The 125,744-nt window shown below is 46.8% G+C and overlaps 3 protein-coding genes and 1 pseudogene across 6 annotated transcripts; 3 read left to right on the top strand and 1 right to left on the bottom strand.

Moving 5' to 3' along the window:
• Positions 1 to 18,079: 18,079 nt before the first annotated feature.
• On the top strand, positions 18,080 to 79,516 carry col11a2 (collagen, type XI, alpha 2). 4 transcript variants are annotated; one of them, XM_066687205.1, is made up of 65 exons: positions 18,080 to 18,845; positions 28,359 to 28,520; positions 28,650 to 28,860; positions 29,123 to 29,285; positions 29,707 to 29,826; positions 33,817 to 34,191; positions 36,793 to 36,918; positions 38,223 to 38,429; positions 40,407 to 40,460; positions 40,562 to 40,603; positions 40,894 to 40,956; positions 41,220 to 41,294; positions 41,922 to 42,008; positions 42,260 to 42,316; positions 42,676 to 42,729; positions 42,942 to 42,995; positions 43,140 to 43,193; positions 43,329 to 43,382; positions 44,876 to 44,929; positions 45,184 to 45,228; positions 45,401 to 45,454; positions 45,566 to 45,610; positions 45,844 to 45,897; positions 50,854 to 50,898; positions 51,115 to 51,168; positions 51,375 to 51,419; positions 51,842 to 51,895; positions 52,309 to 52,353; positions 52,590 to 52,643; positions 52,747 to 52,854; positions 53,203 to 53,256; positions 53,599 to 53,652; positions 53,973 to 54,017; positions 55,342 to 55,395; positions 55,501 to 55,545; positions 55,709 to 55,762; positions 55,862 to 55,915; positions 56,095 to 56,148; positions 57,114 to 57,311; positions 63,726 to 63,779; positions 63,895 to 64,002; positions 64,627 to 64,734; positions 65,189 to 65,242; positions 65,503 to 65,556; positions 65,870 to 65,977; positions 66,655 to 66,708; positions 66,843 to 66,896; positions 67,737 to 67,790; positions 68,673 to 68,726; positions 68,970 to 69,077; positions 69,951 to 70,004; positions 70,374 to 70,427; positions 70,575 to 70,628; positions 70,749 to 70,802; positions 71,425 to 71,532; positions 72,676 to 72,729; positions 73,627 to 73,788; positions 74,017 to 74,070; positions 74,204 to 74,239; positions 74,395 to 74,448; positions 74,666 to 74,951; positions 76,028 to 76,140; positions 76,314 to 76,382; positions 76,870 to 77,106; positions 77,351 to 79,516. In XM_066687205.1, the coding sequence occupies exons 1-65, from the start codon at positions 18,761 to 18,763 to the stop codon at positions 77,495 to 77,497; spliced, it is 5,658 nt and encodes a 1,885-aa protein (XP_066543302.1). In that variant the 5' UTR covers positions 18,080 to 18,760; the 3' UTR covers positions 77,498 to 79,516. The 4 variants fall into 4 exon arrangements, with proteins under 4 accessions (XP_066543302.1, XP_066543303.1, XP_066543304.1 ...); XM_066687206.1 differs by lacking the exon at positions 36,793 to 36,918; XM_066687207.1 differs by lacking the exons at positions 36,793 to 36,918; positions 38,223 to 38,429 and having other exon boundaries at positions 18,081 to 18,845.
• An 815-nt stretch (positions 79,517 to 80,331) lies between these two features.
• Positions 80,332 to 89,505, bottom strand: hsd17b8 (hydroxysteroid (17-beta) dehydrogenase 8). The gene is made up of 9 exons (XM_066687203.1): positions 89,443 to 89,505; positions 87,858 to 88,069; positions 87,646 to 87,762; positions 81,858 to 81,953; positions 81,631 to 81,716; positions 81,155 to 81,239; positions 80,983 to 81,025; positions 80,762 to 80,836; positions 80,332 to 80,554 (listed from the first exon to the last, which is right to left on the bottom strand). The coding sequence occupies exons 1-9, from the start codon at positions 89,486 to 89,488 to the stop codon at positions 80,535 to 80,537; spliced, it is 780 nt and encodes a 259-aa protein (XP_066543300.1). The 5' UTR covers positions 89,489 to 89,505; the 3' UTR covers positions 80,332 to 80,534.
• Positions 89,506 to 103,329: 13,824 nt separating this feature from the next.
• On the top strand, positions 103,330 to 112,226 carry LOC136771873 (H-2 class II histocompatibility antigen, A-U alpha chain). The gene is made up of 5 exons (XM_066724422.1): positions 103,330 to 103,448; positions 106,778 to 107,032; positions 109,282 to 109,563; positions 110,189 to 110,314; positions 110,922 to 112,226. Exons 1-4 carry the CDS (start codon positions 103,382 to 103,384, stop codon positions 110,311 to 110,313), a joined length of 729 nt encoding a protein of 242 aa, XP_066580519.1. The 5' UTR covers positions 103,330 to 103,381; the 3' UTR covers position 110,314; positions 110,922 to 112,226.
• A 617-nt stretch (positions 112,227 to 112,843) lies between these two features.
• LOC136771858 (H-2 class II histocompatibility antigen, E-S beta chain-like) lies at positions 112,844 to 123,052 on the top strand (annotated as a pseudogene).
• Positions 123,053 to 125,744: the final 2,692 nt, after the last annotated feature.

Here is a 125,744-nt window from a genome sequence, read left to right as displayed (position 1 = left end):
CAATCTACCAGTACTAAACTACAGCAGAGCGTCACTGACTGACTGACGCACTGACTGACACACTGACTGGGCGTGTAACTGGCTCTGTCCTGCCAGGTGAGAGATCACAAGGGGGAGATCAGACTGGGATTTACTCTCTAAAACGGGACTCTCATACTCATACACACAGTAAAGCACTGAGACTATAAACTGGCACAAGAGCTCTTGATCTGGGAACAAAGAGTCGATCTCACACACACACGGTCACAGTCTCTTCATCACACACACACACTGGCACTATCGTTCACGCACCTTTACAAACCCGGTGAGTAATGCACAGTTTTTGTTTCAGTGTCTCAGAGCCCAGTGTGTCAGGAAGGAAAGAGGATTTCTAGTGTGTGCGGGTGTGTGTCTGTCTGTCTGTCTCTGTGTGTGTGCGTCTGTCTCTGTCTGTGTGTGTGTTTGTGTGTGTTTGTGGCCTATGAAGTCATTTAACCCTCCACCCATCTCCTTCATCTCCTCTCTCACTCTATCCCTCTCGCTCCTCCTCTTTCCCTTGCTCTGTCCTTTACTCCCCTGTCAATTGTCTTGCCCCCCTCTCTCTTTCTCTCTGCATTATCTTGACCGTTTTCATATTAAATCACTGAGCACATATGTCCAATATATTTCTACATTACAATATATATTATGTATTTATTACAATGGCCTGTCTCCCAATCGCAATGTCAGTTTGACCTTAGCATTATGAACAAATCAACACGAAATTAAAACGTGTTCAAACCACCAGCCACTAATGACGTCACACACATGGCCGTATTTGGTTACATAAAAGAAAATCGAATTCGAAATGTAAAAAGTCAGGTTAAAGGAACACACCCCCCCTTCTCTGTCCGTCTCTGTCCCGTCCAGCAGCGCCCCCCCCCCCGGCTCTGCGGCAGTGGCTCGGTCCTCAGTCCGGCAGGACCCCCGGGCCCCGGTGACCAGCGGGGCTGCAGTGCTGCCAGCCGCCGCCAGGGGGAGCAGCGGAGACCGAGCACCGGTACAGTGCGCTGCAGCATCAGAGTCAGCGCGTCTGGACTGTAGCCACCTCTCTCTGTCCCTCTGTCTCTCTCTCTCTCTGTGTCTGTCTCTCTCTCTGTCCCTCTGTCTCTCTCTCTGTGTCTATCTCTCTCTGTCTGTCTCTCTCTCTGACCCTCTGTCTCTCTCTCTCTCTCTGTGTCTCTCTCTCTCTCTGTGTCTCTCTCTGTCCCTCTGTCTCTCTCTCTCTCTGTCTCTCTCTCTGCGCTGGTCAGTCAGTACTCAAGCCACCTCCTCTGCGTCTCTGTCAGCTTATATTAGAGACCGGATCGTGTCATCGCAGCCGGACTGACCGCCGCCTGGGGGCGCTGTCGCCACTGCCGCCTCTGATCTGAGGTCTGAACTGAACACAACTGTTCAGCTGAACCCAGTCAGGAGTGTCTGCCTGTCGGTGACTGTGTCTGGCTCGGGTCTGCCTGTTTGTAATTCCTGTTTGTAATTATTGTTCTGTGTCGATCCCGTCATTACTCTCCTCTCTCCGTTTGTCTTGCTTTCCTCCCTTATTTCCTTATTATCGAGAAAGAGAGGAATTAAAAAGTACTGAACAGAACTTTTGTCAGTCTCTCTTCCCCTCTCCCTCTCTCTCTCCCTTTCTCTCTCTCTGTCTCTCACTTTCTCTCTGGCTCTGTCCAATTCTCTGTCCTACCCTTCACTCTCTACCTGTCCCCTCTCTCCCTCTCTTCCCCTCATTCTCTCCAGGCTGTCCTCTCTCTCTCACTCCCCTCCTCTTTCCTCCTCTCGTCTCCTCCCTCCCTCTCTCTCTCTTCTCCTCCCTTTCCCTTCTTCGCCCTACCTGTGTGAGGTCAGGTACAGAGCGCTCTGTGTCTGTGGGTCAGTGCTCTTTCACACGTTCACTGGATGGGCTTTTAAAAGGGTTATTTTTAAACCCCATTAATATGGATGTGTCTGTGCTTTTATATATTATTGATTTACTCGTTTTTATACATTACAGCCACATTTTTGTATTTATTATTATTGTAAGAGCTTTTGAACTTCCCTGTCCAGGAATGTGTGGTGCAGGTCCTGAGCTCAGAGCTGTCAGAGTCAACGCCAAGACGCACACACACACACACACACACACACACACACTGACACGGAGAGACCCACTGATACTGATACTGACAGACACACACACACTAATACCAACAAACATACACACTCACACACTAACACACACATACTGACACTAACACAAATACTGACAATTGCCAGACACAGACACACACTGACACAGTCACACAGATTTACTGACAGACTTACACACTGACACACTCACAGGTACAGACGCACACACAGGAACACATACACAGGTACTGACACACACAGACCGTTACACACACAAGCACACTGAGGCACACTGACTGACACACACACACACATTGATCCTTGAATCCCCACTCACACACATGAACTCTGTTTCCCTCCACCTCTCCCTCACCCCTCTCTCCCTCTCATCCCCTCTGTCTAGTCAGTGTAATCCCAGTAAGTCTTCTCTCTTCCTCTCCTCTATCTCTCCCTTCATCCCTTTCACTCTCTCTTATTAACCCCCGTTATTAACCTCTCCATCTCTTCCACTGGCGCTCTCTTTCTCTCAGAGAGAATTGTATTGTGATGACCTCTGACCCCCCCCTCTCTCTCTCTCTCTCTCTCTCTCAGAGTTGTGTTACTGCACTGTGCTGTCCAGTCAGTCAGTCTTAACCTCCTTTCTCTCACCCTGCAATGTCCAGCCAGTCATTCCTTCTCTCTGTCCTTCCCTTTCTCTCTCTCTCTCTCTCTCTCCCTCTCTTTCTCAAAGACCCCTCTGTTCTCTGCACATTCCTTGGTTCTCCCCTCCCCCCATTCTCACCAGACCTGTGGTACCTCCCATTTCCTTCCCCACCACCCACAGAACAGTGTCCCAATGGTTCAGTCCACAGATTCCCATACATGCTCTAATTAAGACCTTTAGCTTACTGTGATTTTGTTAATGAGCTCTTTATTAAAACGATTGATCTCATGGAAGTACTGTGTTATGAGTGTTGTTGTCGCTGACGCACACAGTTCAGCGTGTCCACAACACCCCAAGGGTAACGCAGTGCGGGTCAGGCCATCCCACTACAGGGAAACACTACACCGTTGTGTACTGCACTCACTCTCTCTCTCTCACACACTGACTCCTGACTTGTTGTATATATGTATTACTGAGGGACACGTTGTTATATGACACTGACTGACACACTGACTGTCACACAGACAGACACACAGACTGACACACTGACTGACACACTGACAGACACACTGACTGACACACTGATACACTGACTGACTGACACACTGACTGACACACAGACTGATACACTGACTGAATGACACACTGACTGATACACTGACTGACTGACACACTGACTGACACACAGACTGATACACTGACTGATACACTGACTGATTGACACACTGACTGACACACAGACTGATACACTGACTGATGGACACAGTGATACACTGACTGAATGACACACTGACTGATACACTGCATGTCACACAGACTGACACACTGACTGTCACACTGACAGACACACAGACTGACACACTGATACACTGACACACTGACTGACACACAGACTGATACACTGACTGAATGACACACTGACTGATACACTGACTGACTGACACACTGACTGACACACAGACTGATACACTGACTGACTGACACACAGACTGATACACTGACTGAATGACACACTGACTGAATGACACACTGACTGACTGACTGACACACTGACTGACACACAGACTGATACACTGACTGATACACTGACTGATTGACACACTGACTGACACACAGACTGATACACTGACTGATGGACACAGTGATACACTGACTGAATGACACACTGACTGAATGACACACTGACTGATACACTGCATGTCACACAGACTGACACACTGACTGTCACACTGACAGACACACAGACTGACACACTGATACACTGACACACTGACTGACACACAGACTGATACACTGACTGAATGACACACTGACTGACTGACACACTGACTGACACACAGACTGATACACTGACTGACTGACACACTGACTGACACACAGACTGATACACTGACTGAATGACACACTGATACACTGACTGAATGACACACTGACTGAATGACACACTGACTGACTGACTGATACAGTGACTGACACACTGACTGACAGACACACTGACTGAACGACACACTGACTGATACACTGACTGACTGACACACTGACTGATACACTGACTGACTGACACACTGACTGATACACTGACTGATACACTGACTGACTGACACACAGACTGATACACTGACTGAATGACACACTGACTGACTGACTGATACAGTGACTGATACATTGACACGCTGACTGACACACTGACTGACTGACACACTGACTAGCCTTACAGACATATCTGATTATGGGTGTAATGCAGTGTACAGTCAGTCAGTCAGTCAGTCTGTATTAACCCACTCCCTCTCTCTCTCTCTCTCTCTCTCTCTCTCTCTCTCTCTCAGGTTCAGTGTAACACAGTGTCCAGTCAGTCAGTCGGTCTGTATTAACGCACTCCCTCTCTCTCTCCCTCTCTTCCTCTCCCCCTCTGTCTCAGGTTCAGTGCAACACAGTGTACAGTCAGTCAGTTGGTCAGTGTATTTGAATTCCCCCCTCCCTCTCTGGAATCTCCCTGTGTAAACAGCGTTTGATCCTGCCTCTCTCCCTCCGTCAATGCTCTTCATTCATTCACCCCTTCCCTCCCTCCCTCCTCCTGCATACCTCCCCCCCTCTCTCCTCCTTCCATCGTTCTATTCATTCCTGTGATTTTTTTCCCTGTCTACCCCCCTCTGTCTCTGTACCTTTCCATTACACTCTCTCTCTCCCTCCCTCCCCCTCTCCTTCTCAATCTCAATCCCTCCATTCACACAGTCGCTCCCCATCACTTTAGCTCCCCTGTGAACTTTTCCATCCCTCCCTCCCTACCTCTCTTCCTCTCCTCACTCTCTGTGACCCTTTACATTCCTCCATTGCTCCTCCCTCTCTCCATCCTGCCCTTATTATTATAATTATTAATAGGATTATTATTAGGTGGTCACATGACTCGGTGCCGCCCATGTTGCATTGGATTAAAACCAGGACCCTTCAGAGCAGCTCCTGTGTGATCCCCCCGGCCCCGCGGCAGAGAGAGCGCAGCAGCCGGGGGCCAGGCAGGTGTCAGTGTGGCGCTCTGCGTCTCTGTGAACGCACTGATTACCACACACTAGTCTGACACACTCACCAATATCCACTCCAGCTGGAAGTAAACACAACAGCACCGCACATTATAATAGTCTACATTACAGTATCATATGGTGTAGTACAATAGGCAAGAGTTGGCCATGTTTTAAACAGTTTTTACCCCTGTGGTTCTACCATGTTTTTACTGTGATTTTATCATGGTACACCATGCTACACTTGATCATATTTAAACATATTTTCACCATGGTAAACTATGCCACATGTTTACCATGCTACACCACACTACACCTTTCTGTTACCACAGGACACCATACTACATTTTTTAATCTAGGGGACAAAAGAGTCGCAGCCTCATATTGGGCCCTGGTCCTGTTGCACATGCCTTATTCTTATGACACTTTAAAGTAATCTATTGGGCTCATCTGCAGATTATACAGGGGTTAGCATGTACAGAATCACCCATTTCCTTTCATTATTAATAATAATACTTATACAAAGTGATAAACTTACCTGCTATTATACTGCAGCTACTAACCTGCTTCATTTACACAGTTCCTGATGCGCTCAACTCCTAACTATACTGTACTGTACTATACTATACTGTACTATACTACACTGTTCTGTATTGTACTGTAATATAATATACTGTACTGTAGTGTAGTATACTGCACTGTGCTATACTGTGGGTGAGCTCTGTGCAGTGCTGTACTGTGCTATACTATACTGTACTGTGCTGTGCTGCACTGTGCTGTACTGTGGGTGGGCTCTGTGCTGTGTTGGGAGAGCCGGGCGGGTCTGTGCAAGAGCTCTGAAGCTATGAAGGCCGTGGTCGATAGACCCGGGTTATTATTAATAATAATAATAATGATGATGATGAAAATAAGAGCAGTGCAGTAACTCAGCTCAGCCACTTCCTGTGTATATATAGAGCCGTAATGGAGGCCATTATTGTCAATGGGCTGAATCTCAGCATCTCAGAGCCGCAGACGGGCCAGAGCTAATTCAGGAAACACGTTACACCCAGACACACTGACACACACACACACACTGAAACATAGAGACGCTGTGACACACACACACACACACACTCAAATACCCACAGACTCACACTAACACACACTGACTGATTAACTCAGACACACGCAGTGACTCACTGACGCATTTAAACACCCTGCACCCCACACACACACACACATACTCACTGATATGCTTACATACACAGATTAAATCTCACATATACCCTGGATAAGGGCGTCTGCTAATAAAAAAATAATAATATACGCACACTGACACACATACACTCACTTAGACACACTTCATACACACACTCGAATACACTGACACACACTTACACATACACTCACTCAAATACAAACACTCGGAGACTCTACTAATACACACTCACGTTGACACTGTGTTCTTTTTCTCTGAATACCTCCCTCTCTCTCCCTGTCCTCCTCGTCTCTCGCTCAATTCAAACTCAAACTCAAATTCTTCCCCACTCCTCCATCCTGTCTCTCCCTCTCTCTCGCATTCTCCCTCTCCCTGTATCTCTCTCCTTCTTTTTCTCCCTCTCTCTCCCTCTCCCCCTCTCCCTGTCTCTAATCTATTTCGGTGACGCTGTGGTCAGCAGGGTGTGTTGTAATGGTCTCCAGCTATATTGGTCAGCGCTGCGCTGCGCTGTGGGTGCCTGTGCCCGTGATGCTCTGCACCATGATGGATGTGTATATGGCGTGCTGACTGCAGGACCCCAGGCTGTTGTGTGTGTGTGTGTGTGTCTGTGTCGGACACTTGGTCTAGGCTGGTAAAGTGTTTTACCAGCACAGCTACACCGGGCACATGTGTGTGTATATAAGAGCGTAAATCCAGCATTCAGTTGACCAAGGTCAACTCTCTCCCTCTGCGCCTCATTCCCTCTCCCTCTCCATCTTTTTTGCCCTCACTCTCTCCCTCTCTCACGTTTCCCCCCTGCATACCTCCCTTTCCCTCTGCACCTTTCTCTCTATCACATCTCTTTTCCCCCCTCTCTCCCCCTCTCCCGCTCCCTCTCTCTCTGTGCTATTCCTGTGTGCTGGCAGGGTGTGTTGCACTGGTCAGGTCCAGCCCAGTAAAGTACAGCTGTGTGCAGGAAGCTGGGCTGTGTTATAATCAGACCAGAGAGCCGCGCTGTAATTACACTGGGCAGACTGGAAACGCACAGCACAGCACAGCACAATAACACACACACACAGAGCGCAGCACAATAACACACACACACAGAGCGCAGCACAATAACACACACACACACACACACACACAGAGCACAGCACAATAACACACACACACAGAGCACAGCACAATAACACACACACACAAAGCGCAGCACAATAACACACACACACAGAGCACAGCACAATAACACACACACAGAGCGCAGCACAATAACACACACACACAGAGCCCAGCACAATAACACACACACACACACACACACACAGCACAGCACAATAACACACACACACACACACACACACACACACACACAGAGCGCAGCACAATAACACACACACACACAGCACAGCACAGCACAATAACACACACACAGAGCGCAGCACAATAACACACACACACACACACACAGAGCACAGCACAATAACACACACACACAGAGCGCAGCACAATAACACACACACACACACACACACACACACAGAGCACAGCACAATAACACACACACACAGAGCGCAGCACAATAACACACACACAGAGCACAGCACAATAACACACACACACACACACAGCACAGCACAGCACAATAACACACACACAGAGCGCAGCACAATAACACACACACACACACACACAGAGCACAGCACAATAACACACACACACAGAGCGCAGCACAATAACACACACACACACACACACACACACAGAGCACAGCACAATAACACACACACACAGAGCACACACACAAAGCGCAGCACAATAACACACACACACAGAGCACAGCACAATAACACACACACACAGAGCACAGCACAATAACACACACACACAAAGCGCAGCACAATAACACACACACACACACACACACAGCACAGCACAATAACACACACACAGAGCGCAGCACAATAACACACACACACAGAGCGCAGCACAATAACACACACACACACACACACACACACACACACAGAGCGCAGCACAATAACACACACACACACACACACAGCACAGCACAGCACAATAACACACACAGAGCGCAGCACAATAACACACACACACACACACACAGAGCACAGCACAATAACACACACACACAGAGCGCAGCACAATAACACACACACACAGAGCGCAGCACAATAACACACACACACACACACACACAGCACAATAACACACACACACAGAGCACAGCACAATAACACACACACACAGAGCACAGCACAATAACACACACACACACACACACACACACAGAGCACAGCACAATAACACACACACACAGAGCGCAGCACAATAACACACACACAGAGCACAGCACAATAACACACACACACACACACAGCACAGCACAGCACAATAACACACACACAGAGCGCAGCACAATAACACACACACACACACACACACACACAGAGCACAGCACAATAACACACACACACACACACAGAGCACAGCACAATAACACACACACACAGAGCGCAGCACAATAACACACACACAGAGCACAGCACAATAACACACACACACACACACAGCACAGCACAGCACAGCACAATAACACACACACAGAGCGCAGCACAATAACACACACACACACACAGAGCACAGCACAATAACACACACACACAGAGCGCAGCACAATAACACACACACACACACACACACACACACAGAGCACAGCACAATAACACACACACACAGAGCGCAGCACAATAACACACACACAGAGCACAGCACAATAACACACACACACACACACAGCACAGCACAGCACAATAACACACACACAGAGCGCAGCACAATAACACACACACACACACACACAGAGCACAGCACAATAACACACACACACAGAGCGCAGCACAATAACACACACACACACACACACACACACAGAGCACAGCACAATAACACACACACACAGAGCACACACACAAAGCGCAGCACAATAACACACACACACAGAGCACAGCACAATAACACACACACACAGAGCACAGCACAATAACACACACACACAAAGCGCAGCACAATAACACACACACACACACACACAGCACAGCACAATAACACACACACAGAGCGCAGCACAATAACACACACACACAGAGCGCAGCACAATAACACACACACACACACACACACACACAGAGCGCAGCACAATAACACACACACACACACACACAGCACAGCACAGCACAATAACACACACACAGAGCGCAGCACAATAACACACACACACACACACACAGAGCACAGCACAATAACACACACACACAGAGCGCAGCACAATAACACACACACACAGAGCGCAGCACAATAACACACACACACACACACACACACAGCACAATAACACACACACACAGAGCACAGCACAATAACACACACACACAGAGCACAGCACAATAACACACACACACAAAGCGCAGCACAATAACACACACACACAGAGCACAGCACAATAACACACACACACAAAGCGCAGCACAATAACACACACACACAAAGCGCAGCACAATAACACACACACACAGAGCACAGCACAATAACACACACACAGAGTGCAGCACAATAACACACACACACAGAGCCCAGCACAATAACACACACACACACACACACACACAGCACAGCACAATAACACACACACAGAGCGCAGCACAATAACACACACACACACACACACAGAGCGCAGCACAATAACACACACACACACAGCACAGCACAGCACAATAACACACACACAGAGCGCAGCACAATAACACACACACACACACACACAGAGCACAGCACAATAACACACACACACACACAGCCCAGCACAATAACACACACACACAGAGCGCAGCACAATAACACACACACACAAAGCACAGCACAATAACACACACACAGAGCGCAGCACAATAACACACACACACACACAGAGCCCAGCACAATAACACACACACACAGAGCGCAGCACAATAACACACACACACAGAGCGCAGCACAATAACACACACACACACACACACACAGAGCGCAGCACAATAACACACACACACAGAGCGCAGCACAATAACACACACACAGAGCGCAGCACAATAACACACACACAGAGCGCAGCACAATAACACACACACACACACACAGAGCACAGCACAATAACACACACACACACACAGAGCGCAGCACAATAACACACACACACAGAGCACAGCACAATAACACACACAAAGAGCGCAGCACAATCACACACACACACACACACACACAGAGCGCAGCACAATAACACACACACACACAGAGCGCAGCACAATAACACACACACACACACACAGCACAGCACAATAACACACACACAGAGCGCAGCACAATCACACACACACACACACACACACAGAGCGCAGCACAATAACACACACACACACAGAGCGCAGCACAATAACACACACACACACACACAGCACAGCACAATAACACACACACACAAAGCACAGCACAATAACACACACACAGCACAGCACAGCACAATAACACACACACAGCACAGCACAGCACAATAACACACACACAGAGAGCGCAGCACAATAACACACACACACACACACACAGGGCACAGCACAATTATACACAGTAACATAATTACAGCAGAGGACAGCTTACAAACAAACACACAGAGCAAAACACCAACACAGTAAAGCAGCACAGTGCAGTAACACACAGTAACGCACACAGCACAGTGAAATAACACACAGTAACACACGCACTCATGTCCCTGTCTGTCTGTTCATGTCTGCGTCCCTCTATCTGCCTGTCTTTCTATGTGTCTCTGTCAGTGTCCCCTCTGTCTGTCTCTCTCTGTGTCAATCCCCCCAGCGCTTCCTGTGCGTGTCTGATGCCAATCTCTCATCTCTCTCGCTCTGTAAACATAAATATATGTATGTCAGCATGTGGATATTTTTATATATTTATATTTATCTCCGTAATATATACGTGTAAGTGTGTGTGTCCGGGACGCAGTGGGTATAATTGTGTGCGTTTAAAAGCATTCTTACATCCAAATTACAGAATCCGACATCCATCCTTGGCTGTTCTATGACAATGTCCAAGCCAAAGAGACCGTAATTAAAACAATCAGCAAACCGCTTCAGCGTCTGACTCCCCCTCTCTCCCTGTCACTCTCTCACCCTGTCACTCTCTCTCTCTCTCTCCCTGTCACTCTATCATTCTCTCTCCCTGTCACTCTCTCTCTCTATCTCCCTGTCACTCTCTCTCTCTCTCTCTCTCTATGTGGCTATGTGAGTGGACTGGACTATAGTGTCTGGGCTGTGAGTGGACTGGAATGGACTATAGTGACTGGGCTGTATGAGTGGACTGGACTGGACTGTAGTGACTGGGCTGTGAGTGGATTCGACTGGACTATAGTGACTGAGTTGTGTGAGTGGACTGGACTGGACTATAGTGTCTGGGCTGTGAGTGGACTGGACTATAGTGACTGGGCTGTGTGAGTGGACTGGACTGTAGTGACTGGGCTGTGTGAGTGGACTGGACTGTAGTGACTGGGCTATAGTGTCTGGGCTGTGAGTGGACTGGACTGGACTATAGTGTCTGGGCTGTGAGTGGACTGGACTGGACTATAGTGACTGGGCTATGAGAGTGGACTGGACTATAGTGACTGGACTATAGTGACTGGGCTGTGTGAGTGGACTGGACTATGCTGACTGGGCTGTGAGTGGACTGGACTGCACTGTAGTAACTGGGCTGTGACTGGACTGGACTGGACTATTGTGACTGGGCTGTGTGAGTGGACTGGACTATAGTGACTGGGCTGTGAGTGGACTGGACTGTGTGAGTAGAATGGACTGGACTATAGTGACTGAGCTGTGAGTGGACTGGACTATAGTGACTGGGTTGTGTGCGTGGACTGTACTGGACTATAGTGTCTGGGCTGTGAGTGGACTGGACTGGACTATAGTGACTGGGCTGTGTGAGTGGACTGGACTATAGTGACTGGGCTGTGTGAGTGGACTGGACTATGCTGACTGGGCTGTGAGTGGACTGGACTATTGTGACTGGGCTGTGTGAGTGGACTGGACTGGACTATAGTGACTGGGCTATGAGAGTGGACTGGACTATAGTGACTGGACTATAGTGACTGGGCTGTGTGAGTGGACTGGACTATAGTGACTGGGCTGTGTGAGTGGACTGGACTGGACTATAGTGTCTGGGCTGTGAGTGGACTGGACTGGACTATAGTGACTGGGCTATGAGAGTGGACTGGACTATAGTGACTGGACTATAGTGACTGGGCTGTGTGAGTGGACTGGACTATGCTGACTGGGCTGTGAGTGGACTGGACTGCACTGTAGTAACTGGGCTGTGACTGGACTGGACTGGACTATTGTGACTGGGCTGTGTGAGTGGACTGGACTATAGTGACTGGGCTGTGAGTGGACTGGACTGTGTGAGTAGAATGGACTGGACTATAGTGACTGAGCTGTGAGTGGACTGGACTATAGTGACTGGGTTGTGTGCGTGGACTGTACTGGACTATAGTGTCTGGGCTGTGAGTGGACTGGACTGGACTATAGTGACTGGGCTGTGTGAGTGGACTGGACTATAGTGACTGGACTATAGTGACTGGGCTGTGTGAGTGGACTGGACTATGCTGACTGGGCTGTGAGTGGACTGGACTATTGTGACTGGGCTGTGTGAGTGGACTGGACTGGACTATAGTGACTGGGCTATGAGAGTGGACTGGACTATAGTGACTGGACTATAGTGACTGGGCTGTGTGAGTGGACTGGACTATGCTGACTGGGCTGTGAGTGGACTGGACTGCACTGTAGTAACTGGGCTGTGACTGGACTGGACTGGACTATTGTGACTGGGCTGTGTGAGTGGACTGGACTATAGTGACTGGGCTGTGAGTGGACTGGACTGTGTGAGTAGAATGGACTGGACTATAGTGACTGAGCTGTGAGTGGACTGGACTATAGTGACTGGGTTGTGTGCGTGGACTGTACTGGACTATAGTGTCTGGGCTGTGAGTGGACTGGACTGGACTATAGTGACTGGGCTGTGTGAGTGGACTGGACTATAGTGACTGGACTATAGTGACTGGGCTGTGTGAGTGGACTGGAGTATGCTGACTGGGCTGTGAGTGGACTGGACTGCACTGTAGTAACTGGGCTGTGACTGGACTGGACTGGACTGTAGTGACTGGGCTGTGTGAGTGGACTGGACTGTAGTGACTGGGCTATAGTGTCTGGGCTGTGAGTGGACTGGACTGGACTATAGTGTCTGGGCTGTGAGTGGACTGGACTGGACTATAGTGACTGGGCTATGAGAGTGGACTGGACTATAGTGACTGGACTATAGTGACTGGGCTGTGTGAGTGGACTGGACTATGCTGACTGGGCTGTGAGTGGACTGGACTGCACTGTAGTAACTGGGCTGTGACTGGACTGGACTGGACTATTGTGACTGGGCTGTGTGAGTGGACTGGACTATAGTGACTGGGCTGTGAGTGGACTGGACTGTGTGAGTAGAATGGACTGGACTATAGTGACTGAGCTGTGAGTGGACTGGACTATAGTGACTGGGTTGTGTGCGTGGACTGTACTGGACTATAGTGTCTGGGCTGTGAGTGGACTGGACTGGACTATAGTGACTGGGCTGTGTGAGTGGACTGGACTATAGTGACTGGACTATAGTGACTGGGCTGTGTGAGTGGACTGGACTATGCTGACTGGGCTGTGAGTGGACTGGACTATTGTGACTGGGCTGTGTGAGTGGACTGGACTGGACTATAGTGTCTGGGCTGTGAGTGGACTGGACTGGACTATAGTGACTGGGCTATGAGAGTGGACTGGACTATAGTGACTGGACTATAGTGACTGGGCTGTGTGAGTGGACTGGACTATGCTGATTGGGCTGTGAGTGGACTGGACTGCACTGTAGTAACTGGGCTGTGACTGGACTGGACTGGACTATTGTGACTGGGCTGTGTGAGTGGACTGGACTATGTGAGTAGAATGGACTGGACTATAGTGACTGAGCTGTGAGTGGACTGGACTATAGTGACTGGGTTGTGTGCGTGGACTGTACTGGACTATAGTGTCTGGGCTGTGAGTGGACTGGACTGGACTATAGTGACTGGGCTGTGTGAGTGGACTGGACTATAGTGACTGGACTATAGTGACTGGGCTGTGTGAGTGGACTGGAGTATGCTGACTGGGCTGTGAGTGGACTGGACTGCACTGTAGTAACTGGGCTGTGACTGGACTGGACTGGACTATTGTGACTGGGCTGCGTGAGTGGACTGGACTATAGTGACTTGGCTCTGTGAGTGGACTGGACTATAGTGACTGGGCTGTGTGAGTGGACTGGACTATAGTGACTGGGCTGTGTGAGTGGACTGGACTGCACTATAGTGACTGGGCTGTGTGAGTGGACTGGACTGCACTATAGTGACTGGGCTGTGAGTGGACTGGACTATAGTGACTGGGCTGTGTGAGTGGACTGGACTGCACTATAGTGACTGGGCTGTGAGTGGACTGGACTGCACTATAGTGACTGGGCTGTGAGTGGACTGGACTGCACTGTAGTGACTGGGCTGTGAGTGGACTGGACTATAGTGACTGGGCTGTGTGAGTGGACTGGACTGCACTATAGTGACTGGGCTGTGTGAGTGGACTGGACTGCACTATAGTGACTGGGCTGTGAGTGGACTGGACTGCACTATAGTGACTGGGCTGTGAGTGGACTGGACTGCACTGTAGTGACTGGGCTGTGAGTGGACTGGACTATAGTGACTGGGCTGTGAGTTGACTGTAGTTACTGGGCTGTGATTGGACTGTTGGAATACACTGATTTGAGTTTTCAAAATAAATAAATACATTAATAAAAGTAAACAGTGCGTTTACTGTTATTAATGTGCTGTGTGTGTGTGTGTGTATGTATGTGTGTGTATGTATGTATGTGTGTGTGTATGTATGTATGTATGTATGTATGTATGTATGTATGTATGTATGTATGTATGTGTGTGTATGTATGTATGTATGTATGTATGTATGTATGTATGTATGTGTGTGTGTGTGTGTGTGTATGTGTATGTACACTCACCTAAAGGATTATTAGGAACACCTGTTCAATTTCTCATTAATGCAATTATCTAACCAACCAATCACATGGCAGTTGCTTCAATGCATTTAGGGGTGTGGTCCTGGTCAAGACAATCTCCTGAACTCCAAACTGAATGTCTGAATGGGAAAGAAAGGTGATTTAAGCAATTTTGAGCGTGGCATGGTTGTTGGTGCCAGACGGGCCGGTCTGAGTATTTCACAGTCTGCTCAGTTACTGGGATTTTCACGCACAACCATTTCTAGGGTTTACAAAGAATGGTGTGAAAAGGGAAAAACATCCAGTATGCAGCAGTCCTGTGGGCGAAAATGCCTTGTTGATTCTAGAGGTCAGAGGAGAATGGGCCGACTGATTCAAGCTGATAGAAGAGCAACTTTGACTGAAATAACCACTCGTTACAACCGAGGTATGCAGCAAAGCATTTGTGAAGCCACAACACGTACAACCTTGAGGCGGATGGGCTACAACAGCAGAAGACCCCACCGGGTACCACTCATCTCCACTACAAATAGGAAAAAGAGGCTACAATTTGCACAAGCTCACCAAAATTGGACAGTTGAAGACTGGAAAAATGTTGCCTGGTCTGATGAGTCTCGATTTCTGTTGAGACATTCAGATGGTAGAGTCAGAATTTGGCGTAAACAGAATGAGAACATGGATCCATCATGCCTTGTTACCACTGTGCAGGCTGGTGGTGGTGGTGTAATGGTGTGGGGGATGTTTTCTTGGCACACTTTAGGCCCCTTAGTGCCAATTGGGCATCGTTTAAATGCCACGGCCTACCTGAGCATTGTTTCTGACCATGTCCATCCCTTTATGACCACCATGTACCCATCCTCTGATGGCTACTTCCAGCAGGATAATGCACCATGTCACAAAGGTCGAATCATTTCAAATTGGTTTCTTGAACATGACAATGAGTTCACTGTACTAAACTGGCCCCCACAGTCACCAGATCTCAACCCAATAGAGCATCTTTGGGATGTGGTGGAACGGGAGCTTCGTGCCCTGGATGTGCATCCCACAAATCTCCATCAACTGCAAGATGCTATCCTATCAATATGGGCCAACATTTCTAAAGAATGCTTTCAGCACCTTGTTGAATCAATGCCACGTAGAATTAAGGCAGTTCTGAAGGCGAAAGGGGGTCAAACACAGTATTAGTATGGTGTTCCTAATAATCCTTTAGGTGAGTGTATGTGTGTGTGTATGTGTGTGTGTATGTGTGTATGTGTGTATGTATGTATGTATGAATGTTTATGTATGTATGTGTGTGTATGTATGTATGTGTGTGTGTATGTATGTATGTATGTATGTATGTATGTGTGTGTGTGTGTATGTATGTATGTGTGTGTGTGTGTGTGTGTGTGTGTGTGTGCAGTTGTGCTGTGCAGTGTCTCTACTTCATCACACTGACGTCATGCTTCACCTGCTCTGTGGCCAATTGATTAGAGGGTCTTAAACCACTGCGAGGGGCGTGGTTTAGTGTAGGGCTTGGGCGGGGTCGAGGCAGGAGGCAGAGGGGAAATCTGATTGGACAGTGGGAGCAGGGGCTTGGAGGTCTGAGATAACGTGCATTGGCTGCATCTATTGCCTTTAATTATTATTATAATTAGAATAATAATTATTATTATTTTTGTGAGGACCAGCCGGGTCTGCATGGTTCGGCAGTTGTGATGGGCTAAGAGACAGACTGACAGACAGACGGATAAGCAGACAGACACAATTGGACAGACACAGAGAGAGAAAAATACCACAAAATAGAGTCACAGAAAGTACACACACACAGAGAGTGGGGATATAGACACAGGTAGGTTCAAAATGACCGCTGCACTTAAGTCTGAAAGATAGGGAAAAGGAGAAAAGAAAAAGAGGACACTGAAGGACTTGCACTCCTCTATTTATCCTCCTCACTCCTTTTCCTAGGTGTTTCTCACTCTCTCTCTTTTCACATGCACGAACACACTTGCATGTATTGCGTACACACACACACACACACACACACACACACGTCCTCTCTCTCTCTCACACTCACACACCCGTCCTCTCTCTCTCTCTCTCTCACACACACACACACACACACACACACACACATACACACACACATACACACACACCCGTCCTCTCTCTCTCTCTCTCTCTCTCACACACACACACACACATACACACACACATACACACACACACACATCCTCTCTCTCTCTCTCTCTCTCTCTCTCTCTCTCTCTCTCTCTCTCACACACACACACACACACACATACACACACACATACACACACACACCCGTCCTCTCTCTCTCTCTCACTCACACACACACACACACCCGTCCTCTCTCTCTCTCTCTCACTCACACACACACACACCCGTCCTCTCTCTCTCTCTCTCACTCACACACACACACACCCGTCCTCTCTCTCTCTCTCTCTCTCTCTCTCTCTCTCTCTCTCACACACACACACACACACACTCCAGTCACTCGCTCGCATGCTCACACTCCCTCACTTTTTTGGGAGAGTGAAAGAAGGGGGAGAGAGAAAAAGAGAAAGAGAGGGAGAGAGGGAGAGAGAGAGAGAGATTTTTAAGGCTCTCTCGGTTCTCTCTGTTTAATTCCACATCTCTCTCCGGCTCTATGGCGCTTTCGCCGTAGCAAATATCCATTTAAGAAACAAAACAAGAATAATAATTAAAGAAATACAACATTGCAACGGATATTCTATAAACCCTCTTCCCCCTCGCTGTCTAAATGCCTATATAAATAGACTATACATATTGTACATAGATAGATAGATTATTAATTTATTGGAGAGTGGAGAGACAGAAACGCAGCAGAAAGGAAGGTTTGTTCTGATTCTCATCATCATTCTCGGCGCTGGGAAGTTTCTGAAACTCACAGAAAGTCCGGTCGTTCTGAACCTGGCGGCTGACTTTCTGTGAGGAAGAGCATCATCGAAGGGGACTTTTCACACTGATACTGCCCGGACAGGAGGCAGAGGCTGCTCAGAGGCTGCACCGAGGCTGCTCACAGGCTGCTCAGAGGCTGCTCAGAGGCTGCTCACAGGCTGCTCACAGGCTGCTCACAGGCTGCTCGGTGCTTCAGTCCGTCTCTGCAGCGGGATGGACGCCTCGCGGAGGAGAGCCCGGCGCGCGGACCTGGCCGTGCTGGCGCTCGCGCTGTGTCTGCTGCCCGCGGCTCGCGCAGGTAAGACCCCCAGCACCGGCGCCGCGCACCCCCCCACAGCACACCGGGCACCGGGCACCGGAGAGCAGGAGAGCCATACCCGACGGACAAGTGTAACTTTGCAATCTCTCCCTGGCACCTCTCCGTGTCACCTGTCTGTCTGTGTGTCTGTCTGTGTGTCTGTCTGTGTGCCAGTGCAGGGCTGCGCTTTTCTGTGTTTTCTGACAGTAAATGCGTCGTGTTTGTATTTGAACTCATAGCCACGATTCTGGGATGTGTGTGCGTGTGTATTCCTGTCCGTGGAGCGCAGGACTGAGATCCACTGTAATACCCGAATGGACCTGTTTCTAGCACTTTCTTGGTGTTGTACATTTGTGATGGTTTTGACAAAGCTGCCCTCAGTCTCCAGTCACACGGCGCAGCGCCGCGCTGAAGCCGCAGACAGACGCAGACAGACGCAGACAGACGCACAGCTGCGCGCTGCTGTATCGCACTGACTGCGCTGCGCCGCACAGGAGCGGCCGCTGGGGGAGGATCTGACTCGCGTTTCCGCGCTGATCTCCACTTCCATGTGCATGTATTGTCTGTGCAAGAAAAAACTACAAACACTTGAACATTCTTGAGAAAAGTACCCAGTAATGTGTGGTTGTGTGTGGGGGTGTGTGGGGGTGTGGGGGGGTGTGTGGGGGTGTGGGGGGGTGTGGGGGTGTGTGTGGGGGTGTGTGGGGTTGTGTGTGGGGTTGTGTGTGGGGGTGTGGGGGGGTGTATGTATGTGTGGGGGGTTGCAGTTTTACGAGGGGCTATGGGGTCTGCCGGTGAGCTCGGGAGCTGTCCAGCGCCGCACTGCCCTTCACTGAGACTCGCTTCATACACAGCTCGCTGTGTCTGTCCATCTTCTTCTTCTTCTTCTTCTTCTTCTTCTTCTTCTTCTTCTTCTTCTTCTTCTTCTTAAAATATTATTAATTAATAATAATAATAGTATTTGTATATTGGGGCTAACCTTAAGACTTGTGTTAGTAAGTAGCCTAATTTAAGTCACAGCTAATAAATAAACACATGACTTAAACACACACACATAACGCAATCGCGTTTCTGAGTTTGACTGTCCGTACAAGTGAATTGTGTTGAAAGCAACGTAATCTGGCTCAATAATCCACAAACACTATCTATGATGATGATGATGATTATCCCAGTATCTGTGCGTTTTCATTGTGACCCGCCTGTCTCTATATTTATCCCGCTGTTTCGGCGGTTGTCCCTGTGGTCGCTGCTGTATTTGTATTTGTGTTTGCTGTACTTTTACCATTTCACCTCACAGCCCTGTGTGCGCTCCGGTCACTGAATGTGTAGGACTTGGTTATCAGAGATTGTGTAGCGCTTGTTGATCAGGGATTGTGTAGGATTTGGTTTTCAGGAATTGTGTAGCGCTTGGTTATTGCAAGCACTGTGTTTGTGTCAGTAACTGTAATTGTGCGGCGCAGGAGCTGCGGTGACAGCAGCGCGGCCAATAAAGGGTTAATGTCTGCAGGTCTCTCGGATCCTGGCCTGGAGGAGTTCAAATCTAGTGTCATTATAAAACTCAGTAACTCTCGCATAGCTCCCGTCTTCACTCTCTATTTCTCTCTCACTGTAGTAGTAGTACAGTAATAGTACAGTAGTAGTAGTTCTGGTGCATCTCTTCAGCGTTATTTCAGCAGAGCCCCGGCCAGCAGGGTTACACAAGCGTCCGCCACAGCATTGGTTTAACAAGCGCCAAAGAGCAAGAGCACAGAGAGCCACTGAGACATGCAGCGTGTATAGTAGCCCTCTGTCTGCAGCCCCCTGGGTCACACCGACACACACACACCCTCTCACTCACACTCTTTCACATAGCCTACACACACACACACACACACACACACCCTCTCACTCACTCTCACACATACCCCACACACACACCCTCTCACTCACACTCTTTCACATAGCCTACACACACACACACACACACCCTCTCACTCACACTCTTTCACATAGCCTACACACACACACACACACACACACCCTCTCACTCACACTCTTTCACATAGCCTACACACACACACACACACACACACCCTCTCACTCACACTCTTTCACATAGCCTACACACACACACACACACCCTCTCACTCACACTCTTTCACATAGCCTACACACACACACACACACACACCCTCTCACTCACTCTCACACATACCCCACACACACACCCTCTCACTCACACTCGTTCACATAGCCTACACACACACACACACACACACCCTCTCACTCACACTCGTTCACATAGCCTACACACACACACACACACCCTCTCACTCACTCTCACACACACCCCACACACACACACCCTCTCACTCACACTCGTTCACATAGCCTACACACACACACACACACACCCTCTCACTCACTCTCACACACACCCCACACACACACACCCTCTCACTCACACTCGTTCACATAGCCTACACACACACACACACACACCCTCTCACTCACTCTCACACACACCCCACACACACACACCCTCTCACTCACACTCGTTCACATAGCCTACACACACACACACACACACACCCTCTCACTCACACTCGTTCACGTAGCCTACACACACACACACACACACACCCTCTCACTCACTCTCACACACACCCCACACACACACACCCTCTCACTCACACTCTTTCACATAGCCTACACACACACATGGGAGCTTCCTCAATGCCTCCAGCTGAAATTTCATCCATTCATCCATCCATCCATCCATCCATCCATCCATCCATTCCTTCATTCGCCTGCTCCATGGCCCGGCCGCAGCACCGTGCGAATTGTTACTCAGGGTTCAAATCACAGTGTATCGACAAAGCTTTGTGCCAAATACAACACGCACTCGCTCACACGTCGCCACTATTCGATGCATACACGAACACAACATGTTTTGTAGATAATAAGAAATATATAAGAAGAAAACGCAATAATGATACAATGATGTGTGTGTCGTAATTGAGGTGTTTGTGTGAGTGTACTGCCCACAGCAGCACCTCCCCCTGGCGGACACGGCCCGAACTGCAGCACCAGCTTCTGCCGCTCTGTAGCAAAACGCACAGTTATACATTTCAATAAAAGTGATGTGTAAGGCATGCTGATCGAGTAGAATCCGCCGCGGAGCTTTGGGCTTTGATGCTTCTGTTATATATGATGAGACACACACACCGTGCCAGTGTAGCGACCCTGGAAACCACTCATTCTGTGACACAAGAACCGCAGGAACAAGTAACACAACTTATATCCTTAAGACCCTGAACCCCGGTGGGCACGACCCACTCACGACCCACTGAGGTCGAGTGAAGAGGAGGCACCCCGGTAAGGTTGAGGATGAGCTGCTCATTGTCACACACCCCGACTGAGCTGGCTATTGAGAGCCCAGGCAGAGACACAACCACCTGCTGCCACCAGGGGAGTTCAGTGATGGGAGCAGGTCCCCCTCACACACACACACTCACACAACAGACACACACACTCACATACTCACACAACGGACACACACACTCTCACACAACGGACACACACACTCACACAACAGACACACACTCACAACAGACACACACACTCACACAACAGGCACACACACTCACATACTCACACAACAGGCACACACACTCACATACTCACACAACAGGCACACACACTCACATACTCACACAACAGGCACACACTCTCACAACAGACACACACACTCACACACTCACACACACTCTCGCTGAGCCACTGCTGAACAGTACTGGTTTGTACTAGAGACGACTGTGCAGTTAGCAGTCCAGTCCGATCAGAGCCCCTGTAGTAGTCACTGATTCTGCATTCTTATTCTAATTGTGTGTGTGTGTGTGTCTCTGTGTGTGTGAGTGTTTGTGTGTGTGTAGAGGACTTAATGATACAGTTACAGGTACCCAAGGGACTGTGCTGTGGTACAGTGGTGTACTGTACTGCTCTGTGATATGAATTACACTGTGCTGTACCGCGCTGTCCTGCAGTGCAGTGTGAGGTTGTGTGATGTAGTGAGTTGGGCAGAGCCGTCTCTAGACATAAGCAGCCGCTCATGGCCCCAAGCAAAATAAATAAATCAAATCTATATTCAATGATTTTCTATAATTGATTTTCATAAATGATCACTGTTATCAAATCACGGACAGATGTTGTTGATGAGCGAGTCGTGCCCGGGAGCATCATGGAATCAAACATCATAATTAAGGCTCTAGAACCATCGATCTGCGGCTGCGTCGCCCACGTCCTGGCGGCTTGGGTGTGGCAGACAAGAAGGGTCTTTTAGGATCGCAACGCTAACAAATCATAATGTAGGAAAAAAGACCAAAACGGACCCATCTGGTGCAAAAAAGCATACAAATAAATACCCTGAAGAAAAACAAGCCCACGAGGTAGTGAAATATTATCTGGTTGTGTTTCATTTTTATTGCTGGACAGGAGCTAAAGTAACTGTTTTAATGAAGATGACATTTATTGTGTGGCTAAACCAGATGGCTGGTGGCTGTGTGGAGTTTTTTCGGGTCACTTTAACTGGACAGCCCCAGTTCACCCGGCCTGCCACCAAATAGGGTTTTATTATAACATGGCGGCTGTGTCTGCATCTATAGAGAATTTTACCTTGAATAGGATCTCAAGAGGTTTGTTCAGCTCTTTTTGCCCTCAGTATAAATCTGTGCTCTAACAGTTCTGCAGCAGGAATCATCAAGCTCTCTTCAGTTTATATTTGTACATTGTATGTTTGTTCGTACATCTGTGTGCTGATACACACATTTACAACACGGTGGGCTCTGTGTCAGTCTGATGTTGTGCCAAGTGGGCTACAGTGTAGGGGGTCCCGAAATCAAATCCTGCTGAGGGCACCAAAAAGGCTAGAAATGGGCCCTGGAATTGAGGGCCCCATTAAGGCTCTGGTAGGCCTTGGGTTCTTCTGTTTCGTAGGCCGGTTGTGGGGGCATTGTTATGGTATTCCTTGTATCTGTGGGGAGATGGGTGATCAAAATGACATTCTTTTTCAGGTAGTAAACAGTGAGAGACATTACGATGTTTGTCATTGAGGTTTTGTATAAATAATCAGTTTTTCATCGCCTGGGCAGCTGATTTACTCGCCGGGCTGATTGTGATGCGCTCACTAACTGAACATGTTTAAATTGAATTCCGTTACATTTGCATATTAAAGTCATTTTACTGTCTGAGCAGCAGCTGTCTGAATGCGTTCATCGCTCTAAGGACGGGTCTCGCCATCTTGGCAACGCATGGTGAAGGGAGCGACCCTTTTCTAAGCTAAAGCTGTTTAGTGAGGCTTTAGTTATTGTGCGAGGCCTGTGCTGAAATCAGAGTGCGGCGGTGCGGGGTTGTCCTTGCGATTGGCGGGCAGGGCAGTGCTCTGATTGCGGCCCTGGCCCGTTTAATGTAATTATAACGGCGGCACCAGTCTCCCTCTGAAACGGGGAGAGAAGAGAGAGCTCCTCAGGTTCTCTCCGAGTCGCTCATTTCCAGCAGCGCCTCTGCGGTGGGGCCGGCCGGGGCTCCCCGGGGCCTCTGGAGGCACGCGTCTGAGACCCGCCTCGGTGCGAGAGGCCTCGGCCCGGCGGGAAGGAGGGAGCAGCGCATACAAGTGCAGATTGTAGTTGTTTGTTTTTTCTAAGCTGTTTTTTTTTGTGTGGCGGATTTGTTTTCTTTTCTTGAACTCCTAAGAAAACTCAGCCGAAGCCGTCCCGCTCAAAGAATACTCTGTGTGTTACAGATGGCTAACTGAAACACTCTCCCTCGCTCCCTGCGGGTGTCTCTCCCTCCCTCTGTCTCTCCCTCCCTCCCTCTCCCTCTCACACCGCCAGCGCGCCAGCCTGTCGTTCGGGTTAGTGAATGGTGCTACTGTGTGACTCACTATTAACCTGAACTGGCTTTCTCTCTGTGTGACTGTGTGTGTGTGAGAGAGAGTGGCTCTGTTTTGTCATTATTGTGTGTGTGAGTGCCTGTGTCTGTGTGTGTCTCTTCCTGTGTGTCTCTGTCTCTCCCTGTGTGTCTCTGTGTCTCCCTGTGTCTCTCTGTGTGTTTCTGTGTCTCCCTGTGTCTCTCTGTGTGTTTCTCCGTGTGTGGCTCTCTGTGTGTCTCTCCATGTGTCTCTCTGTGTGTCTCTCCATGTGTCTTTGTGTCTCCCTGTGTCTCTCTGTGTGTCTCTCCATGTGTCCCTGTGTCTCCCTGTGTCTCTCTGTGTGTCTCAGTGTGTCTGTGACCCTGTGACTCACTAGGCCGTCTCAGGGCCGCCTCAAATTTAGTCGTTTTAACTCATTATTAACCTATAGGTCTCCCTTTTTTCTGTGAAGATGTGAGCTAGTGGAATTCATCAGTGCACTTGAGGGTAGATAGATATATTGTGAAATTCAAACAGAGAAAACACTGTTTGTGTTGTGAACTCGTCTGAGCTATCGTCTATGGTGTTTCCTTTGAAACAGTAGTTTGAGGCGTGAGTCTCTGGGGGCGTGGCTTGAGTTGCGTCACACCCTGACGCGTTTCTCCCAGCCGGCCTAAATCTCAAGTGTGTCTGTGTCTGTGTGTCTCTCCCTGTGTCCCTGTCTGTCTGTTTGTGATTCATGTACAGCCGCAGTCTATGGGAGTCTCTTCAACTCCGAGCAAAGAGAAAGGAGGGATAGTTATGAGTCTTTGCTATAGTACTTTTATAGACGTCTCTGTCTGTCTCTGGGCTCCTACAGATTTGTGAGGACAAAGCATTCACTCGGTTCTGGTTAGGACAGAGAATTGATTGTGTGCTGTCTACCTGACTCCCTGTGTCTCTGTCAGTGTTTGTCTGTGTGTTGTCTGCCTGTGTCGCTGTGTCTCTGTGTCGCTGTGTCTCTGTCAGTATTTATCTGTGTCCCTGTCAGTGCTTGTCTGTGTCCCTGTGTCTCTGTCAGTGTTCATCTGTGTGCTGCCTGCCTGTGTCTCTGTGGGTTTGCTCTGGCTGCGCTGGTTTCCTCTCTCCCCAGTGACATGCCGCTAGGGCTCAGTGGCTGCTCTAAATTGTGCGTTGGTCTTGCTCTGGCCCAGCCCTGTGATTCTGGCTCTGTCTGTGGCTTCACCCCTCTGAAGGGACGAGTGGTTTCCCATCATGCTGTGCTGCTCTGTGATGTGTTTTGCTGTGTTTAGCTATATTTGGATATTCAAAACAGACAGGTCTGTAATTTTTTTTTCTTGTGTGTGTTTTAAAAAAGACATCTGCCCCAGATTCCCACATACAAGCCTGTGAACATTGGCAACGTGCCAGTCAGTCATTCACTCAGTGTGTCACCCAGTCAGTCAGTCAGTCAGTGTGTCAGTCAGTCAGTCAGTGTGTCAGTCAGTGTGTCAGTGTGTCAGTCAGTGTGTCAGTAAGTCAGTCAGTGTGTTAGTCAGTGTGTCAGTCAGTCAGTCAGTGTGTCAGTCAGTGTGTCAGTGTGTCAGTCAGTGTGTCAGTCAGTCAGTCAGTGTGTCAGTCAGTGTGTCAGTTAGTCAGTCAGTGTGTTAGTCAGTCAGTTAGTGTGTCAGTCAGTCAGTCAGTGTGTCAGTCAGTGTGTCAGTAAGTCAGTCAGTGTGTTAGTCAGTGTGTCAGTCAGTGTGTTAGTCAGTCAGTTAGTGTGTCAGTCAGTCAGTCAGTGTGTCAGTCAGTGTGTCAGTGTGTCAGTCAGTGTGTCAATCAGTCAGTCAGTGTGTCAGTCAGTGTGTCAGTTAGTCAGTCAGTGTGTTAGTCAGTCAGTTAGTGTGTCAGTCAGTCAGTCAGTGTGTCAGTCAGTGTGTCAGTGTGTCAGTCAGTGTGTCAATCAGTCAGTCAGTGTGTCAGTCAGTGTGTCAGTTAGTCAGTCAGTGTGTTAGTCAGTCAGTTAGTGTGTCAGTCAGTCAGTCAGTGTGTCAGTCAGTGTGTCAGTAAGTCAGTCAGTGTGTTAGTCAGTGTGTCAGTCAGTCAGTCAGTGTGTCAGTCAGTCAGTCAGTCAGTCAGTCAGTCAGAAGTCTAACACAATCTCTCTCTTTCTCATCTGTGAGTTTGTTTTGTTTTCCCTGTATTTCATTAAAGGATTCCCTTCATTTCTCTCACTTGTTTTTTTTCTGAACGAGGGAACTCCTGCCCGCCCCGCCCCCGCAGTTACACGTGGCAGCCCCCCCCACTTCCCCCCCGCCAGCCATTACTCTCTGACACGCCTCGTTAAATATGCTGGGCTCATTATACTTAATTATCCATAATTAGCCCCTGTGTCCCCTGTGCCCTATCATTTGGACTTCCTCTTTCTCTTTCTCTTTTTTCATTTTTTCCCTCCCTCTCTCCATTTCTGTCTCCTTCTCTCCACTTCTCCTCCTTCCCACTTTTTTCTGTCCCTCACTCCCCCCCCTCTCTGTACATTATAAATATCTGGTAAGCACAGGGAACTGCTGGTATAATTACAGCCCTGCGTTGTACCAGACTAACACACCCAGACACTGAGGCATACTGAGAGTGAGGGAGGGAGAGAGATAGGGAAGGAGGGAGAGAGGGATGGAGGGTAGTTAACTGCACTATGCAGATTGTACTGCACCTGCAGTATACTCCCTTTACTTCCCTGCTCTTCTTTCTTTTGAACTTCTTTGTAGTTCTTTTCTTTCCCCCATTATTTTCTCTGTCCTCCTTTTCACCTTGACCCCGTCAAGTGTGAGTGAGTGTTGATATGACCTGGGTCAGGGGTCAGGGGTCAGGGGTCAGGGGTCAAGGTATAGGGGCAGTGTGGGTATCTGGTATTTTCTTTGGTTCCTATGCCAGAATACCAAGGAGAAACGAGAGAGAGAGAGAGAGAGAGAGAGAGAGAGAGAGAGAGAGAGAGAGAGAGAGAGAGAAAATGTTATCTTTGTTCAACACCTCTTTCACTTTGTATTTTATATTATTTGCTGTGTCTGTAAAGGCTTTGATAACACTTGTGTAAACATGTCCAGACAGTAAAGCTGGTTTTGAATTTGAATTTGAGAAACCGAAAGAAAAAAGTGACCTTAATACAGGAGAGGGAGGGAGGGAGGGAGGGAGTGGGAGGGATGCAGTACGTGCAGTGGCAGGGCTCGTCTCGTGTGAATGACGGCAGCAGACCTGCTCTGAGACACAGCCCCCATTGTGTGACTGACACTGCACACCGCTACACACTGTGCGGCCTGTCTGTGTGTGTGTGTGTGTGTCTCTGTCTGTTTGTTTCATCTGTCTGTGTGTGCTTCTCTGTTTGTGTATGCGTGTTTCTCTTGCATCTGTGTCTTTCTGTGTGTATCTGTCTCTCTTTCTTTCTGCGTCTGACTGTGTGTATGTGTGTCTGTGTATGTGTGTGTGTGTGTGTGTGTCTGTCTACTTCCTTTGTGTCTCTGTCTGTGTAACTGTGTAGTGCCCTCTCTGTCTCGGTCTCTCTCTCAGTGCAGTGTTAATGTACGTCAGTCACAGTACATACTATTATAACCTCTCTCTATGTCTCTCTCTCTCTCTCCCCCCTGCCCCCCCAGACCCGGTGGATGTGCTGAAGGTGATGCAGCTGCCCTCTCTACCGGAGGGGGTGCGCAGGGTGGCGGGGTTCTGCCCCAACCGCCGGTCCGGCCCGGGAGACCAGGCCTTCAGAGTGAGCAAGCAGGCCCAGATCAGCGCCCCCACCAAGCAGCTGTTCTCAGGTACTGTGCGTGAGTGTGTGTGTGTGTGTGCTGTGTGTGTGTGTGGGTTAGTGGGGTTGACTGTATCACTGTGTGTGTGTGTGTGATTGTATAATCTATCCTTAGCCCCGCTCTCCCTCTCCCCTCAAGGCCGTTTCCCAGAGGAGTTCTCGGTGATGGCCCTGGTGAAGGCCCAGTCGGGGCTGCAGGCCTTCCTGCTGTCCGTGTATAGCGAGGCGGGTGTGCAGCAGCTGGGCGTTGAGCTGGGCCGCTCCCCCGTCTTCCTATACGAGGACCAACACGGCCGCCCCGCCCCTGAGGACTACCCGCTCTTCAGGGGCATCAACCTGGCTGACGGAAAGTACGACACGGGGCTGAAGGGGAGGGCTGGGATTATGCCTGCCTGACTGACTGACTGACACACTGACTGACTGACAGACTGACACAATAATTGACTGACAAACTGACTGACTGACTGACTGACATAATGACTAACTGATACACTGACTGACTGACACACTGACTGACACAATGACTGACACACTGTGACTGTGTCAGTCGAGTTGGACGCAGTATGCCCATGATGATGATACAGGGCTGTAATGAGAGCTCCTGTCTTGCAGGTGGCACCGGGTCGCACTCTCCGTGCAGAAGAAGAGCGTCACCCTCATCTTGGACTGCAAGAAGCGCGTCACCAAGCCCCTCCTGCGCAGCGACCAGCCCATCATCGACACCAAGGGCATCACCGTGTTCGGAGCCCGGCTGCTGGACGAGGAGGTGTTCCAGGTCAGACGGGGTTAATTGGCTAATGAGGAGGCCCTTCTGGTCAGCCAGAGCGGTTTATTGGTTCACAAGGAAGTCTTCCAGGTTAGAAGGCTGTTAACTGGTTAACCAGGAGGCCCTTCTGGTCGGCCAGTTTATTGGTTAATGAGGAGGTGCTTCATGTCATTAGTTAATGAGTAGGTGTTTCACTTCAGACGGGGAAAGTTCCTCTCCTGACAACATCAATGCCAAGCTGATAGTCATCCAATTAAAAACAAAACAACTACACACAACCGTCTTAACAAGATTAACTGACTGAGCCATGAGTTAATTGCCTAATTGACCTCTCTCTCTCTCTCTCTCTCTCTCTCTCTCTCTCTCTCTCTCTCTCTCTCTCTCTCTCTCTCACTCTCACTCACTCACTCACTCTGTTGCTGTGATACAGGGAGACATCCAGCAGCTCCTGATCGCCTCCAACGGCCAGGCTGCCTTCGACTACTGTGAGCACTACAGCCCTGACTGCGACTCGCCGCTGCCCCGCACACAGAGCCAGGACCCCAGCCTGGTGAGTCACAACTACACAACTACACAACACACACCCTGCCCCGCACACAGAGCCAGGACCCCAGCCTGGTGAGTCACAACTACACAACTACACAACACACACCCTGCCCCGCACACAGAGCCAGGACCCCAGTCTGGTGAGTCACAGCTACACAACTACACAACACACAGAGCCAGGAGCTCAGCAGCCTGGTGAGTACCTACACAACTACACAACACACAGCACACACCCTGCCCCGCATGAAGAGCCAGTGACTGACAGCACTGATGTCACTAGCCCACAATCCCCCCACAACCACAGCCCCCAGAAACGATCTGTGGAGACCCCTGTCAGTGCTGTGTGCGGGGACAGGTCTGTGTCTGAGCCCAGAATGACACAGAAAGACACTGAAACACAGGCAGAAACACTGAGACACAGACAGAGACACAGGCAGAGACAGAAAGACAGGAGACACAGAGATTCAGACACGCAGATATGGGTGATACAGAGACAGGGAACATAGAGTCAGAGACACAGAGACAGCAGAGACAGGAGACACTGTAAACATTTTCTAGCCATTTTGAATTGCAATATATCTCTGAAATATATCGTATCTCTTATTTTCTCTCTCTATGAAAACGTACATTCTCAGAGTGCAGCTCTCTGTCCTGCAAGCCAGTTTATATCCCCCTGCTGCCCTCGGCCTGTTATCTCAGAAGCAGACAGAGAGAGAGAATCCCTCAGTGATGGACAGATCGAGAGAGAGAGAGAGAGAGAGGAGATAACAGGGTGAACATGTACAGGGGTGATATAAACTAGGTGACTTTATTTTCTGCCTCAGCCAAACCTGCCACTGAATTCATCATGAGCAAAGCAGAGCAAGAGGAAGACAAGGGTCCCTTATGAAACAGTGCACTATAATTATATATTGTAACATCCTGCACCACAGGCCCAGTCTCCACTGACACAGTCTCGGCATCCAACTGCTGACACCAATGTAACACCCTGGGGGTTTCTGGCCACGGCGAGATTCGAACCCAGGTCTCCCGCTCCAGATTGCAGTGACCTTATCGCATCACTGAAAGACCCAGGCCCCTTAGCGAGGCTTCAAGATCGCTACACAATCTGTTCCTGTTCGAGGATACACGGGTGTAAAGGTACAGACATTTAGAAAGCAGAGAGACGAGGGAGATCAACAGAAAGAAAGAAGGAGAATTGATAAGAAAGATTAAAACAAGACTAATATACATGTGGACTAATGAATAGAGACCCAAAAACAGAAAAAGAGAGACAGTCAGACTTACTCTGTTCATGGCTTTGCTCCCATGATGCATTTCACCCAAGCTGGGCAGGTCTTCCTTTCTGTCTTGGTCTCATGGTGATATTACTGCTGTGCTTCGAACCCAGAACCATGCAATACAAAACTGATGGTGCTATCACTACTGCCTCTCTTTATACAGCAAGTCACTCGCATCACAATGCATTGTCTGAGTCACATATGAAGGATGTTTAAAGAGACTCCAGCCCAGAGCCCTTATAACAGCCTGTGAACTGACCATGTTCAAGAGACCCCGCCCCATACTGACAGTGTTTAAGAGACCCAGCCCCATACTGACAGTGTTTGAGACCCCGCCCCATACTGACAGTGTTTAAGAGACCCCGCCCCATACTGACAGTGTTTAAGAGACCCAGCCCCATACTGACAGTGTTTAAGAGACCCCGCCCCATACTGACAGTGTTTGAGACCCCGCCCCATACTGACAGTGTTTAAGAGACCCCGCCCCATACTGACAGTGTTTAAGAGACCCCGCCCCATACTGACAGTGTTTAAGAGACCCCGCCCCATACTGACAGTGTTTGAGACCCCGCCCCATACTGACAGTGTTTGAGACCCCGCCCCATACTGACAGTGTTTAAGAGACCCCGCCCCATACTGACAGTGTTTGAGACCCCGCCCCATACTGACAGTGTTTGAGACCCCGCCCCATACTGACAGTGTTTGAGACCCCGCCCCATACTGACAGTGTTTAAGAGACCCCGCCCCATACTGACAGTGTTCAAGAGACCCCGCCCCATACTGACAGTGTTTAAGAGACCCCGCCCCATACTGACAGTGTTTAAGAGACCCCGCCCCATACTGACAGTGTTTGAGACCCCGCCCCATACTGACAGTGTTTGAGACCCCGCCCCATACTGACAGTGTTTGAGACCCCGCCCCATACTGACAGTGTTTAAGAGACCCCGCCCCATACTGACAGTGTTTAAGAGACCCCGCCCCATACTGACCGTGTTCAAGAGACCCCACCCCATACTGACAGTGTTTGAGACCCCGCCCCATACTGACAGTGTTTAAGAGACCCCGCCCCATACTGACAGTGTTTGAGACCCCGCCCCATACTGACAGTGTTTAAGAGACCCCGCCCCATACTGACAGTGTTTGAGAGACCCCACCCCCCATTGACAGTGTTTAAAGAGACAGTCACCCCAGTCTCCCTCATACAGGCGTTCAATGCATTCTGGGAAGGCAGGACTGTGCTTGCGATGCTGTGGCGGTGATGGACTGTGAATATACATCGGTGTGATTGTATTCCTGTGGGTTTGAGCTGCTCAGTCAGTCTGTGTCTCTCGGCTCAGAGACACACGCTGCACTGCTGTCAGGCAAACCTGGGCTTCTCTGTGCTAACAGATGCTTTTATCTCCTCTCTCTCCCTCTCTCCCTCTCTCGCGCTCTCTCTCCCTTTTGAGGTCTCTCTCTCTCTGCCTCTCTTTATCTCTCTATCTTCCCTCTATCCTTTCCTTCTCTCAATCCCCCCTCCTCCTCTTCCACTCTCAATCCCTCCATCTCTCTCTCTCCTTCCTTCTCTTACCCCCTTCCCTGCTTTCTCTCCCTCCCTGTCTCTTTGCTTTCGCACTCACCTGCTGGTCCATCCAATTTTGCTTTTGCACTCCCCTCTCTCCCTCCCTCAGTACTTTGACGAGGAGCAGGACAACTATGAGTACCCCTTCTATTATGAAGAATCCTCCATCCCTCCATCCGGCCCCTCCTTCTCCTCATCCCCCTCTCCCTCATCCCCCTCTCCCTCTGCAGAGCAGGTAAAGGCAGGAGAGGGAGAGAAGGAGAAAGGGGAGAGGGAGAGAAGGAGAAGCCCCAGGAAGGGAGTTCATATAGACCCTGAGGTTTCAGCCACTCAGATCTAACACAATCACTCGAGTGTTGTCTGTGTGAGAAATTTAGTAGATTTTAAAAGTCTCCCACTCCCTCCCCCATCATCTCCATCCCTCCCACCCTCCCTCTCCATCGCACTCCTTCCATCTCTTGTTCCCACGTTCTCTTGCTTCCCATCACCACAAATCTGTCATACGTGTCACATCACACGTCATCACGGTAACATCATGCCCCTGTCATGTCATTGTCGTGTCGCTGTCATATTGCTGTCATGTCATGTCATGTCATGTGTGTGAGTGAGTTGGTTTAAAGACTTCAGCTCCTCAGTTGTGGTAGAGCTGGAATGGACATGGGCGTGTATGTGTATGTATGTGTGTATGTGTGTGTGCGTATTTGTGTGTGCGCGTGTGTGTGTGTGTGCGTTGTGCAGTCCAGCTCCAGTCCAGCCCTATCAGCTCTGAGCAGTCCAGTGCTGGTCCAGTGCTCAGTGTCTCCAGTGCGTTATGGAAATACTGACCACCTGATCCACCTAAAAGCCCTCACTGTGCCATCATCATGCCAACCAACCTTCATCCATGTCTCCATGTCTCTCCATCTCTCTCTCTCTCTCTCTCTCTCTCTCTGTTTGTCCATGTCTCTGTCCATCCCCCTACCCCATTTCTCTCTCTCCTTCCAATCTTTCAAACCCTTTCCCTACCACCCTCTCCTCTGTCCAATCTCTCCCTCTCCCGTCTCTCTCTCATCTTTTTCACCCTGTTTCTGAAATCAATTCAAATCCAAAACCAACAAAACCTCGTCAACAACAACAACAACAACACAAAACAAAACAAAACCAACACCGACAGAAGAGCAAACCGAATGGGAACTCCAAACCCACTGCAGCCAAACCCCAGGCCAAAGCCAAGCCCAAGCCCAAGCCCACCCCAGCCGCTTCCTCCTCCACTATGAAGAACGGCAACAAGAACGGCAACCAGAACCACAACAAGGCCCTGAACATCAAGAGCCTGCACTCCCAGAAGCCCCCCTTTCTGACCAAGCCCACTGCCAAGGCCTCGACCCAGAAGGCCGCCGGTGCCAAGACCCCGAAGCCCAAGGCCAAGAACAGCCCCAAGAACACCATGGCAACCGCCGCCGCGCTGCCGCCGTTCGGGAAGTCCGTGTTGCAGGGCTCCGCCGGGACCCGCGCCCCCAAGACGAAAATAGGGAACGGCTACCAGCAGGTATAGAGAAAGCTGCCAGCGCAGCAGTCACACAAAGAGGCACAGAGACACTCACACAGAGACACAGAGACACAGACATACTCACACAGAGACACTCACAGAGACACAGAGAGACACTCACAGAGACACAGAGAGACACTCACACAGAGACAGAGAGACACTCACAGAGACACACACAGACACACAGAGACACAGAGAGACACTCACACAGAGACAGAGAGACACTCACAGAGACACACACAGACACACAGAGACACACAGAGACAGAGAGGCACACAGAGACACACACACACAGACACACTCACACAGAGACACACAGAGACACACACAGAGACGCACACAGAGACACACACACACACACAGACACACTCACACAGAGACACTCACAGAGACACAGAGAGACACTCACAGAGACACAGAGAGACACTCACAGAGACACACACAGACACAGAGAGACACTCACAGAGACACACACAGACACACAGAGACACTCACACAGAGACAGAGAGGCACACAGAGACAGACACACACACAGACACTCACACAGAGAAACACACAGAGACACAGAGACACACACACAGAGACACTCACACAGAGACAGAGAGGCACACAGAGACACACATACACACACAGACACACTCACACAGAGAGGCACACAGAGACACAGAGAGACACTCACAGAGACACAGAGACACACACACACAGACACACACACTCGCTCACTGTGTCAGTGAGGCTCCACACCCCTGGTCCTGCATGTACAGGCCCAGTCCAGTCCAGAACGGGCCACCGCAGTCTGAATAGTGTGGCTTGGTGTTGGACCCGTGCCTTCAGCGCTGGGCAGGACTCTGCAGCTCAGACACCAGGGCTTCATCTTCCTCTTCCTCTCTCTGTTTCAGTCTCTCTCTCTCTGTAATCATATTTCCATCTGTCCCTGTCTCTATCTGTCTCCATCTGTCTCTCTCGGTCTCACTGTATTTCGTGGAGTTTCTGTTTCTCCCGGCGAAAGACTGGTCACAGTAACCGCAGTAAGAACTACAATGGTGATGAGACGATATTATTAGTAGCAATAATAACATCACTGATCATAACATCAATCATAACATGATTAATAATATCGATCATCATTGTGAGACAGAAATCAAGACCCTGAAGATGTCCATTCCATCTCCATTCCTGCTCTTATGTATTAATCAGCACATGCTTACCAGATGGGCATCCAAGTTAGCCTCTCTCTCTCTCTCTCTCTCTCTCTCTCTCTCTGGCTAACTTGATCCCATGGTACCCATGTCCGTCATGGCAACATCATCTTTGACCTTTACTGCTGAAAGGTCAAAGGTCACTTTTATGTCATTTGTGTATTTATTTATTTTCTCTGGAAACATCAAAGAGCCGCTCATCCCTCCATCCCGTCATTTGCACCACCCACGGCTGTGTCTTCAATCACTCCCGCCATCTGCTCATCCCTCCACCCCCCTTCCACCCTCTCTCCTCCTTCTCATGCTCCCTCATCCTCCCTTGCCTCAACCCTCCATCATCCCCCCTCATTCATCTCTCCTCTCATCCTAACATCTTGTCATCCACCTCTTCCCACCATCCTCATCCTCCTGTCCTCACCTCATCATCTCACCCCTTCATCTCTCCTGCCATCTCATCCCTTCATCCCACCCACTCGTCCCTCTCGCATTCCTCCCCCCACCTCTCCTCATCCCTCTCTCAACCTCCCATTTCCTCTTCCCAGCCTCTCCCTCCTCCCACTCCTCTGCCTCTTCTCCCCTCTTCCACTCACTCCCTAATGCCCTTCCATCTTATCTCAACTCCCTTGTTTCCCATCCCTCCATCCTTCCCTCACTCTTGTCACACACTCGTCCCTCCCACCCCCATCTCATCCATCCTCTCCTCCCAGAGACACTCCCTGCTCTATCAGTGAACAGTACAGTATTGCCCCCCCCCCAGTATTCATGAGAATCCCCCCCGCCCTCCCTGTTCTCTAAAACCCCGCAACTACACTTTGACTTTTGTCTCCCCCAGAGAGAGTGAGGGAGAGAGTATGTAGAGAGAGACAGAAGGGTGGAGAGAGCACAGTTCTATTCGAGATTACGAGGAGAGAAAGAGAGAGCGAGAGAGAGAAATAGTGTGAGGGAGAGAGAGGGACAGAAAGAGAAAGATCCAGACAGACAGGACAGACATAAAGAGAAAGAGACAGAAGAGAGATACAGAGAAATACAGAGCGGACAGGATGCAGAGAGAGAGACAGACTCATAGACAGAGAGAGAGAGGGAAACAGACAGAGAGAGGGAGAGACAGACACATAGACACAGAGAGAGGGAGACAGAGAGGGAGATATGGACACAGACTGAGAGAGACAGACATAGACGCAGAGAGAGGGAGAAACAGAGACACAGACAGACACAGAGAGAGGGACAGCTGGTGTGCGCAGCGGGACAGGGGATCAGGGTGCAGATTGGAGACACAGCCAGGGTCCCCGCCCCCCCCCCACAGTCCGAACTAATCCCTGTCTCTCCCTCACAAACCCCTCCCTCTGTCCCCATCCCCCTCCTGACCCCTCATTGGCTGGACCCTCCCAACCCGGCCAATCAGGACATAGAGGTGCCGCCCACAGAAGTTGATTATTACACCTTAGAGGAGGAGAAGGAGGCGGGGCCAGAGCCAGGCACCGAGGTGATTGGACAGGAGGTGCAGACGGACCCCACCCCCGTCACACAGGTAACCCCTTTGGTGAAGCTTGTCCACTTGGAGATGCTGGAAGGCAGAGGATCAATGGGGGATTGTGATGTCACCTTTAGAACTGTGGAATACCACACACATCTGTCACGGTCTGAAAGGATTATTGATTTACTTTTTATTCATTCATTTATTACAAATCAACCCCCCCACCCTATTAATTAATTACCCAGACTAATTAACGCTACCAATTAACCCCCGATCGCTGCCATGAGAACCTCTTGGTGTTGCTGTGTTGTGTCACTATGACGTGCTGTTGTTGTGTTTCGAAGCCTGAGCCAATGAGCGTGTGCGGTTTTATTACACTCCTGAAACAGCGCTGAGTCTGGAAAGAGAGAGACGCAGGGAGGGGGAGGAAGGAGAAGGGAAGTCGAAAAGGACAGACAGGGAATGGGAGGAGGGAGCAGTGGAGAGCGATGGGGGACGAAGTATAGGAGGACAAGCAGAGAAAGGAGGAAGCTTGACAATAGGTCACATATTTGTGTTGAGTTTAAAAGAGAGATGAGACAGGAGTAGAGGGACAGACAGAGAGACAAGACAGAGGGGTAGAGGGACAGACACACAGAGAGACGAGACAGAGGTGTAGAGGGACAGACACAAAGAGAGACGAGACAGAGGTGTAGAGGGACAGACACACAGAGAGACGAGCAGTGAGGGTGAGACAGCAAGTGATAAGAGAAGAGAGGGAGAGATACAGGAAGTAAAAAACACACCATCTGGGTCTCAGTTCTTGAAAACAACAGTCCTGATAATTATATTAATACTAATGTGTATGTGTGTGAGAGAGAGTGTGCGCACTTTCAGTCTGATATAACAGTACAGTGTATATGTTTAGATCTGTGTGTCAGAGACAATGCACAGTGTGTGTAGATCTGTGTGTCAGTGACAGTGTGCAGTGTGTGTAGAGTTATGTGTCAGTGACAGTGTGCAGTGTGTATGTAGATCTGTGTGTCAGAGACAATGCACAGTGTGTGTAGATCTGTGTGTCAGTGACAGTGTGCAGTGTGTGTAGAGTTATGTGTCAGTGACAGTGTGCAGTGTGTATGTAGATCTGTGTGTCAGTGACAATGCGCAGTGTGTGTATGAAGTGTAGCTCAGCTGCTGGTCCGTGTGTCAGTCTGAGTGGGTGCAGTTCCTCAGATGTCCAGCAGATGTCTCTGTTCTCTCAGTGCATCTATTTGTGCCAATCTGTCTGTCACAGGTAAGACTCGCCTCTCTCTCTCTCTCTCTCTCTCTGTCCTGGTCCCTCACCCCCTCTGCCGCCCTCACTGTCCCTCCCCTCTCAGTCAGAGACAGTGGCAGAGGCGGACGTGGCGCCCGGCTCGGAGGACCTGTTCACGGAGGAGTATGTGACAGGGGACGTGGGGCTGAAGGAATATGACTACTCCTACAGCGACCCCCCCCCCGACCCTGACACCCCCCTGCCCGAGCCTGACCCCTACAGCCCCCCCCAGATCGGCCCTGCTCTCTCCGCCGTGACGCAGGACGGAGGCGTAAGTGTGCCAAGAGGAGCAGCCCGCGGCCCGGGAGCGTGGCGCTGCTCTGCTTGTTGTTTTCCACTTTGCAATACAAACATACAGGGTGATTGTTTAAATCCTTCGCCGAACCATTTCAGTGACTCGGGAAAGACCGACCATCAGACCTCAGTGTGTATTCACTGCAAGAGCCATGAAATACAAACCACTGCAATGTGTCGATGAGTAAACAGTCACCCTGCATGTGCAGAGACCTCCTGAGCCACCCCCATCCCCAACACACTGGGACTGACTCCAGCGCCAGAGCACGTCCTGTTGCATTAATACAATCTAAGACTTATCTGTCCAAGGTAGCTGTGCACAAGTATTGAACTGCATGTGCTGCCATGTTTCTCCGTATTTATGCAACACTGCCTGTGCGTGGCATTGTGTTACTCTGTGTTAAGGGCAGGTATGGCTGGAGGCTGCTGTATGTGTCTATATGAATATATGTGTATGAGTACAGTTGCAGATCAATTTTCAGTCACTGGTTTACTTTAATAAAGAAGTGAGTTTAATTTTCAATAAATTGATTGACACTTAATCTCTTAATTGATTGGTACTTAATTACTTAATTGATCCCATTACAATATTAATCTATAAACTATTAATTGACCCAGATGATAAGAATTCTGTTTCTGTGGCCTACTGCATATACGCTATATATCCATATACACATGTGCATATGCATAGCACAATATATACATGCAAGCCATGTATATCATAAATGGCGTGTGAGATGTATGTTGTTTTACATGTGTCACAGCGTGTCCATTACATGTTCTCCACATCAGTCACTGTGTGGTCAGCAGTGATTGCTCCTTAATTAACATGCTAATTAGGTGAGTGTGTGTCTGTTTATCTCTGCCTCTCTGTATCTGAGAGGGGAGAAAGAGAGATACAGCACAGAACACCCAGTAACACACACATAGGGAGAGAGAGAGATATGGCACAGAGTACTCAGTAACACACATACAGAAGGAGAGAGAGAGAGAGATACAGCACAGAACACCCAGTAACACACACATCGAGAGGGAGAGAGATACAACACAGAACGCTCAGTAACACACACACAGAGGACGGAGAAACCCAGGTGATGTATAATCTCTTGCTTTGCTGCGTCTCTGTGCTTCTCCACTGAGGACAGAGTCCAGGCCTGACCGCCCCACTGACCTCCCCAGGTAACACAGCCCCTGACTGCGCTCTCAGACTGGGTCCCAGTGTGGCCCAGTTTACAGAGACTGCGCTCTGCACCGGTACACTACACTGGTCCTCTCTGAGAACGAGTCTGTTTGACCAGTATGATGTATTAGCTCTCTGCTGTCTGCTGCGGTAGACTGTGTGTGGACTGGGTCTGTACTGGTCCAGTGAGGAGCTGGAATACCATATTGACCGGTCTGTGTTTTTTATGTCTGTGTTTACCTGTCCTTTTACGGTCATGTCCTGTGTGTTTCTCAACATGCTGTGGATTGAACTGTGTTCCTGTATACACATGTGGGTGTCTGTGTGCCTCAGTTGCGCACGTATGTTCCTAAGTTACTTCACTGTGTTTCATTGAGCTATACACTATTGCACACCATTGCTGTGTGTCTGTGAGGTTTTCATTGGTTTCACTGGTTCCCTTTATTTGACTGTGTGTCCATTTCACTGTATCTGGCCCTCTGTCACACGCACTGCGGTCACGGCGGTCATGTGCTCTGTGTGTGACACTGTCCTTCTCAGTGTGTCAGAGAGTGGCAGTGTCTCACTCTTTGGTAAGTCATTGTGAAAGGGACACAGTGTGTCAGTCAGTTGGTCAGTGTGTAAATATGTCAGTGTCAGAATCTAACAGTGTGTCATTGTGTCAAGATGTCAGTGATCATGTCAGTGACTCAGTTGACCAGTGTGCTGTATGTGTCGCGTGTCAGTGTGTCTACTGACTCTGCGTGTTCCTGGCTACATGTGTGTTTCCCTCAGGCCTCGGTCAGAGCACTGAAAGGAGAGAAGGGAGAGCCCGCTGTCCTCGAGCCCGTGAGTGCAGAACCAACTGTACAATTAAACAATTACCCAATCAGCTGATTCTTTAATGAAATTGATGATTGATCTATTTTTTTATTCCCCCTCCCTCTCAGGGTATGCTGATTGAAGGACCCCCAGGACCAGAAGGCCCAGCAGTAAGTTCATCCCTCCTTTCCCTGTCCCTCTCCTGCCTCTGTCTTCACTCAAACTCAAATGAGCTTTATTGGCGTGTTGCTGTGGTGTGACAAACGCTTTTAAATTAATAAATAAATAATACTAGTAATCTCTCCATCTCTGTCTCATTGTGGGCCTCACGCTCTGTCACTGTACTTCTCATGTATGTCTCAATTTCTGTGTCTGTCTGTCTCTGTCTGTCCTTCTGTGTCAGTCAGTCAGAACTCAGGCACCGACTGCCTTTATTAATCTCTCTCTCTCTGTCTCTCAGGGTATGCCTGGCCCCTCTGGCCCCCCCGGCCCCCCTGGCTCCACAGGAGACCCCGGTGAGAGGGTGAGTCAGACTGCGCTCTGTGTGTGTGTGTGTATTACTGCTGTGTGCTATGTATCAGTGCTGTGTACTGTTTTGTTTCCAAATATTGTCTGTAGTGCTGATATTGTAGAGTCTGTGTGTGTGCTGATTTTGCATTGAGTGTTATGTTGTGCTGATGTGTGTGTCGATGTGTATTGGGTTGGTGTGTTGTGGTGTGCTGATGCTGTCTGTTGTGTGTATAGGGTTGTGTGTTGTTGTCTGCTGATGCTGTATGTTGTGTGCAGGGCCTGCCCGGTCGCGCTGGTCTGCCTGGAGCTGACGGACTCCCTGGACCCCCTGGTACCTCCGTCATGCTGCCTGTGAGTCTGTCTGTCTGTCTGTCTGTGAGTCAAATATAAACAGAACAGGTCCCATCCCCTTCCTCCCTCCAGCAGGCATTGTGTCCCACTCACTGTCCCTTGGGTCATGGTGTCCACACACTGTCCCTTGGGCACGGTGTCCACTCACTGTTCCTCGGGCACAGTGTCCATACACTGTCCCTTGAGTCATGGTGTCCACACACTGTCCCTCAGGCATGGTGTCCACTCACTGTCCCTCAGGCACGGTATCCACAATTTGTGGGAATTGTGGGATGGAGAGAGTGATTTTATTAATAAAAATGTCCCCTGTTGGGAAATATTTTCCACAGTTTAGAAGAAAGTGCGTCTCTGTCTCGACCTCTCCTGCCTCGCAGTGACCACAGAGCATGTTTTCTCTGGGCAGCGAGCTCTGCCTGTGTCGGTACGTCTCTATGGCCAGGCTGTGGTCACTGAGACGGTACTGGGTCAGGAATCGGTCTGTGCTTGATATCTTTCTCTCCATCTCCAGTCTTCACTCCCTCTCTCTATCCGTCTCTCTCTCTCTCCAGGTGCTGCTCTGTGGCTCTCTCTGTGTGCAGTTGTGCAGCAGTATTGTATAATACTCTCTCTCCCCCTCTCTGTGTGCAGTTCCGGTTTGGCAGCAGTGGAGGTGATAAGGGCCCTGTGGTCTCGGCTCAGGAGGCTCATGCCCAGGCCATCATGGCACAGGCCAGGGTGAGAACAGAACTACACTACACAATACATCACAACTCTACACTACACTACACTATATTCTAAGCAGAACAGCACAATACTGCACATTACAACTCAATGTCCTATCATACAGAGCAGCATGACACAATATAACCCAATACATGACACTACAACACACCACCACACACTGTAATCTAATAGGCACTGCTCTGACTTCCTGTTTCCTGCTCCTGCATCCGTCTTCCTGTTCCTCCTTCCTGTCCCACTCCTAGATGGCGCTGAAAGGCCCCCCTGGACCAATGGGATTCACTGGCCGGCCAGGACCCTTGGTGAGTGAGAGGCTGTCCTGGACTGCCTGACAGGAATCTGCGATAGTGTCGCTGTTGATGTTAAAGTAGCAGTAATAATATTGGCATGTCATTATTAGTATCAGTACCAGTAGCGCTGTGACTAGTATTGTCTCTATCAGCAGGATTAATAGCAGGTTTATGACAGTGATCACTAGTATTTGTATAACCAATAGTAGTGCTTTTAACTATGTATAATAATAATAATAATAATAATAATAATAATAATAATAATAATAATAATAATAAGATATTAATCAAGCAATACGATATTCAATGTTCAGTTAAGAGGAGATTCATTTTGTGTCCTTGTTCTCATGTCTCCTCCTCGTATCTGACAGGGCACCCCCGGCAGCCCTGGGCTGAAAGGAGAAAGTGGTGACCACGGCCCTCAGGTGATTCACCTTTGACCTTTGAACTAATGATTATATATATATGGCCAGTAATGAGATGCTCTCAGTCAGTCCACAGTTGCTGCAGATCTACTGTGAAGGCCTGTCCACTGTAACTGACCTGTTGTCTCTGTCTGTTTTCTCCCTGAATTGTCTGTATATGTGTGTGTGTGTCTGTACTATTTGTGTGTGTGTGTGTGTGTGTGTGTCTGTAGGGCCCCAGAGGACCTCAGGGGATGTCTGGTCCCCCAGGGAAGGCAGGCCGCAGGGTGAGTCTCATCTTCAGTTATCAACACTGGAAACATCCGCCAACAGATATACTGTGAATATACATATTCCCCCCTCCATTCACAATGCACTTTCTCTTCACCTCTATTGCTCTGTCTCTCCCTCTCTCTCTCTCTCTCTCTTAGGGTCGTGCTGGAGCTGATGGTGCGAGAGGTATGCCAGGAGAGCCTGGGACCAAGGTACCTATTTGTTTGTGTATCAGTGCGTCTGTGTGTGCGTTTGTGTGTCTGTCTGCCCGCCCATCTGTCTGTCTATGTATCTGTCTGTCTCCATTTCTGTCTCTACATCTGACTGTATCTCTCTCTCTCTCTCAGGGTGATCGAGGGTTCGACGGCCTTCCCGGTCTGCCAGGAGACAAGGGTCACAGAGTGAGTCAATGAACCAATTTGTCATTAAAAACATCTTCCTTAAAGAGTCTGAGATAGTCATTGTTAAGAAGGGCAGTATAGTAAATTGTACTATATTGTACTGTGCTGTATTGTTATGTACTGTACATCGTAGTAATATGCTGCAATGAAAAGACTACAAACAATGCGTCCCCACTCGTAGAAGCCTAGGATGCGCCATGTTTGTAGTCCAGTGCGTCACTGCTGCCAAATAGAAAACAGTGCCACCCGTAGGCCAGACGTTGAGGAGCTCCAAAGTCAACGAGCCAAACCTCCCTGCCGCTCTCGGCACTGATGAATAAATCACCCGAGATGAGGAGGAGCTGCGTTTTAGTAGAGAGACGCCCCGAGTTTAGTTTAGTCTCTGAGTAGCGGTGAGAACTTGGGCGTCTCAGACTGAGCATGTTCAGACACACGCTGAGCTCACGTCCACATGCCTGCTTGCTGTGCTGCACACGATGGCTGAGACAGTGTCACAGGGGCTCCAAGCATTCTTGCCTCGTGGAGTTTCAGGAGCTGTGGCTAATGACACGTGTCCAAGGGGAGGCCCTCATTGGTGCTGAATCCTCCAATCAGGAGTGTGAGCCGCAGATGGCCACGGTGTTTTGCCAACAGTGTTAACGGTGATCCCAGCTGATGTCACTCATGTCACGTCTCACACAGCTCCCTGCCTGGAACTGCGATACACATTATCTATTACTTTGAATATACAGTATATCTTGTTAGATTTCTTTTACATTTTACTTTTAAAATATTCTTTGATGTCTGTGAATATGCCTCCTCTGGAATGTAGCTGTATATATGTGTAGTGTGTGTGGTCACACCTCCCCATGTGCTAAGAGAGGTTTGCTCACTTAACTGCAGTCAGAGAGGGATGATGTCACTGTGAGGATCGTACACATGTGATATTTTCCAACGTTCTCACAACGTCCCCAAGCGTCACAAGATAGAGTTTCCACAGCGCCATGTTGCTCAGCGTGTGGCCACTTTACTGCCATGTTGCCACTATATCTGCTGAGCTGGGTTTCCAGTGTGACTTGTCACCTGAACAGATCCACTGGGCTCGTTCCCTGCAGTCACTCCTCCTCCGCTCACTGTGGTCACACTGAAAATACAGACGTGCTCAGAAAAGGCTGGGGGTCCCACTGGACACACCCCTTCAATGGGATCCGTCACTGAGCTGCTCTGAGACACCCAGATACTTTACTTTCCCTGTTGTGAAAGATCGACAAGTAAGATGGCCCCCGGCTTTAGGGGGGTCCGCCATGTTTGTAGTCCAGTATATTGTAGGTCACAGACAGGGCAGCGAGGAAGGAACTACAGACAAGATGGCACCACTGCTTGAAGCCTTATCTGGGACACGCCATGTTTGTAGTCTCTTCTCCTGGAAGAGGACAGGAGTTTTCTGCACGCTGGTCTCAGACAGTTTGAGTTGGGTCTGATCTGTCCTTCTTTCATCCCTCATTCTTTTTCAGGGAGATACCGGAGGAATGGGACCCCCAGGACCCACTGGAGAAGATGGAGAGAGGGTGAGAGAGAGAGAGAGAGAGAGAGAGCGAGAGAGAGAGAGAGAGAGAGAGCGAGCGAGAGAGAGAGAGAGAGAGAGAATGAGTCTGTCATTTAGTGTATCAGTCAGCTAGTCAGTCTGTCAGTCAGTCAGTGAGTAAGTCAGTGTGTCAGTCAGGCAGTCAGTGTATCAGTCAGTCAGTCAGTGTGTCAGTCAGTCAGTCAGCCAGTGAGTCTATATTTTTGACCATGATACATTTGTCTCTCTGTCTCTCAGGGTGATGATGGAGAGGTTGGACCCAGAGGACTGCCAGGTGAACCAGTGAGTGTTCTCTCTCTGTGTCTCTGTCTGTCTGTCTGTCTGTCTGTTTCTCTGCAGACTCATAAGTCCCACTGTCTCATTGTATCTGTATGTCTGTGTATGGTATGTCAGAATGTTGTTCATCAATACTGTTCTGTTATCAGTGACAAATCTCTCTCTTTCTCTCTCTCAGGGACCCCGTGGTCTGTTGGGACCCAAAGGTCCTCCTGGAGTCCCTGGATCTCCTGTAAGTACAAAACTACACAACCACATGGTTGCACAACAGTGACACAACTACACAACAGTGACAGCATGTAACACATTTCCGTGAGTAACTGTCCCCCTCTCTCTCTCTCAGGGAGTGCGAGGAAGTGATGGGCCTCTGGGTCCTAAAGGAAATCTTGTAAGTGTCCGTCTGTCTCTGTGATGTACTTTGTCTGTCTGTCTTTGCATCTCTGAGTCTGTCTGTCTGTCTCTCTATCTTTGCATCTCTGAGTCTGACTGTCTGTCTCCATTTCTATGTTAGTCTATCAGTCTGCTGTGGGATCTCACTGACTATCTCTCCCCTCTCTTTCTCACTTATTCTCTTTCTCTCCTTCTCTCTCTCTCTCTCCCTCTCTCTCTTCTCTCTCTCAGGGTCCACAAGGAGAGCCCGGTCCCCCAGGACAACAAGGAACACCAGGAACTCAGGTGAGTGTCGATTTACACCGACCAAGAGTCAATATATAACATCACTACTGACTATGTGTGCATCCGTGTCTGTAGATATAAAAATAATAATTATAATAATTATAATAATAATAGAACAAATACTGACAGAGTGTGTCTGATGTCTGTCATATAAATACTGTGTCTGTGTCTGTCTGTAATATAAATACTGACTGTGTGTGTGTGTGTGTCTGTAATATAAATACTGACTGTGTGTGTGTCTGTAATATAAATACTGACTGTGTGTTTGTAATATAAATACTGACTGTGTGTGTGTAATATAAATACTGACTGTGTCTGTAATATAAATACTGACTGTGTATGTGTGTCTGTAATATAAATACTGACTGTGTGTCTGTGTGTGTCTGTAATATAAATACTGTCTGTGTGTCTGTGTGTGTCTGTAACATAAATACTGACTGTGTGTCTGTGTGTGTCTGTAATATAAATACTGACTGTGTGTCTGTAATATAAATACTGACTGTGTCTGTAATATAAATACTGTCTGTGTGTCTGTAATATAAATACTGTCTGTGTGTCTGTGTGTGTCTGTCATATAAATACTGACTGTGTGTCTAATATAAATACTGACTGTGTGTCTGTAATATAAATACTGACTGTGTATGTGTGTCTGTAATATAAATACTGACTGTCTGTGTGTGTCTGTAATATAAATACTGACTGTGTGTCTGTGTGTGTCTGTAATATAAATACTGACTGTGTGTCTGTAATTTAAATACTGTCTGTGTGTCTGTAATATAAATACTGACTGTGTGTGTGTGTGTGTGTCTGTAATATAAATACTGACTGTGTGTCTGTAACATAAATACTGACTGTGTGTCTGTGTGTGTCTGTAATATAAATACTGACTGTGTGTCTGTAATTTAAATACTGTCTGTGTGTCTGTAATATAAATACTGACTGTGTGTGTGTGTGTGTGTCTGTAATATAAATACTGACTGTGTGTCTGTAATATAAATACTGACTGTGTGTCTGTGTGTGTCTGTAATATAAATACTGTCTGTGTGTCTGTGTGTGTCTGTAATATAAATACTGACTGTGTGTCTGTAATTTAAATACTGTCTGTGTGTCTGTAATATAAATACTGACTGTGTGTGTGTGTGTGTGTCTGTAATATAAATACTGACTGTGTGTCTGTAATATAAATACTGACTGTGTGTCTGTGTGTGTCTGTAATATAAATACTGACTGTGTGTCTGTGTGTGTCTGTAATATAAATACTGACTGTGTGTCTGTAATATAAATACTGTCTGTGTGTCTGTGTGTGTCTGTCATATAAATACTGACTGTGTGTCTAATATAAATACTGACTGTGTGTCTGTAATATAAATACTGACTGTGTATGTGTGTCTGTAATATAAATACTGACTGTCTGTGTGTGTCTGTAATATAAATACTGTCTGTGTGTCTGTGTGTGTCTGTAATATAAATACTGACTGTGTGTCTGTAATTTAAATACTGTCTGTGTGTCTGTAATATAAATACTGACTGTGTGTCTGTGTGTGTCTGTAATATAAATACTGACTGTGTGTCTGTGTGTGTCTGTAATATAAATACTGACTGTGTGTCTGTAATATAAATACTGACTGTGTGTCTGTGTGTGTCTGTAATATACAGTGAGGGAAAAAAGTATTTGATCCCCTGCTTATTTTGTACGTTTGCCCAATGACAAAGAAATGATCAGTCTATAATTTTAATGGTAGGTGTATTTTAACAGTGAGAAACAGAATAACAGCAAAAAAATCCAGAAAAACGCATTTCAAAAAAGTTATAAATTGATTTGCATGTTAATGAGGGAAATAAGTATTTGATCCCCTATCAATCAGCAAGATTTCCGGCTCCCAGGTGTCTTTTATACAGGTAACGAACTGAGATTAGGAGCACTCTCTTAAAGGTTACCTGTATAAAAGACACCTGTCCACAGAAGCAATCAATCAATCAGATTCCAAACTCTCCACCATGGCCGAGACCAAAGAGCTGTCCAAGGATGTCAGGGACAAGATTGTAGACCTACACAAGACTGGAATGGGCTACAAGACCATCGCCAAGCAGCTTGGTGAGAAGGTGACAGCAGTTGGTGCGATTATTCGCAAATGGAAGAAACACAAAATAACTGTCAGTCTCCCTCGGTCTGGGGCTCCATGCAAGATCTCACCTCATGGAGTTTCAATGATCATGAGAACGGTGAGGAATCAGCCCAGAACTACATGGGAGGATCTTGTTAATGATCTCAAGGCAGCTGGGACCATAGTCACCAAGAAAACAATTGGTAACACACTACGCCGTGAAGGACTGAAATCCTGCAGCGCCCGCAAGGTCCCCCTTCTCAAGAAAGCACATGTACAGGCCCGTCTGAAGTTTGCCAATGAACATCTGAATGATTCAGAGGAGAACTGGGTGAAAGTGTTGTGGTCAGATGAGACCAAAATCAAGCTCTTTGGCACCAACTCAACTTGCCGTGTTTGGAGGAGGAGGAATGACCCCAAGAACACCATCCCCACCGTCAAACATGGAGGTGGAAACATTATGCTTTGGGGGTGTTTTTCTGCTACGGGGACAGGACAACTGCACCGCATCAAAGGGATGAAGGACGGCGCCATGTACCATCAAATCTTGGGTGAGAACCTCCTTCCCTCAGCCAGGGCATTGAAAATGGGTCGTGGATGGGTATTCCAGCATGACAATGACCCAAAACACACAGCCAAGGCAACAAAGGAGTGGCTCAAGAAGAAGCACATTAAGGTCCTGGAGTGGCCTAGCCAGTCTCCAGACCTTAATCCCATAGAAGATCTGTGGAGGGAGCTGAAGGTTCGAGTTGCCAAACGTCAGCCTCGAAACCTTAATGACTTGGAGAGGATCTGCAAAGAGGATTGGGACAAAATCCCTCCTGAGATGTGTGCAAACCTGGTGGCCAACTACAAGAAACGTCTGACCTCTGTGATTGCCAACAAGGGTTTTGCCACCAAGTACTAAGTCGAAGGGGTCAAATACTTATTTCCCTCATTAACATGCAAATCAATTTATAACTTTTTTTAAATGTGTTTTTCTGGATTTTTTTGCTGTTATTCTGTCTCTCACTGTTAAAATACACCTACCATTAAAATTATAGACTGATCATTTCTTTGTCAGTGGGCAAACATACAAAATCAGCAGGGGATCAAATACTTTTGTCCCTCACTGTAAATACTGTCTGTGTGTCTGTAATATAAATACTGACTGTGTGTCTGTAATATAAATACTGACTGTGTCTGTAATATGAATACTGACTGTGTGTCTGTAATATAAATACTGCCTGTGTGTCTGTGTGTCTGTAATATAAATACTGACTGTGTGTGTGTGTCTGTAATATAAATACTGACTGTGTGTCTGTAATATAAATACTGACTGTGTGTCTGTTTGTGTCTAATATAAATACTGTCTGTGTATCTCTGTGTGTCTGTAATATGCACTGCTCAAAAAAATGAAGGAAACACATAATCATCACAGTATAACACCAAGTCAATTAAACTTCAGGGATATCAATCTGTCCAGTTAGGAAGCCTAAGCGATTGTGAATCAATGTCACCCATTTTGGTGCAAATGAAAGTGACAGCAGGTGCACTGGAGAGGCAACAGTAAGACAACCCCCAAAAAGGGAATGTTTTTGCAGGTGGTGGCCACAGACAATTGCTCTCTCCTTATCCTTCCTGACTGATTCTTCTCTAGTTTTGCGTTTTACTAGTGTCCTTGTCAGTACTGGTAGCATGAGGCAGTACCTGCAGCTACTCCAGGATGGCTCATCCATATGTGCCGTCACAAGAAGGTTTGCTGTGTCTCCCAGTTCAGTCTCAAGAGCATGGAGGAGATACCAAGAGACGGGCTGTTACACAAGGACAGGGCCGTAGAAAGACATCAACCCAGCAGCAGGACCGATATCTGCTCCTTTGTGCGAGGAGGAACAGGAGGAGCACTGCCAGAGCTCTACAAAATGACCTCCAGCGGGCTACTGGTGTGCATGTTTCTGACCAAACTGTCAGACACAGACTCCATGAGGGTGGCATGAGGGCTCGACGTCCTCTAGTGGGATCTGTGCTCACAGCCCAGCACCGTGCACCGTACAGCCTGACTGCTGTTAGGTACCGGGATGAAATCCTCAGACACATCGTCAGACCTTACGCTGGTGCAGTGGGCCCTGGGTTCCTCCTGGTGCAGGACAATGCCCGGCCTCATGTGGCCAGAGTGTGTAGGCAGTTCCTGGATGACAAAGGCATGGATGCCATTGACTGGCCCTCACGTTCCCCAGACCTGAATCTAATTGAGAACCTATGGGATGTTATGTATCGGTGAATCCAATTCCGGCAAGTAGCGCCACAGACTGTCCAGGAGCTCACTGATGCCCTGATCCATGTCTGGGAGGAGATCCCCCAGGACACCATCCACCGTCTCATCAGGAGCATGCCCAGACATTGTCGGGAGTGCATACAGGCACGTGGGGGCCATTCACACTACTGAGTCACATTATGAGTTGCCGTGATGAAATTCACGCAAGGTGGAACAGCCTGTGATTTCAATTGTTTACTTTGCTTTTCGGTGTGAGTTTGAATCCAGCCCTCAATCGGTTGGTGATTTTGGTTTCCATTGACCGTTGTTACATCATTTTGTTCTCAATTAATTACACAATGTACAGTAAAGATTTTGATCTTTAATATATTTCATTCATCGAGATCCGATGTGTGATTTAAGTGTTCCCTTAATTTTTTTGAGCAATAACCATACTGTTGGTGTGTGTCTGTAATATAAATACTGAATGTGCGTCTGTGAGTCTATAATCTAAAATGTCTGTAGTATGAATCCTGCACTGTTTGTCTCTAATATAAACTGGACTTTGTCTGGGTGTGTCTCTCCTGTGAATACTGACTGTGTCTCTGTGTGTTTTAGGGATCATCAGGACCTCAAGGTGCAATGGGACCCCCAGGAGAGAAGGTAAGAAAGACATATTATAAGAGGCGTATTCTATATATAGCCTCTATATATTTCACATACTGTATTATATAGATGTATATGCAATATAACATTTACATGTGTTATAGTGACATAACCAACATTTATATTTTAGATGTTTTAAGTTATTAAAGGAATAATAGAGAGTCTTTGTATTATAATGTATCATCTCTCTCTCTCTCTCTCTCTCTGTCTCAGGGTCCCAGAGGGAAGCCTGGGCTGCCAGGGATGTCTGGTGCTGACGGCCCTCCAGTGAGTCACCAGCAATGAGAATCGGGAATATTGACTGGGAATGAGAGTGGCAATATGAATGGCAGTGAGATTAGGGAGAAGGACGGAAGCAGAATGAAGAGGACAGGGATCGGTCTGGGGTTACACCTGGGACTGCTCACCAGAATACCCCACTCTATCACATTAATTCATTCCCAACTCTCTCTCTCTCTCTCTCTCTCTCTCAGGGTCACCCAGGAAAGGAGGGTCCTGCCGGCACTAAAGGAAATCAGGTGAGGCCTGAAAATGATTCCAGCTACCTGTCTGCCAGCTCACCTGTATGTCTGCTCAATTGTCTTGTCTGCACACCTGTCTGCGCACCTGTCTGTGTGCTCACCTGTCTTCACCTGATTGTGTGCTCACCTGCCTTCCTGCTCACCTGTCTTGTCTGCTCACCTGTCTGCTTGCTCAGTTGTCTTATCTGCTCACCTGTTTGCCTGCTCACCTGCCTTACTGCTCATCTGTCTGTCTGCTTAATTGTCTCGTCTGCTCACCTGTTTGCTCACCCGTCTGCCTGCTCACCGGCCTTCCTGCTCACCTGTGTGCCTGCTCACCTATCTGTCTACTCGCTTATCCGCCTGTTCAATTGCCTGTTCACCTGTCTGCCTGCTCACATCTCTGCCTACTCACCTGACACTGTCCTGTCTGTCTGTAGGGTCCCAACGGCCCCCAGGGTCCTATTGGCTATCCTGGTCCTCGCGGAGTTAAGGTCAGTCTGCCTCTAATTAGTAAATTAGTCTCATTAACCTATTAAGATATGTATTTAGGTAGTCCTTGCATTGTCTTTATGTGTGTGTGTGTGTGTGTGTGTGTGTGTGTGTGTGTGTGTGTGTGTGTGTGTGTGTGTGTGTGTGTGTGCGTGCGTGCGTGCGTGTGTGTGCGTGTGCGTGCGTGTGCGTGCGTGTGCGTGTGCGCATCCATCTACACTGTGTGTCCACACTGAAAACAGCTTGAATTAGCCCTAATGAGTTGTGTGTTCATTGAAGTTATCTTATGAATTGGTCTTTATGAGTTTATGAGTGTGTGTTTTGATTTATATTGTCTTAATTACCCCAGAGCAGGTTTCTGTGTGTGATAATTGAAGCCCTCGATCTGCCCTAACGAGGTGTGTGTTAATTACAGGGCGAGCAAGGCATCCGTGGGCTGAAAGGGCACAAGGGAGAGAAGGTGAGTGAACCCCCCATCTCTTTACTCGTTAACTCATTACCACAGCCATTGATTAGTCATGGATTAAGATTATAAATCCGAGTATTATTAATTAATTGTTTGTATTATGTAATCATTATTGATTAGGTGAGATCACTGTTATGAAATGTTATTAATATTGATAAAGCATGTGTGTTATGATGATGCTGATGATTGTAATTGTTTGTTGTTGTTGATCAGTTGTGTGTTGTCCTCAGGGTGAAGACGGGTTCCCTGGGATGAAGGGAGACTTTGGTGTGAAGGGAGACCGGGTAAGACCCGATCTGATCGCTCATCGTGCTGCACTGGTTTGAGGATTGCTGTGTGTGTATTGTTGTGCTGCTGTGTTGATGGCATCTGTGTTGCTATTTGCAGGGGGAGGCTGGCGTGCCTGGGCCACGGGGGGAGGACGGGCCTGAGGGGCCCAAGGGCAGAACTGGCCCCCCTGGGGAGCTGGGGACCATCGGCTTGGTGGGAGAGAAGGTGAGAGCGCCTGAACACACTGAGCACCAGTACTGAGCACACTGGGCACCAGTACTGAACACACTGGGCACCGGTACTGAGCGCACTGGGCACCAGTACTGAGCACAATGGGCACCAGTACTGAACACACTGGGCACCAGTACTGAGCACACTGGGCATCTCTACTAAACACACTGGGCACTGGTACTGAGCACACTAGATATTGAATATGCCTCTGTGCCAGCACTGCACTGAACAGGGAGTCTGCACTGCTGTGGGTAATCGGCAGAAATGGTTTTTTTCATTTTCTTTGAATATAATGAATTGTAATGAATGTTAATTGCTATTAACTGCTGTTCTGTGTTTCAGGGTAAACTGGGTGTTCCTGGACTGCCTGGATATCCTGGAAGACAAGGACCCAAGGTATCTACACACACACGCACACGCACACGCACACACTATATTCAGACTACGCTTCTATCAACCATCACAGGACTGTCGCATGTCTGTCAAAGCCCTCAGGGGAGCCACAGCCTTCAATCAACACTAATCACAGCACAGCGTGATGAACCTGCCATAATGTTTCTTCTCATTGTTTAATTGTATTATTATTAGTGGTTCTTCCTCCTGTTTCTCATTTATGTGGCTGCTATCACTGTGATAGCACCGTCAGCTAATGATCCTGTGGACTTTCTAAACCCCCCACCCACTCCTTCTCCCTCTTCATCCCTCTATCTCTCTCTCTCTCTCTCTCTCTCTCCCCAGGGATCCCTCGGTTTCCCAGGATTCCCCGGTACAAATGGCGAGAAGGGAGCGAGGGTAAGACAGCGCCTCCCAGGTCACAGTCTGACAGACGGGTTACAGTACAGCATAGGAACTCATAATAGTTTGTGGCAGTCAGTGTTGATAAGGTCAATAGTGTTACAGTATTAGTAATATCTGTAAACCTTCAGACACTCAGCAGAGACTTTCTGCCAAGCTGACTCTTTATGCTAACTCTATATTAGCAATATAATGGTATGCAGAGATATGTATTAATTGACAATAATGTAATGTGTTTATTATGTCAGTCTCTAATCTCTCTCGCTCTCTCTCCCTCTCTCTCTCTCTTTCTCTCCCTCTCTCTCTCTCTTTCTCAGGGTTTGATTGGCAAGTCTGGGCCCAGAGGACAGAGAGGCCCCACGGTACAGTATATACATACAGAAATTGATCAACCATATATTGATTGACACCTAATACATCAACCATACATAGATCAATACAATAAATACATCAACAATACATAGATCAACACATGATAAATATATAGAGGGCCCCGAATTTCCAAAAACAAAAACTAAAAACACATGATGTATTATATTTATCTGTAAGTTGCCTAGAAGGCTCGGGCCCTAATGGTTTTTCTCCTGCATAACGTGCTCTGACAGAGGGGCGTCTGTACACTTAGTGTGATGTGATGACAGTAAGTTAACGTACTCTAACAGCAATCCTACTTGTGTGAATTGAACTAGAGCAGGATACATCTGTACATTAGACAGTTATGTGGTGAAAATGGCGAGTCGAGAGAGAGATGGATTTAGAATACAATAGCCTCATGTAAACGCCTGCATCGGAGCGGGGTTGGTCGGGGTCTTTCATAATCCGTTCAATAGAAGAATCTTAGGGTCTGAAAAGCCATGTAAGCTAAACACTTTAACACGACTACTTTCTCCATCAGACACCATGGGTTACCTGAGCGCATGCCTGGTAATTAATGCATTTAATGATATGATATCTTGTTCGCTGTGAGTAAGAGTCTCCAGTTGAAAGATATGTGGCATTGTCACTGACAAAAACCACTGCAACTGAAATAGCAGCTGAAATGGACACCGAGCCTACATTCAAAATGCCACGAATGAAACGCAGAAGAGATCACGCTGACTGTGACCCAGAGTCTTTTTAAAACTTAATATTTTTGTCATAGTGGATCAAGTGCTCATGACATTGTCTTCGCAAGTTCTCTGATATTTCTGTGTTTATTTTTGATGTTACCGAACTACGTGACATGGCAGCATACCGAGCGACGGTTACTGCGTGAAATGATTCCTAAAGGGACTAAATTACAATACAATCCCTTCGGTTCCACAAAAGTATTGAGGGCACAAGACAGGGATCTCGTTATGAATTCTTCTGACCACACAGTTGCATCAGGAGTGTAGTTTTTCCAAGCAGAAATTAAAAAAAAAAACAAAAAAAAAACAGGACAACACTGTTGCAGGAAAGGTTATGTGGTTATGCTATTCTATTATTATGTATTTACTTTGGCCCGTGCAACAGCATAGTCCTTATTTTAAAAGTCAGTCTGCAATAGCGATGACGCTAAATGTGCACAAAATCCGTAGATTGGCCTTGGCCCCACATCTGTCAACATCTCACAGTCAACTCCCACTGAAGGACATGAAACTGTTGACATGTTGTCAATTTACTAACTGACATAAATATCTGTCTCTCTCTCTTTCTCTTCCTCAGGGTCCCAGAGGTCAGAGAGGCCCCCGAGGAGCTACAGGGAAACCAGGAGCCAAGGTCAGAGAGGAGGGAGAGAGGGAGGGATGGAGGGAGCCTATTATCGTTTGTGTAGAATTTATTGTAATGTATGTGTGACATCTGTCTCTCTATCTCTCTCTTTAGGGAACGTCAGGCAGCGATGGCCCCGCCGGCCCCCCAGGAGAGAGAGTGAGTATCATTGTGGGGGGTGCACAGTTGTTTGTTAGACGCAACAGATAATAAAAAATGAATCAATGAATAAGACACTGGAACACAACATTGTTTTAAATTCAGGTTTCCTGAGATTGTCTCCCTCTCTTCCTTCCCATCTCTCTGTCTGTCTGTCTCTCAGGGATTGCCTGGACCTCAAGGTGCTAACGGATTCCCAGGACCAAAGGGACCTCCTGTAAGAGCATTATTAAGAATAGTGTCTATTTATGTATTTTATATATATGTATGTATGTTTATATATTTATTGATCTCTCTCTGTCTCTTTCTCTCTTAGGGCCCCCCAGGAAAAGACGGACTGCCCGGACACCCAGGACAGAGAGGAGAAGTTGTAAGTGCCTGTGTATCTCTCCCTCTTTCTCTCTCCCTCCCTCCCTCTCTTTCCATCCTTTCCTCTCTAATCTCTGTGTCCTCTGTCCATTATTCTTCTCAGTATCAGTCTTTTCTTTTTATTACATGAACTGTAGCATCAAGTGACGCTGTATTAACCTCTCTCTCTTTCTCTATCAGGGTTTCCAAGGGAAGACTGGCCCCCCTGGACCTCCAGGTGTAGTGGGACCCCAGGTGAGTCTGAGAGACAGACAAACTGACGGACAGACTGATGACTGATTGACAGAAAGGTAGACAGAGAGGCTGACTGACAGATAAACACCCAGACCAAGAGACAGGCACTGGGACACAGACTGACAATTGAATGACACAGTACAGATGTCTCTCGTTATACCCAAACTCATTTAATAAAAACTGCATAATTGAAGTTAATACAGTTCAAGAATTAATGTCTATAACGCGGTAGATTGTGGTCGTGTTTCGCTCATTGAATAATCACTAATAACTCTTCTGTGCAGCTGTAGAGCCAGACGCATCACAAATGGTACTTTATCTTCTTTAATTTATGTAACGTATTAATGTAGTGCAGTGAATAAGTAGGCTATGAGTCTAACTTAAACGGCAAATGTTTTTAAGCACAGCACTGCCAATATTTTTTAATTTTATTTAAAAAAAAATTAAATTTGGAACACATCCCTATTTTACAACCGTTAAAATCAATTCATTTTACGAGGGACCCCTGAACATTGGACAGACACAGATTGACAGACGCATTGCCACAGACACACACAGACAAAGAAGAGCAATATAGACACACACACACACACTCTCAGATGTACGCTCACAGACGTCAAATTAATGTTTGTCTGTTTCTCACCTTGTAACATGAATCGAGCTCTAAATTAACCTGTATCTGTTCTCACCTCGTGCTCCCCCTCTCCCTCCTCTGTTCCATTTCCACCCCTCCCATCAACTCTCCCCCTCCTCACTCTCCCCCTCTCTTCTCCTCCTCATCCTCTCCACTCTTCTCCCCTTTCCCTTCCCACTCCCTACCCCCTATCCTTCCTTTCCCTTCCTTCTCTCCCTCCCCACCTTCTCTCTTCCCTCTATCCACCCTCTCTCACTCTCCATCCTCTTTTGTCACTATCTTTCCCACCATCTCTTCCCCTTTCTCCTCCCTCTCTCTCCCTCTCTCTCAGGGTCCATCAGGAGAGAGTGGCCCTATGGGTGAGAGGGGTCACCCCGGGCCCCCTGGCCCCCCCGGGGAGCAGGGCCTGCCTGGAGCCTCAGGCAAGGAGGGAACCAAGGGCGACCCTGGGCCACAAGGGGGTCCTGGCAAGGATGGTCCCCCTGGACTGAGAGGCTTCCCTGGAGAGAGAGGACTGCCTGGAACCCCGGTAAGGAGTCACTGCATGTGTACTGAATTATAGGGTACCGAATATCTGCAGGGTATCTATAGTGTATATGTAGTTTATCTACAGTAAATCTGCAGAGTATCTATGGTGTATATAAGAGTCTCTGTCTGTGGGGTCTGTATTAGGGTCTCTGTGTCAGGAGTGTCTGTGGGGTCTGTATTAGGGTCTGTGTCTCTGTGTCAGGAGTGTCTGTGGGGTCTGTTTTAGGGTCTGTGTGTCTCTGTGTCAGGAGTGTCTGTGGGGTCTGTATTAGGGTCTGTGTGTCAGGAGTGTCTATGGGGTCTGTATTAGGGTCTGTGTGTCAGGAGTGTCTGTGGGGTCTGTATTAGGGTGTGTGTGTCAGGAGTGTCTGTGGGGTCTGTATTAGGGTCTGTGTTTCTCTGTGTCAGGAGTGTCTGTGGGGTCTGTTTTAGGGTCTGTGTGTCTCTGTGTCAGGAGTGTCTGTGGGGTCTGTATTAGGGTCTGTGTGTCAGGAGTGTCTGTGGGGTCTGTATTAGGGTCTCTGTGTCAGGAGTGTCTGTGGGGTCTGTATTAGGGTCTGTGTGTCAGGAGTGTCTGTGGGGTCTGTATTAGGGTCTGTGTGTCAGGAGTGTCTGTGGGGTCTGTATTAGGGTCTGTGTGTCAGGAGTGTCTGTGGGGTCTGTATTAGGGTCTGTGTGTCTCTGTGTCAGGAGTGTCTGTGGGGTCTGTATTAGGGTCTCTGTGTCAGGAGTGTCTGTGGGGTCTGTATTAGGGTCTGTGTGTCAGGAGTGTCTGTGGGGTCTGTATTAGGGTCTGTGTGTCAGGAGTGTCTGTGGGGTCTGTATTAGGGTCTGTGTGTCAGGAGTGTCTGTGGGGTCTGTTTTAGGGTCTGTGTGTCTCTGTGTCAGGAGTGTCTGTGGGGTCTGTATTAGAGTCTGTGTGTCAGGAGTGTCTGTGGGGTCTGTATTAGGGTCTGTGTGTCAGGAGTGTCTGTGGGGTTTGTATTAGGGTCTGTGTGTCAGGAGTGTCTGTGGGGTCTGTATTAGGGTCTGTGTGTCAGGAGTGTCTGTGGGGTCTGTATTAGAGTCTGTGTGTCAGGAGTGTCTGTGGGGTCTGTATTAGGGTCTGTGTGTCAGGAGTGTCTGTGGGGTTTGTATTAGGGTCTGTGTGTCAGGAGTGTCTGTGGGGTCTGTATTAGGGTCTGTGTGTCAGGAGTGTCTGTGGGGTCTGTATTAGAGTCTGTGTGTCAGGAGTGTCTGTGGGGTCTGTATTAGGGTCTGTGTGTCAGGAGTGTCTGTGGGGTTTGTATTAGGGTCTGTGTGTCAGGAGTGTCTGTGGGGTCTGTATTAGGGTCTGTGTGTCTCTGTGTCAGGAGTGTCTGTGGGGTCTGTATTAGGGTCTGTGTGTCAGGAGTGTCTATGGGGTCTGTATTAGGGTCTGTGTGTCTCTGTGTCAGGAGTGTCTGTGGGGTCTGTATTAGGGTCTGTGTGTCAGGAGTGTCTGTGGGGTCTGTATTAGGGTATGTGTGTCAGGAGTGTCTGTGGGGTCTGTATTAGGGTCTGTGTGTCAGGAGTGTCTGTGGGGTCTGTATTAGGGTCTGTGTGTCTCTGTGTTAGGAGTGTCTGTGGGGTCTGTATTAGGGTCTCTGTGTCAGGAGTGTCTGTGGGGTCTGTATTAGGGTCTGTGTGTCAGGAGTGTCTGTGGGGTCTGTATTAGGGTCTGTGTGTCAGGAGTGTCTGTGGGGTCTGTTTTAGGGTCTGTGTGTCTCTGTGTCAGGAGTGTCTGTGGGGTCTGTATTAGGGTCTGTGTGTCAGGAGTGTCTGTGGGGTCTGTATTAGGGTCTGTGTGTCTGTGTGTCAGGAGTGTCTGTGGGGTCTGTATTAGGGTCTGTGTGTCAGGAGTGTCTCTGGGGTCTGTATTAGGGTCTGTGTGTCAGGAGTGTCTGTGGGGTCTGTATTAGGGTCTGTGTGTCTCTGTGTCAGGAGTGTCTGTGGGGTCTGTATTAGGGTCTGTGTGTCAGGAGTGTCTGTGGGGTCTGTATTAGGGTCTGTGTGTCTCTGTGTCAGGAGTGTCTGTGGGGTCTGTATTAGGGTCTGTGTGTCTCTGTGTCAGGAGTGTCTGTGGGGTCTGTATTAGGGTCTGTGTGTCAGGAGTGTCTGTGGGGTCTGTATTAGGGTCTGTGTGTCAGGAGTGTCTGTGGGGTCTGTATTAGGGTCTCTGTGTCAGAAGTGTCTGTGGGGTCTGTATTAGGGTCTCTGTGTCAGAAGTGTCTGTGGGGTCTGTATTAGGGTCTGTGTGTCAGGAGTGTCTCTGGGGTCTGTATTAGGGTCTGTGTGTCAGGATTGTCTGTGGGGTCTGTATTAGGGTCTGTGTGTCAGGAGTGTCTGTGGGGTCTGTATTAGGGTCTGTGTGTCTCTATGTCAGTAGTGTCTGTGGGGTCTGTATTAGGGTCTGTGTGTCTCTGTGTCAGGAGTGTCTGTGGGGTCTGATATAGGGTCTCTGTGTCAGGAGTGTCTGTGGGGTCTGTATTAGGGTCTGTGTGTGAGGAGTGTCTGTGGGGTCTGTATTAGGGTCTGTGTGTCTCTGTGTCAGGAGTGTCTGTGGGGTCTGTATTAGGGTCTGTGTGTCAGGAGTGTCTGTGGGGTCTGTATTAGGGTCTGTGTGTCTCTGTGTCAGGAGTGTCTGTGGGGTCTGTATTAGGGTCTGTGTGTCTCTGTGTCAGGAGTGTCTGTGGGGTCTGTATTAGGGTCTCTGTGTCAGGAGTGTCTGTGGGGTCTGTATTACGGTCTGTGTGTCTCTGTGTCAGGAGTGTCTGTGGGGTCTGTATTAGGGTCTGTGTGTCAGGAGTGTCTGTGGGGTCTGTATTAGGGTCTGTGTGTCAGGAGTGTCTGTGGGGTCTGTATTAGGGTCTGTGTGTCAGGAGTGTCTGTGGGGTCTGTATTAGGGTCTGTGTGTCTGTGTGTCAGGAGTGTCTGTGGGGTCTGTATTAGGGTCTGTGTGTCAGGAGTGTCTCTGGGGTCTGTATTAGGGTCTGTGTGTCAGGAGTGTCTGTGGGGTCTGTATTAGGGTCTGTGTGTCTCTGTGTCAGGAGTGTCTGTGGGGTCTGTATTAGGGTCTGTGTGTCTCTGTGTCAGGAGTGTCTGTGGGGTCTGTATTAGGGTCTGTGTGTCAGGAGTGTCTGTGGGGTCTGTATTAGGGTCTGTGTGTCAGGAGTGTCTGTGGGGTCTGTATTAGGGTCTCTGTGTCAGAAGTGTCTGTGGGGTCTGTATTAGGGTCTCTGTGTCAGAAGTGTCTGTGGGGTCTGTATTAGGGTCTGTGTGTCAGGAGTGTCTGTGGGGTCTGTATTAGGGTCTGTGTGTCAGGAGTGTCTGTGGGGTCTGTATTAGTCTCTGTGTGTCTCTGTGTCAGGAGTGTCTCTGGGGTCTGTATTAGGGTCTGTGTGTCAGGATTGTCTGTGGGGTCTGTATTAGGGTCTGTGTGTCTCTATGTCAGTAGTGTCTGTGGGGTCTGTATTAGGGTCTGTGTGTCTCTGTGTCAGGAGTGTCTGTGGGGTCTGTATTAGGGTCTGTGTGTCAGGAGTGTCTGTGGGGTCTGTATTAGGTTCTGTGTGTCTCTGTGTCAGGAGTGTCTGTGGGGTCTGTATTAGGGTCTGTGTGTCTCTGTGTCAGGAGTGTCTGTGGGGTCCGTATTAGGGTCTGTGTGTCTCTGTGTCAGGAGTGTCTGTGGGGTCTGTATTAGGGTCTGTGGGGTCTGTATTAGGGTCTGTGTGTCTCTGTGTCAGGAGTGTCTGTGGGGTCTGTATTAGGGTCTCTGTGTCAGGAGTGTCTGTGGGGTCTGTATTAGGGTCTGTGTGTGAGGAGTGTCTGTGGGGTCTGTATTAGGGTCTGTGTGTCAGGAGTGTCTGTGGGGTCTGTATTAGGGTCTGTGTGTCTCTGTGTCAGGAGTGTCTCTGGGGTCTGTATTAGGGTCTGTGTGTCTCTGTGTCAGGAGTGTCTGTGCGGTCTGTATTAGGGTCTGTGTGTCAGGAGTGTCTGTGGGGTCTGTATTAGGGTCTCTGTGTCAGGAGTGTCTGTGGGGTCTGTATTAGGGTGTGTGTGTGAGGAGTGTCTGTGGGGTCTGTATTAGGGTCTGTGTGTCAGGAGTGTCTGTGGGGTCTGTATTAGGGTCTGTGTGTCAGGAGTGTCTGTGGGGTCTGTATTAGGGTCTGTGTGTCTCTGTGTCAGGAGTGTCTGTGGGGTCTGTATTAGAGTCTGTGTGTCAGGAGTGTCTGTGGGGTCTGTATTAGGGTCTGTGTGTCAGGAGTGTCTGTGGGGTCTGTATTAGGGTCTGTGTGTCAGGAGTGTCTGTGGGGTCTGTATTAGGGTCTCTGTGTCAGGAGTGTCTGTGGGGTCTGTATTAGGGTCTGTGTGTCAGGAGTGTCTATGGGGTCTGTATTAGTGTCTCCGTGTCAGGAGTGTCTGTGGGGTCTGTATTAGGGTCTCCGTGTCAGGAGTGTCTGTGGGGTCTGTATTAGGGTCTGTGTGTCAGGAGTGTCTGTGGGGTCTGTATTAGGGTCTGTGTGTCTCTGTGTCAGGAGTGTCTCTGGGGTCTGTATTAGTGTCTGTGTGTCATGAGTGTCTGTGGGGTCTGTATTAGGGTCTTTGTGTCTCTGTGTCAGGAGTGTCTGTGGGGTCTGTATTAGGGTCTGTGTGTCAGGAGTGTCTGTGGGGTCTGTATTAGGGTCTCTGTGTCAGGAGTGTCTGTGGGGTCTGTATTAGGGTCTGTGTGTCAGGAGTGTCTGTGGGGTCTGTATTAGGGTCTGTGTGTCTCTGTGTTAGGAGTGTCTGTGGGGTCTGTATTAGGGTCTGTGTGTCTCTGTGTCAGGAGTGTCTGTGGGGTCTGTATTAGGGTCTGTGTGTCAGGAGTGTCTGTGGGGTCTGTTTTAGGGTCTGTGTGTCTCTGTGTCAGGAGTGTCTGTGGGGTCTGTATTAGGGTCTGTGTGTCAGGAGTGTCTGTGGGGTTTGTATTAGAGTCTGTGTGTCAGGAGTGTCTGTGGGGTCTGTATTAGGGTCTGTGTGTCAGGAGTGTCTGTGGGGTCTGTATTAGGGTCTGTGTGTCTCTGTGTCAGGAGTGTCTGTGGGGTCTGTATTAGGGTCTGTGTGTCAGGAGTGTCTATGGGGTCTGTATTAGGGTCTGTGTGTCTCTGTGTCAGGAGTGTCTGTGGGGTCTGTATTAGGGTCTGTGTGTCTCTGTGTCAGGAGTGTCTGTGGGGTCTGTATTAGGGTCTCTGTGTCAGGAGTGTCTGTGGGGTCTGTATTAGGGTCTCTGTGTCAGGAGTGTCTGTGGGGTCTGTATTAGGGTCTGTGTGTCAGGAGTGTCTGTGGGGTCTGTATTAGGGTCTGTGTGTCTCTGTGTCAGGAGTGTCTGTGTGGTCTGTATTAGGGTCTGTGTGTCAGGAGTGTCTGTGGGGTCTGTATTAGGGTCTCTGTGTCAGGAGTGTCTGTGGGGTCTGTATTAGGGTCTCTGTGTCAGGAGTGTCTGTGGGGTCTGTATTAGGGTCTCTGTGTCAGGAGTGTCTGTGGGGTCTGTATTAGGGTCTGTGTGTCTGTGTGTCAGAAGTGTCTGTTGGGTCTGTATTAAGGTCTGTGTGTCAGGAGTGTCTGTGGGGTCTGTATTAGGGTCTGTGTGTCTCTGTGTCAGGAGTGTCTGTGGGGTCTGTATTAGGGTCTCTGTGTCAGGAGTGTCTGTGGGGTCTGTATTAGGGTCTGTGTGTCTGGAGTGTCTGTGGGGTCTGTATTAGGGTCTGTGTGTCAGGAGTGTCTGTGGGGTCTGTATTAGGGTCTGTGTCTCTGTGTCTGGAGTGTCTGTGGGGTCTGTATTAGGGTCTGTGTGTCAGGAGTGTCTGTGGGGTCTGTATTAGGGTCTGTGTGTCAGGAGTGTCTGTGGGGTCTGTATTAGGGTGTGTGTGTCAGGAGTGTCTGTGGGGTCTGTATTAGGGTCTGTGTGTCAGGAGTGTCTGTGGGGTCTGTATTAGGGTCTGTGTGTCAGGAGTGTCTGTGGGGTCTGTATTAGGGTCTGTGTGTCTCTGTGTCTGGAGTGTCTGTGGGGTCTGTATTAGGGTCTGTGTGTCAGGAGTGTCTGTGGGGTCTGTATTAGGGTCTGTGTGTCAGGAGTGTCTGTGGGGTCTGTATTAGGGTCTCTGTGTCAGGAGTGTCTGTGGGGTCTGTATTAGGGTCTGTGTGTCTGTGTGTCAGAAGTGTCTGTTGGGTCTGTATTAAGGTCTGTGTGTCAGGAGTGTCTGTGGGGTCTGTATTAGGGTCTGTGTGTCAGGAGTGTCTGTGGGGTCTGTATTAGGGTCTCTGTGTCAGGAGTGTCTCTGGGGTCTGTATTAGGGTCTGTGTGTCTCTTGGGCTCTTTTTTTGGCTCTGTGTTTATATCTATTTTTCTCTCTCTCAGGGAGGAGGAGGACTGAAAGGAAATGAAGGACCAGCAGGTCCCCCTGGCCCAGCGGTGAGTTAATCTCTCTCTTTCTCTATATCACTCATTCCTTCTCTCTCTTTCTCGCTCTCTATACCAATTTCTTGTCTCGGTGTCAGTCTCTAACTCCAGTATATGTGTGTTTCAGGGTTCTCCAGGAGAAAGGGGTCAAGCAGGTACAGGGGGTCCAGTTGGCCCCCCTGGCAGACCCGGCCCCCAGGGTCCTCCTGGCCCGTCTGGAGAGAAGGGCGTGCCTGTGAGTACCATCACTCTCCACACAACACACTGACTACACTACACTATACTGTCACCTGTCATTCTCCACACAACACACTGCTTAACAACACACTGACTACACTGTACTGTCACACTGCATAATAACACACTGACTACACTGTACTGTTACCTTTCATACTGTATAACAACACACTGACTACACTGTACTGGCACCTGTCACATTGCATAACAACACACTGACTACACTGTACTGTCACTCTGCACACAACACACTGACTACACTGTACTGTCACCTGTCACACTGTATAACAACACACTGACTACACACTAGTCACACTGTGCCTCACATTATCACAGTGTACTGAACACACACTGTCACACCATCACACTGTACTGTACTGTATACACATACATGTTTTACTGTGAATAGTACTGTAACCCATGATAACTATATACACACAATATACACGTAGTACACTATATACACAAACTGACAGTGCACTCTGTTCACACAGCAACAACTAAATATCTCTTCCATTGTTAGTATTGTTTTTTAAATGCTTTATATCTTCATCTTTCCCCATGCTCTCACCCCTTCTTCTTCCCAATTCCCCTTCTCTCACTCTCTCTCTCTCTCACTCAGGGTGAGAAAGGTCCCATCGGTCCAGCAGGCAGAGACGGCATCCAGGGACCAGTGGGGCTGCCAGGCCCAGCCGGACCTCCAGGCGTCCCTGGGGAGGATGGAGACAAGGCCAGTGCAAGGGCTTGGGGGGGCTGACAAATCTAGTCCCAGGATGCAGGCCTTAGTACACGTGATCGCAGTGACTGCAGCTGATAGCTTTGGAGCCACAGTTACAGTTGTAAACCATTGCTGCTGCAGTGTGAATACATGTATTCCATCTGCTATAATATCAGTGGTCGTAGCAATGTATTACTGTGTTATTACGTGGTTATGTATTCTGTTATTGATAGTGTACATGAGTTAGTGTGTTCCCGTATTGTGTCAGTAGCATTCCAGGTTAATTTCCAATTATGGGCTCAGTGCCATACTATATTTTTAAGATGTTATTGATAGTGTATTGATGGATATCACTAATACTGTGTACTGTATAACTCCTGTGTTATTACATCATTATTAACATGCTACTACAATAGTATTACCTGATATGTAGTGTAATTAACAATGTATCCCTGTGCTATTACAGGGTGAGGTTGGAGAGCACGGACAGAAGGGAGGAAAGGGAGACAAAGGAGAACATGTGAGTGAGAACCATCTTTCAGTTTATTATATATATATATATATATATATATATATATATTTATCTCTCTCTACATTTTACACTCAGTGTTTATTAGTGTGTGTATTTTCCTGTGTGTCACGTTGTGTGTGTGTGTGTGTGTGTGTGTATAAGTAGTCCAGTGTGCATGTGTTAGTATGTGTATATAGTGTAACAGTGTGTGTCAGTGTGTTTATATGACTGTGTGTCTGTGTGTAACAGTGTGTGTGTTTCTCTTCCAGGGCCCCCCCGGCCCCCCAGGTCCGATGGGTCCAGTGGGTCAGCCAGGCCCGGCGGTGAGTGACCTCCACAGCTCCTCCTCTGTTACTGTCAGGAGAACACTGTTACACTTCTGTTTTCGTCTCTTCCCCCACCCCCCATCTCTATCTCTCTCTCTCAATCCCCCCTCTCTCCCTCTTTCTCTCCATCCCTCGAATTCAATTACATTAAAAAATTTACTAATTAACATCAGTGTTGCCAATGGTTTGACAGATATGTCTAGTGATCAGGAACAGGGCAATGGGAACAATAAATACAGGAATTATACATTTTAGACATTTAAACATTTATTTAAAATTTTCATTCATTCTCTCTCTCTCTCTTTCTCAGGGTGCGGATGGAGAGACAGGTGCGCGGGGACAGCAGGGGCCGTTCGGGGCAAAGGGAGATGAGGGTTCCCGTGGATTCCCTGGCCCCCCCGGACCCATCGGTCTGCAGGTCAGAATACAGAGACCACCCCCCCATCTCTCCGGGAAGGGATACATAACTGTCTATCTGATTAGTGTGCTCTAGGGCACAGTCAGTGTATCAGTGTATCAGTGTGTCAGTCAGTCTGTCAGTGTGTTCGTCAGTAAGTCTGTCAGTGTATTATTAATATACACCTACACTATACTCTGTACAGTTAGCATCAGAAAGCACTGCCTTGCTCTGGTGATTTGTAATGATTGATGCCTTGTACTTCATTGTATTTTTGCACTTATGTTGTAAGTCGCCCTGAATAAGTGCGTCTGCCAAGAAATAATAATAATAATAATAATAATAATAATAATAATAATAATAATAATAATAATAATCTGCAGTAACAGAGCTGTAACCCCAGAGGCCAGCACTTGTCATGGTTTCAGTAGAAAGGTTGCCACCTGCAGTAACTCACTTCATACACTAGATGGCACAGAGCAGTCACAGTGTGATGTCTGTGTTTGACTGACAGTGTTTGTGCCCCTATGGATTGTGTGTGATTGATTTCTGGGTTATTAAGTGTGTGTAACTAATTGTGTGTTGGTGATTCTAGTGGGTTCAGTTGTGTGTGGCTGATGTGATGGGTTTTGATTGCCCAGTGTGTTTTGTGTATCGAGTATTGTGTATTGATTGCCCGTGTGTGTTTTTTTTTTCAGGGACTGCCCGGACCCTCCGGAGAGAAGGGAGAGACTGGAGATGTCGGACCCCTGGTGAGACTGATGATATTATCATTGATATTTTAATTATTGTTATGTATGAGGAGTGTAAATAAGATAAATATATTGCTTGGTACTTTACAGTGACAGTCTTTAACAGTAGTTTTTCTCTCTCCCTCTCTCTGTAGGGCCCCCCTGGCCCCCCCGGTCCCAGAGGCCCTGCTGGTCCCAGTGGAGCTGATGTGAGTGATGCCAGCACCTTTACAACACCCTTACAACACGCGATACTACTGCTTTACAGCACAACACAGATAGCCTGCTGTTTCACCATGTATTCATTCACAATGCTCATTGCACAGTGCTGCCCACTGCTGTCCAGTCCAGACTTCAGTCAGATACTTGTCATACTTAGTATAAGAAGAAAAAATAAAGAAAGTTGACCAGCTACACACTTTATTGTCATCGACCACACAGTAGAGTGAACTGTGCTCATTATAACTCTTTATTGCCAATACTTTTTTCTATATGCGAGCTAACAAAATTCATCAGTGCATTTGAGTTCATATATATGACAAAGAGTGAAATTAAAACAATGTAGAGAACACACTGTTTGTCTTGTGAAGTTACTGAGCTATTGTGGTGCCTGTATTTTCTTTTGTGTTGCTGAGAAGCGGAGTTTACTTTGCAACATTCTGTACTTTTTCCCAGGGTGATTTATTGAGTTGTTGCTTTACCTGTAGTCAATTATTTCCCTACTATTGTTTGTCTGTTTTAGTGCTTCTGGTACCGTAAAAAAAGGGCCTACAGTTACTCATTCATTTGTCTAAACTAATAGCTGCAGCGCACTGTGCTGGTGATGAATCTGATTTATACGAGTCTTATACGCTTGTAGACGTGCACATGGACTATATTGTCTTCGTATTACATTTCCCAAGCCTAGGCCATTATCCAGAGTCACTGTGATACCCTCCCACTGATGACGCTGCATATCATGTGACTCAGTCATGTGACTCAGTTCAGTTAGTGAGTCATTTGACTCTTTATTGTCAGCTGGTTAAGTGTTTCTCTCGCTCTGCTCTCAGGGTCCCCAAGGTCCCCCCGGAGGTCTCGGTAACCCTGGCAACCAGGGAGAGAAGGTGAGGTTGTGGCTGCGGTGGCACCCCCTGTCCTGCTGCTCTGGGGGCGATGTTGCCCCTGTGGAAATCCATTCAATACTGTAGCACAGAGTGGAATGAGTGTCAGAGACTGAAGCTGGAAGATGAAGCTCTATAGTAATGTCTCTGTGTGTGTCTAACAGTGTCTGTCTGTCTGTCTCTGTGTACAACAGTGTCTGTCTGTCTGTCTCTGTGTGTACAACAGTGTCTGTCTGTGTGTGTGTGTATAACAGTATCTGTCTGTCTGTGTGTGTATAACAGTATCTGCATGTCTGTCTCTGTGTGTATAACAGTGTCTGTCTGTCTGTCTCTGTGTGTATAACAGTGTTTATGTGTGTGTGTGTATATAATAGTATCTGCCTGTCTGTCTGTGTGTATATAACAGGGTCTGTATGTCTGTGTATAAAAGCATCTGCCTGTCTGTGTATAACAGTGTCTGCCTGTCTGTCTTTTTGTATCTAACAGTGTCTGTCTGTCTGTCGTGTGTATAACAGTATCTGTCTGTCTAACAATGTCTGCCTGTCTGTCTGTGTGTCTAACAGTGTCTGACTGTCTGTATCTGTCTGTGTGTGTATAACAGGGTCTGCCTGTCTGTCTGTGTATCTAACAGTGTCTGTCTCTGTGTGTAGAACAGGGTCTGCCTGTCTGTCTCTGTTACTGTCTCTACCAAGTCTCTCCAGCTGTGCATCTGTGTGTTCATCACAGTACCTGTCTGTCTGTGTCTGTCTGTCTGTCAGGGATTGAATGTAAGTCTGTGTGACCGTGTCTGTGTCTTTATAAGTCTGTCGGTCTGCCTGTCTGTCTCATTCTCTGTCTATCTGCCCGTCTCATTCTCTGTCTGTCTGTCTGTCTGTCTGTCTGCAGGGCGAGCCTGGCGAGGCAGGAGCACCAGGAGTAGGAGGAGAGCCTGGAGGAAAGGTCAGAGGTCAATTGTTGAAACCAGTGTTGCCAAGCTCTGTTGATTGACAGCCTATATTATCCAATGAGATGTTGTCTGTTAACTGATAGACAGTCCATGCTGTCCAGTGGCAGACCGTGGGGGTGTGGTTATGCAGGGACAAGCTGTGTCATCCAATGAGAGGCTGTGTTGACTGATTGGCAGCATCTTGTCCAGTGGCATTTGGAGCTGTGTTGACTGACAGATGTGTTGTCCAATGGCAGGGCCCCCGCGGGGAGCGTGGAGAGAAGGGAGAGGCGGGACAGCCGGGAGCAGCCGGCCCGGCAGGAGGGAAGGGGCCGGTTGGAGACGATGGGCCCAAAGGAAACCCTGTGAGTTTAACACTACACTCACCGCAGCACTGACACACAACACTGTACAACACACTGTATACTGATATACACACTGTAACAGACAACTTTATACACCATCAGTGCAGTGTTAATCTACTGTGCAGTCATTTACAGTGCACTTACACTCACAGTATAATCTGTACAGTTAGCATCCTATAAACACATACTGCTGAATAGCTCATACACTGGCATATCACACACCGCAATATACAATATACATGAACATGATACACGTTATAGCACACTGTATAACACACTTGCTCTGTAATTAACACACTGTACAATATTAACTGTGCATGTTATAGCACACTGTATAACACTCGCTCTGTAATTGACACACTGTACAATATTAACTGTACATGTTATTGTACACTGCATAACACACACACTCTGTAACAAACACACTGTATAATACTGTATAATACAGTTATAGCACAGGGTATAACACTCTGTAACAAACACACTGTACAATACTAACTCTGCATGTTATAGCACACTGTATAACACACTCTAATAAACACACTGTACAATAATAACTATACATGTTATAATACACTGTATAACACACTTACTCTGTAATAAACACACTGTACAATACTGTATAATACAGTTATAGCACACTATATAACACACTTACTCTGTAATAAACACTATACAATACTGTATAATGCAGTTATAGCACACTGTATACCACACTCACTCTGTAATAAACACACTGTATAATACTGTATAATACAGTTATAGCACACTGCATAAGATACTCACACTAATAAACACCCTGTATAATACTACCTGTGCATGTTATAGCACACAATAATTCTGCCTCTCTCTCTCTCTCTCTTTCTCTCTCAGGGCCCAGTTGGTTTTCCTGGTGACCCCGGACCCCCTGGTGAACAAGGTCCCAGAGTGAGTATAATAATACCCCCCTTAATGCCACACTATCCTGATACCCAGAACTACCCCAAATACCACTACATACCCAGACACCATTAACTTCCCCAAACACTTCCCTTTAATACCGCATTAATACCCCAGACACCCTTGTAAATAGCCTACTTACTACCCCAAATACCACAAACACCACTAGATGCTCCCAATACCTTCCTTCAGGACCCTAGATACCCCCTCAGATTAAATATCCCATCTGATACTATAATTACCCCTTTCACAATGCCCCCCCTACCCTCTGTATAATACAAATACCCCCTGCACCCCCTCTCCGACTCAACCAGTTTCCTGTGTAAAGTGTTAATAATCTCTCTCTCTCTGTTTCAGGGTCAAGATGGAGCGAAGGGAGAGAGAGGAGAGGATGGAGAACAGGGACAAGCGGTGAGTCTCTCCTCCTCACAGCTGACACTCTCACTCCATCCCTCACTCTCTCATTGTAGGGTCTGTGTCAGGAGTTCCTCTGGGGTCATTAAACAAGCAGACAATTAGTGTGTACTTTATTAACCCCCTTCCCTCTCTCTCTCTCAGGGTTCTCCAGGACCCACCGGTGAAGCTGGTCCCCCAGGACCCCCTGGAAAGAGGGTGAGATCTGTGTGGTGACGGTCGGGGAGAGCGGGGCACCAGTCAGTCAGTCAGTGTATCAGACATTCATACTGAGGTGTAATTGTTCTTGATTGTAATGGATTTGTTTTTCTTTCCCAGGGTCCTGCTGGAACGAGAGGTGCAGAGGGGAGACAGGGAGAGAAGGGCAGCAAGGTGAGTGGTCCAGGGTTCAGCACCAGGGGTCATGAGACGTGATCGCACCCAGGACCCCAACAAACACAGACGCTAAATCTTTCTTCTCTCTTTCTCCGTTTCAGTGCGTGTCTGTGCTTCTCTATACCTCTTTCTTTCTCTCCACCTTTGTCACTATATGTTTTTTCTTTCTGTTTTCTCCCGTAATGTGTCTTCCTGTCTCTGTCTCTATGACTCTCTCTCTAATTGTCTTTCTGTCTGTCTCTCTGGACTCTCAATAATCTTCTTTGTCTTCTCTAATTTAGTTTCTTTCTGTCTGTTTCTCTGTCTCTCTATCACTCTCTCTACTGAACTGTCTCCCTGACTTTCTCTCTAATTTATTTCCTTTCTGTCTGTCTCTGTCTCTGTGTCTCTCTCTCTACTGAACTGTCTCTCTAATTAACCATCTATCTTGTCTCTCTGTCTGTCTCTCTAATTAAGTGTCTGTCTGTCTCCTTGACTGTCTGTGTTAATGCAGCATTGTGTTCGGTCACCATCGGTATTGATGTATTAATTGTTAAGTGTAAATACACAGTGTAGTCCTCCAGTATCCAGTCTGTCTGCCAGTGCGTCTGTACCGTATTAACCTCTCTCTCTCTCTCAGGGTGACTCGGGTGCGATCGGTCCTGCTGGGAAGACTGGCCCAGTGGGGCCTCAGGGACCTCCTGGAAAACCAGGAACAGAGGGACTGAGGGGGCTACCAGGATCTGTGGTGAGAAGAAAGAGACACACTGACACACAGACACAGTGACACATACAGATCCACACTCACTCACTGACACACACAGACACAGTGACACACAATCACTCACTCACTGACACACAGACACAGTGACACACACACTCACTGACACACAGACACAGTGACACACAATCACTCACTGACACACAGACACAGTGACACACACACACTCACTCACTGACACACACAGGCACAGTGACACACTCACTCATTGACACACACTCACTGACACACACACACACTCACTCAGAGTTTTAGTTTTGTTGACACAACTCATACAAACTATCCAAACTACAATCATAATAATCATACACATGTTCATATTAGCATATTCTACGTGTGCCTATTCGTAAATACACTCATTCTACATAATGAAGACATTACAAATTAGGTAACCCCTCAGAACAGCTTTAAACCTTTTTTATGGAAAGGTTATGTGTCGTGGTGTAGTGGGCTGAACACTGTGCTGTGGAGATGGAGGCACTCAATGATGTGGTTCAAGTGGGACATTTCAAATTGGTTGGTCACATATGTATTTATTGTTATTACTATAATACTAATGCTTTTCCTGTTATTATTATTCCGTACAATAGTGGGGTTAAGTCTGTTAACCATTGAGTATAGTTATGCCTGCTTTAAGTTATATATTTTGAGCCTTCATCTGTGTACACTTTCTGAGGTCCGGACCACATGGACCGAGTTGTGGTCCCTTTTGATAAGCATGACATTGATTGTGTGGTTTTATACAGTTTTAACTGTTACATATGTAGCGGCCTCAGTCAACTGTACGTTTTTCACTTTGATCACTTTGATTAAATACACCTATATCACATCGGCACGTTTGTGTTCTCCCCTCCAGTCCCCGTGCAGTTCGATGTTTAATTGAATAATCAAATAGAGTATTTAAAGCCCCTGTGTCGCCAGTTAAGGGATGGCCACTCCTTTGATGTGTAGTCCTTCAATAAACCCAAATGTGTTGACAGCACATTGTTTTTTTTTTTTTTCATGTCCTCAATAAACCACCGTAACTGTCCTTTTAATGTTCAATATTTAATTTGTCTCTCTCCTTTCCCTCTCTCTGCCTCACTCCCTCTCTCTCTCTCTCTTTCTCAGGGTGAACAAGGATCTCCAGGTGCTACAGGACAGAAGGGACCCCCAGGACCCTTGGTAAGGGAGGGAGGGATGAGGGATAGAAGGGGTGGGGGATGGTGGGAATGAGGGATAGAAGGGGGGAGGGAGGTAGGGATTGAGGGAGAGAGGAAGGAGGGAATGGGGATAAAAGGGGAGAAGGAGGGAAGCAATGAGGGAGAATGGAGGAGGGAGGGAATAAGAAAAAGAGAGGGAGAAAGGAGGGAAGGTACGAGGGATAGATGGAGGGGGAGGGAGGGAATGAGGGAGAGAGAAGGGAGAGGGAAGGAGGGTATGAGAGATATAGGGAGGGTAGGTGAGCAAGTGAGTGTGAGAGTGTGGAAAGAGGGAGAGAAGGTTGGAGTGAATGGAGAGAGAGAAGTACAGAATGAGGGAGGGAGAGGGAGTGGGAGATAACAGGATAAGTGTGAGGGACAGAGAGAGGGAGCTAAAGATGGAGGAGTGGTGTGAGTGATAGAGGAAGGGGAGTGAGTCACGTAGGGGAGGGGAGTGGTGGAGGGAGGAGGCTATGATGAGAGGGAGTGAGATAGAAAGATGGAGGAAGTGATGTAGAGAGAGAGGAGGTCAAACAGTGAGAGAGTGAGTGAGAGAGTGAATGAAACAGTGTTGGAATGTGTCACTGTGTCAGTGTGTTAATGTATCAATGACATGACCTAATATTTTCTGTATTAATCCCATCCTTCTCTCCTTCCCCTCATCATCCCTCTCCCCTCCTCGCTCCCCATCTCCTACCCTACCTCCCGCTCAACTCCTCCTCTCTCCCTCCCTCCTCCAATAAACCTCTTCTTGCCTCATCCCTCTTTCCTCCCCTTTCTCACTCCTTCTCCCACACCCACCTCTCACTTTCCCACCCCCCCTCTCTCCCCATCCCTCTCCTTCCTTTGCCCTCTCTTCCTCTCTTCCTCCCCCCTCCAGGGTCCTCCAGGGCTGCCGGGGCTGCGCGGAGACCCGGGTTCGAAGGGAGAGAAGGGACACCCTGGTCTGATCGGCCTGATTGGACCTACTGGGGAGCAGGGCGAGAAGGGCGACAGGGGCCTGCCGGGGCCACAGGGCAACACCGGGCCCAAGGGAGACACCGTGAGTCATCCTCACAGCTGGAACTGCCCCACTCAGCCTGTATCTGCCCCTTCACTTCCTACTGCTACACCAGGACAACTGAAACTGCCCCAGACAGCATAGCACTGTCCTCAGAAGAGATGTATCTGCCTCCTCCATTATCAGAGCTCTCTCTCCCTCCCTCAGCGCTGTGTGTCTCGGGGCTTCCTCCCTCCCTCTCTCTCAGTGCTATGTATTTGTGTGTTTCAGGGTTTCGCTGGATCCACTGGGCCCCTGGGCCCCTCTGGCCCCCCTGGCCTGCCTGTGAGTATCAGCCGTACCGCACTGCCCAATCTGCCTGCACTATTATCATCATCATCATTCTGTACAACCACTGTATAATATCACAGTAACAGTCTAAACAATGTAAAGTACTGACCCTTTCTCTCTCTCTCAGGGTCCTCCTGGTCTTAAAGGTGCTAAGGGAGCTACGGTGAGTCTCACTCTCTCTCTCTCTAATTTGATCTCTCCATTCTTGGAGCTGATTGTCCGTATTGTCTCTCTCTCTCACTGTGCTTTGTGTCTTTGCAGGGTCATATTTACAGTGTTCATGATATTGTGCTGTCCTGTCTGTCTCTCTCTCTGTAGGGTTCTGCTGGTCCCAAAGGAGAGAAAGGTGTGCAGGGACCTCCTGGGCCTCCTGTAAGTACCTGTTCATTTCTCCTGATTAGTGTAATTTCTGTCATCACTGAGACAGTATCATTCAGTCCAACATCTCTTAGAATTAGTGTACTTCAGTGTCCAATTGTAGTCAAAGTCTCTGTGTAAACCTAGTTTTTCTCTATGTCAGGAGTGTCTCTGGAGTCTGTATTAGGGTCTGACTAAATGCCCACTCTCCCGCTCTCTCTCTCTCTCTCAGGGTCCTCCAGGTGAGGCGATCCAGCCGCTGCCCTTCCAGATGCCCAAGAAGTCGAAGCGCTCCATCGACGCCAGTCAGTTCGAGGAGGCGGAGTCCCGGGCTGAGACGCAGGCCGATTGGGCGTCGGACTGGGTGGGCGTGGCCGAGGGCAGCATGGAGGAGATCCTCGGCTCCCTGAACTCCATGAAGGCAGACATTGACCACCTGAGGAACCCGCTGGGCACCCACGACAGCCCCGCCCGCACCTGCCAGGACCTGCGCCTGAGCCAGCCTGAGTTTAAGGACGGTACGGCGGCTAATGAGACAATTGCATTAATTAATGACAGTGATGCTAATACTAATAATGATAATACTGATAGTGAAACAGATACTGACACTGATAATAATAGTAATAATTCTGATTTTGATACTGATACTATTACCGATACTAATAATAAATCTTATACTGATACTGATACTAATACCGATACTGATACTAATACCAATACCAATACCAATACCAATACTAATACTAATAATACTGATACTATTACCGATACTAATAATATATCTTATACTGATACTGATACTAACACCAATACTGATACTGATAATACTGATTTTGATACTGATACTAATACTGATACTGATAATAATACTGACACTATTACTCACACTAATAATACATTTTATACTGATAATACCAATACTAATACTAATACCATACTGATACTGATAATACTGATACTAATAAAATATCTGATACTACTACTGACACTGATAAAAAAGTGATAATTCTGATTTTGATACTGATATTAATAATATATCTAATACTAATACTGATATTGCTAATAGTAGTGATAATACTGGTATTGATACTGATACTGATACTGATAGTGATACTATTAATGATACTAATAATAAATCTGATACTGATAATGATATTAATAATAGTGGTGATAATACTGATATTGATACTAATACCGATACTGATAATAATACTGATACTAATAATACATCTGATACTGGTAGTGATAGCAATATTTATACTGCTGATAATGATAATGATGACCTTGATACTGCCAGGGCTGGGGACTCTGCCAGCCCATGATGATTAATGAGCCAATTACATGATTTAGTGACAGGGACAGTGATGCTGATACTGATGCAGTAACTGATGATAATGAGAAGGATGACAGTACCAGGACCTCGAATACACAGACAGTACAGCGATGTAATCAGTTAATCATTCATAAACAGCGATGTTAATTAGACTGATACAATATTTACACCCTTGCCTCCTGTTTCTGTATGTTAACCACTGCATTTACTGTGTTTGTGTTGTGTGTGTGTGTGTGCGTCTTTTTGTGTTGTGTTGTTCAGGCGAGTACTACATCGACCCAAACCAGGGCTGCTCCCGGGACTCATTCAAAGTGTTCTGTAACTTCACTGCGGGAGGAGAGACCTGCGTCCACCCCAGCAAGAGCAGCAGCGCTGTGAGACACTGTCATACACCGATATACACACCCACACACTGTACCACTGCTACACACACTGTACCACTGATACACACACTGTAACACACTGATACACTGATATACACATGAATACGCAGTAATGTACACACTGAAACACACTGATATAATAATTCCCTCCCTCCCTCTCTCAGGTGGAGATGAGCTCGTGGTCGGGAGAGACGCCAGGCTCCTGGTACAGCCAATTCAAGACCGGCAGCAAGGTGACACCCCCCTCCCTCTCTCTGTCTGCCTGCGTCTGTCACTCTATATCTGTTCTGCCTGTCTCGGTGTGTCTCAGTGTGTCAATTAAAATTCAAATTCAACATGAGCGTTACTGGCACGGCAAGTTTACTTAAGTGTTGCCAAAGCATTTAAGAGGCAGTGAAGATAATATAATTAATACAATAACAAAATAAAAGTAAAACATTAAATAGCTTTACAGGTATCTTACAGGTCTCTCTGTGTGTCTCTGTGTCTCTCTCTGTATCTCTCTGTGTCTGTGTCTCTCTCTGTGTCTCTGTGTTTCTCTGTATCTCTTTGTGTCTCTCTGTGTCTCTCTGTGTGTCTCTCTGTGTCTCTCTGTGTGTCTCTGTGTGTCTCTGTGTGTCTCTCTGTCTGTCTGTAAGAGGTCAATTACCTTATCGCCCAGTCAGTCACTGTACTCGTCTCCTAATCCTCCTCTCTCCTCTCCTCCGCTCCCTCTCTCAGTTCTCGTATGTGGACAACGAGGGCGGGCCGGTGGGTGTGGTCCAGATGACGTTCCTGCGGCTCCTGAGCGCCTCGGCGCGCCAGACCTTCACCTACAGCTGCCACCGCTCCATCGCCTGGCAACAGCACAGCGCCCCCGGCGACTACTCGCGCGCCCTGCGCTTCCTGGGCGCCAACGAGGAGGAGCTGAGCCACGACACCAGCGCCTACGTCAAGGCCCTGAGCGACGGCTGCTCTGTGAGTCAACGCAGTGCCACAACAGTGTGCAGACAATACAGAAAGCAAAGAGTCAGTATAGAGAGTTTAGGGGTCTCCCATAATCACTGCAGGGAAAATGAATCAGTGTGTCAGTCAGTGTTTCAATCAGTGTGTCAGTCAGTGTGTCAGTCACTCAGCGTGTCAGTCAGTCAGTCAGTCTGTGTTAATGTACTGTATTGTAAAGTTTATGTACACTATATTAACCCCTCCTCCTCTCTCTCAGTATCGTAAGGACCATGATAAGACAGTGCTGGAGGTGAACACGCCCCAGGTGGAGCAGCTCCCCCTGCTGGATGTGCAGGTCTCAGACTTTGGGGAACAATACCAGAAATTCGGCTTCGAACTGGGACCTGTCTGTTTCCTGGGCTGAGACTGAAACACACACACACACACACACACACACACACACACACACACACACACACACACCAGTAGCATACACAGACACAAACACTGACACTTTCACACACACTGTTACACACTCACTGTGACACACACACACACACTTCAGACCCAGGGAAAACATGTTACACAAAAGAATGACGGACAGCAAGAGAAAAACAAATGGGGAAAGACATAAAACAATCGAAAGAAGGAAAAGAGAAGAGAAAACCCCAAAAATGAAATGATACAAAGAAGATAAAGACCCCCACCCACAAAGAAGGGACAACATGGTGTGAGTTCCAACACAGACAACTTCCTGTCCAGCAGACACCCCTCCCCTCTCTCTCTCTCCATTTCAGATGTATCTCTGTATCTCGCACTCAACCCCTCCCTTCCTCCCTCTCTCTCTGTTCTGTCGCTCCCTCCCTCTCCTCCATCTATGATAAGCTGTGACCCGCTGTGGTTAACTTAACGAACTTGATCCGCCCTGAAGAGCCGCCCTCGTTAAGAGCTGGGTGGAGTTTAATTAACACTGCTACCACTGACATTGATACATTGATATTAACATTCAGATGAACACTGACGGCATCCAGCGCCGCGCCCGTTCCTACACGTTGGGTCACCGCTGCACTGGCGTGCATGTGTCTGTGTGTGCAGGTGGTGGGGGGTGCTGAACGGGGCACAGAGATGTACTGAATGTTGTATAAAACTGGCCAAATTCACTATGGAAACTGTACCGTGTGTGGACACGTCTCTGGTTTCTCTGTCTGTGTCGCTGTGTGTCTGTCTCTGTGTCTGTGTTCTGATTCTGGTTCCAGATCTCGGTATGGTTCTTGTTCCAGTGTGGAGTTCCTTTCTGATCCAGTACAGTTCAGTTTCATACCATCCAGTGCAGTACAGTGCAGTACAACAGCACAGTCCAGCATCATACAGTACAACACAGCACCCCCACTCCACTCCACACCTAACCAGAGACTGACTGTGTCTGAGAGCGAGAGGGAGAGAGAGGGCGGGCTGGCGAGGTGTAGAGATCCTTGCCTGTCTATTCCCAGAACGCCAGTACTGTTAATGTGGGGCTTTTTAATTGAAATCCAAATACATATTTATTTATCATAAACCCTCTCTCTCACACAGACATTCATACAGTCAAGTCACACTAAAGAGATGCAAGTCCTCCGATTGCTACGGCTGATCAGGGTATAAACTGTGGGTCTGATCCGACTCGTTGATGGGTCTCTAGCTAATTAACTAATATGGTTAATTGATTAATTGATGTGTCCCCCGTCAGCATCTCCAGAGTCTGTCTGTCTGCCTTCGAGAGAGAACTGCCCGTGCCCAGGAATAAATGTTACTCCAGTGTTTCATAACTGTACTGTTGTTGCTCTTAATATATTATTATTATCTGTTATTATAATTATCATTGCCTTGGAATGATATGTATAATGTCATTATTGTATATTTTATTTGAATTGCAACTTGAATACTGTGTTTCTGTCCAGTCTTGATGTGGGGGGAGAGAGATGGGGAGAGGGGTTTGGGAGATACACACAATTAAAACCGGGATGGTATTTTTCAAAAGGGGGTGAGAGGAGGTGAAATAGTGAAGTGGGGGAGGAGAGAGGAGAGGAACTCCATTCATCCTCTCACCCTCTCAGTCGCTCCACCACAGATCCCAGTTGCCCCAGAAGGATCGGTGTATCGGTCCGCGGGGCGACACACAGTATTACAGACACCACGGTGGAAATGGCAGAGAGAGCGTGCGGTGCGGCGAGGAAAATCACACACACAGACACTCTCACACACCTGTCTCTGTCTGATCGGTGGGGGAAGATATCGACTCGACTCTGTACCGATGGTGCTAAACGAAAACACGTCTGAGTCACTAGACTAGTCACTATTGCTAAAAAGGAAAAACGGGAACTTTTTAAGCAACACACAACTAAACTAAACCCTAATCAATCAATGGTGCTGAAAATGACAATAAAAAGTATTATTTTATAATGTTTGTAAGTATTTTTTGTATTTGTTTTTTCTGTAATATATAGCCTACTCTTTAAAAGCTGCTTCCCCACCACTCTCCTTGGTTGGCGAGTGCATGCTGCTTTCGGCCACAGACATATTTTTTTTTTATGTTTTTTAATTTAATTTAATTTAAGTTTAAACTTGATGGCTGCCTGCCAGTTCTGAACTTTGACCGTTACCTTAACCCTTCCTTAGTCCTGATGCTTACCCTGACCCTACAATTATCTCCTACCCTCGCTGTAACCTTTGCCCTGATGCCCTCTCTCCACCCCTGTGTCGCTACCCTGTCACACTAACACCCCACTCCCACGGTCCCACCTGGACCTGCTCCGTCAGATCCAGGCTGCCATGCTTTCACTATCCTTTACACCTCCCTCTCCTCCGTTCCCTGCATCCCACTCTTTGTCCCTGTCCCTCCCTCCTGCTCTGCTCTGCTCCGCCCCCCCTCCCCCGCTGGTGCCTGGTTCGTTAGCCTGTTTGTTAATTGTTGTTAATGGGTTGTGTGTGCCTGGCGTGACGTCGCTGCGCACTGTTCTGATTACTGTTCATTATGAGTCTCCCATTAAACCACATGCCAACGCAGCCTGCCTCTGGCCCTCTGTCTTGTGTGTGTGTGTGTGTGTGAGAGAGTATGTGTGTGACAGAGTCTGTGTGTGTGACAGTGTGTGTGACAGAGTCTGTGTGTGTGTACATCAAGTATGTAAGAGTGTGTGTGTGTGCGTGTGGTACTGAGTGTGTCTGTCTGTCTCTGTGTCTCTTCATCTGTCTCTCTTTGTATCTGTATCTGTCCAGTAAGAGTTATAAACTTTACATTTTAATGTATACAATCAATTCACATTGTTTCTGCAGGTTAGCTATGCTTTACAACACAGGGCAGATGTCACCCAATCACAGCACGCCTTCCTACAGACACTAAGGCACTGGGGGAGTGCAACAAGCTTCATTCTGATTGGTCCTCCCTTTTATTTTAGGATTCCAAAGGTGTGAAGGCATGGCCTATCTCAGCCAATGAACAGGCCTCCTGCAAAGAAGACAACACATATTGAGATAATTGATTAACAGGCTCAGAGTCAGTGCTGGGTCAGATCAGTGATGAGGTGTGTTGTGTCAGTGTCTGTGTGTACCGCTGTGTGTCTGGTTGTACTGTCAATGTGTCTGTGTGTACTTTCAGTGTGTTCCACTGTGTGTACCGTCAGTGTGTACTGCTGTGTGTCAGTGTGTCCTGTACCTGTGACTTCAATACTGGCTCCAGTGATGTAGCGACTGTCATCAGAGGCCAGGAAAGCGCACACATCGGCCACCTCTACACACACAGAGAGGGAGAGAGGAGAGGAAAGAGAAACACACATTGAAACACATACACATACACACACACACACACACACACACACACACACACACACACACATACACACACGCACACACGCACACTGGGTCTCTCAGTCTCACCTGCCGGCTCCCCCATCCGCCCCTGAGGAACCATAGAGGTGATCTGGAAAGACAGAGAGAGAGAGGGAAGGAGAGAGAGAGAGGTCACTGAAGGCACAGTATACACTTTAGTATAGGCTAAACAACACAATATGACAGACAATAACACACACCATAAAATGTCCAGTGTTACCTTGTCAATGACTTTGTGAGGCACCTTGTCAGTCATGGGAGTGGAAATGAAGCCGGGCAAAACACAGTTACACCTGATACCAAACCTGCAACAACACACACACACACACACACACACACAGTTACACCTGATACCAAACCTGCAACAACACACACACACAGTTACACCTGATACCAAACCTGCAACAACACACACACACACACACACACACAGTTACACCTGATACCAAACCTGCAACAACACACACACACACACACACACACACACACACAGTTACACCTGATACCAAACCTGCAACAACACACACACACACACACACACACACACACACACACACACACACACAGTTACATCTGATGCCAAACCTGCAACAACACACACACACACACACACACACACACACACACACACAGTTACACCTGATATGATACCAAACCAGCAACAACACACACACACACACACACACTCCCCCTCACTTGCTCAGCTCCTTGGCTGTGGTCCTCGTTAGCCCCTCCACTCCTGCTTTGGAGGCAGTGTAGTTCCCCTGGCCCACGTTGCCCACCTGCACAACACAGCGACAACAACAACAGTGAGCAAACATACAAACACACCCACAACTATACACACACAACACGTCTACACACACATCTGTGGCCCCCGTGTTGCACACTGCCCCTGCCCTCGGTCGCGATGGTCGCCTCACCTTGCCCACGATGCTGCCCACAGTAATAATGGAGCCCTTGGGGGCACCGCTGGCAACCAGTGACCTGGAGATGGCCTGGATCACAAGGAATGTCCCCTGAGAGAGAGAGAGAGAGAGAGAGAGAGAGAGGGAGGGAGAGGGAGATTATATATATATACAGTGAGGCAAAAAAGTATTTGATCCCCTGCTGATTTTGTACGTTTGCCCACTGACAAAGAAATGATCAGTCTATAATTTTAATGGTCGGTGTATTTTAACAGTGAGAGACAGAATAACAACAAAAAAATCCAGAAAAACGCATTTCAAAAAAGTTATACATTGATTTGCATGTTAATGAGGGAAATAAGTATTTGACCCCTTCGACTTAGTACTTGGTGGCAAAACCCTTGTTGGCAATCACAGAGGTCAGATATTTCTTGTAGTTGGCCACCAGGTTTGCACACATCTCAGGAGGGATTTTGTCCCACTCCTCTTTGCAGATCCTCTCCAAGTCATTAAGGTTTCGAGGCTGATGTTTGGCAACTCGAACCGTCAGCTCCCTCCACAGATTTTCTATGGGATTAAGGTCTGGAGACTGGCTAGGCCACTCCAGGACCTTAATGTGCTTCTTCTTGAGCCACTCCTTTGTTGCCTTGGCTGTGTGTTTTGGGTCATTGTCATGCTGGAATACCCATCCACGACCCATTTTCAATGCCCTGGCTGAGGGAAGGAGGTTCTCACCCAAGATTTGACGGTACATGTCCCCGTCCATCGTCCCTTTGATGCGGTGCAGTTGTCCTGTCCCCTTAGCAGAAAAACACCCCCAAAGCATAATGTTTCCACCTCCATGTTTGACGGTGGGGATGGTGTTCTTGGGGTCATTCCTTCTCCTCCAAACACGGCGAGTTGAGTTGATGCCAAAGAGCTCGATTTTGGTCTCATCTGACCACAACACTTTCACCCAGTTCTCCTCTGAATCATTCAGATGTTCATTGGCAAACTTCAGACGGGCCTGTACATGTGCTTTCTTGAGCAGGGGGACCTTGCGGGCGCTGCAGGATTTCAGTCCTTCACGGCATAGTGTATTACCAATTGTCTTCTTGGTGACTATGGTCCCAGCTGCCTTGAGATCATTATTCTCAGCTCGTTACCTGTATAAAAGACACCTGGGAGCCAGAAATCTTGCCGATTGGTAGGGGATCAAATACTTATTTCCCTCATTAACATGCAAATCAATTTATAACTTTTTTGAAATGTGTTTTTCTGGATGTTGTTGTTGTTATTCTGTCTCTCACTGTTAAAATACACCTACCATTAAAATTATAGGCTGATCATTTCTTTGTCAGTGGGAAAACGTACAAAATCAGCAGGCAATCAAATACCTTTTTCCCTCACTGTATATATACACAGGAATATGAGCTCCTAAAAAATATTTAGGAGAAGAATAGAAGAATAGAAATAGAATAGAAAGAATAGAAATTCTGAAGATAAACTAATACAAAAAAAAAGTTTAGAAAACCACAAGAAGATGAGAAAGCAGAGAGAGTTTCAGGAAGAAAAGTCAGAAAAGAAAAGCTGAAGACAAGAAGTGGTAAGACCTTTCACCTATAGAAACAAATAATATAACAAAATCAAGAAAATATATATAAAATAAATAAGCATTCTCAGTACTTGACTCCAACTGCACTGAGACTGATACAGATGTATCGAACAGCAGTCTGACTGCAGAGCTGCCTTTTGAAATCCGATACCCTGAAGACATTCGCTCTGCACAGGGCAAGAAGGATTACAAACAAGCTGTGATGAGAGCATCTCGTGAGACCCTCATCCTAGACTACAAAGGAGAAAACAGGGTCAAGAACAATCTACTGTTCTACACCCAGCACCGCCTTTCACAAAACCCTGTGCCAGACATACCCCAATAACAACAAGAGGGCCATTAGCAGAGGCAGGCAGATCTCAGTGCTGGTAGAGAAAGACACAGACAGTGTGATGCTCACTTTTAATGTATACTACAACGGGACCATCATGGTGCAGGGCAGCGAGAGCAGTCTGGACCAATTCGCTCTCAGCTTCCACACTTTAAAGCAGCAGACTGAGGCAGAGAAACGGGAGCCAGAGCCGGCCACCCTGCAGTCTGCCCCCAGGCACACTGAGCCAGACAGTGCCCCATCTCCCACAGACTGCCCCCCTGTCTCCCCAAAACTCTCCAGCAACATTAAAACACTAAAGGAATGCCTATCAGTGCTGGAGTTTGCGGAGTTCAGGGAGCAGACCCTGAGCACCCTGGCCCAGACCTCCTTGTGAGATCAGCTCCGGGATGAGATGCACAGACTAAAGATGCAGCACAAGGCTGAGATCCAGCAGTGAGAGACCTGGAGGAGCAGAGCCAAACCCTGAGGACAGAGCTGCGCAGAACGTGAGAGGAGCTGACCAGGACACCCCAGCACAGCCAGCTGAGGAGCCTGCAGAGCCAGCTGGAGGAGCTAAGAGAGGAGCTACACAGCACTGGAGCACAGAGACTGCACTGCACTGACCCCACAACACCTCCGACCCCTGACACACGCACACTATCAACAGAGCTCCCACTAATGCACAAACCCTTGAAACGCCACTCCCCCAAAACACACTCACCGCCACCCCACTCCTGATACACCACCTCCCCCCCTCCCAACTCTCGACACAAACCTGGAGCAGCAGGTCAGCACAGAGGTGGTCATTCTGAGCGACTCCAGTGGGAAGTTCCTGGATGAGCGGCGCCCCTTCCCCGGGAGAAAAGTGAAAAAGCTCTGGTGCCCGACAGCGCAGAGAGCCCTGGAGCTGCTCTGCCAGAGGAGGCGGTGCCAGGCCAAACACATCCTCATCCACACCGGCACGAAGGACCTGAGTGCCCGCAGGGGCAATGTGGCCTCAGCCCTGAGACAGGTGGCAACTGAAGCCACAGAGAAATTCTCCACGCTGCTGCCCCGCACAGACGTGCCCCCGCACACCATCCAGGCAATCAATGCAGAAGTGTCCCGAAGTTGTGCCCTCCTCCCCAACGCCCACCTGGCACACCACCGAGACATCCAGCCACATCACCTGTATGACCACGTCCACCTCAACAAGACGGGTGTGAGGATCTTCGCAAAAGTCCTCAAGGACACAGCCCTGTGCCGAAACCCCACACACCCTCACCTCGAGACCAGGAGCAAACCACCCAGCATCAGCCCCTGAGACCCCTGCGCTCCTCAGCTTTTGGAATAAAGAACACAGACACTGAACTGATCATCACTGTAAATAGTTCAGATGTTTTCATTCTTATAGAGACTTGGTGTTGTGCAGATGTGTCTATGCACTGTCCCAGTGGATACAGCGAGCTGATTGTGCCTTCCTACAAAAACCCCAGAGTCAGGCGTGGCAGGGCCTCCGGGGGGATTATCATGTGGTTCAGGGAGGAGCTCCGAGCAGCCCTGTCCCCAGTACAGAAGGAAGACACACACCTGTGGATGAAAATCAGAAAAGACACCCTACACACCCAAGAGCGGGAAGCAGGTAGTGCGCCTCTCTAAAGGCCTGGGTCTGTATATCGTCAATGGCAGGACCAGGGGGGACTCTCTGGGGAGATTCACATACTGCTCGGCTCTGGGCAGCAGTGTGGTGGACTACGCCATAACTGACCTGGACCCACAAGCCATCAATGCGTTTATAGTCAGACAACAATCTCCACTATCAGCCCACAGCCAAATAACACTCTACCTAAAAAGAGCAGTGCAGCCACAAATCAGAGCCAAACTTCCCACAAAACTGGTCTCCCTGCCCCCCAGTTACAGATGGTCAGATCCCAGTACAGAGAACTACACAAGAGCCCTGAACAGTGAGGAGACTGAAAACATGTTAGACAGATATCAATCCTGACACTATCAAATAAACCAAAACAGAATAAAACATTGAATGAAATATTTCAAAGATTGGCTTTAAAATCAAACATTAAAACAATTAAAAACCAAAAGAAAAAATCGTCTAAAAGAGAAAAAGAACAGTGGTGTGACCAGGAGTGTGAAACTTCTAGGAAACACCCGAGACATCTCTCCAACACTAAACACAGAGAGCCCGACAACCAGGAGGCTCGCCTCAGCTACTGCCAGGCCCTGCGGCACTACAAGCAACTCCTCAGGAAGAAAAAAGACCACTATATGGGCAGAAAACTGACAGAGATCGAAGAGGCTATTGACCAAAACTCTTTCTAGGAACTATACAAAAAATAAATACCCCAAAAACAAAAAATGAAATACCAATTCAAAATTGAGAAATCTGGAAAACACACTTTGAAAAACTTTACCAAAAGTTTGAAAACAATCCAAACCCAGAACAGGTTAAAATATTAGAAAACCTAAATAAATTGGAAGAAATCATTAATAATCATCAAAATCCCTTAGATAACCCAATCACAATACAGGAACTCAAGATCCTCAAACTCAGGAGAGCCTGCGGCCGACAGCATCAGCCCAGAGATGCTGAAGCATAGCAACTCCGAGCTGCAGGAGGCGCTGCTCAGACTCTTTAACTTGGCATCAATGCGTCAGGGAGCTTCTGCCTGGGTACGAACGCACTAAAAGACGAGGCACGCCGGGCATTTTATGCCATAAAGACACAATTGTGGAAAACAACAATACTAATAACGGTTTGGATTAAAATATTCAACTCCATCATCCAACCAGTCCTGCTACATGGGAGCAAAGTGTGGGGTCCCCTCATGAACCTCAATAATAAAAATTGGGACAAAAGCCCCACAGAAATATTCCACCTAGAATGTATTAAACACATGTTACACGAGAGCAGCCAAGCTCTGGCTGCACCTGAACACACAGAGCCCCAGTCCTACCAGCACGAGGCTCTCCTGAGCACCCAGCTCTGCCCAGACACGGACCCCCTGGGCCGGCTGGCTCTGAGGCTCACAGAGCCCGGACACACAGATCCCCAACACAACGACCACAACAACAACTTTACATGTATCTAACGAACAAATACACAAAAGAATGGAGAAATGAATTAGAGTTACAAAACAAACTGGAATGCTACTGGCCCTGAATAGAGAGATTCAATTGGCTGAATACTTACAAATCTGACTAAACAAAGGCTCAGCGACCACAGCCTCGCCATCGCAAAAGGCTGTTACAGAAACCCTGGGTGTCCAGAGCAGAGCAGCTGTGCAGCCAGTGTGACGGGGGAGCTGTACACAGAGCGCACGTCCTGCTGTCCTGCCCTCAATACGCATAAATCAGAGAGACCTACTTTATACAATTCACAACGCAAACCCCTGAGCTCAGTGTGCACCCGAGAGCGGCACACTCCCCGTCCTGCTGAGAGAGGAGGAGCGACGGCCATCACAGCAGCCCAGTGTGTGTGAGACACTGGCCTGAGGGTCAGAGTGAGACACCGGCCTGTGGGACTCCATTGTAAAACAAAACACAGTCGGGTTCATTGCTGCTTTGGCAATATTGTCATTGGTCATGCCAATAAAGCACCTTTGAATTGAATTGAATTGAGAGAGGGAGAAGGAGAGAGAGAGAGAGAGAGCAGAATGGAGAAGTGATACAAGACAGTGGGGTTAATAAACAGTGCCTGACTGCCTGGAGAGAGAGAGAGAGAGACAGGAAACAAAGAGGAAAGGAAATGAGATGGAGGGAGGGAATGGAGCTAGAGAGAGGGGGGACAGGGAGAGAAAGATGGTTAGAGAGAGAGGCAGAAAGACGGGTAAAGAGAGAGAAAGGGAGAGACAGATTGCAGGACAAAGACAGACAGAGGGAGGGAGGGGGAGGAGCGGCACCTTGAGGTTGACCTGAGTGACCCTGTCGAAGTGTCTCTCCTCCATCCTCAGCAGGAAGTCATCGGCAGTGATGCCCGCCGCGCTGACGCACACACAGGGGGGCCGGAAATACTCACACTGAGAGAGGGAGGGAGAGAGACTAAAATACAACAGTGTCCACAGTAGAGAACAGACGCACAGTCCAGACACACACAGACAGTCCAGACACTAACCTGTATGCCAGTGACCAATCCCTCCACACTCTCTTTCAAGGACACGTCCACCCTGAGGGCCACATGCCGCTGCCCCCCTGCACCCCCTGCCCCCGTCGCCAGGCTCCGCAGCGTCTCATTGGCCGACTCCTCGCTGACATCTGCCACCACCACTGAGGCGCCTTCGATGGCAAGACGTTGGCAAACCGCCCGGCCAATACCACTACCCCCTCCTGGAGGAGACAGAGAGAGAGAGGCGAGTACAATACAGACAGACAGACAGAATCTGAACAAATTAAATTAACACTGACTGGACACTACAGCACATTAACACTGACTGACTGACTGGACACTACAGCCCATTAACACTGACTGACTGGACACTACAGTACATTAACACTGACTGACTGGACACTACAGTACATTAACACTGACTGACTGGACACTACAGTACATTAACACTGACTGACTGGACACTACAGCACATTAACACTGACTGACTGGACACTACAGCACATTAACACTGACTGACTGACTGGACACTACAGCACATTAACACTGACTGACTGACTGGACACTACAGCACATTAACACTGACTGACTGACTGACTGGACACTACAGCACATTAACACTGACTGACTGGACACTACAGCACATTAACACTGACTGACTGGACACTACAGCACATTAACACTGACTGACTGACTGGACACTACAGCACATTAACACTGACTGACTGACTGGACACTACAGCACATTAACACTGACTGACTGACTGGACACTACAGCACATTAACACTGACTGACTGACTGACTGGACACTACAGCACATTAACACTGACTGACTGGACACTACAGCACATTAACACTGACTGACTGACTGGACACTACAGCACATTAACACTGACTGACTGACTGGACACTACAGCACATTAACACTGACTGACTGACTGGACACTACAGCACATTAACACTGACTGACTGACTGACTGGACACTACAGCACATTAACACTGACTGACTGGACACTACAGCACATTAACACTGACTGACTGGACACTACAGCACATTAACACTGACTGACTGGACACTACAGCACATTAACACTGACTGACTGACTGGACACTACAGCACATTAACACTGACTGACTGACTGACTGGACACTACAGCACATTAACACTGACTGACTGGACACTACAGCACATTAACACTGACTGACTGACTGGACACTACAGCACATTAACACTGACTGACTGACTGGACACTACAGCACATTAACACTGACTGACTGACTGGACACTACAGCCCATTAACACTGACTTGGCAGCAGTTGATATTGTGTTGCAGTGAACAGTGCCGCAGTAGTTACAGTGTAACGTACAGCAGCAGTGCAGTGCTACACTGTGTTAATGACCCTGTTGCCGGTGTGTTAATGACCCTGCTGCCGGTGTGTTAATGACCCTGTTGCCGGTGTGTTAATGACCCTGCTGCCGGTGTGTTAATGACCCTGTTGCCGGTGTGTTAATGACCCTGTTGCCGGTGTGTTAATGACCCTGCTGCCGGTGTGTTAATGAGAGCGGGCTGTGTGTTTGGTGAAGCGCTGACCCGTCACAAGCGCCAGCCGAGAGATCAGTCTATAGGGCGCCGCCATGACAGTCCGGCCGCAGGCTGACGTCACCGCGCACACGTCTGACAGCCGCCCCGCCGAGCCCCGCCCCCACAGTAACAATAAGGCAGTGCATTGTCCAGCTGCCTGTTACTGCAGGACTGCCTCACCGCCGGTTGCACACCGGTTTATGTCCTTACAGGTGACATGCAGACCGCAGTAATGCCTCAGATCCAAGGACTCACACGTTACACTGGAGCCCATGACCAGCTGTGAAAATTAATACTAGAAACATCACATATTTAATTCAGAAATTCAAATCTTAATTGATATATTGTTTTATACAGATAATAAACTTATTTTTTCAAGAAGAACATTTAAAAAATAAATCCTTTATTATATTCCTTAGGCTGCATATCCAGTCTGTTGCAGCACTTTGTTCAGCTAATGCATAAAGCAGGTGAACACTTTTCCAGCTGTGAATGTGAAACCTGTAGGTCTCCACTGTGACTCAGCTCCTCTGTTCATCTCGCTGCTCCGGTGCTTCACGGGTCCAGACAGGACCAGCACCATCACTGTGTTTTTATTATTGCACTGTATCAGAGTATCAATACAGCTGGAGACTATACACACACACACACACACACACACACAAATATGATTTTTTATTTCAGACTTTGTATTAACTTTATTTTCAAACACTCTTCTAACTGTTCAATTTCAATAAATAAAAATAATACCACTTGTTTTCTGGCTTTAAGTCCACCAGTGTGTTACAGAACAGAATGTATGATCCTGTGCCAATCAGACCATAATATAAATCTGCAGACACAAAAATAAAAATAGTTTTTTGTATGGGGTCAAATGTAACATGTGTAACTCACCCCAAACCTGGGGTTTAGCCCTGACTAAACTTAATTTTTAGACAAGAGACAAAAACATTGACATCTTGCAATTATGTGAATAGAGACGACACATTCATGATCAATTTAATAAATGTGTGAGAATGTGAACTGGGGGGGGACAGAACTATATCACAGAATGAAAATTGGACAAACATTTTACAAACAAAACTAAAGAACTGTTTTTGGGGGTACAATCTGTAGGGTTTGGTCCAGTCAGCTCATTTCTCACAGGCAGGTAGGAAACCAAATTGTGCGTGTGTTTTGTGCATGATATATTATTGGATATGTATAATTGTATGGCAGTCTGCAGGTTAATATCAGTAATGGTTTGAAATAGAAGCTGTGAAAGTGTGAATTAGTTTAGCAGTATTGTGCATCAGGAATAATATTGAACATGAAAGTTTAATAGTGGGTATGTTCATGATAGTAAGTTACTATATCTATATGTATTATTATTATTTGTATTATTATTAGGGTGGATTTGCATTGCTGCACCAAATCTAGCAAACGTCAATGTTTAATCAGTTAGAAATAAGTCTTTTTGCTTCTTACAGACAGCTACCAAGCGGCCAAAATCATCTAGAATTAAAATCATCCTGCATGTTACAAAAACGCTTCATAAGGTGACATAAAAAGTGTCATAAGGGAACAAGAAATGTCCTACAGGACCAGGGGTCATATATGAGGCTGTGTGGTAAACTGATGGTAAAGTGCAGTGCATCATGGTAAAAACATGTTATAATATGTACAATGAAGTGAGGTGTAGCACACGCACAAACACACATAGACTAGAGGTGGTGTTGTAACATAATAAGTAAAGTATATGTTAGGTATAGTAACACAGTATATAAATCACTTATGAGAAACCAGCCAATCACAGAGCAGTATCTGCACGTCTGAATGTTTATTTTTTCCGGACTTGTTCCTCTTGTTGTGGCCCCACTGGAGGGCGCCTGAGAGCCACAGGCGCTTCAACCCGCAGGGAAAAGCTCTGAAAAGCGCAGCGCTGCTTTGGCACGGTTTGCCTAGTAACAGATGACGTAAGGCTCAATCTCATTTCTCATTGGTCCGAAGAGCAGCGTGTGTCTTGTTCATGTAGTCAGCTTTGAGTTGTTCCTCATACTATATGGAGTTCAGCCAAGTGGAAAGCCCCTCGCCACCCCTACCCACAGCCCTTTAAAAATGTCGCTTTTCCACTGAGAAAGTCCACCGCTACACTTTCACTTCCTTGTAGTCTGCTGCTCCAACACGTCATCTCTTTGTTTCCCCCCGTCTTGTGGCAGCGGATACTGCACTATCCCACAGTGTGTGACGGTTCAGGCATTGTGTTGAGATGAGAGACGATCGTTTCCTTTTGCTCAAACCCACATCCACCTGAAACCCACCCAGCCGGTTCCTGTTGTGATTGGAATTGAGTAACATCGACATCTTTCAGTTCTCATTCCAGTCACAGTTGGACATGCAGGCTGAAGTCACAGAAAGCCTCATTGCTGTGGTCAGTGGCCTTGAAGCAAATGTCAGCATCCGTGGTGATTGAGATGCAACAGTGTGAAGGACAGCGCAGCGTGAATTCATTAACATGGAAGAGTCTTCTCTATATCATTGATGCACTTTATCATGTTATTTTGAAGGCTGTTTTGCAGAAGAAAAGCAGGACAGCTTCACTTTAAATGACCCTGGGGATCAGGGTGCAGTGTTATAAATACAAACAGCCGCCTGCAAAACACACACGCATGTGCTGAGAAACTGAAGCTGTGAAGGTCAGTGTCAGTGGCCGTCCTGTGCAGCACAAGGACAGAGAATCGCCCTCTCTGTGGTCACTGCCAGAGCCAGGAGTGTGTGATTGTGATTTGTAGCTTCAGGTTACAACAGACAGGATGAACTCAGTGGCAACTGCGATTGTGAATGACATCATCGTGCAGTTTAACTGAGTGACATCATCGTGCAGTTTAACTGAGTGATGTTATCATACTAATAGCTTGCATCTTAAGAACATAAGACAGTGTCCAATCGAGAGGAGCCCATTCGCCCCATCGTGCTCGTTTGGTGTCCATTAATAACTAAGTGATCAAGGATCCTATCCAGTCTGTTTTTGAATGTTAATGATGGTCCCAAACAACATCTGTTCCTGAAAAGATAAGGCCAAATAGCAGACTTCAACGAACATTATTTATGATACTAATGATGTCACAGAACAACACTGTTTCAAATTGAGGCTGTGGATGCTTTCCACTGTAGTTGTGTGTGTGTGGGGGGCTCTATTTTATAACCGTCACATGTCCCATTGAACACACAAGGCTCTGCTGCTCAGGGCTGGGTGGGAAACCCCTGGAGCTCTGCAGGACACCCCCTCTTCAGCCGTGGTCTGAGCACACACCCACACTACACATCTGTGATAAACACATACATTCAATACGATCAATTAATTGAGCCTGAGGGGGGTGAGACCCAGAGAGCCCTGGAGCAGTGGCTGACTGCAGTCCTGGGGGGGCGTCTTGTGGTGTTTGTTCCAGCAGGAGGACTCAGACGCTCAGTGAGTCATGATTTTCTCAGTTCAGGCTTATTATTATTTTTTTTTACAGCTGATGGCTGTATGTTACTCGAAATACTGCACACAACACACTGTGGAGTCTGGAGAGGGAAGGGTAAACTCATCCAGGAATCATGTAATGCAGTTCAGAGGCCAGCCTGTAGGGGCGCACTCAGTCCAGAGCACAGACTGACGCTCCACTCGCTCGCACCCCAGTGTGTCAGAGTGTCGCTCTGCCCGGTGACTGGTGTCTCAGCAGCAGCTGGCTCTGTGATTGGCTGACACCCTGCACCCCCTGCCTGGGCTTCCCCACCACTGCTGCCCCCTTACTGACTGAGTGAGTAGACTGAGATCAGAGTGGGACACAAGTCAGCAGTCTGCGTCAGTTTGATTTAGTTTGACACTTTCAGTTTCTTTAACCGGAGAATGATGAGTGTGTCTGTGCAGTTACACTCATAGCAGTTTAACACAACAATCTGCCGACGACTGGCTTCTCTGCAGCTCAGCAGCGGCAACTCAATACACATCCACACAACAACAGCAAAGACAATGACAGCAACGCACAGCAGGCAACTCAATACACAACAACAGCAGTGACAGCAGGGCGCTGGCCAGGGCCTTGAGTTCACACAGACACCTCTCTCAGTCTCTCTTTCCCTCCGCTCTTCCTCCTCTACGTGCGTCTCTGTCTGGTCCTGTCCTCGTGTGGACCCGTGCCAGGGATGGATTTAGACATTTCTCTCTGCTGTTGTTGTTTTGTGGTCGTCAGGGTATTGTGTGTGCGGCTGCAGGGGGAAGTGGCCGGTGGCTCAGCTCTGACAGGAGAAGTGGATCCTGCTCTGGCGTCCTGAGTGGGTGTCCAGGGGGTTTCTCATGAGGAAGTGAATTTCAATCACACAGCAAACTCTGGGCTGACCTTAGGTAACCTGGCCAGGTCGATAATAACATCGCTGATCAGGCCTAGATCTAATCAGACCAAGACCCACCTGGCACTCAGATCACAAGCCCACATTTGGTATTTACTGATTTATTGAATAACTGCTAGAAAGAAGCCTCTGACACAAAGACAGACAGAACTGGTTCAGCTGCTACAATGGGCAGCAGGCGAGTGGAGTCTGATTGGGTCCATGCTTTGTGACATCAAAGCCTTCGGTACAATAATTCATTCCTCCTAACTGATAGAATCAGACCCTGGGTGGGGATCTCTGGGACGGCACTGAATTGGTTCTCATCTGAACATGTTCAGTTTCTATTGGCAGTCATGCCTCGTCCACAGCCGTACTAGCGTGTGGTCAGGTGTGCCTCAAGGCTCGATAAAGGGGCCTGTGCTGTTCTCACTGTACATGCTACCATTGGGGCATATCATTCAACAGCATAATATTAATTTTCGTTGCCTGCAATACTCAGCTTTGCCTCTCAGTGAGACCTAATGGCTTAGCAAAGTTGCTATTTTACATGGCGGATTTAAAACACTGCAGGTCCTACAGTTGTCTTCAGCTGAACTCAGACAGAACAGAAGGCATCTCATTATCACTGGGAGTGATCTTTGACTCCAATTGAAATTTTGAAAATCATATAATAAAACTATAAACTGGTTCAGTCATATTTTTACCAACTTAGAGACATTGCTGAAGTTAGATCTGTTTTAATGTTTGGGGATCCAGAAAACTTTCTTTCATGCTTTTATTTTTATAAGGCAGTGCCTTGTTTTCAGGCCTAAATCACCACACATTTGCTTGACTCCAGATTTTCCAAAATTCTGCTGCTAGATTACTGACTATGACCCAAACTTTCTCACAGATGACCCCAGTACTAGCCTCTCTACACTTGTTGCCAGTACATTTTTGAATTGATTTTAAAATTGTACTAATCAAATACAAAGCATTGCCTGGTCTAGCCACTTCCTACATTGCTGAGCTGCTCAGTCGCTATAAGACTACAAGACCACTCAGATCCTCAGTTCCTAAGTCTAGATTGAGGTCTATGGGAGATCGTGCTTTTGCTGTAAAGACCCCTAGACTTTGGAACAGTCGACCTTTCAACGTTAGATCCTCTGAGTCTCGGTTATTAACAATTGTTATTAGTTTTATTGTTTATTTTATTGTATCTACTGCATTTGTTCTCCTTGACTATTGCCATGAGCTTTATTGTTTTACATTTTTAATGTACTTTCCTGATTGCATCTTGTTATTTTTAATATTTAATTTCCTTGCATATCCTTGTTTTAACTATTGTTATTTTGTATTGATTGTGCAGCACACATTGTGCTTGATAAGTGCTATATAAATAAAGTTATTCTTATTGCTATAAATCAATACATTATATAAAACAATAACTGAGCTTAGTGACTGTGTGGGAGAGACAGGTCTTTGCTCTATTCTTGCACTGACACAAAGAGCTGTGAATGTTGTTAAAGGTGTGTATTGTGCTCTCCATGAGTTCACACTGGCCAGGTGGCTGAGTTGTGTTAGTGCGGTCGCTGTGACAGACTGTCACTTTAAACCCTTTAGGTTCAATCAGTTTGTTCAATAATTTCTTGTTTTGGTCACTATTTGAGCAGAGGACGCTCTGACACTCGTGTGACTTTGCTGTGATGAACCTGCAGCTGCACTTCAGATCCTGTAGATGTCAGTCCAGAGCTCCTGCTCCAGAGCCGGGCTGCCCTTCTGAGCTCTGACTCGCACCCTGCCTCCCCACCAGTGACCTCACCCGCTGCTGCCCCTGTGATTGGCTGCTGTGCCTGAGTCTGTCTGTCAGTTGCTGGTATTTTGGGGACTTTTCATACTAGGTGTGTCTGACAGGCGTCTACTGTTAGAGATAAACAAGGCTGTTGCCCTGAAGAAAGTGTGTGTTTAAAGCCTGTAGCTTGTAGGTGTGTCAGACAGGAGCCTCATTGTGAGGTGAGGCCTGAGCTGGGTGTGACTGCAGGGTTATGCCATTGTTTATTATTATTATTATTATTATTATTATTATTATTATTATTATTATTATTATTATTATTATTAAATGTTTAACATGTTTTTTAAAAATCCCAAACTTTTACAAATCTGACCTTAAATATTTCAGTCAGGAGCCCACATTGCAGATTTGTGTTTCCTGTAAAACACTGATATCCTGTGAGTTTTGAGGCCGGACTCAGGATGTTAATGGAGCAAAAGATTATATTTAATTACTATAATGCTCTCCCTGTGCTGACTGAGATGGGCAGCTGTTTTACCTCAGAGGATCAGAAAGCCCAGACGTGTGCAGGACAGTCACTCACAGGGTCTGAATCGCAGCACCTTTACCCCCTGTATTATAATGTAACTAAACTGTTAACACAGCCTGCTGTCAACATGATGTCGAGGAGAGATGACACAGTAGCTTCCCTATCAGGTGGAGCCGTTCATTAACACTCCCTGCCAGACCCCACCTGCCTGCAGAGCCCAACATCAGCCTGTGAGTCATGGAGCAGGACGCCCCTCAGTGTATTTCACTGTGTGACAGGACGCCCCTCAGTGTATTTCACTGTGTGACAGGACACCCCTCAGTGTATTTCAGTGTGTGTGACAGGACACCCCTCAGTGTATTTCAGTGTGTGTGACAGGACACCCCTCAGTGTATTTCAGTGTGTGTGACAGGACACCCCTCAGTTTATTTCAGTGTGTGTGACAGGACACCCCTCAGTGTATTTCAGTGTGTGAGAGCTGGACACCCCTCAGTGTATTTCAGTGTGTGTGACAGGACACCCCTCAGTGTATTTCAGTGTGTGATAGGACACCCCTCAGTGTATTTCAGTGTGTGTGACAGGACACCCCTCAGTGTATTTCAGTGTGTCAGAGCAGGACGGCCCTCAGTGTATTTCAGTGTGTGTGAAAGGACACCCCTCAGTGTATTTCAGTGTGTGACAGGACACCCCTCAGTGTATTTCAGTGTGTGTGACAGGACACCCCTCAGTGTATTTCAGTGTGTGTGACAGGACACCCCTCAGTGTATTTCAGTGTGTGTGACAGGACACCCCTCAGTGTATTTCAGTGTGTGAGACCTGGACACCCCTCAGTGTATTTCAGTGTGTGTGACAGGACACACCTCAGTGTATTTCAGTGTGTGTGACAGGACACCCCTCAGTGTATTTCAGTGTGTGTGACAGGACACCCCTCAGTGTATTTCAGTGTGTGTGACAGGACACACCTCAGTGTATTTCAGTGTGTGTGATAGGACACACCTCAGTGTATTTCAGTGTGTGAGACCTGGACACCCCTCAGTGTATTTCAGTGTGTGTGACAGGACACCCCTTAGTGTATTTCAGTGTGTGTGACAGGACACCCCTCAGTGTATTTCACTGTGTGACAGGACACCCCTCAGTGTATTTCACCTTGTGACAGGACACCCCTCAGTGTATTTCAGTGTGTGACAGGACACCCCTCAGTTTATTTCAGTGTGTGTGATAGGACACCCCTCAGTGTATTTCAGTGTGTGTGACAGGACACCCCTCAGTGTATTTCAGTGTGTGACAGGACACCCCTCAGTGTATTTCAGTGTGTGTGACAGGACACCCCTCAGTGTATTTCAGTGTGTGTGACAGGACACCCCTCAGTGTATTTCAGTGTGTGAGAGCTAGACACCCCTCAGTGTATTTCAGTGTGTGTGACAGGACACCCCTCAGTGTATTTCAGTGTGTGTGACAGGACACCCCTCAGTGTATTTCAGTGTGTGTGACAGGACACCCCTCAGTGTATTTCAGTGTGTGATAGGACACCCCTCAGTGTATTTCAGTGTGTGTGACAGGACACCCCTCAGTGTATTTCAGTGTGTGTGACAGGACACCCCTCAGTGTATTTCAGTGTGTGACAGGACACCCCTCAGTGTATTTCAGTGTGTGAGAGCTAGACACCCCTCAGTGTATTTCAGTGTGTCAGAGCAGGACGGCCCTCAGTGTATTTCAGTGTGTGTGAAAGGACACCCCTCAGTGTATTTCAGTGTGTCAGAGCAGGACGGCCCTCAGTGTATTTCAGTGTGTGTGACAGGACACCCCTCAGTGTATTTCAGTGTGTGTGACAGGACACACCTCAGTGTATTTCAGTGTGTGTGATAGGACACACCTCAGTGTATTTCAGTGTGTGAGACCTGGACACCCCTCAGTGTATTTCAGTGTGTGTGACAGGACACCCCTCAGTGTATTTCAGTGTGTGTGACAGGACACCCCTCAGTGTATTTCAGTGTGTGACAGGACACCCCTCAGTGTATTTCAGTGTGTGTGACAGGACACCCCTCAGTGTATTTCAGTGTGTGAGAGCTAGACACCCCTCAGTGTATTTCAGTGTGTGTGACAGGACACCCCTCAGTGTATTTCACTGTGTGACAGGACACCCCTCAGTGTATTTCACCTTGTGACAGGACACCCCTCAGTGTATTTCAGTGTGTGACAGGACACCCCTCAGTTTATTTCAGTGTGTGTGATAGGACACCCCTCAGTGTATTTCAGTGTGTGAGAGCTGGACACCCCTCAGTGTATTTCAGTGTGTGTGACAGGACACCCCTCAGTGTATTTCAGTGTGTGTGACAGGACACCCCTCAGTGTATTTCAGAGTGTGTGACAGGACACCCCTCAGTGTATTTCACCTTGTGACAGGACACCCCTCAGTGTATTTCAGTGTGTGTGACAGGACACCCCTCAGTGTATTTCATTGTGTGACAGGACACCCCTCAGTGTATTTCAGTGTGTGACAGGACACCCCTCAGTGTATTTCAGTGTGTGTGACAGGACATCCCTCAGTGTATTTCAGTGTGTGTGACAGGACACCCCTCAGTGTATTTCAGTGTGTGACAGGACACCCCTCAGTGTATTTCAGTGTGTGAGAGCTTGACACCCCTCAGTGTATTTCAGTGTGTGAGAGCTAGACACCCCTCAGTGTATTTCAGTGTGTGACAGGACACCCCTCAGTGTATTTCAGTGTGTCAGAGCAGGACAGCCCTCAGTGTATTTCAGTGTGTGTGAAAGGACACTCCTCAGTGTATTTCAGTGTGTGACAGGACACCCCTCAGTGTATTTCAGTGTGTCAGAGCAGGACAGCCCTCAGTGTATTTCAGTGTGTGTGAAAGGACACCCCTCAGTGTATTTCAGTGTGTGACAGGACACCCCTCAGTGTATTTCAATGTGTGTGACAGGACACCCCTCAGTGTATTTCAGTGTGTGTGACAGGACACCCCTCAGTGTATTTCAGTGTGTGTGACAGGACACCCCTCAGTGTATTTCACTGTGTGACAGGACACCCCTCAGTGTATTTCAGTGTGTCAGAGCAGGACAGCCCTCAGTGTATTTCAGTGTGTGTGAAAGGACACTCCTCAGTGTATTTCAGTGTGTGACAGGACACCCCTCAGTGTATTTCAGTGTGTGAGAGCAGGACGGCCCTCAGTGTATTTCAGTGTGTGTGACAGGACACCCCTCAGTGTATTTCAGTGTGTGTGATAGGACACCCCTCAGTGTATTTCAGTGTGTGAGAGGACACCCCTCAGTGTTTTTCTGTGTGTGTGACAGGACACCCCTCAGTGTATTTCAGTGTGTGACAGGACGGTGGAGCCTTGCGCTGTGCAGACATGCGCTTCTTAATGCTGGATCAAATACCAAGAGTTTTTGTGTTTTGTTTACTTCATATGAACATCATTGCAATCTGCTTCATTTCAAATAAAGCTTCATATATTTTGTTTAAATGAACAGTCTTGTGTATTATAACTGTCCTGGTCAGCATTTTGCAACGAGATACACATTATACCAAGCTGATGAAAGCTGTGATGTTGTATCTTTAAGACGAGCTGATCTAGTCAGATATGAGGCGATGCTGCAGCGCTTGTTTCACAGACGCTGTTCTGTGTCTTTGAACTGCTTGTGTCACGCTGTGCTTTCAAGCTTTGTGCTGAATGGCTGATATTGAGCTTCAGCAGGCGTACAGGTGAGCAGCGGGGAGCCCTCAGGTTTAAAGTTAGTCTGATATGAGATCTCAGATATGTGTACAGTGTCTCTCTGGTCAGTGGTGCTGTGTGTTCAGTGTCTCTCTGGTCAGTGGACCCACTGAGACACAGCAGGCAGTGAAACACAGGTGAGCTGTGCTCTGCTGAGAAGATACACCCCACCCACATAACACTGGAAACAGCAGTGTGTTACTGGATAAATATTCAGGGCAAGACACAGTGCACAATGACTATGCACTACTAGTTTAGAGCTAAGGGTTGTTAATGAGCCTGTGTATGTGTGTATGTGTGTGTGTTTGTTTAATTTGGTGTGTCAGGGGGGTGTGTTGAGCTGTTTCTGTGGTTTGTGTGATGGTGACTGGGACCTGGAGCAGGAATAGTATTACTGACACAGCAGCTCAGCACACTGGATCAGATTGGCACTTTAATCAGCGTGTGTTACAGTTTTATATGATTACTTTGACTCATCTTTCAACATAGTGACCCAATGTGCACAACTCTGAACACAAAATGACAAACTGAGTGTTAAAATGCAACCGAGTACATTAGAGCAGGGTCTGAAACAAGTCGATCACGAGCTACCAGTGGCTCTCCGGCTGCCTATGAGTGCCTCGCCAAACAATTTTGGAAATACACACATGCATTTAGCCAGAGCCGCTTGCCCATTGAGCGAGTATGTACAACCACACAAGACGACAAGACCCAGGGTGCCACCGTCTCCAAGCTTACAAACCTGTAAAAACTAAAGTTGCGTCATGCCCTGCCTCCTAAAGGCAAGTAACCAATCAGAAACATCATATAAGTCCTGCTCCCGGAGCAGTTCTGTCTTAACAGAGATGGTTTCCAAAACCTCGCTTCACTGATTGGGTCACTTACTTCTGCTTGAAGGCGGGACTAAGGGTCCAGACAGTATGGAGAGCCTTTCACAGGTTAGAATAATACAAAAAAAATAAGGCGTGAGAAAGTAATGCTGAAGCTTGGAACCACTGTTTAAGCAGCGATCAGATGAATATCTTCATTTGGAAATCGTGAAATATGAGTTAAATACAGTGATCAAGTGCAGTGCGAATGTTGTGAACATCATTCAAAGTGTTCAAAATCACCAAACAGGCCCCAATGTGGCTTATAGGGACAAACCTACACCATTCCAGTGGCCTTGATTGTGCCCATTCAATGCACTGACACTGACAATCAGATCAGGTTACTGTTGCAAGTGGCGAGAGCAGCTTTTCAAAACTAAAGCAGATTAAATAGTCCCTTCACTCCATGATGACCGAGCTATGACTCAATGGATTGCAGGCAACATCTATCAAGCAGAACTGGCTCCACAGCTGCATTTAACGGAGTCTGTATTCGCCTATGCCGGAGAAACGGGATAGGCTGTGTACTTGGTGCGGTTCTTCACACAGAGAGGCGTCACAATCTGAACAAACTCCCCAGCGATGTGGCTGAAGAGACAATTTGGGAACATTCAAAAACAGGCTGGATAGGATCCTTGATCACTCAGTTATTAATGGACACCAAACGAGCACGATGGGGTGAATGGCCTCCTCTCGATTGGACACTTTCTTATGTTCTTATGTTCGTATGTATCCAATGTGCAATGTGGTGGATTATACATGATGTGTTGGATGCAGTAAGCAATGGCCTTCAGATAAGGCTAATCATATTTTGTTTCCTCAAAAACAAATCTCACAAATCAGACACACAAACTCCCAGCTACTATCCTATCAAATCTACATCTCCATTATCCCACCTGATTAGCCATGATATATTGTATACGTGAATGTCAATACACATGATGTGCGCAGTCTGAACTGGAGAATAGGAGGAGGCGATTACTGGCACTGGCAGAGCTAATGTTAGATGCGTCTTAAATGTGCCTTTACATCTGTGCATGCAGTGTGAAGGCCCTGATGATGAATAAAATAGAAGAATATTAGTCCTTTTATCCCTGCTAGATAGCACTTCACAGTTTTATTATGCTTCTTGCGTTTTTGATTGTTTTCCTCCTTGCTCCCTTTCCCGTAGCCCTTGACTGTGACCCTACATCTTGACAGCACTTAGCTTTACCATCCAGGATGTAGGACCTCACTTACTGTACTTGCCTGAGTAAATTGTAAATTGGAAGTTGTAAAATGTATTATATTTTGAATTGCTATGTTTTATGTAAATTGAATTTGTAATGATTGATGCCTTTACCAAACTGTATTTTTACACTTTGTATTGCACTTATGTTGTAAGTCGCCCTGGATAAGAGTGTCTGCCAAGATATAAAAATAATAACAATAATAATAATAAGAAAATAAAACGTAGCTTGCGGCATCTTTCATTCTTTCAGAGTAGCGCTCATGTTAAAAAGGGTGGAGACCCCTGAGTGAGAGTGATCAGCTGGTGACACTTGGGGGTCATCATTGCAAATATCTTTGTCTGTGTGACAATGCAGGACAGCTGGATTGATCATCAGGTCTCTACAGAGAGCTCTGAGGAAGTGGCAGCAGCCGTTCAAATGGAGCAGGAGGAAGTTGCTGGTCGTGGTCGTGGTCACAGTTATGGTCGTGGTCGTGCTCAACAAGAAAGGCATATTAATGTGTCCAATGAAATCAGAGCTACAGTGGTTGATCTTGTTATAAACAGGCGTTCAATTATGGTTGCACCATCCAACTAAACCCGCTGCATCAATTATCCGGACATTTCGCGCTGAAAAGAGGTATGTGTAGCATTCACATGTCATTCTTACAGGAAGTTGTGACTCATTATATATATTTGGTGCTGCTGTCAATATTTTGTCCTGCAGAACCAAAGCAAGACCTTCCTTCCTTCCTGTATGCCAGAGAATGATGGCATTGGATGCAGAGGTTAACCACCACCATGGTGTTGTGGCCAGAGACCCAGTCATTGAGCCCCATTATTCCTCTCACCTTCTCCATTTTCTACATGTGCTTCACAATTACCTCACACAGCCACCAGCAGCAGCTATTACATCATAGTGTAGTGCTCTATACAAGCAACACTGGGGAGAGCTGGTAAACTGCACAGGCTATTAAAGCTCAGAGAGACACACACACAGACACACACTGATCTACAGACACACACTGAGACACAGACACAGACACAGACACACACTGAGACACAGACACAGACACACACTGAGACAGACACACACTGAGACACAGACACACAATGATCTACAGACACACACTGAGACACAGACTGATCCACAGACACACACTGAGACACAGACACACACTGATCTACAGACACACACTGAGACACAGACACACACTGAGACACAGACACACACTGAGACACAGACACAGACACTTCATCTCCCCTTCTTATGTTACCCTGGTCTGTTCTTTCTTTTCTGGTTTCTTAATCATGTCAAAGTGCAGAGAGTCTCTCTCTGCCTGGCAGCAGCAGATGTGGCGGTGTGTGAAGAATGTGATTGGTCAATTTGAAGCAGGGCTTTGTTTAAACTCCAGCGATTTAATTTCACATGTGTGAATTGAAATCTGGGGGTTTGTGTAGGAGGGTGACAAACAGGCCGCACCAATGAAAGCACTGGTCCCCATCGTTGTCTCACTGGCTGCAGGTTTGTCCATCACCTGGGCTTTGGAAAGTAGGTAACATTTCTATTTCTCTGCGGTTGTTAAATACAAAAATAACTGTCTAGTGATAAAAATAAATTCATACTTAGAATATTAAGGGAGACAAATTATGCAAGTATTTCCATCACATCCTACAATTTTGGCATCTCGTTTTTGAACAGTGACAGAATAGATTTGATCTCTATAAAAGGCCGGAGGAACAATAACTGTTGAGTTTTCTTTCACCCTTTATGAAACTCAGACACTGTGTGATATAAAACATTGCCTGAAAAGACATGACTGAATAGAAAACTTGCTGATGTTTTGAAGACTTACTGTTTAACAACCATCTGCTGTATTTCATCTTTAATATTTGTTTACACATTATTCAAACTATATGTTGTTATCACTAAACAATCTAAGAGCAAGTTCTCTGATTCTGGATTAGTGCATGGTTACAGTTTTTAGTGCTTAGACTCGTTTTTCAATACAGCGACCCAACGTGCACAACTCTTAACACAAGATGCTCAATCGCTCATTTTGGGTTCGGGTTTGCAGAGAAGCAAAATCAATCCTGCTATGTCAAATGAGAGAAATACGTCCTGCAAAACCAAACCATAGCACCAGCACATCAGTGTAATCATTGAGGCGCTGCTAAATAACACACCCATCAGCAAATAATGGCACAGAATCACTCAAATCAAAGTCTCAAAGTGTCATTTTCTCATATCCAATGATCAGCATTACACTGAGCAAAATGACAGCAACCTGCAGAGTAACACTGTTCTCACCTATGTGCAGTAAGCAATCAGTGATATCTACACAACTCTTGTGTAGCCGTCCAAAATGATCAAACCCAAACTACCGATCACAAACCTGTGTACACTGCAAAACGAATGCAGTCGAGTCAACCAGGCGACAATAAAGACACCAACAGCAACAGACTGTTGAACATTTTATTTTTAATCTTTACAAAAATATTAACACACAGTTCATGAGTCAACAATAACGAAAGCTGCTGTTGGAAAAACACTACAGCACTGTAATAGAAAGATGTAGTAAAGTGTGCTGACATTGTTTAGCAAAATAGAATAAGAATAAAATAGAAATGAACAAAATCTACTCTCAGTAAGTACAGAAAAGTACTGATTCACTGATCGTGACCCAGTGATCTATTCTCTGCTCTGCTCTCCCAAGATTTCCATCAGCATCACAGTTTATGTTTTCAGTAGCAAGGCACTGAGGACGGTCTCCTCGGGGAGGCCTTATCCAAGCCTGGCACTGTTGTGTGGTTGTGTGATCACATGACGTATCCGTGGCTTGTGTGAGTGAGGCCTGCTGGGAAGGGTTCGGCTCAAAGACCCTCCACCTCCAGGCAGAGCAGAACTGCTCTGTGGCGCTCAGACATGGGGAGAAGGTTGAGAAGACCATGGCTTGCAGCTCTGGATGTGCAGCAGATCAACTCACACAAGAGGAATTTATTCCTGCGAGTTTTTGCTGGCGTTCATCTTTTCGTGCCACCTCCATGTCCACAGTGGTCATCTCCTGCTGAGCAGTCAGGATGCCCCCTCGCCCACCAAGGAAGGTCTTGCTTTGGTTCTGCAAGACAAAACATTGACAGCAGCACCAAATATATACAATGAGTAACAACTTCCTGTATGAATGACATGTGAATGCTACACATACCTCTTTTCAGCGCGAAATGTCATAATTGATGCAGCCGGTTTGGTTGGATGGTGCAACCATAATTGAACCCCTGTTTATAAGAAGATCCACCACTGTAGCTCTGATTTCATTGGACACATTAATATGCCTTTCTTGTTGAGCACAACCACAACCACGACCATAACTGTGACCACGACCACGACCAGCAACTTCCTCCTGCTCCATTTGAACTACTCCTGCCACTTCCTCAGAGCTCTCTGTAGAGACCTGATGATCAATCCAGCTGTCCTGCATTGTCACACAGACAAAGATATTTGCAATGATGACCCCCAAGTGTCACCAGCTGTATTGTGTATTTTCCCACTCAGTTTTTCATTTTGTGTTCAGAGTTGTGCATCTCGGGTCGCTATGTTGCTAATGAGTCAAAGCAAACATAAAAAACTGTAATAAATTGTTGTATTTTCATAACTGCTGTTTGACTTCTGTGGGTTTTACGCATCAGACATCCATATTCATGCATATGTGCGCGTGTGTGTGTGTGTGTGTGTGTGTGTGTGTGTGTGTGTGTGTGTACGTGCGTGCGTGTGTGCATGCGTGCGTGCGTGCGTGCGTCTGCACACAATGCTTTACACAACAGATCCATGTGGAATTGAACATGTTTGTTGTGTAAACAGTACAAAATGTCCTTTAATCTAAATTAGTTATGTAATACATTAGGGTTTGTGGGTTCAATCCCAGGTGGGGGCACTGCTGTTGTACCTTGTAGACTTTACCTAGATTGTTCCAGTAAATGCCCAGCTGTATAAATAGGTACACATGTACAAAAATAAAATAAAAAGTGATATCTTGTAACAGTTGTAAGTCACCCTGAATAAGGGTGTCTGTTAAGAAATTGAGTAATAATGAACAGCAATTGTAACACAAGTATAAGTTTGTATTGTGCTGCATGGCCCTGAAACAGAAATAAATCTGATTTCTATTAATGTATTCACTAGAGATTAAAGTGTGTCCCCTTCTGCTTCTGTTCATCTTATGTTAATGTATTTATGTTGAATAGTGCATATTATTTGCAGTGAATGAAGAAAGAAGGAAGTTTAAGATCTAGTGGTAGAGATGTCGCCAGCCCACATTGTAAACCCTCAGCAATCGCAATCTGTTTTAATCCTCCTGTTATATTAATTATTAAAGATAAAAGTTAATTTCATGTTTCCACGTCTACAAATATATAATGTTGTGATGCAGTGAGAGACACTGCACGGATCCTGGTTTTGGTGATTTACCTGCAGTGTGATCACTGGCTCCCCTCCTCAATAAAAGTGGAGCGGAGGTCTTCTTTAACCAGCTTCATAAACTCACAACACAATCAAATAATAGAGCATGTCTTACACGTATCTCCAACGAAAATGCACTGACTATTTTTATGTTTCTGTAATGTACATTCGCAATAATCCTAAAATCCATGGCTTAATTCTGTGCCAATAATGTGCTTGTGCCAGGTGTAAAGAAGTGTTTTCTAGCTTTGTTACAAGAAAAGGACAGCATTTTTAATGTAATTTTCAAAAAATCGGACAACAGTCTTCACTATGTCGATATTTAATACTTTGGTAATTTATTGCTACTAATAAAAAAGTACTTTTTAGCTGAAGATACCATTTAAAGCAAACATGTCTCTTAACATTATAATTTGTCTCAACAGTCAGACACAGGTTTAGGCAGTTAATGTCTTGTGAGACGAACGTCACGCAGTTTGAGTTTGACTGGGAGATGGACCAAGACGAGCTGCTGTACGTGGATCTGGACAAGAAGCAGATTGTGCAGAGACTCCCCGAGTTCGCTGAGCAGTGGTGTCGACCAGAGAGCCTCCTTGCAGAAACACAGATTAACAGGGAGATCTGCAAAACCAATGTGGAATACTTTGCAAGAGAAGCAGGACTTCCACCAGAGAAGAAAGGTACGAGCCCCGGCTAATCCTCTTGTACTTTAAACCCAGAAAGTAATCAATGCACACAAAAAGGAGAAATTTAACTGCAGTTAAGTGACACACTGTGCAGTGCTGCTGTATCCAATGACACACAGAGCAGCGCTGCTGTATCCAGTGACACACAGAGCAGCGCTGCTGTATCCAGTGACACACAGAGCAGCGCTGCTGTATCCAGTGACACACAGAGCGCGCAGCCTCTTTAGCTGTTCATGGGACATCAATCTTCAATCTTTGAGCAAAAGCCTTTTCTGTCCAACCCCCCCACCCCCTTTGCTAAGTGAAAAGCTGAACTGATTATTAAAATATAGATTGATATTATTAGTTTAGTTCCTTCACGACACTGGGCTCATTGTTGTGCTGCTTGCTAAAGTCTCAGTTTTGTTTTCTTATTGTGTATATACACTCACCTAAAGGATTATTAGGAACACCATACTAATACTGTGTTTGACCCCCTTTTGCCTTCAGAACTGCCTTAATTCTACGTGGCATTGATTCAACAAGGTGCTGAAAGCATTCTTTAGAAATGTTGGCCCATATTGATAGGATAGCATCTTGCAGTTGATGGAGATTTGTGGGATGCACATCCAGGGCACGAAGCTCCCGTTCCACCACATCCCAAAGATGCTCTATTGGGTTGAGATCTGGTGACTGTGGGGGCCAGTTTAGTACAGTGAACTCATTGTCATGTTCAAGAAACCAATTTGAAATGATTCGACCTTTGTGACATGGTGCATTATCCTGCTGGAAGTAGCCATCAGAGGATGGGTACATGGTGGTCATAAAGGGATGGACATGGTCAGAAACAATGCTCAGGTAGGCCGTGGCATTTAAACGATGCCCAATTGGCACTAAGGGGCCTAAAGTGTGCCAAGAAAACATCCCCCACACCATTACACCACCACCACCAGCCTGCACAGTGGTAACAAGGCATGACGGATCCATGTTCTCATTCTGTTTACGCCAAATTCTGACTCGACCATCTGAATGTCTCAACAGAAATCGAGACTCATCAGACCAGGCAACATTTTTCCAGTCTTCAACTGTCCAATTTTGGTGAGCTTGTGCAAATTGTAGCCTCTTTTTCCTATTTGTAGTGGAGATGAGTGGTACCCGGTGGGGTCTTCTGCTGTTGTAGCCCATCCGCCTCAAGGTTGTACGTGTTGTGGCTTCACAAATGCTTTGCTGCATACCTCGGTTGTAACGAGTGGTTATTTCAGTCAAAGTTGCTCTTCTATCAGCTTGAATCAGTCGGCCCATTCTCCTCTGACCTCTAGCATCAACAAGGCATTTTGCCCACAGGACTGCCGCATACTGGATGTTTTTCCCTTTTCACACAATTCTTTGTAAACCCTAGAAATGGTTGTGCGTGAAAATCCCAGTAACTGAGCAGATTGTGAAATACTCAGACCGGCCCGTCTGGCACCAACAACCATGCCACGCTCAAAATTGCTTAAATCACCTTTCTTTCCCATTCAGACATTCAGTTTGGAGTTCAGGAGATTGTCTTGACCAGGACCACACCCCTAAATGCATTGAAGCAACTGCCATGTGATTGGTTGGTTAGATAATTGCATTAATGAGAACAGGTGTTCCTAATAATCCTTTAGGTGAGTGTATAATTTGTGTATTAATTTGTGTAATAATATATATAATTTAATTACCTTCTCTGCTGCCTGCAGTGTGACTTATTGGTCTCGATGTTTCCTGCACCTCCACCTACCTTACACTGTCAGCTTTCCACTACCAAGACATTTGTTGGGCCAAGTTGTCCCCTGGCTGCCTCTTGGTACCTCCTGTAGGCCTGGTGCGACAGTTTGGCACTATGGGTTTGTATTGTTATGATTGTATGTAGTCTTATTTATCAGGACTACATACTATACATACTGTATACTATATATAGTGGAACCTGACCTTTGACCCTGCTCCTGGGGTCTTATCTGGATGTTATGCAGGCACCTTATCCCTGCCCTCCTTCTTCAGTCTGTGCACTGTGTTATCCAGTACGGCCTGGCCTGGCGGTGCTGCTCCTGCTGGCATTGACTGGTGTTGTGCAGGCGCCTGACCCCTTCTGTGGTTGTTTTCTTTCCAGAAGAGCATGACCTTTGACCCACTCCTGGCTTTACAGTGGCTCTCAAAAGAAATCACCTCCCCATGTCATTGAGTTACAACATGAAATTAGACATGTTCATCAACATGTTCACATGCATTTGTTTCAACAGTGGCTCCTCAAACCATGGTTTATGCTGAAAACCTCACGGTGCTGGGGCAGCTCAACACACTCATCTGCTTTGCCAGTGGCTTTTACCCGATGCCTATAAAGATGTCCTGGACCAAGAACGTCCAGCCGGTGACAGAGGGAGTGTCCCGCAGCCAGCTGTACTCCAATGAAGACTTCACCTTCAGGACCTTCTCCTACCTGACCTTCACCCCGGCGCTGGGAGATGTGTACTCCTGCCGTGTCGAGCACAGAGCTCTGACTGAGCCCGACACCAAGATCTATGGTGAGGCGCTGCGGCTGATTAAGCCTTAGAAAGTCTGTATTATATAGTCATATGTGATGAGTAAATATAGGTCCATCAGTCACAGGGAAAGACTAGATGACCAGTGATAAGTCCACTCTGTGCATTAATTCACATTCCCATATCACAGCATGACTGTTACATAAGAACATAAGAGAGGAGGCAATTAGACCCATCGTGCTCGTTTGGTGTCCATTAATACCTGAGTAATCCAAGGATCCCATCCAGTCTGACTTTAAATGTTCCTACATTTTCAGCTTCTACCACATTTGCTGGGGAGTTTGTTCAGATTGTGACGCCTCTCTGTGTGAAGAAGTGTCTCCTGTTTTCTGTCTTGAATGCCTTGAAGCCCAATTTCCATTTGTGTCCCCGGGTGCGTGTGTCCCTGCTGATCTGGAAAAGCTCCTCTGGTTTGATGTGGTCGATGCCTTTCATGATTTTGAAGACTTGGATCAAGTCCCCACGTAGTCTCCTCTGTTCCAGGGTGAAAAGGTTCAGGTCCTCAGTCTCTCAGTAGGACATTCCCTTCAAATCACAAAGAAGTGGGCTAGCTGATAATATCTGTAATTTACTGAAAGTCTTGAACAGATGTTTTTTCCTTTCCCAGTCGTGGACGTGAACACAGAGTCAGACACAAGAGAGACGGCGCTCTGTGGGGCAGGTCTGGCGCTGGGGCTGCTGGGAGTGGCGCTGGGGCTCTTCTTCCTCATCAAGGGCAACCACTGCAACTGAGGTACAACACTGACATGTTGCACAATCTCTCCTGAATATTAACTTTAAGATGGTTGTTCTGTTGAAGGAAAAATATAGTTTTAATACATTCCCAAAAATACAGAACTTAAATCAACGATCAGTCTCCTTCGTTCTCCTTCGTTCGATGTGTTCCCCCTTCCCTAACCACAACATGGCAAATACTTATTGATCAGTAGACAACACTGGGCAAAGGGAGGCTCATCTGCAGTCCACACACAATATTATACCTTGTGTACATGTCTGTCTATGTAAAAAAATAAAAATAAACTGCTAAAAGATGACATCAGGAACCTGAAGGGGGAAGATTTCAGAAGATTGTTTAACATAGAGAAAGGTGTTTTATTTTGCTAGTTTTTGTTTTGTTTGTTTGTTTTGTTGTGTTAAATAAAATAGTTCAAACCTTTTTGCACACTGCTCTGTACCACTCCCTGTCTCATTCCCTTGTCCTTTATTTTATACTCTAGTATACCCTAGACACATTTCTAGATATTTTTTCTTATGTATGTATGTATGTATGTATGTATGTATGTATGTATGTATGTATGTATGTATTTATTATCCTCCATAATACATGTTTTGTTTTCCAGGCTTTCCCTGCTGAAGACCATGTTGAGAATAATACATAAAACAAATTATTAAATTCAAATATATTGGTACAAGTGTGAATGAACATTGTTATAATGTAATTGTCTAATAATCCTGTATATTAAATGTTTTAATTTTCCTCTTCAGCCAAACAAGTGGCACAGTGTTGCTGCCTTGGCATTACAAAGACAATTATTTCACTAGGATTGTACATTCTTCAAACCATTGCTTTTAAACTAAGCATTGTGACACTGCATTTCTGCTTTTTACTGTAACAGTAACAGAACATATACATCTGTCCCACTTTCACTGCATACAATGGTGTGAATATGTAGTAATTTTATGATTGATAACCAAGAAAAAACATGAATAGCTAGTTATTAGAACATTTGGAAACACTTCATTTGAACACCCTTCTATGTAGCCTTCATAACACCTTCATAAAGGCTACATAACACAGTCATAACACAGCCACAAGACATTCATAACCATTTTCCAAATGACATAACAGGCACAGGAGTATTCATAGCACCAGTAGCGGACTGGCCATCTGGATCACCGGAAGAATTCCGGGTTCCAATATCCCTATTTTTCCAGAAAGGTGAGATTTTAATATTTATTGCAGTATGCAGCATTATGGTAGTTGTGTATGACCCTCTCATGATACATAATTACTTTTGGACATGTCTATTTAAGCAGATATCTGCATTTTTAAATTACATTTAACAGTTTAATGTTGGGTGGTTGAGTATCTGGGACCGGATCCAGGGCCGATTTTTAGTCCCAGTCTGTCCCTGACACTCATTATGAATTGTGACATAACAATACATGTCACATGAAATCATTCCTCCAGAGTTTGGGGGTAAAATAATGCATTTATAGATACATATAAGACTTAACACTCTCTTATGGCACATAGGACATATAATGTCCTGTCAGGTGACAGTTGTCATAGGACACCAACAACAATGTGGATTTCGATGGAAGAGAATTGATGCAGACACATTACATTTTATTGATCAACATGTATTATAACAGAATTATAAGGTGTTATAGGAGTTATAACTCTCCCATTACAGTTCTATGTAAGATTTTGTGCAAGTCAAATAAAGTGATATGAATATGATAAAACACTCTCTGTGTTATTATTTAGCTGTTCTCTCTACATGCTGTGTATGAGCCCCACTGATGACTGAAGACAGGAGACATGTTGGTCAAGGACCTCCTCACAAGCACACCATTCATCACTAACAATGGCTTTTCACACAGCGACGAATTAGGGACAGGAGATGTTGTTGGGAAGTGGTTTTCACAGGTTTTAGGATGGGCCTCCTTGATGCAGCACCAGCTTCCAGGATGCCCTGCTACACACTGCTTTAAAATCTAGTGATAAACAGATTGAAATGTTTGACTATATACTACTTTTCTCTGTCTAAGTACTTGGAGTAGTATTTGTGTAAGTAATGCACAAATGTACTCACTGTAGCTCACCACAGCACACCCTACAATATGTGTGACATTTAAATTGTAATTCCTTCAGTGAAGGAGGGAGCTGTATTACACAGAGCTCAGAGTTCACAGTAGAGATTGACCTGTTTCTCAAATGACAAAGATCCTGAGAAAGTCAGTGAAAGCAGGGAGGCTTCCACTATACTTGATCTACCTCATGTAACGGGCCCATGGGCACATGAGCTCCTTACAGTGACGTCACCCCTCTGTGAATCACTTTCGATTGCGTAGACAATCTTCTGGCGCAGCAGCTGATAACTTAAATGAATTAATAGATGCATAAAGATGTCAATAAAGAAAGACTGAATCTGGAAGCAACACGTAAAGAGGCATGAAACCCTGATTTTTGGATACCCAGTTAGTTACTGGTGACTAATACCTTCCTGGCTAGTCAGCCCGCCTGCCTGGAAACATTTGACAGTGTAAAACAAGCAATGCAATTGGAGCATGGCCAGATGTATTCCTCAGGGGGCAAATTCATTTCTGCACTCACTTCAGGGTCACGTCAGAGGAGCGAGGCAGCTGCACTGCCCTGTGAGCATGGAGTCAGTGCTGCGCTCACCCACAGTTCATGTCCTGACTGTGGTGACGCTGCTTCTGTGTGGCAAAACCCCTGGCTATGGAGTGGGTGAGTCTGAAAATTAAATATAATCATACATGTACAGAGTCAGTAATCCATTGGGTGATATAGTCAAATCAGTTGTTCTTGTTTATGACAGCCCTTATTTGAAACAATGTTACTCAGTCAATCATTTAGTTTAAATATGTTGTTGATGTTCATTGATTTTTTAACTTAGTTAATTCAACCTCTTTACAGTTTTTCTATATATAGGGCTGAATCATTGTCCAACAAACTGCAAACATATCCTGGAGAAATAAACAGGATGTGAGTAATGTTGAACACTGTTGTATATATAGTTGTATGAATAGTGCAGCAGTGAAATAGTAACAATCATTTGAATATGTTTGGTGTGGTTAATGCCTTTCTGCTAAAGTTCTTCAGGCTTCTGTCTGCAGGCTTATGATGATCTTTATAATAAATTATAACAGGAAGAAGTAAATGTCCTTTATTCTTGTGTCTTTTGTTTTGACTGCTGTTGCTCTTTTCAGGTGCAGTATTCTGCAGATGCATATTGTTTCCATCGACAAATAGTTTTCACACGTGGCAAATTTACAATGTTTATTTTTAAAGTTTTTTTTACATTATGCAAATAAAATTTCAATTTGAAAAGAGTTTCCCAGAGGGTGTTGGGAAATGACCTTTCACCTTAGAAACACTTGACTGATTTCAAAGTCGCCGATAGGCCCCTGTGTGCAGTCCGGCACTTGGCCCGTCCCCTGCTTCAGCACAGGACATGGCACACCGGAGACACTGAGAGCCTCACTGCTACTGTGCTGTTTGAAAAGTCTTTTCAAACTCCTTATCATTATATATATATATATATATATATATATACACTGAGGGAAAAAAGTATTTGATCCCCTGCTGATTTTGTACGTTTGCCCACTGACAAAGAAATGATCAGTCTATAATTTTAATGGTAGGTGTATTTTAACAGTGAGAGACAGAATAACAACAAAAAAATCCAGAAAAACTAATTTCAAAAAAGTTATAAATTGATTTGCATGTTAATGAGGGAAATAAGTATTTGATCCCCTATCAATCAGCAAGATTTCTGGCTCCCAGGTGTCTTTTATACAGGTAACGAGCTGAGATTAGGAGCTCTCTCTTAAAGGGACTCTCCTAATATCAGCTCGTTACCTGTATAAAAGACACCTGTCCACAGAAGCAATCAATCAATCAGATTCCAAACGCTCCACCATGGCCAAGACCAAAGAGCTGTCCAAGGATGTCAGGGACAAGATTGTAGACCTACACAAGGCTGGAATGGGCTACAAGACCATCGCCAAGCAGCTTGGTGAGAAGGTGACAACAGTTGGTGCGATTATTCGCAAATGGAAGAAACACAAAATAACTGTCAGTCTCCCTCGGTCTGGGGCTCCATGCAAGATCTCACCTCGTGGAGTTTCAATGATCATGAGAACGGTGAGGAATCAGCCCAGAACTACACGGGAGGATCTTGTTAATGATCTGAAGGCAGCTGGGACCATAGTCACCAAGAAAACAATTGGTAACACACTATGCCGTGAAGGACTGAAATCCTGCAGCGGCCGCAAGGTCCCCCTGCTCAAGAAAGCACATGTACAGGCCCGTCTGAAGTTTGCCAATGAACATCTGAATGATTCAGAGGAGAACTGGGTGAAAGTGTTGTGGTCAGATGAGACCAAAATTTAGCTCTTTGGCATCATCTCAACTCACCGTGTTTGGAGGAGGAGGAATGACCCCAAGAACACCATCCCCACCGTCAAACATGGAGGTGGAAGCATTATGCTTTGGGGGTGTTTTTCTGCTAAGGGGACAGGACAACTGCACCGCATCAAAGGGACGATGGACGGGGCCATGTACCATCAAATCTTGGGTGAGAACCTCTTTCCCTCAGCCAGGGCATTGAAAATGGGTCATGGATGGGTATCCCAGTATGCAATGACCCAAAACACACAGCCAAGGCAACAAAGGAGTGGCTCAAGAAGAAGCACATTAAGGTCCTGGAGTGGCCTAGCCAGTCTCCAGACCTTAATCCCATAGAAAATCTGTGGAGGGAGCTGAAGGTTCGAGTTGCCAAACGTCAGCCTCGAAACCTTAATGACTTGGAGAGGATCTGCAAAGAGGAGTGGGACAAAATCCCTCCTGAGATGTGTGCAAACCTGGTGGCCAACTACAAGAAACGTCTGACCTCTGTGATTGCCAACAAGGGTTTTGCCACCAAGTACTAAGTCGAAGGGGTCAAATACTTATTTCCCTCATTAACATGCAAATCAATTTATAACTTTTTTTGAAATGCGTTTTTCTGGATTTCTTTGTTGTTATTCTGTCTCTCACTGTTAAAATACACCTACCATTAAACTTATAGACTGATCATTTCTTTGTCAGTGGGCAAACGTACAAAATCAGCAGGGGATCAAATACTTTTTTCCCTCACTGTATATATATACACTCACCTAAAGGATTATTAGGAACACCTGTTCAATTTCTCATTAATGCAATTATCTAATCAACCAATCACATGGCAGTTGCTTCAATGCATTTAGGGGTGTGGTCCTGGTCAAGACAATCTCCTGAACTCCAAACTGAATGTCTGAATGGGAAAGAAAGGTGATTTAAGCAATTTTGAGCGTGGCATGGTTGTTGGTGCCAGACGGGCCGGTCTGAGTATTTCACAATCTACTCAGTTACTGGGATTTTCACGCACAACCATTTCTAGGGTTTACAAAGAATGGTGTGAAAAGGGAAAAACATCCAGTATGCGGCAGTCCTGTGGGCGAAAATGCCTTGTTGATGCTAGAGGTCAGAGAAGAATTGGCCGACTGATTCAAGCTGATAGAAGAGCAACTTTGACTGAAATAACCACTCGTTACAACCGAGGTATGCAGCAAAGCATTTGTGAAGCCACAACACGTACAACCTTGAGGCGGATGGGCTACAACAGCAGAAGACCCCACCGGGTACCACTCATCTCCACTACAAATAGGAAAAAGAGGCTACAATTTGCACAAGCTCACCAAAATTGGACAGTTGAAGACTGGAAAAATGTTGCCTGGTCTGATGAGTCTCGATTTCTGTTGAGACATTCAGATGGTCGAGTCAGAATTTGGCGTAAACAGAATGAGAACATGGATCCGTCATGCCTTGTTACCACTGTGCAGGCTGGTGGTGGTGGTGTAATGGTGTGGGGGATGTTTTCTTGGCACACTTTAGGCCCCTTAGTGCCAATTGGGCATTGTTTAAATGCCACGGCCTACCTGAGCATTGTTTCTGACCATGTCCATCCCTTTATGACCACCATGTACCCATCCCCTGATGGCTACTTCCAGCAGGATAATGCACCATGTCACAAAGGTCGAATCATTTCAAATTGGTTTCTTGAACATGACAATGAGTTCACTGTACTAAACTGGCCCCCACAGTCACCAGATCTCAACCCAATAGAGCATCTTTGGGATGTGGTGGAACGGGAGCTTCGTGCCCTGGATGTGGATCCCACAAATCTCCATCAACTGCAAGATGCTACCTTATCAATTTGGGCCAACATTTCTAAAGAATGCTTTCAGCACCTTGTTGAATCAATGCCACGTAGAATTAAGGCAGTTCTGAAGGCGAAAGGGGGTCAAACACAGTATTAGTATGGTGTTCCTAATAATCCTTTAGGTGAGTGTATATATATATATATATATATATATATATATATATATATATATATATATATATTTGTATATATACAAATTACTATTATTGTTTTTATTATTATATATTATTATAACATATGCTGCTATTCCTTATTATAGTTTGTAGTCCTGAATCTACAGACTGAAAGCTGGTGGCTGCCCCTTCCCTAGGTAAGCAGGTAAAATTCAGGGCTCTGGACGCTGGCACACTTCACTCTCACACCCCATCGGACTTGTTGAGGTTACACAGCTGTGGCAGCTGCGCCAAGAATCTGCCACACCAGGACCCTCATGAGCTCTGTGTGTCGTGTTTCGGGCCAGCCCACGTAGCAGAGGTGATCCAGCTTCTTATCAGATTTGTGTTGTTTCCACCCAAGTGTGCTGGAGGACAGGCTGTAGTGCCAGAGGCACCACGTGTTGGCGCACAGCTCCAGCTCCACAGCACCCCCCAGGACACTACTGCACTTATTCACCACCGCCTCCTCCAGGCGATCGTCAGCTGCTCTTCACGGCAGGTCGTCATGCAACTTCAGGCACCATCTCTCTCCCAGCGCTTGAGCAAGCATTCGCCTTCTGCCTCTACTCTCCACCCCCCCCAGGCCGTTGGGTGCATCCTACAGAGAAGTATCTGCTTAGTGACTGCGTTGCTGATTTTATGGGCTTTGTGGTCAAGGAGATGATGACTTTTCTCCTGCTGCCCAAGGTTGCAGAGTCCTCTGCAGCCTCCCTCTACGGGCCCCGCCTCCCGCGGCATCTCCAATCCGTCGCTCTCCACCAACCTGAGACACTTTGTCTCTCCACACTGCCAATGCAGGACTACAGAGAACTGCCTGCCAGGGGCCTTCCTGTGCGGCTCCCTTGCCCCGGCAGCATGGCGCCCCTGCCCCTCTCCCCCCCCGCACCTAGGCTGTCTGGAGATTAGCGTCGTGGTCTGCAATCGGATGCCCCCAGCCCTCAGCAGACACGATCAGGCTTATTCAAGTGTTTCTGAGGTGAAAGGTCACTTCCCAGCACCCTCTCGGGAACTGTTTCTGCATATTATATCATTTTTGTAACTTTGCAAAGTAAACCGTAGAGATAAATATCTGTTGAAATCTATGAATTGTTACTTTTTACATCGTCAGAACATCTGGCTAAAGATTTTCATTGGTAACACAACACAATTTTTAAATGTGAAATTTTGCTTAGTAATTGTGGTAGAAAACATTTAAATAATAATTTAAGTTATTTTCATAATTATTACACTCATAATGTTTATTTGAAAGTTCACATTTTCTTTTCCAGACGGTTACACATACGAGTGGGTAGTAGACTGTGATTTCAGTGGTGACGATGCAAAAGGCATCGTTTACTCCAGGAGACACATTTTCAATCAAGAGGAAATCATTCACTATGACAGCAACATCCAGAGATTTGAAGGAAACACGGCATTTGGAGTGAAGACTGCAGATTAATGGAACCAAGACGAGGCTCTTCTGCAGCGCCTGCTGGCGGACAAGGACAAGTTTTGTAAATTCAACATGGATGTCTTCAACGGCACCATGAACCGGAGAGGTAATCAGATATTCACACACCTCACAAATTTATATAATCCATTTCATACAAATATCTGTTGTAATATTTCCATTCTCCAGCTACAGTATGGTGGCTGTATTTTAATTTGAATCTGTTTTTTCTCAATGTACAGCATGTGTTTGATGTTATTGGCCCCCAAGCATTACTAATTAAACCAGTTATAAATCAGTTAAGAACAGGAGGAGCAAACTAGACTACGATAACACTCAGTAATGCCATTCTCATCCTATTGAGACTGAAGGTGACAACCATATTCCCGTGAAAGGTGTGTGGTGGGACCAGAATCACCACTGCTAATCACTCTGAACTGCACATATTGAATGGGATGATCACAAGACCAGTCTCTCTAGACAACAGCTTGAGACAGTAATGTGTTTGGCCAAGGTTACTTCATTATGGACAACAATCCTAGTTCACACCAGGGTCTAAAGGTAGAACAGCGATTCCCAAACTTTTTTGATGACCCCTCTTAAGGGAGAGAGATGTTTTTTCCCCCTACCCCCCCACCAAAACAACAAGAAACAAAAAGGTGTACATTCTCTGGTGAACTAACACCACCCGTCCATTGGATACTTCATTAGAGAAGCGTTAATTGATGGAATACAGAAATAGTGCAGCGCCAAGACTCTTCAATACGGGGCGCTATAATACATTTGAACTGATTGATGTTATCCTGTTAAATATTGCTAAATGATAAGGCGTTAACCTCTCCAGTTTATCACACTCTGAGAACTAATGTGTTAAATTTAAGGACAACACAATTTCATGTTCAACTCACCAAAGCACAACACAATAATGTGGGGAAAAACACATTATTGTGTTAAAATGACATGTGATTGTGTTTAAAACAAAGTTGTATTAGGAATCTTCTTTTCGCATGAGAAGTAGAATCAAATCAATCAAAAATATTGCAAACCTATAGAATCTATGCCTCATCAACATTTCAGCTATTGACCACCCAACACATTTTCACTTCATCAGATTTTCACATAAAGTAGAGATCAATCAATCAATCAATCAACTTGTATTTAGTATAGCACCTCTCGCAGGGTAGCCACAGAGTGCTTGACAGATTTAAAATAAACAAATACACCATTAGGCACGGAGGAGAGAAAATTAAATGTATGCAAGAATAGTTATAGAAGAAAATGAATCTCTGGGGGTCCACGGCTTAGGGCCCAGGCCTAATGGTCACCTCCCCTCCAGGCATTATAGTTGTTACAGCAGCGAGATCAGAAAGCTCTTGATCGGTGCTGCTGGCTATGCTATTCTCTCTCGGGGTGGGTGAAACATCATCATCAGCTCATGACTAGAAAAACAGAGACTAAAGAGATGAGATAATGTTCAGTGGTTATCATAAAGAGATGATGTTTCTGTAGTTCCTCCAGCAGTAAAAGTCTTGTCCACCAAACCAAGTGATTCCTCGCACCCGACCCTGCTGGTCTGTCATGCTGTGGGCTTCTACCCCCCGGGGATAGTGGTCCTCTGGCTGAGGAACGGAGAGGAGGTGAAGGGCATCACCTCATCAGAGCTGCTTCCCAATGGAGACTGGACCTACCAGGTCCACATGTACCTGGAGACCCCCACCCAGTCTGGAGATACATTCACCTGCAGGGTGCAGCACAGCAGCCTCGCCACCCCCATCGAGGTGGACTGGGGTAAGAGCACCTGAGACCGTCCATATACGTTCAGTTAGGAATACAAGTCAATATTATTTCATTTCCATATTAGAAATTAAGTAGAAGATTGCGTTTATATTTTGTAAGTTGCCCTGGATAAGGGCGTCTGCCAATAAATAATAATAATAATAATAATAATAATAATAATAATAATAATAATAATAATAATAATAATAATAAAGGATCCACATAAGTAAATTAGAGCTTCCCTGTTCAGTAGTGATGACATGAGTGAAACCTCTTGAACTACTCTGAAATATTTGTTTAAATTTTTTCATATTTGTTTTATGAAAAATAAAAAAATTCTTCACAACTGAATTAAATCATACATCTGAATAAGCTATTAAAGCCCTTCTTCATAGATCATGTGATGTAGTGCTTCAAGACAGGCAATTGAACCTTTGCTTCACATACAGTTTACTTTCTGTGATTTGAAACCGGTCAACGCAGGTGAGGGTTCACTGCTTTACTATTAATCACCAAACCAAATTATTATTAAAAAGAAAAGAAAAGATAGCACTGCAAATTCAAATCCACCCCAAGGGCAAGCCATGCCACATAGTCCCAGCCCAGAGTCAAACCGGCCGTGTCTGGGCTATAACTAGCCTGCCCTCCAGCAGAGGCCTTTAGTGGTTAAGAAACTGATAAACCCCTCCAATTAACTGTGTTTTAATGCAATGATGCAATAGTTTTTGACGTCTACACCCTGTGTTGCACAGACCACTCAGTGTCCAAGTCCAGGAGAAACAAGGTGATCATGGGTGCGTCCGGCCTGGTCCTGGGGCTGGTGATGGCGCTGGCTGGAGGGCTGTACTACTGGAAGAAGAAATCCACAGGTACAGAGAGCCTGTTAACATGGTAATCTCTCTCACAGCTTTGAGGATGAATTGTGGACCTAATGAGGCAGACACACAATTCATATGTAACATATGACTCAGTGATTCATTACACATATATGAGTCACTGAATAACATTGTTTCATATGAAATAAGTCAATGTTCTCCAGCTTAACTCTGTCTCCTGTTTACAAGTTTCACAAAGCCTTCATTATCACACAAACAGCCTTAATACTGCAGTGTTTGAGAGATTGAGACATGTACACATATTCTGCATGTTCATTGCAGGGGGTGTAATTCAGGAATTTATACTGTAATGGTTTCACAGACACTGTATGTATCTCAAGAGACTGAGGAGGATTCACTTGTTTGTTTTGTGTTTATATTTCAGGCCTCATGTTAGTGCCCACCAGTTAAGGTAAGATTACATTTTGGTTTGACATGCATAGTGTCCACCACATACTTTAGTCTCATATTAAAACACTGAATACTTTCGACTTGCATTGCATGAATTTGATCTAATTTTGAACAATAATTTATATATAATAATTATTTGAATTCTCTACATATTGATAACGTTTGTCAGTTGTGCTTCAAGGGAAAGTGCACGCTAAGCAAGAATGAGGGTTTTGCGCATCTTTATTTTTAAAAAGGCAAAATTGAAAACGTACCAAATCATGGCGTTTGTCAAACTCCAGCCTGCCTGCTCTCAGTTTATTCAAAACTTCCTGGGGAGCAGAAAAACTACAGGAATCATCAGATTTCTTTTCCCCACAGCAAATAATATCAGGCCAACCGAGTCTTGGCGTTGTTTGGTCTTACTGAAAACTGAAATGCCGTATCTGAAAACACCCACATAACATTTAAACCATAAAACAAGCGAAGCAGGAAAACAATACCTTGTCAAAAAATGCAGTACCCGTGTACTGTAAGTGTAAATACTTTTTAGAGACTATCTAATACACATTCAGACTTTCAAAGTTTTTGTTGATTTGTCTTTCTTATAAAAAGCAAGGGTCTACAAAAAATATTTACATAATTTTTGGTCAGTGTGCACATTTCCCCTTAACCCATACATTTTTCTGACAACCAAAAAGAACAAAAATATGAGCATGCTGCCTCCTGAAATATAAAGCTTTCTTAGAGCGCTGTGTGAGGTCTGAGTAACAGAAGATTTCTCACTTAATCAAAACCAAATTTAATTATAATAATAATAAGGGTTGCAAATTATTAGAAAAAACATTCAATTGCTGTATGGCCGCCTGATGAGGACAATAACAGAGCCAGGACCGGAGTATGTGCACCAACTTCAATGCCAGTATGACGTGCATGCGAGAGACTAATTTTGAGCCAGGTGACAGGGTGTGGGTTTACTTGCCATGCAAGGGAAGAGGCAGGTGCCCAACACTCACCAGTTCCTGGGTGGGCCCGTGTATGGTCCTCGAAAGGATATCTGACATAGTGTACTTGGTGCAGATGCCAGGCAGGCGGCAGAGGGTAGTACTGCATCAGGATCAACTGGTGCCACACCGGCTGAAGGAGGTGGCGGAGAACAACACCCATGGACCCCAATCTGAAATGCAGGATTCAACCCTCAATTTGCCCACCCTTTTTGCCTCTGTTCCCCAGGATCTGCTACTGCACATAATGGTTCGGTCCCCAGTGACCTCCCCCCAGAGTGTACACCGAACACTGCTCCAGAAGAGGAGGAAGAAGAGGAAAGCATCCATTTCACCTTGGAGCTGGGATCCTTCTGAGGGCATTGTGGTACTGCAGACAGAACTGTGGTCCCACACGGAGCCCATAAAGACTGTCCTATTTGTTGTTGTCTGAGACTCATCTACTGATGTGTAAAAAAATATATATATATAAGTACACATATCAGTAATAGACAGTGACGTGTAGACAAGATGTGTAAATAGTTGTGACAATTTAATCTCATTTGGGATGAATTAAGCTTTGCGGGGGACAGTGTAATGTGGCACTGCACCTAATAAGGGGTTAATAGGGGAAAGACAGTGGGGAGGGACTCAGAGAGGGGATACAAGGGCAGAGGAATTGAAAGGAAGGGGCAATCTGGAGAGACTGAAACTGGACTCTTCTGTGGCGGTGCACACACCCTCAGAGCTGTGAATACATGGGTTTTCATTTTCTTTTGCTTGTTTTCAATATGTGTGTACTGTAAATGTTGTACTTAAATTAAAAATGTATGTATTTTCTCTTTTTTAAATAAAGTGATGTTAACCCTGACCCCAATTAACAAAGCTGCACCTTATTTTCAACGTATGAAACACAGCCCTCACTATGAGACACTGCACCCTTACAGTGCAGGACATGGTCTGCACTGTACAATCAGTCCTACAGCTGGCCTAGGGCCGCTACACTCATTCTAAGATGCCTTTCTGTAGAAGGGCAATAATATATCCTAAAACAAAGAAAGAGTGAAACAAAAACAGCCGTGGAGAATGTGCAGCCCTATGTCCTCGTAAGTCTCAGGTTGGTGTGCTGTCCTCTCACTGCGGCTGGTTTTAACCCCCCCACGGGGCTCCCATCTCCTCCCAGCAGTGCTGTGCTGACTGCGCAGGGAGGCAAGGAACCTCGGGGAGAGAAAGCAGGACAATCAGGACATGTGCAGGAGTGCAGGTAGAGCTTCAACACTTTAACATTCACACTCACGATCCCTCTCTGCACACAAGCCTTTCCTCTCACCCTGCTCAGCGTCTTTTCCCCACAGAGACCAGAGATCAGTGACCAGTGAGCTCCTGCAGGTGTTACAGACACCTCTCCATCAGTACCTGATTCACACCTGGAGCACAAAGGGATCTGACTCCTGATCCTGGGAGTGACATCGATCAACTCATTAAGCCCTGGGGTGGGTGCCTTAGAACATAAGAACATAAGAAAGTTTCCAATTGAGAGAAGGCCATTCACCCCAACTTGCTCGTTTGGTGTCCATTAATAACTAATAACTATCCAGTCTGATTTTAAATGTTCCCAAATTGTCTCTTCAGCCAAATCGCTGGGGAGTTTGTTCAGATTGTGACGCCTCTCTGTGTGAAGAAGTGTCTCCTGTTTTCTGTCTTGAATGCCTTGAAGCCCAATTTCCATTTGTGTCTTCTGGTGTTCCTTCCAGCAGGAGGACTCAAATACTCAGATACCAATGATGATTTTCTCAGTTCAGGCTTATTGAAGATTTTCACCTCTTATTTTTATGATGTCACTCTAAATACTGCACACAACACACTGTGGAGTCTGGAGAGGGAAGGGTTAAACTCATCCAGCCAATCATTTAATTAGGCGCATAAAGCACTTAACAGAGCGCAGGTCTTAATGAGTCAGACCCCTGTGTGCTCCAGGTGTGAATCAGGTGCTGATGGACAGGTGTCTGTGTTACCGGCCTCAGACAGTGTGTCTGATATGAGAAAAGAGAAGCAGACAAGTATTACCGTATGGCTTGGTCTTTCGCAGTTTATTTTTCTGATGTTCTCTCTTGCTGCAACACTAAGTCTAGCTTCTCCATCTGCCTACAGTACCACCTATAGCATCAGTAGTTGCTACTGTAAGTGGTTGCAAACAATTGTTGTGTTTAAAAAAAGTTAAAAAAATAAGAGGGTGCCTAATTTTCTTCTTTTCCATAGATACATACTTTTCCATAGATACAGGTTTCCAACCCACTACGCCCGCAGGAGCTTGTTAGCCCGTTAATCATCCCATTACCCACAATGCAGTGTGAGTCTGAAGGTCCCCAGCCCTGGCCCTGCTTGGGCAGAGAGCACTCTTATTGTGTTGCAGTTCAGAGGCCAGCCTGTAGGGGTGCTCTCAGCCAAGAGCACAGAATGAAGCTCCGCTGCTCGCACCCCAGTGTGTCAGAGTGTCACTCTGCCCGGCTACTGGCGTCTCAGCAGCAGCTGGCTCTGTGATTGGCTGACACCCTGCACCCCCCCCCCCCTGGGCTTCCCCACCACTGCTGCCCCCTTACTGACTGAGTGAGTAGACTGAGCTCAGAGTGGGACACAAGTCAGCAGTCTGCGTCAGTTTGTTATAGTTTGACACTTTCATCTTCTTTGATAGGAGACTTATGTGTGTGTCCATGCAGTTACACTCATAGCAGTTTAACACAACAATCTGCCCACGACTGGCTTCTCTGCAGCTCAGCAGCGGCAACTCAATACACATCCACACAACAACAGCAAAGACAACGACAGCAACGCACAGCAGGCAACTCAATACACAACAACAGCAGTGACAGCAGAGACAACGACAGCAGGGCACAGGCCAGGCCTCAGCACAGCCTGGGGGTCGCAGTGTGCGTTGCTCGTTCTCAGGGCCTTGAGTTCACACAGACACCTCTCTCAGTCTCTCTTCCCCTCCGCTCTTCCTCTTCTCTGTGCGGCTCTCTCTCGGTCCTGTCCTTGTGTGGACCCGTGCCAGGGACGGATTCAGACATTTCTCTCTGCTGTTGTTGTCTTGTGTTCGTCAGGGTATTGTGTGTGCGGCTGCAGGGGGGAAGTGGCCAGTGGCTCAGCTCTGACAGCAGAAGTGGAACCTGGTGTCCTGAGTGGGTGTCCAGGGGGTTTCTCATGAGGAACAAACTCTGAGCTGACCTTAGGTAACCCGGCCGGCTCGTTAATAACGGGACAGCAGCTATAGCTGATCAGGCCCGGATCTAATCAGACCATGACCCACCTGGCACTCAAATCACAAGCCCACACTTAATATTTAATGATATATTTATTATCTGCTATAAAGAAGCCTCTGACACATGACATAGAGAGAACTGGGTTCAGGTGTCTGATTGGGTCCAGGCTGTGTGACATCAGAGCCTCACTCTCAGCACAGATCCGCAGCGGCTGCCCGGTGGTCCCTGAGTCGAATGGTGTTGGGCCTGTGTGCCTATGTTCTGTCACCTTCACTGTTACCATCTGAGAGACATCACCAGTGT

The sequence above is a fragment of the Amia ocellicauda genome, chromosome 15, assembly GCF_036373705.1.
Source record: "Amia ocellicauda isolate fAmiCal2 chromosome 15, fAmiCal2.hap1, whole genome shotgun sequence".
In the NCBI taxonomy this organism is placed as follows: domain Eukaryota; kingdom Metazoa; phylum Chordata; class Actinopteri; order Amiiformes; family Amiidae; genus Amia; species Amia ocellicauda.
This window is presented reverse-complemented; position numbering and strand designations above follow the sequence as displayed.

Coding starts and splice junctions, on each gene's coding strand:
- col11a2 (XM_066687205.1), top strand. CDS start 18,761: ATGGACGCCTCGCGGAGGAGAGCCCGGCGCGCGGACCTGGCCGTGCTG. Junction 28,521..28,649: donor CACCAAGCAGCTGTTCTCAG/GTACTGTGCGTG, acceptor TCTCCCCTCAAG/GCCGTTTCCCAGAGGAGTTC. Junction 73,789..74,016: donor CCGGGCCCAAGGGAGACACC/GTGAGTCATCCT, acceptor TGTGTGTTTCAG/GGTTTCGCTGGATCCACTGG.
- hsd17b8 (XM_066687203.1), bottom strand. CDS start 89,488: ATGGCGGCGCCCTATAGACTGATCTCTCGGCTGGCGCTTGTGACGG. Junction 81,717..81,857: donor TGGGCAGCATCGTGGGCAAG/GTGAGGCGACCA, acceptor TGTGTTGTGCAG/GTGGGCAACGTGGGCCAGGG. Junction 81,240..81,630: donor ACAGCCAAGGAGCTGAGCAA/GTGAGGGGGAGT, acceptor GTGTTGTTGCAG/GTTTGGTATCAGGTGTAACT.
- LOC136771873 (XM_066724422.1), top strand. CDS start 103,382: ATGAAAGCACTGGTCCCCATCGTTGTCTCACTGGCTGCAGGTTTGTCC. Junction 103,449..106,777: donor CATCACCTGGGCTTTGGAAA/GTAGGTAACATT, acceptor TTGTCTCAACAG/TCAGACACAGGTTTAGGCAG. Junction 107,033..109,281: donor ACTTCCACCAGAGAAGAAAG/GTACGAGCCCCG, acceptor TTGTTTCAACAG/TGGCTCCTCAAACCATGGTT.